Here is a 126015-nt window from a genome sequence, read left to right as displayed (position 1 = left end):
ACATTTCTATGATTCTACGCACATAGTAGAGTAGACATATTTTTTAAACAATCAACTTAAATTTCTGTACATCATTTTCTGTGAAAAAAGGCTTCTTCATAGTTGAGGTAATGAGAAAATAGGACAGGTAATAAATTTTCCCACTGTTTCACAGCAAAAAAAAAAAAAAAAACCCGAATAATCACCCACTTTTCTCACACAAGATTTTGTATTTTGATAAAAATTATAAATGACCTTAAATATCTCTCCCTAATTGTTTTAACCTTAGAACTATTCTCCATACTGAGTCAAAGAGCTCTTTACGTCCACAAAAGAACATAGTATTGTTTTAAGTGAAAAATAGTTATAAGAGAGTGTAAAATTAAAATGCTATGAATGGTCGAATGCCCTTTCCTTAATGCATTGGTTATAAATCTTTTTTTTTAAGTATTCAAACTATTATCAAGTATTGCTGAAAATGATTTACTCAAACATGAATTCAATATAGCGTCTATATAACAGGACGGATTAGATATAGACCCATTGTTCTTAAAAATAGGGATAATAATACATTCACCCCACTTCTCCGGTATCAGCACTGAAATTACACCACTATTGAATCTAGAAACATAAATGGGCATCATTTCATCATTGAAATATTTAATGTATTTATGTAGCACTCCATCTGTTCCATTTAACTTCTTCAAACCTTTCACCACTTTTTTGAATTTCAATTTCAGTAATCGGAGAGTTGAGAATCTCTTCCATTTCTGAAGTTATATCATTAATATTAATGTCAACATCAACAAACTCATCATAACGTACATTTTGATTTAATTTCTTAATTTGTTTAGCCAACACCTTTAAATCAATATCGCCAGGTTTATTTTTATTAGTTTTCAGACACTTGTTAAATATCTCCAAAAATCTTTCAGTTTGTTTTGGAGTTCTCCGTATATTTTTTCAGATTTCGATTGAAAATCATTTTATGCTTTTGGGACTTTTTTTATAAGTTTAATGCACCAAGTCATACTCAGCTGATTTGGTTAACTCTTATATCCGTTTCCATAGGTAGTACGGCACAAGTTATAACAGACAAACTAGGAGAGATGGCTTTGTATTTAAGAAAAAAATTCCTCGTAATTTCGGCTGAATAAACGCTACTGCATCAACAAACAGTGTGAACGTTATCCTTAGTGACTATGACAACAGAAATTTGTTTTTAATGGACGAAAACGGTAATTATGGGAATAGCCTTCCGCTCGATTTTCGACGTCAACTACAAGAGGAATTCAGCGTTTTATACTTCACCACTCGGACGATCCGTCCTGGAGATTGACCCTGATAGACTGACTGTTAAGTTAACCACACATTTTAACAGTGTGGACAGGTAAATCCATCCTCAATCTCATATGCAAGGATCATCGAAGATACACTGTACTTCTTGCAAACGATTGTTTAGGGAGTTGGATATATTAGGGTTCAAGGTAAGAATTTATCTAAGTGTTTAGTCCTCTGGTGACCTTAGTACTGTTTAAAATGATACATTGGAAAATATTCTTGTTAACTTGTTAAAAGTCCAAAATACCGTGAGTTCTAACATACCGATCGGATACAAAACATCATGATTTTGATAAATACAGTTTCGGCGTCTGAGAACTTAATGAGGTCCAAAGCCCACTCTACTTTTGTCTATCTGCAGACTTTCTTTCTTCTTTTAGCCTTATCTTTAGCAAGATAAAATGCTTATCTTATTAAAAAAAGAAAAAGAAAACACAGTAAGTCTCACCAGAAGTACTTTGGTTCTGCTAGTGCTAAAATGTCGAATTTCTAGAATATTCGGTCGAATTTGGATGACAGGTTTTTCAGCAAGCATTTGCAGTACGTACGGGAATAAATTATAGATTTTCTATATTTGTGTGAAACTAAGTTTTAACTAGGGCTATTATAAAGGAAGAGAATCAAGTAGTAATTTTTTTTTCAACTTAAGTTTTCGTTAAAAAAATTATAAATTATTTCTATATAATCAATGCATATTTGATCTGCCCAATTGAGCTTGAAATTAAAGAGACAACTAATTCATCTTTTTCTACTCCATACCTTTACCTTACCGAAACGTATATGATGTAGTCGTATCCATTTGAAATCGAAACTTTATTATAACCATTACGATTTTGATTTTCCTATGGAAGTTACTCTCTCTTAGTGGCGATAACTCAATATCTCTTTAGGGACTTTAGATTATACATTGACCTGTTACTGTCGTACTCATACTATTAAATAAGCTTTCAAGTTTTTATAGGTATATTCAGCCGTTGTTTATATCATCACTGTTGAATTTTAACGGTCGTAATCACAATTTTGTTCTCATAAATGAGACATATATTTCTGTTATATTGAGTTAGACTTACAAGATTGATGTACCACTGAAATTAATATTTTCCGGGTTTTATTATACTTCCAATGTGCGGTTTGTGGAACATGACATGCTTACACATTCCTAGCACCTCGTGTCAATTTCGGTTTTTTTTTATTTTCTGTGTGAGTTCTGAAGCCAAGTACTTTATTTATTTTTTTTATTTGGTGTTTCGGTTTATTTTTTCCCGATTTTTTCAATAGTCTTAAAGATGTTCTGGTTTACTAGATTTCTATAAATCTAGGACATAATACGGCTGATAAAAGTTACCTCAATTTACATTTCATTACGTTATTGAATGTGTAATACAATATGAAACAATTTTTCGTGCATGCAAATATATGTAGCGTTTTATTCTATATTTTAGCTATAATTTTGTTCCCGACAAGTTATATAAATGCCACATTGTAACACAGCATCGTTCGCGGGTACGCGAAGATACTTGGCCGGTAATTGTACGGTAAGAATGATGAAGGTGATGTAGTGATCATAGAACAGGATGGAATAAGGAGACCAACTGCTCTTGGTTTCAACAAGAAAAAGAAGAAACTTTACTTTGCCAATAATTAGGGAAAGTCTGTTTTGATTTTTGAAAAAAATGCAATATAAAACGTATGTTGACACAGTTATATTTGTACCTTTGCTTTCTTAATTATACATTTGCTATTCCCTAATTAGATTTCTTAAAAAAGTCTAATTGTATTCCGAATTTCCTCTGACCATGCAACCCTCCTCTTTTTTATTTGGATATTGATATGTCGGGTTGGGGTCAGAACGATATGCCATACAAAAAGCTGGAGATTTAGCGTACCGTGGAATATTGCCCTTCAACCGCTTGTAACGACTTTCAAGTTGAAATTGTGCATGTCACACCGATCTAGTTCCATTCCGAAATCATTTTCTTGGATGCTGATAGCAAATTTGCTACAAAAAATGCATTTATTATTGAAGTTTTGAACTAGGTAGGTGTGACATGCACAGTTTCAACTTGAAAGTAAAAAAAAGAGGAGGGTTGCAGGGTCAGAGGAAATTCGGACTAGTCTAATTGCTGTTCGACAGATGTCTGACATTTCGGCGTCAAATTGCTTGTGAACTTATTTAGTCATCTGTTTTCAACACTTTAGTAAAATTGATGGAGGAATCTTTACTGGGGCTTGAAAAAAGTATGATTTCAAATGTAGTTTGTATAGGCGTTGCAGTCTTCATAAGTAACACTCCAGACAATAATCATGCAAAATATGATTCATGGTTGGAAAACCTTCATATTTTTACCTTCGAAATTTTATTTTAAATGTTATAGTAAACATACATAATAACCCTTTCTCTTAGGTGATAAAAATTATATCGAATGTACTGTAGAATTCAAAATTCAGGGAGACAACTCTTTCACCCTTAAATGACATAAAAATACAATAGAAACTGTTGACTTTTCAATAAGGAATATCTCCGAAGGGCAGATAGATTGGAATGAATAATTCTACATTTCATGAACATATAGACATAAAAGTGTGGCCTTTTTTGGGGATGTATCACATATCACAGAATTGGCATAATTCTTCCAAAGTCTACTAAAGAAATACTACAGAGGTGATATTCATGCATGTCATAACGCAATAAAATGCACTTTCATTTTTAATTCAGAAACAGTTACAGACAGTGTTTGAATGGTGAATGACATCGGTCCTTTCCAAGAGTTGTCGTTCTTAATTTTGTTGAATGGGTTAATATGGGGCGGATAATATATTGATTGTCTTCAAAATGAAGACCTGCTCGCAGAAAGGACTATAATTACGTAAAAATATTGAGTATGTAGATTGAAAGACATCGTTTGTTTGATTGATTTCCTGTATTTTTTATCACCTCTACCATAAGCAGTGTCTTTCAATCAAATGGATTGGTACTCAGTTGTAAAATCGTATTTTGCAAAGAAAAAATTGGAAATTTATTCAGTTCATGCAAATATTTTGGTACATTATATTAAGATAATCCCACAGTTCAGACAACTCGAAATTTTTTTTATCCTTTTTATTATCTATAGAATGAAAATCGACCCATTTGCAAACTAGCAATTATTGAAAAATATGATTTTTTTTTGAATTATCTGAAATTACTTATGTTTTTCAAATTGAGGCTTTCATATCATTAACTGTCCTCCAGTGTTGCTGTTTAAGGTGAGTCTAAAAATTACAACATTAATTAATGGCTTAATAATGAACGGAGAATCCTGCCTCTAACACAGAACAAAACAGATTTGTACCATTAGATTGCATCATTATTAAATTAAACATAAGTTTTAACATAGAGGTATAGATTTACGATATAAAGACATTAAGTTAAAGCAAAATGTTTAAAAATGGGAAATTTTCAGATCTTATGAGTTTGCAAATAAATGCTTGAAATCGAGGTTATTTTTACTTTTATTATGAGAAGTAATTAAATCTAATATTATGGATGGAGACAAATTATATTTTTCAAATATAATACTCTCGACTTTAATTCATTAATGTCAATAGAAATGTCAGAATATTTAAAGACGAAAATAAACCATGCTCCGACCATTGATCTAAACATTTATAACGATTAAAAGATATTTTTAATCGCTTCGACCATTCATTTAAAGTTTTAGAAGGATTAGAAGATACTCTCAATCGCTCCGACCATTTATCTTAAGTTTTATCAGGATTGAAAGATACTCTCAATCGCTCCGACCATTCATCTAAAGTTTTATCAGGATTTTAAGATATTCTCAATCGCTCCGACCATTAATCTAAAGTTTTATCGGGATTGCAAGATATTCTCAATGGCTCCGACCATAAATCTAAAGTTTTATCAGAATTAAAAGATATTCTCAATCGGGTTTTGCACATGGTGTAAACATAATTAAACTATGTTTAAAAGGAACGCAATATTGTTTTCGTTATTGATTTCTTAGGCATTAATTGTTTAAATATTTGTAATGCAATCATTGCTTATTTGTTAATCAATTTGATATTATTATGTATTTAATTCTCAATACATATTATGTTGTTACAATATATAAGTGGATCAATTATTTAATATGACTTTTCTGTTCTTTTCTTTGTAGATCTGTCCGCAATCTACTAGAGTACTGTGAAAATAAAGTATCAAAGCCATCTCACTAAAAGCCTTACACCTTCATCTACTCTAAAAAGAATCTTCGTAAATTCAATTTTACCAGTTAGAATCATTTTATCCTCGTGATTACATTTCAGTAGGTTAAGAACTCCTTACTTATAATGAAATAAAAACAATGTACAGCCGAAATTAATGGACACAGTCCTAAAGCACCGAATTGAATGAAGTACTTGATGAAACGTAACAAACGCAACAGCGTATAACTGAACTCCGAAATGGTGAATACGTTCAGAGGTCACCATAAGGTCTGCAACATGTAAAAACACACCTTAAAGTTCTAAAAGGCCTCGACAGAAAGGGATATAAACCAACTGTTTCTACCAATACCTATTAAATACACTGAACAGTAATGCAACGACACGAAGACGAATTTTTTTAATAACAATCATACTCTGCATGTGGTCGGACAGGCGCATGAAACCTGTGGTGGAGTTTAAACTAGTTATATTAGATAAGATAAGATAAGATAAGATAAGATAATGTCTCTCTCAAACAAGCTATTGAAAATTAACTTATAAGAATATATAAAGTAGCAACAATGGCAAATATTCCAGGGAATATCCCAACATACGATGTCTAGGCAGCATTTTAGACAATAACTATTCTGTATATATAAAAGATCCATCAGTAACTACAGATTTTTGTTTTCTACGTAAAGATTGTTCACAAAAACAGCACATATCTTTTGTAGGTATTCCACTAATTTCTGATGGTTTTTGTTTTCTCATTCGAAAACTCGTTGCTAGATATGGTTTCCAATTTTGATATTTTTGGTTTTGAGTACTTTTTGAATACTAAGTATCTAAGTATTTCTTGAATTTGATATCCCTGAATATTTGGTTCTAATGCAGCTGGAGAGAGGTCACTCATTGTAACACATGTACATTATGCCGAAATTTACAATATATATATGGTAATTATTTTAGTATATCAGTATACAATGTTGCTTGAAGGTCATGCCATGCAAAACAAAACAAACAAAAAAATGAAAAACTATTGAAGCAAATAACAAAACACTATAAAACGAAATAAAAACATACAAGTCTTAGTGGATTCCCCAACACATTTTTTATCGGATTATGCGTAACATTCGATATGTTCCCACTAAAGTCTACTTCTTCGATGGTTAAAAATCACAAAATAATACGGACCAAATAATGTAAAAACTGTTGATTCCACATGTACCGCCTTAGATAAAAAAATCTCTATGTCAGAATTCGAAATAAAAGACAGAAAATAAACTTGTTTTGGATATCTTTCCAATGTTTATATTTTTTATATGATGTTTGGCCCCCTGATTACATGCCATACATACGATATTTCATTTAGACCTGATATATTTATATCTGTTTTATGTCCGATCAATACCACAATAGCATCGGTATATCCCATCCGACAAGCCCAATAGAGAAGAATCTGTCCTTCACTAATACAAATATAAACTTCAATGCCAGGGTATTTTAGAAGCTGTTTTAGTACATGCACATGATTACTATAGCATGTTACTTCTAAAGGGAAGCTAGCAATGTTTTCGCAGACAGATACGTCTCTTGGAGACCAAGCAAGCCCCCTGATTACCACCATATGGACAGTTTAAAAAAAACCTGAATTTCTGACAGTCGACTTCAAGAAATAATTTATAAACAAGCATTTTTTTTGGTGATTTTTCGTTGCCTTAATATAATTTTGTCGTTTTCGGATGTTTGCCCACTGTTTCCAGGTTGTCTGTTGCACTTGCAGCCTGTGCTTGGTAACAAATTAATGCTTTCACCCTAATGGCAATGTGTTAGTCAATAATGTTTTTTCGTGTCGTTATTTGACTTTAAGTTTATTTTGAAGGAGTGTAATCGCTCTTTTACCGTGGATTTTATATCAACAGCCGAATCAACCTGATCAAATCTGAATCTACAATATGTAAAAATTTTGGAAAGCGTCTTAACTTAAAATCATTTATGTAATACATTGAACTTTCAGACCTGTCTTTCTAGAGATGTCTATATATATGACCTCCTTTATGATATTACTAGCCTTTTTTATGACACCAAAACGAGGTTTTGGGGGGTTTAAAGTCTGTTTTTATTTGTTTTAATAAAATTGTATCACTACAAACTAGAATTCAAACAATACAAGAGGTGCACCTTTACCTAATGCAGACTCGAAATTAGATTTAGAACAATTTTAAGTAGGACCTGAGAACGGAAGACGTAAGATAATTATTAACACAATTGAAGCATGTAAAATTTAAAAAAAATACACTATGCAAATGTCATCAAATGATGTGTATCTTTGCGCGTTTTTTTATACATTCTTCTACTCACCATTGCAGTTTTTTTTAAAATAAATTTTGGTTGCGTCTATAGGGTTTTATGGTGTCCCCGGTCGGTGATTATAATTACCAAAATAAGTAAATGACGTCATTTATTTTCATTACAAAACAATAACTGGTGATTAAATGACGTACTTTTTTAAATTTGGATTTTTTTTCTGTTTTTTTTTTTTCAACTTTTATACGAGGTGCTGAAATTTATAGCACATTCTTTAAGAGTGTTAGGGCGTCTTCAGCGTCAAAATATTGTTTTAGTGTGTTCTTCGTTTACACAGTGAGGGGTAATTGATAGTTGCACTGCCTTCAGTTAAACATGACTCTTCTTAATGTACACGGAAGGTTCAAACATTTTTTTGGGCAAAAAAACTCATTTCATATTACGCTTATCATAATTGCTTACACAATCAATGAATATGTGATGAAAATATTTTAATGAATGAACATGAACACATTTTCATTAAGTTACATGACATATTTAAAAGAAGCAGAGAGTGACGTTCCTTACTGATGGTGGTGTGAATTTTGGAGCTAAAATATTTTGATGTAAATTGTGTTCGGACTATTTTGCACTCGATATTTCAGGATAAGTGCAAGAAAGCATTCAGAAATAATTACTTTATCTAGGTTGCAGTTCCATGACGTGATCCTAAATACACGGCCCCGTGCAGGTCCGGATGTTAAAAGAATAGGCCTGCAGCAGCGCTAAGCTTGTCGTATAACGCGACTAAATAGTGCTCAGAAACCTAGCCGGGGCCTATAGGCGCTCTGTCCACAGAGCAACTGGGATGTGTGCCCCAGGTGGTGGAATGGGGTACCCCTGGCGTGTTACATGCTGGGGTTGTCAGGCTATAATACGGAAAACCAGACCGCAAACCATAGTTTTGCACCGTGTTGGGAAAGATGCCACGTTCCTCGCACGTTAAAGAACCCTGCTGTGGTATTCGATAGGAGTAGGAACCTTTGCGCTCCGCCACAGGAGGCTAAATTGCCCTACCTTACCCATCCCCCTTTTTCCAGTGGCAATCAAAATTTGTCGACCCTATTATCCTTGTGACCCATCCTTTTTGTTTTTCATTTCATGTTCATTTTATCATCCATTTCATGTTCATCGTCTGAATATAGCTGAAATATTGCTGCTCGGACGTTAAACCCCAACAAACAAACAAACAAACAAACCTAAATACACGGTGCTTTTAAAAGACATTATTTACTCTCATGAAAACAACTACACTTTTCCTTAAAAAATAAATGGTTCATGAGGATAGGGTTTTATCGGTCAAGTTTGATACTAATTGTTGAAAGGAATCAAGTATATACTAGATGAGATTAAGAAACAATTTTCGTTGAACAAGGAATAGTATATACAATGAACTGAGAAACATTGTATTGTTTCAATTGAAGATGTAAGCTCAAAAATCAAGTTTTTTAACAAATGAAATTTCCTTACGAAAAAGATATTACTCGGTGTTGAACAGTCTATTGCAAATGTAACGATTTACCTTCTAAATAAAAATGGGTTTCTCGCGACTCTGATGCTTAATTATGTGCAAGTAATTCCTGGGTCTGTCCTGTCCGTAGAGGGTTAATAAAAGACAACAATATCAAATGGTTCACGTTATCTCCGGATTTTGAACTGTTTCTAGAATTTACGTACAAGAACAATTTGAGATTGTTCACAGAAAATATACAACAGGTCACCCTTCACATAAATGTCATAGGACAACTAGCAGCATCTGAGGCAGACTTTACTGAGGACACGTATTCTTCTGGTGTCTTTCAAAATGGTAAAAAGAAGAAAGCAAGTACAAATACAACAGTAAACGTGAAGGACCGGAACAGCATGAAGACAATTCGACAGTTGTACCCGATGAAGATACCGTACCAAAATAAACCGTGGTCGAAGAAGAATACAAAAAAGTTGAGAAAGAACACCGTCCGAAAGTGATAGCGGGATACGGAGCATGTGATTCTAGAACAGTTGTTTCAGTTTATTTTTTACCTTACATTAAAGCGTTGGTTAAGACCTTACAAAACTAGTTTAAATCCAACGCAGACATGCGCATGTCCAAAGTCTGGAAATGTCGGTCATCAATATATCTACTTGTCGTTATTTAGCTTTTAAGTAAATTTCGCCATGTCTGTTTCTATATCCACAATTCCAGAGCTTTTTGTAACTACGACTTTTGTATTGCGCTAGACCTCTTACAGTAAGGCTTCTGGAACAAGATTATGTTGCTACAAGATTGAAGTCATCACTACAGAAGTTTTATGATCGTCTTCATGAACTCGTGGGTCATTACGTGCGGTGTATCTATCTGCACGATGAAAACTGATTTGTTCAACGTGTCATAGTTTTCTTTTCATCTTTCCTCTACCCCGGACTTAACTTTTTATGAGCAACTCGCCGGATGTTATGTATTTTGTTGTGTTTATCTGTTATCCATGTCCGGTATTTTGTCCCTGGATTACACTCGTTTGATTTCCACTAGTTTCTTGCTTCCCTCGATTACTCTTGTAATAGTTATCGCCTGGTGACATCGAAAGATGGCAAATAATGATAGAACTGCTTAGATGGTGGCATAGTAATTTTGATCAGGTCGTTTCCCCAGGAATGGTGTAAGTTCAGTTCTAAAATATGTATTGATATGAAGAAATAATTTTAAATAATTAAAAATAATAGCTGAAATTGTGAAGAATTTAAAAACATAAATTTTAATTTGATAATGTAAATATTGAATAAGAAATGCGCAATGGAATTGTATGTGGAGATGGGAATTTCTCTATGGGGAATTGGTATGGTGACAACTGGGAATGGTTTATGGTATGAAGTGTGAAGTTAATACCATACACACGCAAGAGCTGTACCTAGGATTATATGTGTTAAAAGAGCTGGAGATGTTCAAGGGACTTTAAAGTGCAAAACTTGTGTTTCCGTCATCTGACATTATTGTTGAAATCGTATTCTAAGACTTCGGCGTTTATGTGATAATTTGTAGCACTTTAGCTATAGCTTATCAACCGAGAAATTGTTGTAGCTAGATGAAAGGTAAATGTATCTAAGGTCAAGATTGATTTCAACGATTACTGCTAAAGTTTAAATGATTCGACAGACAATTTCGACCTGCAATTTGCTAAATCGAATTTCGGCTTAGAATAAAACTGTCGGAGAGTTTTATGAACATTCTTCAGGGTGTTGCATGCATAATGCAAACTGGTGCACTGTTCCGATGCCATGTAAACTTTTGTGTAATATTTAAAGATAAATTAGATTATTCAAAATCAGAATAATGGCGAAACAAAACAAATGAACAACAAGCTTGTATCGTTTGAAGTCGATCCCGGTTTTTTCTTTTTATCTTATCTTTTTTGTTTTGCATTTTGACGATTATTTAAGGCGTAAATATTCAAACAATGCGTATATTGATCTACCAAGCAAAACTTTATCGGTCTAGATATTTTTTTGTAAAAGAAGATAAAAAGTAGAACTCACTACAACACATGCGATATTGCAAATTTCTTGTAAACAGATTTATACTGAGGTTTGTTTTACTTTATCCATCTATACGAAATTGCATCGTAAGTTTTTTTTCTCATCTAATCTTGACAATTCGTTTCCATTACCTTATAAGCTAAATATATCTGTTTTTGGTTTAAATATCCGCAGCGTACAAATTTTGAATGATATAACTCACGTAGTCTTTTTTTTTAATTTACCATAAATTCTTCTAAACGTTCACAGAAACGCTTTTCAAAGTACAATGAATAAAGTTCACAACATTTTTTTTTGTTGTTGAAAAAAAATTCTCGGTCTTTTTATAAAACACCACTTCATTACATGTTTATCATAATATTGATATATTTGTGTATTTGTAATTGCTCTGTTCTATGATCAAGGTATGAGAACCTTTAAAGCCTCAAGATGAAACAATGGGTCATTAAAACCTCCCAAACCCATTATGGCGTTCCGAGATAATATAACAAGGTAATTAAAAACACTCCTTTTTATATACATTAATTACCAACCACAGGAAAACTCGTAGATGAAGGAATTATTTATTTATTTATTTATTTATTTATTTATTTTTTGAAAACTTATCATAACTTTACAATTTAGAGTATTGGTATTTTTGGACTATATCAGGCCCCAAAACAATCATATGTAAAAAAAAACAATTCTTATGTCACTATGTAACAATGAATCGTATCTCACAGATTATTCAAAAAGATAAAACAAGAAAACTATTGGGGTTCGCTCCGACCGGCCTTGACATTTTACATGTTACATGTACCAGGTGTCCTAGTAAAAACAATTACGCTAGTCTAAAAAATTAAGATCATTTTTTTTGTAAACAATTCCATACATTGAAACCTACAGATTTTAGAAACAAAATATGATGAGATGTCCAAGAGAGGTGTCACACATTTTGTATTATAATGCTCTGTTCTTTTTGTTTTGGAAAACAATAGCATTTGGTTTTATGAATTAATATACAAAAAGCATTCCATATTAACCTAATTACTATAGGTTAAACAACTCAAAGTTGACTTCTATCGAAAGAAAACAAAACATTAAATGGTTTCAAGTAAAATACCCCCTGATTGACTTCAATTTCAAACTAAATAAAGGTTTGTTTTTTCATAGTTAAATAATCAACTATTAACATTATGAAATGATCAAAACATCTTACAACTAACTGACTTAACCATTCATCCTAGCACATAAACCACCAGACAAAATCAGTATACATTTACAATGTACATGTAGTAAAATTTATAACGCCAAATCAATTAAAAGCTCAAATTTCACATCTTGTATTATTAATACTTTTTTTCTTCAAAAGTACAAGTGTGGACACAGACTGGTATTGGCCAAAGTACAAATTTGAACAGACATACGTTTTGTCTTGAAAGAATAACCAATGGAACCAAGATTCTAACGGAAATCTAAGGAATCTAATCCAGGGACAAAACCAGACATGGAAAACAGACATAAACAACAAAGAGCCTAAAGTAACTAAAATAGTATATACAAAGTAACAAAAGTAAATGAGAAACTTAGACTCCACTTAAAACTGGGAGCATGGCTCAGATGCACCGGTAGGGTGAACGTGTTTGCATCGATTAGAAAACTCCTCCATTTACTGAAATCAATAATTGAATTATGCACATATTTATTAATATATATTAACATGTGTTACTAAATATCTACTGATATCAAAAAATGGGAAAAACAAATTCCACAATGACTTTCCACAACCATAAGACATGTCATATATATATTCATCCTTGAAGGTGTACTTGCATGGATGTGTTGAACTTGCTATGTCATGTTAATAAGGATTGGACATTTCACTTTATGTAGGTTAGCTTGGTAAAACTCTGGGCACTCAGTTTTTTTTGTTCTTTTTTAGATTAACAGAAACCAGCAGTTTGGTATCTGTCAGTTACATGGATTGCTTTAATTTTAAAATGGAAGGGCCATAAACTAAAAAATCAAATAGGAGCAATCATTAATTAGTAGTAAGTAAAATCAAGATTTTATAACCATAACCATAAAGTCATCGCTCGAAAATCAAGTGAATATGGACGACGACGACACGGACGCCACCGACGATGACGTTGCTGTCAGCACCATTGTTCGGTGACACTATATATACAACGTCTCAGAATGTGACGACTCTATACGCTACACTGCTCCATCGTATCAAATTGATATAGGGAAGATATGTAAACGTATAGAAAGGTCTGAAAAATTCCCAACGATGTTAGAACTGTCAAATTTGCGATGCAAATTTTTGGTCGTTCCCTCTGCGGGATATAAATTCTTAGCAAATCATACACTACCAATTTGGTCCTAGGGAAGTGTAATGGACAGACAGGCTTTTTAGGGAATTGAAAATGGAACAAATATATATATATATATAGTTCTCTAGCAAAGGAGAATAAAACCGCATAATGGAAAAAATTCCCACTTACAGTAATGTACTCAACGAAAAACATTTGAAATTCTTATGAAACAAAAATACCGGTATATAAAGGACATTAAGGCTGAATCCATCGGTACTGACTCACAATTAACACTTCAAAATCAATATTTCAACTAAATCTTGTATCAAACAATTTTATCCAATTCTAACTAGTCACATACATATGTAGCCTGATAAATGTTTCCTTGGACAAAAACTGTATACTTGTTTGGCAGCTGTATAAAATATTTCGATAGGCACTGCCAGTATCATTTGGTTTCAGAACCAACATAACGTGTATGTACATTCAGCACTTCACAACACTGTTTCATTTCTTTGAAACTTTATCTTCCCTGTATCAATTTGATCCGATGAAGCAGTGAAGCCTGCAAGGAGGAATGCCCCGGCCAGCGAAAGCTATATTTTTATATAGCCTGGCTGATCTTACCGAGTGGTCTAGGGCGCTGGACTTTGTGCAGGTGGTGTTGCCACAGATGTCACAGCGGTACGAATTCGAGCCGCGGAGGGAACGACCAAATATTTGCCTCACAAATCTGACAGTTCTAACACCGTTGGGAATTTTTCAGACCTTTCTATGCAAACATTATCTTCCCTGTATCAATTTGATCCGATGGTGCAGTGTAGCAATTCTGAGACGTTGTATAATATTGATTTGTTGTGAAAGAGTAATCAAGGGAACCAAGGTTATAGCGGTAATCAAAAGAATATAATCCAGGGACAAAGACCCGATATGGAAAACAGACATACACAACAAAGAACATAAAGTAACGAAAATCATACATACAAAGTAACAAAAGCAAATGAGAAACTCGAGCTCCACTCAAAAATGGGAGCATGGACCAGGTGCACCGGTAGGGTACGCGTCCTGTGACATGCATCATTAATTTGATCCTTTATCCTACATAATAACACCTAGATGAACTGTCCCGTACTACCATACATCATGTACTAAGTTACAACCCTAGATTTATCCTACGAGGAGGAATAACCCGGCCATTACTCATGCGCCGAGTCCCAAAAGGGACTAAGTCTGTGGACTAAGTCTATTACATGTTTAGTCTTTGCTTATTTGGTTTTCATTGTATCTTTATGACTTATTTCATTTCAAAAGTATCAAATGAAAATAAAAATCTCTTTCTACCGACCCTACAAAATATTAGAATAGTGCTTGGAAACATAACATAATCTTTCTCGGCCTTGGAAATTTCCCATCAACTGACTGGCATGCACCAATATCAGTCTTACATGCACTGGAAAGTGCTGATTTTATCCAAAAAGTATTTTGCTGGGTCAAAGATTCAAAAAATACTCATGTAGGCTATACAACGCTGTATATAAGTGTGCATATTGCAAATTGAATCACTAGGTCACCGATCGACATTAAATCACGTCATAATGCATTAATTTAAATGAATTTAATGAATGAACGTGGTCACATGACAACTAATTTCCCAGAATACACAATGACCCACATTCAAAGGTTTGACTATGTCCGGGCACTGCGTTAACGCTTTGATGCTTTACACCGTCTGTGAGAGACCCCAAACGATAGCCTAGGACATTACGAAACACCTCAGTCTGTCATGTATTATACATCTGAGTGCAAACCGGGTCTATCAGTACTGAGTATATATGTAAGCACGAAAACGAAAATTAAACCAACTATAGGAAAAGTCATCTGATTGTCAGCGTCACACATATCGTGCATATGATTGGCTAACACTGTGTTACGAAAGATTTTTGGGGATTTTAGTTATTTATATATATCCACAAAGACACAAATAAACGGATATACGGAAAGTGTTATCATGTTCAACTTTATTGTTATACTGTTATTTAAATAGAAATAACTTTTTGCAGGGGGATTTTATTCGATGGGAAAAAGCTCAAAAACAAAGTCGATCAATCTTTAATGTTACCTGAATCTCGTTTTCTATTTGTTTCAACCAAATTATTTAATTGGTTGACGCTTTGTTCATCCGCTCAATTTACTATAAAGGTAGTATGGCCCAAGTTACAACTGAAAGGCAGACTAGGAGAGATGGCTATGTATTAAATAAAGTAATTGATCATAATTTCGGCAGAATAAACGCTATTGCATTAACAAACAGTGGGAACGTTATCCTTAGTGATTAAGACATAAAGAAATTTGGTTTTAATAGATGAAAACGGTAAATATGAAAAGAGGCTTCCACTCGATTTTCAACCCAATGATATCAGTGTTGACTTCGAGAGGAATTCAGCGTTTGTTACTGCACCACTCAGACGATCCGTCCTAGAGATTGACCCTGATAGACTGACTGTTAAGTTCAACCACACATTTGAACATGTCAATCCATCCACGATCTCCAGCGCAAGGATCGTAAATAAAAGAACCATACTTGTTGCAAATGATTGTACTGGGAGTAGGATATATTATGGTTCAAGTTATGATTCAAGGTAAGAATTTATCGAAACTTTATTAAAACTATAATGATTTGGACTTTCCCATTGAAGTTACTCTTTCTAAGCGGTAATATTTCAACATATCGTGCCTCTAGACTTTACCAACAGTTGATCCGTTACTGTCGTAAATGTGATCTTTAAGAGCAAAGATGCTATCAATTTTTAAGTTCTAACTTTTAATAGGTGTATTCAGCCTTTGTTGATATCATCACTACAGATGTTTTACGGTCGTCATCGTTATTTTGTTCTCACAGATCCGATAAAATATTTCAGTCAGATTTACTTAGTCTTACCGGATTGACGCCTTTTTACTCACTTGCAATGTGATAAATGATTTTGGCGGAACGGGACATGTTAATCCATTGAGCACACGATATTACATTAGTTTTTATGTGCGAGTTCATATGCAAAGTGCTTTAGTTTTTTTGCTTCGAGTCTATGTTGTTTTGGTGCTTTGGTGTACTGTTTTGTCGATTATTGCAATAATCATAAAGAAAATGTTTGTGTTAACTAGATTTCTTTAAAACTATGACCATTCTATGGCTGAAAAAACTTACAGCGACTTACGTTTCATTATGTTTTAATGTGTTGTACAAATATGAAATATGAATATGTAATTACATGCAAGAAAATTTATGTAGCATTTATTTTATTAATTTTTGGCTTTAGGTTTGTTCCTGACAATTTAAAACATTACGAAATTGGACCACAGTATTTGTCGCGGGTACGCGGGTATCGGTTGCTGTGGATTTTTGGGCATGAACGCATTGTTCAAATCAACAATTTGGAAAGTGATGCTTTATTTTGGATAATCACAAGTATTGAACCATCCTCCAAAATTAGTGTGTGTTCTGACATTGCAAAAGGCTTAGGGAGCAACATGTATATGACTGGTTTGTTTTCAAACAACGTAGCAGAAAGTAAGTGGATCGATGGGGAGAGAGAAGTTGCTGTGTTTCTCACAGAACAGGATGGAACAGAAAGACCTACTGCACTTTGTTACAATAAGGACAACACCAAACTTTACATTGCCAATAATGGGGGGAAATCTGTGTTGATTTTTGATAAATAAGCAATTTAAAATGAATATTGCTGTCATATTTGTTCCTTTGTTATTTTATTTGTATATTAGTAGCAGTCTTATAAATATAAGGGAGGTAATTCATGTATGTCAAAAACCCAATCAATTCATTTTTATTTCTAATTCAGAAACAGTTACATATCATATATAGTCTTAGATATAGGGTTTCTACAAAATGAATAGGACTATAGTTACGTAAAACATGGAATATTGCAATTGAAAAACCATCGTATTTTCATTTCAAATTATACAACGGTCGTGAAGATTTATTTTAGTTTTTATCTTCACAAATAATTACTGAACTTATTAATTAGTAAGATTATAGATTTGTCACTATAAACTGTCCTCCAGTGTTTCTGTTTTACGGTGATTCTAAACATTACAATATTTATTAATGTCGTACAGCACCTACCTCTGACCTGAACAAAACAGAGATATTATCATAAAAAATATATTTTGTACCATTAAATTGTATGACTGGTAAAATTAGATTAAATTAAAAAAACGATTTTTTATTAGTTTCATATATCAAGCTTGTAGGAAAAAATTACTATTTTTTTTATGGAGCTGCCAGAATTTAGAACACCAACCCACCGAAAAAAAATCCAAATATCATTCTACGACTTCAACTTTAAACATGCACAATTACTCTATTTTATGTTTTTTTTTAACTGTAATCATAATACCAAAGCATGTACATCTGAAAAAAATTTGGATATCATAACCATGTTGTTTCAAACCATAAACTTGAATAAAAAATGTAGAATTCAAAGAAACCGAATTCAAAATTAAAAAAAAAGAAAAATATTTTTATTTGAACGAATGGGTTGTTCTAAAAGCTTTAAATCTCAAAATTAAATACAAAATCCACAAAACGTTACTCATATGTCATAATCTAAATTTAAACAAATTCGAAAATATTCTGTAAAAACGAAATAACAAGTAACTATAAATGAAGAAGAAGGTGCTAATCTCTTCAGATAGAAAAATATTAAGTTATTTTCGTACATCATTTTACTTGCACTTCAGAATTGCATTTTGGGGTATTTGTATAGTAAGTTTTATTGCTTTGATTGATGAAATTGTTGATTTTTTACTCTAATTAAAATGATTCTGTGTTGTGTGATTAGCAAGATCTTGATTTAAAACATCAAACTATGCCCTGGATTGGCAGCAATTAGATGCATTCCAGACACAGGAAATTACAACTTGGATGCTAAGTTCAGTTGATATCAAAATGGTCAATATTTTCCGAAACAATGATATGTACATGTAGTAATTGACGAATTGAAGATTTTTTTTGTCCATTTAATTCCTTTAGTAAAATTTATGCATATCTAAGGAATTCTTTTACAATTCTATGTTTATGCAGATTTATATTGTATACATACTTTTGATATTCATTTGAGATACATTGTCTTTTTATTATCAATGATAAAACAGTTACAATCTGGACATGATTGTTCACATGACATCTAAAAAATGGATGCCACAAAACTTTAACATTACTTAAGTGTGAGAAAATTCTTAATTGCTTGTTGCATCATCAATTTCAAAGACGTTGATTTGATTTTCCATGAAAATTAGGAATATTTTCAGACTTAAGAAATTCTTAAACTTTGTGACACCGGAGCCTGAGCTTTAGAAAATCCATTGTCAATCTTGCAAGGAAAAACACTTCTTGATATAAACAACATGATTGAACTCCGACAGAGTTAATACTTTCTGAGTCACCATAAGGTCTGCAACAAGTGTAACCACACTATAAATAAGTTCTGAAAGGCCCCGACAATAAAGGATATAAACCAGCTGTTTTAGACGATACTTATTAAACAAACTTGAAAGAAATGTAACGACACAAAGCCGCATTTTAAAATAACAACATCTTCTGAATTCAGAGGACATGCGCATGAAACCTGTGGCGGAGTTATATATTAGATAAGAAAAGATAAGATAATGTCTTTTTCAATAAAGCTATTGACAATTAACTTATAAGAATATATGGAGTAACTACAATGGCAAATTTAAACTGCTGTATAAAGTGAAATTGTTAATATCAGAGAGCAATATAATATAATGTAAACAACTTACTTTCTACTCATGATATAGGATCTAAGCTTCTTAAAGACATAAACTATCTCCTTTATTGTAAGTTAAAACAAAACCAAGCACACGATAAAGTTCACGCAATCTTAAAATAAAATATCTCTGAGGAATATCCCAACATACAACGTCCAGGCAGCATTTGAGGCAATAATTCTTGCATCGCAAATTTGACAGTTCTAACATCGTTGGGAATTTTTCAGACGTTTATATATATGTATATAAAGGTCTGAAAAAATCTGCACAATGTCAAAGTCCAGCGCCCTAGACCACTCGGCCAGTTAGGCTGTATAGCAGTGTAGCAAATAGAATCGTCACATTCTGAGACGTTTGTATATATATATAATGGATTTCAAAAAATATAATGCAATTTTTTAATAGTATAATGATGTTAGAGCCTGGAATTACTAAAACATTTTCGGTATCAGCACAATTTGTCCAATAACAGTGACCGGAAGTATTTACTTACGTAGGGTACACAAAAGGACAACCTAGAATAATAAGAAATAGTACCTTTCTACTTGGTAAAGCTCCGCACTGAATGAAAATTATGTAATTTCCTCTTCGGATTCGGCGATATTCCGGATGATACAGAGCGGTAGAAAGATGACCTCGGAGCAGCTTGAAGCGTTTCGCTACTAAAAAGAGGGTCATAAACTTCTCTCTGATATGCCCCTAGTATTTATATTATTGTAAAATAAGTAATAGGGTCATATCAGGGACGAGTGCCTGTGCCTAAGGCCCTAAGCTGAAAGTAAATTTTCATACCATAGTATAAGGGGCCTGATGGCAACACAGCAACTTGTTGTCATGTTAACAGACCAGGTGGTGTCTTCCGATTTACAACCAATGACAGTAATAGCATCTGTCATGTGATGAGAATGTGCTTATAACTATCAAAGGAGGGGAAACAGCCATTTCAGAGTTATAATACACATCAAAGGCTTCATCGACTGCCCCATTTTATAGTTTTTACCCAGTTATGGTAATGAAGCTTCGAATTTAACTCTGTTTATGAATTACTTTATGGCATATGTCTTTCCATTTCCACACTGGCCTGTGATGAGGATATTATGACCCTCTTTTGAGTAGCGAAGCGCTTCGAGCTGCTCCGGGGTCATCTTTTCTACCGCTCTGTGTCATCCGGAATATCGCCGAATCCGGACTGGAAATTACATCCTTTTCATTCAGCGCGGAGCTTTACTGTCATAGGGTATGTAAGTCTCGTCACGTAACTCTGTGGTTTCATGAGAATGGGTCCTCGTCTACCATTCAAATGCATGGAGATACATCATTAACATACCATTGAGTTAAATATAAAAAGCAAAATATCCTTTTGTGTAAAAATACTGATAAAAATGACAAATGTCTTGTTCTTTTTGATAAAAAGGTTAGGAAAAGCATAAAATAAAAGATTTTGCATTGTGACGCAGCGTATCGATTTCCCGGAAGTACACAATAAAATTCAGATCGGTCTTCGGATTTCAATACATTCTACATCGGAAATTCCGGAAGGGAAACTGAAACTAGAACGAGACATACAAACCCTATGGCGGCCGTAACAACATTGGAAGCTTAAATTCAGTAAAATGTCCCGTACATCTATGAAATATGTAAAATGAAGGTACTTATCCCATCGATGAACAGAACAAAAATGTCTTCCATGTAGCGTATCCCATTGCGTCCGTTGAGGTCAAATTTGCACTGTTTACATTTTGGCGCAAAAATCCATTTAATAACATTCCATATTTGTTTGTGAATTATGATCCAGTCGTTTTCGTTTTTGTATCGGGAGGAGGGGTCTTCTTAAATTCTCAACCAATGGTTTACCGGTCATGCCAGTTTACACATAAAAAGGGGGAGGATGCAGATGTTTACACAAAGACGAGGGAAGGTTTATTTTGACACGTTCTACGCCTTTCCATGTCTGGACAGTTTTGTACCCCAGAAAAATGGTGGATGTAGTTAAATTAAGCAAAATAGTGAACTTAAATACTCGTGTAACTCGAGTACACATGATCCGGATAGTACGTCGATTGAGCATGTGTGAAAGCTTATTATAACATATTTACCAATGATGGTCTTCGAAATTGGATATTTAATATTTAATATTTTATATTAAAAGCAATTTAGTTTTATTAGATGAAGATGGTATTATGGAAGTAGCATACCTCTCGATTTTCAACCGCATGATATCAATGTCAATACCAAGGAAAGCAGAGATTTTGTTACCACAATACTCAGACGATCCCTCTTAGAGATAGACCCTGATAGACTGACTGTTGAGTCCAACTACTCATTTGAACAGATAAGGCCAGCCATGATCTCAGGTGCAATGATCACATCGAGTATATTTCTATTACTTTCAAGTTTTTCATTGTGAGAAGGCTGTTTTATATATTATGGGTCAAGGTAAGAATTTATTATTTAAATGTTTCAGTTATTCATGTGACCAAAAACTTGAATCGTTTTTTCGAGAGTATGATTGTTTTAAATCGTTTCTATTGTTGATATTTTTCTTTTGTCAATATGTTGTGTAGTGCACGCTCTTCGAATTAAAAGGTCAAGGGGTCCACTTCCGGTGAAGATCGATCCACTTCCAGTCTCCAACGGTCCCCCTTTCCGGTACTTAATCCACGGCCACCGGATGTGACGTCATGCGTATGCCAAATGGCCCCCATAGGTGCTCCTCTTGACCCCCAACCCACCTCTGCCAATACGACCTTAAAACACATGTACATGTACATCTATACTACTATAATAGACCTTTTTTCTTCTAGCCGTACCTTTCAGATAGAGAAAATGCGTCTTTTGTGATGAACCACACAAATTATAACCAGATGTAAAATCTATTATTAAATCTATATAAGTTCTTTTTGATGATTTCCGCTGCAATCTTGGTTCCCTTGATTACTCTTTCACGTTTTGGACAGGTACTTATATTTTGCTGTTTCTAGAGTAATTTTATATTGTAGATAAATCTAACCTCGACTTGTGTAGTAAAAATGTTCCTTACAAATACTCCGCAAATCAATATTATTGTTTATGGATACGTGGAGCAGATAATTCGCCATGGATTTTTAGGAAAAGACAGAATTGCTAGAATCGCCGACTTTTATTATGAACGAAATAAGTGTAATTCTTACAGAAAAGGATGGACTAAGAAGACCTACTGCCCTTTGTTACAATAAGGACAAGAACAAGTTCTACATTGACAATAACTGGGGGAAGTCTGTTTTGATTTTCGAAAAAAGTGCTAATTAAAACGCATATTGCCGCAGTCTATGGCAAGCCAAAGTGGACGAAAATCAATAGCTTGTAATATTAAAAAAATCATTCTTTTAATAGTTTTCCTTTCCTGGTTTGTCTACCCCGGACTTGACCTTTTATGAGCAACTCGGCGGGTGTTTCTAGAAAAGCAGAGGACGCTTATCCTACCGGTGCACCTGGTCCATGCTCCCAGTTTTTAGTGGAGTCCGAGTTGCTCATTTGTTTTTGTTACTTACCTGGATTACATTCTTTTGATTACCGCTATAACCTTGGTTCCCTTGGTTACTCTTTGATTACCGCTATGACTTTGGTTCCCTTGGTTACTCTTTGATTACCGCTATAACCTTGGTTCCCTTGGTTACTCTTTCTCATTTGGCTGTTGCTCTTGTCTGTTGAAGATTGTACATGAAACTTACCCTTAACAGGAAAGGGGAAAATAATATAGTTTTCTTCAAAATGTAGAAACGATTATAATTACCAAAAAAATTGAAAAAGCATCGTTTGTTTGGTGGGTTTTTTATAGATTGGTACTGTACATGTTTTTTTAATTACATAAAAAGGCGCTTATATTTGTAGAAACATCATTTATAACAAAGTAAAACAAGTTAAAATGAAATTGAATTTTCATGGGAAAGACAAGACACTAGGATAAAAATTACTTATGAATGAACATCATAAGGTCTACAATGAAAATGTTGAAATGATATTTTTTTGTACTTTTCTGTGATTTCTTTTGGTGTCTGCCTGTATATTATTTGGTGCCCTTGTTTTCGTTACATTTACCTTGTCCCATTACTTTCAAATTGATGATATATATAACAGTAGTTTTTCTGCGTTTTACTTTCAACATATAAACTCCAGGCAAACCAACATTGATCAAACTCACAGTAAACCGACGGATGTCTGTGGACTGAAAACGTATGCAGAAAAGATTGTTACTTTATAACAGTTCGCGGTGCATGCATCTAAGACAGCGATTACCTGAATAAAGCTTTAACTGAATCTCTGAATGTAGCATAAAACTGAAAAGAAAAATACCGCCATACATTCAACAAGACTATTCCACCAATCTCCACGTCCAGATTAATATATTAGAGATGCTAAAAGCTATGTATCATTACTTGGTTGTATGTATCAATCCAAATAAAATAGATTACACATGGAAAATGAAGACAAGGAAAAAAGCAGTATGAACTCTCGTAAAAACTGGGAGTGGCATCAGGTGCTCCGGGATGGTAAGCATGTCCTGCGACACCCGTTATGTTGCAAGTGACTCGCAAAGGGTTTGTTGATGACATTTAAAAAAAAAATAGGTAACATGTATTACAAATAATTATTAAATTGAAATATTCCTTAAAGACTTCAGTCAATAAAATGAAAATGAGTCGTGTAGAGTCAAAACTATCACTAATTGGTGTTTTATTTTACTCATTGAGTTTCACTGAAAGCGAAAGTAGATGTTCACTTTGACAAGGTAAAAGAAAAATGTACTAGCTATTTTGCAATCCCTTGTATCTTCATGCAGCAAATCAGTTACAGAACTTGAGCAAAAAAATAACGAAAAAAAACAGTAAGTCACACAGAAAAAAACTTTGATGAAATCAGACACCTATAATCATAATGAAAATTACAGGTCTATGATCAAATACACAAAAAAAACACTTATGATTGAACAAGTGATTCCTTCAAGGGCAAATAAATTTTGTGCGATAATGTAGACAGCGCTATTCCGTGTACAGGAGTACTTTTATGAATAAAACACATAGTAGAGTTTATGATGTACAGGATAAGACACCAACTCACAAGGAACCAATTGATTCACTACGCTGGTCTGATATTAGATAACAAAATGTTTCTTATAGAAGAGAGAATAAATCAAAGAGTCGATTAATTCTCGTCTACAGAGTCAGATATAGACTCATATTAGTAGCGATATGAATATGGTCACAATTCGTCTAAACTATAAAATTTAACCGTGTGGAAACCGCAGGTACATGTACTTCATTAGCGGTATAAGCAATAATCCCACAGAGCATGACATGAGGTCTTTCTTTATTGATGGTGATGTACAGTTCTCGTAACTGCTTTGTGTGTGTGTGTGTTTGTGTGGAGAAGTAGCCTCTTTTTCAGATACGTTATATTTTACGCATACTACAGTTTATAAAAATTATATATATATATATTATTTTATCGGTTTGCTGAAAAAATGACATGAAAGATCTAGAGTTACAGCAGATACTTCTTTTGATTTTTTTCAAAAAAAACCTTCACGATTTTTTATGAAATTGTATACCTTAGTACTAGATTGTATGCATTATTACAGGAATTATTACAGCATTTTTATTGTCATATTAAAGAATCTCAGTAAGAATACTGAGTTATCCTCATATAATTTTATTATCAGTGAATGGAAGAAGAAATAAATCTGCAATGTGTCCAGTTTGTCTTCTAAGAGGTTAGTATCAGGAATATTTGGCAAGTTAATCACCAAATATTTTTTATTAAAAAGTTAAGAATGCCCATGGTAGGGGAGGTTTCAGAAATTGTTGCCATACATAGGGTAGGACTACTTTTTTTGGTCATTTTTTTTACATTATTTCTGTTAAACATTGATGATAATTTTTTGGGGGAAAAGAAAGATTCGCTAACGGCTGATCATGATGTAAATACAATAACATGCTTTAAAAGAGAGAACGGAGAATTGATCTACATGTACATCCTCACGATGATTAGCAATTGTCATAAGATTTATAAATATCCCGGTCGTTAGAAATAACTTCTGTAAGTGACACAATATTAAGTATGAACGTACGAATTCGACAACTTTACTAAGATTCGATACATATAAAAACAGACAACATAAGCTCTAATGATTTTTTTAACCGAATAAAAATATATCACATACACAGATGCAAAACATAGAGATTGCACAAACAAATAAGCATGCACCGATTAAAGGCAACGAGTAATCAAGGGAACCAAGGGACAAAGACCAGACATGGAAAACAGAACAACACAACAAAGAAAATCAAGTAAATAAATCATACATACAAAATAACAAAAGCAAATGAGCAACTCGGACGGCAAATTTCAATTAAATACATAAAAACATAAGCTACAGTAAACATAAGACATAGATTTGCAATAAAACAAATAGCACAGTAACTAGCGCATTTTAGAAGGCATATATGGACAATATAACACACATTTTCGTGCACAAACTTAAAAGACATAGGCATTATAAAACTGAGTAAAATATCAGAATACATACACTATTGCAGTGTAGCACTAATAAGCAGCAAAATATATACAAATAAAGCATAGAAGTTAGAACCTACATGTATGCAGAACAACGACATTCCGGGCCATTCCAAATACCAAACTCAGTTCTTAAAATGAGAAAAACTATTTAGTGTCCTGAAATGGTTCGGAAGACCGTTTTATAAAGTAGATGCAGCAAAAGGAAAACTTTTCTTACCACTAGTACTGGTTTTGACCTGTGGTATCTAGTGGTCTAGTGTGGAAAATACATGTTAACAATCGTGATAGAAAAAAGTGTTATATTTGTGATTTAAAGGGTATATGGGAATAATTTACAAGTGACTGAATATAAAAACATTGTATAAATTCTGAATATTCAGCAAATATAGATTTTAAGTGATTGGAAAGTGATTATATAGACAATAACAAAAACAACGAATGCAAAAATCTAGGAAACGGCTTACTTTTCAGTAAATAAGGTAAACAGTAATCAAGCTGCCCAATCAATAAACACTGCAAACAGCTCAACTAGCAATGCACATTCAACACCAAATAGAAAATGTTCGAACTCTCAAAGTGAACATCTTGACAATAAGGAAATAAAAACAATAGAACCTACAGCAATGCAAATGCCAAAAATGCCCCCAAAAATGGGCGAATCCGAGATGTTTCTGCTCTCACCTGTTCAGACACTAGCAATAAATATCAGCGTTAGTTTTAGCAATCTCAATGACAGAGTGAATCAAATAGAAACTAATACAGAGGAAAACATATTGAAAAAATAAGAAAAGCGCTAGAAGCAAAAGTAAAATAGGAGGTCAACAAAGTTAAACAAGACATGCAAAATGATGTGAATACGATGAATGCTAAAATAGACAGTGCACAAAAGAACTTTGAAAATCTTATAAAAGATAAGAGTACCACCGACAATGTCAAAAACAATGTAATGATACGAAATCTGGAGTATGATGCTCGTAAAGAAAACGATAGTCAAATAACTACGAACAAAGTACAATCCCTCCTTAAATGGACTAAATCTCCAAGACAATTAAGATCAAATCTGTCACGAGAAAGAGAGGAAATGAAAATACAGGTGGCATCATGATAGTAAAATTGGAGGAGTTTGCTCAAAAGAAAAACATCTTCAGCAAAAAAACGAGAGTTGAAAAACAAACCCAAATACAAGAAAGTGTACATCGATAATGACCTATTGATCGAAACAAGAATACACCAGAGCAACTTGAGGGCCTTGTTAAAAGAAGTTTGAAAAGATCAGAAAATTACCTTCTTCGGCAATAGACTGGTAAACAAACTCCAATAGGATATTGCGGTTGTGTGCTTGGAACTGTCATGGATGGTCGATGTATAGAAATAACAACTCGATTTTCAGAAAACTCGTACTAGAAAATACTAACTGTGATATTTTTGCGGTCTGTGAAACATTCTTACGCGGTACGAATGAACTCGATTTGCCTGGCTTTTAATGGATAGGACATGATAGACCTGAGTTGCATAGAAATGCAATGAGAGAATCTGGTAGCGTCGGCATGTCGGTCAAGGTTGTACGAACTTTATGAAGTTGAAGTATTAAACAAAGAAATAGAAGGCATTTATGGATTTATTTTAAACATAGACATATAGATCTTAGCTTTGCGATCGCCGTTTGTTATTTACCGTCCTCTTAATCACGTAGAGTAAATGATCAGGAAGGCTTTTTCGAGGAACTATTGAAACAAGTCTACATATATATCAGAATAAAGGAAATGTGATTATTTGCAGAGGCTTTTATGCCCGTGTTGGCGAAAATTCTGATTATGTAGAAGAGGTAGATGATGTGAAACCACGATCAATTATTGATTTTACGGAAAACTTCAATGGGGATCTATTTTGTGACTGTTTAATCGATATTAACCCTGGATTCTAAATGGGCGCATCGGTGCAAATGATTTTACATATATCTCGCAACAAGGACGATTAGAGGTAGATTATATGTGCGTGCCGTATGAGCATATAGATAATATTTTAGATTTTTAAGTTGTTAAAATGTCTGAACTGATCTATCACGTGAACTTTAACCCGGAGAGTATACCAGACCACTAATATCAAAAGTCCTTCGAATGAAGAAGAAAACGAACAATGGAATGAAGATACATTGAAAAAACGTGACGTGCGTAATATACCGAATAACTTTTTAACGAAGGAAATTCCAGAAGGAAGGTCATAAAAACAATTACCAAAATAGAACATTCTATAAACATCGGACCTATTATTTAGACAGCTTATAGCGACTTTCATGAACTATTGAAAGATGAAATGAACGAGGAAATTCCGCTTAAGAAACCAATAACTCACAGCAAACGGGCTACATTGTTTTATAAGCCTTAATGGAATCAGACATTACAAACAGAGTGGGATACCGTATATCGAAGTGAGAAAGAATGGCTGAACTTTAAAGGTTGCTTCAATAGGAAGAAATTACTAAAGGAAATATATTACACTGATAGAAAGCAATTCGATAAGCTCAGTCGAAAATGTAAAAGACAATTTCAACTGCGGAAAGAAAATGAACTACACGAAAAGCTCAAAATCAGTTTTGAAAAAGCGTAGGAAAATTGGGAATTGTAAACGATATAAAAAGTCATATACCATGGGAAGGATCGATACTGATGTTATATCGGGCAGGGAACGTCTATTCGATTTAATGGAAATCTGACTTTGATCAATTGTTTACCGTAGATAGAAATTATAACGTGCCTGAAAATTTAGAAAACGATAGAAATCTGGATTTAACTGAAATAAATAGTGAGATCACTCGCGATGAAATCTTACAGGCAATTTAAGAAAGGCAGCTGGATTCGACGAGATACCAGTCGAAGTACTTAAAGCGATGCAGCAATTGGACTATTATACGTAATCTGCAAAGGTTGTATCAAATTAGGCAAAGTGCGGGAACAGTGGACTCAGGGAATAGTTCATCCGATTCTTAAACCCGGTACAACGGACAACAGGTTACCGCTTAACTACCATGGAATAACTTTAATGTCTGTTCCAGACAAGATATATTGCTGTGTGTTACATATACGTTTGAATAAACTATTAGAGGATAATGACATTCTCCGTCTAAAAGTAACATTGTTCACTTTTGTAACAACTCAGTCATGCGATCCGTTTACAATTTCACATGCTCGAACATAAATATTGAATACGCATCATCCTACAGATGTCTCGGGTAATGGTTTGATGAAAACCTGACGATGAATAATGGTGTCAAAGAACTTGCCAAATCAGCCAGCAGAGCATGCGCACTCGGTTTTTTCTACGGAAAGTTCATCAGTGCCGGTGGAATGTCGTATTCAGTGAACCCAAAGCTGTATTCAACCATGGTCGAACCAGTGTTAATGTATGGAGCTGGTATATGGGGGACTAAACCTTTCTCGTGTATAAACTCAGTTAAAAAAAGCAACAAAAATGTACCTTCCTGTAGGATAATTCACATCGAATACAGTTGCTAGATGCGACATTGGATGGACCTCGTGTTTTGCTAAACAACGGACAGCGTGTATCCGACTTACGTGCCGTATATTAAGATTAGATCATGAACATTAAACCATAAAGGATGGCTATTCTTAGTATCCAAGATGATTGAAAAGACAGATGCTACAAATATTGTAAACGATACTAATACATCAACAGTTATGAGAACTATACGGGAACGTTTAACTAATCTAGACAATGACGAATTTGTACAGGATCTGAACAATGATTTGAACAATATTAATGACAACAAAACTGCGGACGTATAGCCTTTACAAATCTAGTGTTGAGACTGAAACCTACGTAAAACAAAGAGTTCCACGTTTCGTCCGGAGAATAGTTGCTCAGTTCTGCAGTGGTTGTCTCCTGTTAGTCATAGAAACAGAACGATATGCACGACCGCAAACTCCTCTGAATGAGACACTGTGCTATTTTTGTGATGAACGTGTTGTTGAAGATGAGAAACACTTCCTGATTAACTTTGCATTAGACAACGACATTCGATATTATTTGAACTTAAAAGCTAGGAACTGTATACAAAATTTTGACACACAAGATTTGAACACTCAATTTATTAGGATATAATGAATTTTAATGACATCCAAACTTCTCTATCTTATGCATTATTTAATTTTTATCAGAGGAGAAAACGTTCCAATGTATGATTTTGTATGTAAACAAAATTGATCAGGGTTAATAATTTATCTAGATTATTTTATATATATTATATATAAACATTAATAGTTTCTAAAAATCATACTCCGCATACTATAAAAGTATATTTAATAGGAAGATTTCAATGTCTAAGAGATCTTTTGAAAATATTTGTTTATTAGAGCAGTGATATGCAAATGATTAATTTCGTAATTATCTATTTACTTATTTATTCGTTTTGTTTTATTTGCTTTCTATTAATTTTATTCATTTTTAATTTATGTATATATATTATTTTTTTAATTAGTTTTAACTTATCAAATGTACTTAGAAGTGTATATACAATATTAATTGTAATGACTTTGTGATACTTGTTCTATTTCTTTATTTTGATGACTTATTAAGTTTATCTTTAAATGGGTATTTTGGACTATTTCATTTCTAACAATGATAAGTATGTATTTGTATTTTTTATCTAGTTAAATAACAATTTTAATAATTCAAAACATTTCCATATATAAACTTAAATACCCTTTCACTATTAGTATAACTTCGTCTTAAAGATTTTTATTTTTGTGGTAGTTTTAATGCTTTTAAATATGTAAATATATGTGACGATGTAAATAACAGTGTCTCATAAGTCTAACCAGAGGCTGGGTATGTGATCATGATGTATATGTACTTTTAATTTTGTGTATTTTTATTTTGCTGATAAAATATGTGACACTTAAATAAACTTATTATTATTATTATTATTATTATTATTATTATTATTATTATTATTATTATTAAATCTAGTATATTGTTGTACCTGAAAGAATATTTTACAAGCTTTCATAATGGCCAGGTCACATAAGCATAAAGTTGATTTACAGGTTTCAATAGCCATTGTTCTTTGGCGTCTTATATGCAGAGAGGGCATCCTGCATAATGCGATCCAAATGTTCTTAGTATGAGCTAGACATGTCATCATACACAAAACGAAACGCTCTTGCACTTCTTCATTCTTATTTATTTATTTATTTATTTTTATTTTATTTTTTTTTGGAGAAATTTTGCCAGTACAGAAATGCCATGGTAAAGGGCAAAAATTAAAATTGTTAAGAATGATAGTACGGAAAATGATGAGTCTTGTGAGTCTTTTCAAAAATGGACCCAAACGCTTTAGTATATTTAGCTGTTGAGATGGCTACCTACATGCCCACATTACAAATACGAATATCAAAATTAAGTTTATAAACAATTTCAATACCCAATAGTTTCACAGTATTTTCACAAGATAAATTTGCAGAATTAATATTGATACATGATTGGTTTTCAACTGCTATGACCGAAATTTGTCAGGATTAGCCTGCATTTTATTTATTTTGAACCACTCAATCAGCTCTGGTGATTCAGTTTCTAAGGTGGTAATTTATACATCATAATCAGGTGAACAAAAGGATATGGTGTTATCATCAACATAATATAGTGCGACATGTGTGATGAAGTAAAAAATATCAATGACAAATACACTGAAAAGGTGATATCTGAGGATAGATCCTTGTGGCACTCCCTTGTGGATGTCATCCCAAGCTTAAGAATACTATTAATTTTGATTTGCTGTTTTCGATTAATTAAATAGATCCAGTCGTTGACATTTCACCGGTACCACTTCGAAGGTCGACGTGAGAGCGGAAACAACCTGCATGGCTCACTTCCGGCCAATATGTTGTGAATATGTCAGTGGTTAGTCCTTCGGCATCACGTACATTACAAGCAGTTCCATCTGCAGACTGGTTACAGAAAGCTGAGTATATCTCTTCTATAGCCAAGACACCAATGTTTGCTGGATTGGAGAAAGATGCAGTTCATGCAATTTTACAGCTTTTAAGCCAACACTAGTAAATGACGGGACGTCATTTTATAGCTGGGGGGAGTCTGTGGCAGAGTCAAACTTTATGGTTTGTATATTTTACATGTAAGTAATAATTTTTATTTCCGTAACATTGTACTTGTATTTACAGTATTTGTTTGTATTGCATATACTTGTATGATTAGTACATGTCAATTTTATACCTATTTCTTTCAGGGGTAGTCGAAGTTCATGGGTTTCTATTGGTCGTTTCCACGGGTCAGTGCGTTTCATGGTCATTTTTCTAATTTCGGCGGGTTTCCTTTGTTAAGTTTTGGTATTGTCTTCGAACTGTCGACATTGTTTAGTGTATAGTGCTTATTGAAATTTGCCAGTCTAGTTTGGAGATCATTTCTGTATTTAAGGTTTGTGCATTTACTTTAACATCTTTAACCTCACTAATATGCACTCCTGTGTAAGTGTTACGAATGAATGAATGAGTTTAAAAGACCGTTTGGCGTATGAAAAGTGCGTGTTATTGTGTGCGTATGGTATTGAATGAATTTAAAACTTAAATCGTCAATGGTATAAAATGAATTTCCCGTAAAAGCTCTAAATTCATTGTCATCTCTTTATGAATTTAATGTAGTGCATTCATTTCATTTTACCGCATTATTTATGAATCCATCATTTGTTCTCTTTAGGTGGACATTACACATGCAAGATGAAATAGTTGTTATTGACAAAGCATTTGCACCTCATGCAGGGTATGTACTAGTTAATGTAATGATATTTACCATTTTGTCAGTTCTGTATAAGTAGTTCTTGTTAAAGTCGCTAGAATATCATTAAGTTCTGTTCAATTTACATTATGCATTATTTATTTCGCCTATATTTCACTGTAAATCCGTATTTTTGCTGTATTTGATAACGAGATGCATTAATGTACGAAAGACGTGCATATTTTTTGGTATGTTCCATGTTAAGTTCAGAATACAAATAACTATTTTGAACCGTATGTAAAAGTCATTAAAGTATGGCGAGCCGTTGTGGAATTTATTCCCCATTTATTGATATCAATAAATATTTAATAACATGTTAATAGATATTTAATAACATGTTGATAAATATTTAATAACATGTTGATAAATATTTATTAACACGTTGATAAATGATTTATTAATATCAATAAATAGATGAATTATTAACATGTTGATAAATATTTATTAACGTGTTGATAAATTATTTCTTAATATCAATAAATAGAACGAATTGACATGTTATTAAATCTTGTTCCGGAAGACTTGCATGCCGGGTAATATCCAATGTTATTGTCATTACGGTACGTATCGATTTCGGCACATGACAACGGTAAACGAGATACCCGTTATATACACTATATTTCGTTACCAAACGGGTCTATGTGTGTATTCTGCTATATTATTCAGTATGAAATGGAAACAGCTTACTTCAAGACACGCAAAGGGGTGACCATCCATTTTTTGATTTATTATTAGTATATATAATAATAATAATTTTTAAGTGTTAGAATAAATCTTATAATTACTGTTGAAGAGTCCCATTCCCTTGAGAAAGTAATTCACTTTAAGAGCACGACACGGCTTGGGTTTTGTTGTTTTTTTTTTCTTAAAAAATTACGACCCGATTAGTTTCCAACGAAATAAATTAGGTCTCAATTAATCTAAGAACAATTATACCCCAAAACACACACATGCAAACAATATATTTTTTTATATTTATTTATTTTTGTTATACGGTACATTTCATGTATGTAGGGCATCATATACATGTGACAGGTTTTGTTGAATGAATTCGCTATTTATTGTGAAAATTGGCAATTAAAAATAAATACTGAGGAGACAAAAGTTCTAATATTTTGTTGTGTATGAATTCCACAAAACTTTTTTTTTAAACAAGAATGAATAAGAACTATCTTGGTATATATTTCCCAGAAGTGGTTCCTTTCTGAAAACACGAAAGTATTTATATGATCAAGGTATAAAAGCTGTGACCTAACATACTAGCACATGACAGTACACGTGGCTACCCGTGAAACCTAATTACACCTTAAAACACGTGGTGTAGATACGTGCGTAAAAGTCGAAGAGCTTTTATCATTTTGTTTAATTTACTTCATGCCTTGACTGATGAAGAGATCTGTGAGGAACTGAAATCACAAGGCGTTAAGTCAGTGAAAAGGTTTACTTCTCGACATGCAGATGCAATCACACCAATGAGAACAATCCTGTTAACATTTAGTTCCACTTCAGTGCCATCTCATGTCTACATTGGTCCATACAGGACAGCTGTCAGTCTGTATATTCCTAACCCACTTCGGTGTTTTAAATGCCAGAAGTTTGGGCATGGAAATGGCCAGTGTAGAGGAAAGCTGTTTTGTTTCCGATGCTCTGAAGAAGGACACGAGGGAATCGACTGCAAAAAAAGATCTGAAATGCAGAAACTGTGAGGAAGCTCACATGTCATCATCTAAAGATTGCCCTCTTTATAAGAAAGAAAAAGATATTTTAAAGATTAAAACTGGGAAAAAAATTCATATAGTGAAGCTCGCCAGAAGTGGTCCCTTTCCAACAATTTTCTTGCATCTGGCAAAACATCTTATGCTAGTGTTGCAAAGCGTGCTTGTTTGTCCTCGACTGTTGAGGTGCAGACGATCATGAGTTGGAAAGAGGATATCAATGGTCTTGCCAAACTGCCCACTGAGGTATCCACCAAAATAATGAAACCATCCACAAAATGTTTAGAGGAAATTAAAAAGGCCAGAGCTAAAAAATCTCACCAATGTTCCCAGACTCAGTCATCCCAAAATTCCGGATCATCTTCAAAATCATCTCCATCATCACAACAGTCATCGTCTTCCAAATCTCAACAGAAGAATGTCCAACCCCCAAAAAAGTTGGGGTATTTCCGTGTGGAGGACTTGGAGAAATCTAAGTCTAGGCGACAGATTGTGTCGCCTGTGGTGTCGGACTCGGATTCCGAGTCTGACATGGAAACAACAGATCATGGACTTTGTCCAGGTGAAAACTGGCTGGGTCCCGACCTTGATCAGATTGACCAAACAGATCCTGTTGCCATGAAAAAATACAAGGAGCAGCGCGCTCAGTCAATTCGAATTGACCTTAATGGTGGCACTCGTAATAGAAGGTCATCGAGTCGTGGTCGCGGATCCAAGTCATAGAAAATATCCCCCATTCGTCACCCATAAAAAATGGCCAAATTACTTCAATGGAATTGTCGAGGTTTAAAGGCTAATATTTTGGAATTAACTCTTCTTGTTCAGTCTATTTTACCAGTTGCATTATGTCTCCAGGAGACTCATTTAAAAGAAACGGATCAAATTTCCGTAAAAGGATATACAATGTATAGTACATTTGCTGAGGCAAATGAACGAGCTGCTGGTGGATCTACCATTTTTATTAGGGACAGAGTAATACATAGTTCAGTTCCTTTAACTACCGATCTACAAGCAGTGGCCGTTCGGTTATCCCTTAATAAAACCATAACCGTTTGTTCCATTTACATTCCCCCAAATTCAATTTTGTGCAGAAATAAATTAGTTGATTTGGTTAAACAGTTGCCCAAACCATTTATTATTTTGGGTGATTTTAATGCTCATAATCCTTTATGGGGAAGTAATCATACGAATGATAAAGGTAAAAAAAGTTGAGGAGCTCCTTCAGCAAGAAGATTTGTGCATATTTAATGACGGATCTTCAACGTTCCTTCATTTAGGCAATGGATCGTATTCTTCTATTGATTTAAGCATTTGTGATCCTCTCGTATTTTCAGAGTTTACATGGCGAGTTCATAATGACTTGTGCGGGAATGATCATTTTCCAATTATTTTGGAGCATTTATCCTCCAAAACGGAGGAACGTCAACCTCGTTTTAAACTTGAGAAAGCAGATTGGGCTTCATTTGAAGCCCACTGTCTTGAAGAATTACGATTAGAAACGATGAAGGATGTTGAAGATCCCATTTTATTATTTAATGAAAGACTGACATCAATTGCTAATAAAACAATACCTAAAACCTCGACAAATCCAAAAAGGCCTAGTAAACCATGGTTTACTGATGAGTGCGACAAAGCGATCGAAGAACGCAACAAGGCCCATCGCCGGTTTGACAAAAATCCTACACCAGCAAATCTGTCAAACTTCCGAATATTTCGAGCAAAAGCTCGACGTACATGTAAACAAGCCAGACGAACCTCTTGGAAAAATTTTGTTTCTAGTATTAAATCTCACACTCCCCTCAATAAAGTATGGAATTTTATTAGAAAAGGAAAAGGAAAAAATTCGAATTCTTCAGTGAAACACCTTAAAGTTGGTAATACCACACTAACCACCGAAAAAGATATCGCCAATAAGCTAGCCGAAACGTTCGCTAAACATTCATCCTCAACTAACTACAAACCGGATTTTCAAAAAATTAAATCATCTGCAGAAAAGACAAAATTAAACTTCAAGTCAAATAATGCTGAATCCTACAACTCTCAATTTTCTATAGAGGAACTAAAATCGTCACTGGCTAAAGCCCACGATACAGCTAGTGGGCTAGATAATATTCACTATCAACTTTTGAAACATCTTCCTGATCCATCTCTACATACACTTCTTGCGTTAATGAACGAGATATGGACTTCTGGTAACGTTCCGTCCATCTGGAAAACGGCTTCAGTTGTCCCTATTCCAAAACCAGGAAAAGATCATACGGATCCTTCAAATTATCGCCCGATCGCATTGACAAGCTGCGCCTGCAAGACAATGGAACGAATGGTCAATGATCGCCTTGTGTGGTTCCTTGAGAAGCACAACTTACTCACTAATATTAAGTGTGGTTTTAGGCAAGGCAGAAGTACTCTTGACCATTTAGTCCGGTTTGAAACGCTCATCAGAAATGCATTTGCTAAAAATGAGCATGTTGTGTCGGTCTTTTTCGATTTAGAAAAAGCCTATGACACGACGTGGAAATATGGTATTTTAAAAGATATATTTGATATGGGGTTGAAAGGAAGACTTTCTCTGTTCTTGTCTAATTTTTTGTCAGAGCGTCATTTTAATGTAAGGGTAAATTCGACTTTTTCTGCGGAGAAGGAACAGGAAATGGGAGTTCCTCATGGAAGTATTCTTTCTATCACTCTTTTCGGTATTAAAATTAATAGTTTAGCCCAAGTTTTGAAGGACAATATTGACGGTTCCTTGTATGTAGACGACTTTTTGATCTGCTACAGGGGACAAAATATGAGTAATATTGAAAGGCAGTTACAACTTTGCCTCAAAAGAATTGAGAAATGGGCTTTGGAGAATGGGTTTAAGTTTTCTACATCTAAAACTGTTGGTATGCACTTTTGTCGAAAGCGAAAGCTGCATCCGGACCCAGATCTCTTTCTTTATGGTAATAAAATCAAAATAGTAGAAGAAACAAAATTCCCTGGATTACTTTTTGATAGTAAACTTTCTTTTCTTCCCCATATCAAATTACTTAAATCTAGGTGTCTTAAGGCACTAGATATTTTAAAAATGGTGTCCAGTACCGATTGGGGTGCTGATACCTCAATTTTATTAAATTTATATAGATCTTTGGTTAGGTCTAAACTTGATTATGGATCTATTGTTTATGGTTCCGCCAAAAAATCTTACCTTAAAATTTTAGACGCTGTTCACCACCAGGGGTTGCGACTTTGCCTTGGTGCCTTCAGAACCTCTCCTATTGAGAGCCTTTATTCCGAGGCAAATGAACCATCCCTTGGAAACAGACGTTTGAAATTAGGTCTTCAATATGTAAGTAAACTTATGGCCTACCCAGATAGCCCTGCCTACGACTGTCATTAATCCTATTTATGTCGACATTTATCGAAAACATGAAAGCAAAACCCCTCCTTTTGAAATTCGAATAAAACCTCATTTGGAAGCAGTTCATCTGGAGACCAATGCAGTGACACCTGTTGTTACTTCGAAATGCCCTCCATGGGAGCTTCCACACCCTTCTTTCATTTTTGATCTGCGTGAATATAAAAAGTCCGATACCAATCCTTTATTTTTACAACAAAAATTTTCTGAAATTAAAGCAAATTATCCAGATTTTTCGACGGTGTATACAGATGGCTCAAAAGATGGCGATAGCGTTGCATGTGCTGCTGTCCATGGTGACAGAACTGTAACTGAAAGGTTGCCATCAAGCGCTTCCATATTCACAGCTGAAGCTCGAGCCATATTGTTAGCACTTAAATTGATTACTCAATCTAATCTGTCACAGTTTATTATTTGTTCTGACTCTTTGAGCTGTCTTTTGGCAATTAAGAATCACAAACTGAAAAACACTCTTATCTTACAAATTTTATATTTTATTCATCGACTTCGGGAATTCGATATAGAGATTGTTTTTCTCTGGGTACCCAGTCATGTTGGTATTCAGGGGAATTCAGTTGTAGACAGGGTTGCCAAGAAGGCATTAAATGAAATAATAAAGGACGTTACACCGATTTTAAACCTTTAATAAGGAAATATATTTTAAAGATGTGGCAGGACCGATGGGACGGTCTTGAACACAACAAACTCAATTCCATAAAACCCGATCTAGGCGTTCATCAATCCGGGTCGGGCAATCGCAAAGAGCAAGTGGTCATGACTAGATGCCGCATTGGACATTCTAGATTTACACATGGCCATTTGCTTGTTGGTGATCCTCCACCTGAGTGTATCCTATGTGATTGCCCTTTCTCTATCAAACATGTTCTCCTAGATTGTGTGGATTTTGCCAACACCAGGCAAAATTATTTTGACTGCGCCAATATGTTTGAATTGTTCAAGACCGTTTCATCTAAAAACATTATCGATTTCTTGCGGGACATCGGTTTATTTAATAAAATCTAAATTGGATACCTTCCTTGATTTTTCAATATTTTAAATGTTTTATCGAAGTTATGTTTCTATATGTATTTTATGTCTTAGGTTCACCTTTTATGTACCTTTTTATATGTAAATAACTTTTTGTTTTAATTTCATTATTTTATGAAGAGACTTTGATCTTGCTTTTAATATTTTAATTTCATTAAATGTTCTTGCCGTGATATGGCCCTGGTCGCCGAAACGGCATTAAAAGATAACAATCAATCAATCAAGCTTTACTTTAATAGTGGTTATTATCAAATATATGTTCTTATATAATTATTCTGTTATTAAATCAGATATAGATTTTGTTTTAGCCACTTGTCCACGTGATTGTATGCACTTTTCCTAACAGTATTTATGCAAATTTTAAGTGTTTTTTTTCATACTTGAATTAGGTTCCACTATATAGATAGGTCACTGCAGATAACTTTATGACACTTTGTGGAAATAAAGCTATATTGAGACACTTAAACAAGTAAATCCAACATTTTTTCCCTGTAAAAAGTATATATTTTTCAAAACCTTATATTACATGTATGGAGATCCATAAAAATAAGATATATATTCTTTTCTATTTTGTTATGAAAATCTGTAGCCATGGTAACAATAAAATATACATAAATAAAAATAATTGAAAAACAGCCTGTTGGTGCAGGGTAGAGAATCCAATCTGGTAAGGACCTGAATCTTTCCGGATAGCTTTAAGCATGCATTTTACACGTCTTCACCTTCACAAGTATTGCATCTATTTATGTATGATAGCTCTACCACTCACAATCAATATTTCCACCAAGTACCACCTCTTATTTTTATGTTGTACAAAATTAGACCGGGTCAGTTGTGTGTAAGAAACGGTGCACCTAAATCCCATTTGTACAGTGCAACCTTAAGGAGATGGATTTGTTTTTACATAGAAATATTTCGTATTGTTTGGAAAGATCTGTATATGAGGATTACAAAAATACCAAATTTATTTATATTGAAGAATAGATATCAAGATTAAGTTCTAAGTATAATTTTCGGAGTGATGTAGTTTGTGTTAAAAAATATATAATACGTGTAAAATATGTAAGATTTATTGATATCAATAAATGCCAATTTATTGATATCAATAATTAATCCTTAATATCAAAAATTCATCTATTAATATCAATAAATGAATTATTGATATCAATAAATAATTTATTGATATCAATAAGTGGGGAATAAATTCCACAACGGCTTGTCATAAAGGGCCAAAAAGTTGTGTGATAAATAATGGACATTTACCAAATTTCTTTGAATTAGAAAGAAGATGTCGTCAACGTGACCCTCTCAGTACATTTGTACATGTGGCTGACAGTAAAACCACACTATGCCAATATGCAGTTAAAGTAGCGTATTATACATGTATGTGTTAAACTGGTATCGTATACCATGATAGAGAATCCTATACTTTCTCTACGATGTGAGTAATTTGACATGTTTTACATGTTTATTGTTAAATTGAACTAAGTATTCTTTGTTATTGTTTCAGTGCTTTTATTGTGAATTGCCAACTATGGATGGAATAAAAGAATCCAAATCACCTGTATTTAGTCGAAGCCCTGTTACGTACTGAACATGATTGGCTTTTTTTTTTTTTAGAGAGTATTTTATCATCTTTGATCTGGTCGATCTAAATTTACTAATGTATAAAAATCCTTCCCTAAATCATTTAATTAAAATAATAATAATAATATCGATAATTTTGTTATACATTTAAAATAGACGAATATCCAAACTGCGTGTATAGAAACAAACATGTCCTTCGGATAGAATTCGATGGTTATTTTTGAATATTTTTCGAAGGCTGAAATATTTTGGCCACCGGATACAGTATAAAATCTCTATAATAGTATGACTTTATGTATAAAATAATGGGAAATTTACAATTGATCGAAAACGGCGAATCTCTTACACAAGTTTGTATATTACTTTATATATTATCAGATTGACGAAATACACACTTAACTTCAGGACTTTGATTTTCCAATTATTTCTTTTTATCTCCCTTGATATTCGCTCTTCAGGGTGGTATCGAATGTAAACAGTGAATTCGACAGATTTTATCTGTGTATATTTCTTGGTTAGTTATTAAGACTTATTTCATGTCCTCTTATAGCTGATTATTGTTACTTTTGTGGTTTTTGATACAAGTCTGGCATATTATATGGTCGGGCTTCGAAAATTAAAATCGGTTGTCGGTAAAACCACAGACACTTTAAAATTGTTCCTTGGTAAATATCGTCCTGTATAAAACGTTCATGATTTTTTAAAGGCATATTTCTTTGCAAGCATGTATTCATAAAAAAAGGTTCAAGACCTCGTGCAATGACAAGAAGAGAAAAAAAAAGATTGAACTTGAAAGAGTAATCAAGGGAACCAAGGTTATAGTGGTGATCAAAAGAATGTAATCCAGGGACAAAGACCAGACATGGAAAACAGACATACACAGCAAAGAACATAAAGTAACTAAAATCATACATACAAAGTAACAAAAGCAAATGAGCAACTCGGACTCCACGGAAAAACTGGGAGGATGGACCAGGTGCACCGGTAGGGTAAGTGTCTTCTGCTTTTCTAGAAACACCCGCCAAGTTGCTCATAAAAAGTCAAGTCCAGGGTAGACAAACGAGAAAAGGAAAACTATGACCCATTGAATATATCAGTTTTCATGGTGCAGATGGATACACCATAACGATCCACAAGTTCATGATGACGACCATAAAACTTCTGTAGTGATGATTTCAATCTTGTTAGAGTTATAGTGTGATACAAAAAATCTGCATAGTTTCGGCATAACGTATGAGTTGTGATATGAGCACTCCATATGCAGGTGCCGAAGAGATGTTGCCACAGATGAAAGGAAAGTTGACAATTCAGAATGAAAAGTCATCACATTTGTCGTAAAGTTTTGTCAATAGTTTTCCTTTAACATCGATTTCTAAGTGTAGGTTAAGATATGAGGCTGACTTCACAGTGTCTGTAGTATCCTTTATCTCAAGTTCTTTTGGGTTGATGCGATGTATCAAATCCCCGAAATTAGGATTGTTTAAAGATAATACGTCATCTATATAGTGGAAACTGAGATTGAAGGATCTAGCCAAATGATATTCTTTCTTTCTGATCAGATAAGCTATAAAGTCAGCACAGTGTCTGTAGTATCCTCTATCTCAAGTTAGATAGTTTTGTTAGTTTGTCGTAAAGTTTTGTCAATAGTTTTCCTTTAACATCGATTTCTAAGTGTAGGTCAAGATATGAGGCTGACTTCACAGTGTCTGTAGTATCCTTTATCTCAAGTTCTTTTGGGTTGATGCGATGTATCAAATCCCCGAAATTAGGATTGTTTAAAGATAATATGTCATCTATATAGCGGAAACTGAGATTGAAGGATCTAGCCAAAATGATATTCTTTCTTTCTGATCAGATCAGCTATAAAGTCAGCAAAAGTCTCGAAAATTTACTCCATTTGTGCTACACTTAGACTTAATGATAAGCGTGCCTCGTGTACTCAGCATGGGACATTAAAAAAAAAAATTGTCAGACATCGGTGAAATAAATTATCTATAATTTGATGGGTTCATTCACATCTTAGATAGCTAAATATTTTGTGATGTCACTCCATATGATGATGTGATGTAAAAAAGTGATAACAAAAATTGCCATTGTTATTGGTTGTGTGTTTGTGTCATATTGTCTATAAAGTGTGAATGGTTGAAAACAACAGGAAGTTTCTAACCGTGTTCTTCTATCACAATTGGTGACGCAATAAATGGACAATTGATAAGTCTCATACCTGCTAACTTGCACAATTCAATCGTGTGCTCACAATTTTGCTCATTTGTACCGCCAAAATGATTTTTCAGGTCGAAGTCCCAAACCTGATTTTGTCAAAATTATCTAAAAAACTCAGAATTCAAACCCCTTAATTCTTGTTTGAATTTCATTTCTTTGATTAGATATTTGTTTGTTTGTTTGTTTGTTGGGATTTAGATTAGAGAAGTCATAAATATAAAAGGTGTAAATTGCTGTCTAAACAGGTATGGGTATGTTTTATTACAGGTAAATAATCTCTGATGAGCAATCAGCTGATCAGTGTTATCAATGATAATTGGCAATTAGAATATGAATCCTGATTGGATCTACCACTATTTCATAAACAACCAATAATTTTTTAAAGATTGATTTCTACTCCACAATTACATTTGTAATTTGACAAATACTGTCAATTTCACAGGTCAAAAATTTGTAGAACCATGTATGTAAACAAATAAAATTACTATTGTTTATACAAAATCAGTTACCTCCCCTGCAGTCTTCAATTCTTTTTTCACATTTCATGTAATTTTTAACAGTGCAGTATATTTCCACAAAGTTTTGTTTGCAATAGTTAAAAGATTAACATTCCTTTTAAATATTGTTGATTTTGGAAATTTGGTACATTTGTAATAACATTCTTGAAGATTTGTTTCATGTCTTCATATACTGAACCTTGTGGTATTCATTTAATGAAAAGAAAAACTTGCTCAAATTTCCAACATATTGTGTAGATCTTCCTGTCCCGTAGATCATGACTTGAGTATTTAGGCAGAGAACTTGTTAGGACTGAACCTCTTTAAGTTGGAAACTGAACATTGACATTCTAAGAATGATGGAAAGATGGGCTCAGTGTATTATTAAATACTAGAAATACATTTGAATGTAAATACTAGTTTTTCTCATTTATTTTTTTTAAATTAAAACTTCAGCATTTCAATTAGGTTTGGAGGATCCACCACAAAAAAAAATGTGCATATACAATTCAATCTAATTACAGTGCATGCACATGTTATCCAAACTTATTATCCAAATGACCACAAACTTTACCTCTTTCAGCAGACAGCTGACAAAATAATCATTGATTAGTTAGAAAAGCCTTGTGTCTTAAAGTCTCCTGGTAAACAAATACACAAATAATATTAGTCAAAGTCAGTTATGTACAAAAATTTAACAATACATGTATACATCTTCACTTCAAAATTTTTCTTAATTGTAATAAAGAAAGATCAATTTGAACATATTGTTTATCTCTGTAATCTAGGAAGAATCATGGAGAGTACTAGATAATATATAATGGCAATGGGTGGCAAGTTGTTGATGGATTGGGAGCTGGTTTCTCCAGTAGGACCTAACTTAGCTTTCCATGTGGGTTGTACTGTGGGTAAGATATTGTTATTCTCATAATAAAATAGGTTGCTTTTTCTGTTCTTCATCTGTATGAAGTATAAAACAGCCAAAATCTAGTATTCCTTGAGTAGGTTAGGCTCAGTGTAATGCTGATTTATAATAATAGCTTTAGCAAATCACTTGTGGTGTATCTTTCCAATATGGAAACTGTTGAATGTTAATTGGTATTTCCAAGTCCTCTCTATTACATGATATTCCAACTTTGGGAAAAGTCATTAATTTAGACTTTCCCCTATTTCCTGTAAAGATTATTCATGGTAAAATGGCAGGTCAGAAGATGAAGAGCAAGGGAAATTTTTATGCAAGAAAGTTTTTTTTTTTTTTTTTTTTTATAAATTTATAGTAAAAAATAGATTTCTAAAGTCTAACAATGCTCGTACCATCTACAAATGAAAAAATTGGCATCAATTATGATCTTAGAAGGCCAACAATGTTTCAGAAAAAAGTTTTGCTATATGAATATGTTTATTTTGGTACCAATTTTTTGTCCAGTAGGGCTATATAATTACAAATGAATTCTGGATTTCCCAATTTAAAAAAATCTATAATATAAACAGCTTTAACAGTTGAAAAAAACACTAAAAACATACATTGAAATATATGTATAAATTGATTGAACCATTTCAATTGATATGTTTTTATCAATTATCAAGCAGTTGTCTCTCAACGGATGTGAAACAAAGTGCATAACACCCTGAAAACAGTTTATACCAAGGATAGTGAAATATGTTAACTGACTATAGTGAAATCTGCCATACCCAAACTCTGAAGAAGCTGAAAACCTGTCAAAACCAGACTCTTTTTATTTAATCTGTTATTTATACCTGGGTAAACCAAACATTTTCTAAATCTTAACAGGAGACCAAAACATATTTCACTGTAAATACATGTAGTATTGCTATAATATTATAAAAACTTGTTTCCTTAGGTAATAATTTCTACATCCATGGAGGTGTTGAGAAGAAGGATAGTAAGATACCATCTAATAGATTCTATTGTATGGATTCATCTATGCAGTGGACTGAGATAACAGTCCCAGGGAGCCCCATGCTAAGCCACCATGCTGCTGTCCCATTAAATAATAGGTATGTCATTTTGGTCGGTGGCTGGACTGGAAAATCTAGAACTTCCAATGTTTATGTATTTGACACAGAAAAGAGACTATGGACATTCCCTACAGTGACTGGATTCCCTGAGGGTGGAGGATTAAGCTCTCACACTGCTACGCACATGGATAACGGTATGATTCTTGTACTTGGAAGGGAAGGGGGATTGCGCACTCAAAGAAGACATGGAAGTGGTTTTCTACTGCATTGTCAACCTGAGGAAAAGAAATGCACTTATTCCGAATATACGCAAGCAACAGCTTCAAGATCTGGTCACACTGCAAATATTGCTGCTTCTACACTATTCATTGTTGGGGGCCGTGACAATAATCTTTTAGAATTTCAGTCTGGATTCAAAAGTGCAACATCAGATGCAGGGGCAACAGAAAAAATCCTCCAGGTGGCGCAAAAATTGAAACCAGTAGACAAGCATCCATCAGGGAGGAAAAACCATGTTACCATAACGGGCAAAGGGGCCTTATTGATCCATGGTGGCGAAACTTTTGACGGAAAAAATAGAGAACCTGTAGGAGAAATGTATGTTCTGACAACAAAACCAATTAATGTTTATAATGTCGGTAGATCATTAATCAACCGAGCTGGTCATGTGAGTGGGACAATCGGAGATCAAATTGTACTACATGGGGGTGTTGGCAAGGGGAACATTATTTATGGGGATACACATAAACTGTCATTTTATGTATAATTTGAACCTTGCTAAAAATAATGCTGTTAAATTTACATCACTTGTTTTATGATGAACTTGCCAGGTTTTGATATTTGATTCTTTAGATCACTAGTTCACATGGATAAAGAAGATAAAAAAAAATACTAGCCCAGCAATTCAATATTCCAAAGTTTGATGATGAAGCAAGTGTATTCAAATAATTATTTAGTTCTATTGGGCTGTTAGCCTTACAAAATTTACTAACTAATGTCAGGGACTAATGCTTGGGCTAATGTTAGTGTCATACCCTCCTTTATTATTACACATAAATTGTTTTTTTTTTAATTTTGACATATGCCAAAAATTGGAAGCTTCTAATGAATTCAAAACATACAAAGTTAAACAGATTGATAAACACAAAAAATGCTACTCATATATAAAATTAAATAAGGTAGTATTTTATTTTGCATAATATAGCTTACTTACTTGCAAAGTATGCTTACAATAGTTCAGACTGCGTACTGATATTCAGTTAACCCTGTGAATATATTTTAGAGTATCACCTTGCATGTACCAGAAATTTTGACTTTCCAGTAAATTGTGAATGCAAATTGTACTTCTTATTTCTTTGTTTGATTTTTGTGAAAGGGCATGTTTACCAAACTTAGTTGAATTTTGTTTGCATGTTAGTTGATCCTAAGTTAGTTGATCCTAAGTTTTTCCATGTTGAGAGACTGAAAAAGTTGAAGAAATCTGCAATGTTCTCAATTAGAACATTTTTTTTATCATTTTTTTTTCAATGTGAAATTCAATACATCTTGTGTTACTTTTGTTAGATTCCCTCAGTTTTTTTGAATGAGTGGATGAAAAGTTGCTGTGATATTTTTTAACGTTTTGCATTTTCCCTCATTACGCCCGTTTAGCTTGTACATGGCATATGTGGGTGTTGTTTTTCTCCTGTCTTTTTTTGTGATTGTTGTTTAACCATTATACATGTTATGAGACTGCAGTTTTTATCAAGCATACATTTGTACAACACAACTCTTCTAGATTTGTCAATATGAAATACTAGGTAGTCAAAATTGTAAAACTGACATATTTTTAGTACATCTTTTTACTACATGTACTATTGTGTAAGTTCTATTTCATGGTTGGTTGTTTTTTTCCTCTATTATCTTTGCATGATAACAAATGATTTCTTTTTTCCATTTATTTATTAGTACAGTTTTACCTACAGTTCATCCAAAAGTAAAGATAAACATATTCAGTCAAATTTATATTTTTTTGGCTTCTAAACAGGCTTAAATCTCATTAATCATAAAAAATATCAAAAATAAGATTTGTATTGGTTCGTAAATCACTAAAGACACATACTGAATGCAGCCCAGGGATACACTGTTAGGAAATTTAACAAAAATATGAACTAAAAAACATTTGCATGATACTTACATTAACCTGTACTTGAACTACAGTGAAACTGGACTGAACCAAAGTCTCTATAATCTACACAGCCATATGTTCCACATACTATTGAAGAACTTTAATTCCTGGATACCAATTTTCATGGATTAGGAATGAAACACAAGTTGGTAGATTCTTAAATTTGTGGTTTTGATGTTTCCAGTATACACATCTATGGAAATCTCCTTTCCATTTGTACTAAATTTCCTGGTTTGGCCTTCCCACGAAAATCAAGAAAATTGGTATTCCACAAACAATAGTTCTTTCACAGTATGGTAATCATATATTGCTCAGTTCATATGATAATCATATGATAAATATATGGTTTTCATTTGTAAGTAATGGCTTGCTAACATGATTATCATATCAAAATTTTATGCTATATGATAAACATATGTTGCAAATCATGATTCTCATGTGTGGCACAGTTTGCTGTGTAAACATGTTTTGATGTTTTCTAAATAAAATGGAAATATGTTTAAATGAGACTTGTTTGGAAGTCCTTTCATGTTATTTTTAACACATTTATTCCTATATCATGGATATAAATAAAACACCAGCCTAACCTGAAAAAAAAATTGTAAGATTTTACAGGTGAGATAAATGTGCCACATATGATAATTATATGGTGCTTGATTCATATGATAGTCATGTTTTTTTGGCTGCTTGATTCATATGATAACCATATGTTTTTTTGGCTGTGTATCCTGATCATGTTTCTTATGTGTGGATACATTTATCCACTGTTGAATGTGTCATTGCTGCACTTGTTAAATATGTCTTTGTTGAAGAGTTTTAGTTTACTAATTTGAAAATGATTATTATTTTATGTATTTGTTTGAAGTTGAAGTTGTTGTTTTTGTTGTTGTGTGTGCATGATTGTGAGTCTTATCTCTGTTCTTGTTTGTATAATTCTATATTTTTATTAACCAAAGGTGCCATACATTTATTTATATATGAATATAACAGAAATGGGTTTTAATTAGTATTTTGATTGCAATTTAACTGCTAATCAACAGAGAATGCACTAAATTTAGGACTTGTTTAACTATTATTTGAAAGATAACAATGGCTGTTTGCAAGATTGTAGAATTTCAATTTAGAGTTATACCAATGGTAACTGAAATTTAGCCCTGAAAAAAAGTTACAGTTTTTAGTTATACTTGTTTGTTTCAGTTGAGGATAAAATATTTTTTATGCCATGGTCACCTGTGAAAGGTAGAAACTTTTTGAAATTGAAATTGTCGAGTATGCAGTTTTTGTAGGTTCATAACGTTACTACCAAAGAATTTCTTTTATCAAAAGTTGTACACAAAATATTTAACTTAACTAAAATTAAGCATTTTTAACCTGCACTCATATAGCAATTTACATACCTCTAATGACATAGATATATATATTATATTTTATAAAGTGTGAATTTTACATGTGTATGTGTTCAAGTATTCAGTTTTACCAAAGTAAAAAGAATAAAATCATAGTTGTACTGTTTTTAGATGCCAACAAAATGTTTATTTCTTAACCTTAAGGTGGATCAAGAAATTCTTGTTGTTATTTTATTCCTCCACAACTAAAGGTTTGGGGCAAAGGGTTTTATCCTCTTCTGTTTGTCAGTATGTCTATATACATCCAGTGGAAAGCTTCCTATAATCTTTTTAAAAATCCTATTTTTTTCATTTTCAAGTTATTGAAATTTACAATTTTATTTACCGGTATAAAAAACGGTGGGGTTTTCCAGTTGTTGCACAATAACTCAAAAATGCTTTCCCCAAAAATATTGACTGGGAAAGTGTATATATTCATTGTGTGAAGCTCTTTTTAATTTTCTATTTCGAATAGAGTGCGCATATGTCTGTCTAATTGCCCTCATTTTGCACAAAAATAACAAACTTTTCAAGTAAATGTGGGTTCCAACCCTAGAACCCTTTTCTGGATCTGCCAATGTTACTCTAGACTATAAGAAGAATTGTGAGTGACAAGAGATATCCCCTGCTTGCATTATTCTACATGTTTGATATAAAAATTCTGTTTTTGTTGGAACATGCAAAAGTCTTATAAATCATTATTTTGCTTCATGCACATCTGCTTATTATGCCAACTCATTCTATAAAATTTCATCAAGTCCTATAAGAGAACAAAAGTATGTGTTCTTACAAGGTACATTGGTGAACGGACATACAGATAATCATGGTGATCTCTATATACACCACACCTGGGGTTTACCAATAATTAATGTTTGATAAAAATTTGTTTCATGCATACATCTGGGGTAATGGCCTTCCACACTTACTGATACTGATTGATATTGGTGCTGCATGCCTTCAAACATTCTTGGTTGGTTCAAATTGTTTATGTATATAATTTTATGGTTTTAAATTTATGAATTTATGTTCGATTATTAAAAGTTTAATCTGTCAAAAGAGGTCTGTCTGTCCATAATGTACTATAACTGCTTCAAAGAAATTTAGCTGAAATATCTGTCTTTGTGGAAGGAACTACCTTTTCCCTTCCATGGTTTTTCAACTTCAATTTAGAACAAAGTTCAAGAACTTTCATACGCAATTGAGAGGATTCCTTGGGAAAGGCATTTCATATGCCTTGGTGCAGTTGTTCTTTTGTCCGTATGGCTTGGTAGTGTCAACTTTTCATTTTTTTTTTAAGATTTCTTAGAGGAAGAGAAGAGGAAAAACATGTTACTTTGAGAATAGAACACATGTAGTAAATTACTCTTTAACAAAACTTTCACCCCTTTCAGGAACAAGATGAATCACTCACTTCAACAAGAGTCAGAACAAACTAACAAGAATTCAACAATATGGCAAACATATATAACAATGTGTCAAAATTACAATGGAAAGCAATATATTGCAAATGTATTGAATTTGGCACAGGCATATTTTCACTGATTCTGAAAAGTGAATGTACTAGTGGGTTTCAATCTTCCTGATAAGAATATTTCATACTGTCAAGACTCCATTTCATGTGTACCATAGTTTGTGCATGTTTATCCACCGTAAAAAATAGCAAAAATTAGTACACCACAAAAATTAAGACTTTTAAATCACTAGTATCCACTCCTTCTGGGCACATTTTAGCAAATTTACATAACACTTAAGTGCACATAAGTCCCATTGGTTTTACTTAAGTTTGTAAGTCTTACGGGTGCTTATTGAAATGCACTGAGAAGCTGTGTAATTAGCTGAATGTTTAAAACACAACCACCTGCTACAAGAGAAGCAACAACTCTCTCTATTACAATATCTAAAAAAAAACAAACATGTTCGGGATGTTTTCATATTTTATACCATTTCATAAAATCAAAATATTGACAAATAACTGTATATCACAAAACATATCATTATAACTCCTAGAACATAATATCAACTCAATATGAAAGACTCAATCTGTGTACTTGTATTGAATTAAGTGCTAAAATTGTACACGTAGTGGAAAATATTTGTAGTTTCTATATATGCTCCATTTTAGAGCACTGCTCTTGCTAATATACCCAAACTTACATACAGACATTCAGACAAATTGTTAATTACTTTACCACAATCGTTTGGGCACTGTTAGGAATTAATTTACATATTATGCACTACATAGAGATATTTCAATCATAGCCCTTTAAGACGTGCATGTTATTGCAGAATATAGGTGGTCCCCAAACAGAAGATAAATCAACTATGCTGAATTAAACTCTGAAATTACTTTAACCTGAGATAATTTGTGGCATCACTTCTGCATTTTTCACAATCTCACTCACTATATCTGCTCAGTCTTAATGTAAAATTGTACAATATCTTCTTTAATTTATATACTTGCAAAATTTCTAAATTTTCAGTATTGCTATGTTTTATTATTGCCATAAAAGTGAAAAAAAAAGAGGAGAAATACTAATCACACAGGACAGGGGCAGATCTAGAAGTATTGAAAATGGGGGTCCAGTTTATTATTTGCCAAAATTTTGCATGTTTTTTCACAAAATTTTCCAATAAAAAGGAGAGTTCCAAACCCTAGAATGTGGGTTTTTTATATACAGAACATCATCAGCTTACACAGTAAAACCTATCTAAACAGAACTCTGGATAAACCAGTAACCTGCATAAACAAAAAATCATTTTAAATCCCTTGTGTAAACCAAACATCATCTGAAATCCATTGTGTAAACCAAACATCACCTGAAATCCCTTGTGTAAACCAAACATCATCTGAAATCCATTGTGTAAACCAAACATTAACTGAAGTCTCTTCAAATCAATTTTAATATTTTTTAACCTGTCTAAACTGAACACCTGCATTAGCCGAATAAATCTTTCAGTCCAGATGAGGTTCGGTTTACACAGGTTTCACTGTACAATTTTTATTCAGGCAAAAATGAAAAAAAAAAACTAATCCATCAGGAAACTGCAATAAACAACAATTCATACATTTGATCTCAAACACAACTATGATAAAATCTGTACTATCAAACTGGTGTCCTGATACTTAGAAATGTGTGTATTATACACCTTAATATCAACAATACTATTAAATGATATGATACAATGAAAACAAATGCATAGTCTATATATAAAGTAACAATTTGAGTACCAGTCTATGTAAGTTTCAGGCAATATGGTGCAGAGGTTTTATTTGCTTTTTCAAAGTTTTACATTTTACCACACTATTTCCAAAAGAAGAGTTCCAGAAATGAATTATGGAGGGCATTTGTACATTTATTTGGAACTGTATTATGCCCATGCCAAAAAGAGATTCAATTTTTTGCAACATTTCATTGAAAAATTTTGTAAATCTTTGACAACATTTGCTTCCTTCTATGTTTTATCCATAGAAATTTCACAATTTAGCAGCATGTCCACCTTTGTCAGATTACAAGGACTGGCACTCAATAACAACTTGGATATACAGCATATAAACACCTCAAATTGAGACAAGGTAATGGATGTTGCATTCAAAAAAGTGTTACTGTCCTTTATTCACCGTGCACCTAGCAAAAAAATTAATCATATGGCATTAAGTTTTGGCCTGCTTTAGTTTCTGAAACATAAGTTAGAAAATAAATATGGTTCAACTTGTACTTCGAACTATTAGAAATGAACAGAAGAAATTTGACACAAAATGAAAACTAAAAATGTTCAGAATCTTAAAACTGGATACCTACATCATCTATAAATGCACTTGTATCAGTTTTATCTGATATGATGACTATTTAGCAGTTTTAGGGGCCTGAAGTCTATACTCATATTCAAAAAGGGGGGTGGTGTTAATTCAACCCTTTCAAAAATTGTTCAAAAGGGAAAAATAATGTCATGGTTTTAACATAATAAAAGTAATATTTACTGAAAATGATAAATATCGTGGTGTAGAATGAGTAGACAATCCACAAAAAATGGGTGGTCTTGCTGTAACAAAACATTACATTCGATAATAGTTAATAATACAAATCACAGACTCAACATACATTTTGTTTAAACAATTTTAACACCACCTATAAGACAACCTTAGCTTGCAATATGTCTAAACTATTCATTTATTGCACAAACAAAACATCACAGTGATGATAGAATTTCAGAGATCTACAACTTTCCAAACCAAATTCTGGAATGACTGAATTTTGAGTAAGGGAGACAGAACTGTTTTTGCCTGTGATAATTTACAAATACATGTAATTCCTAAAATTTCAATGTATTAAAAAAAAAAGAATCCTTTTACTTATCAAAGGCTACTGGTTTATAAAATTTGTAATACATGTATTAATAACAAAAATTTGATAATACTAAATTAAGTTCTATCAATAATATCAAAAAAGGTTTTTCATTACACATTATATTTTTGTTAATTATAAGTCTGCTAAACAGTCTAATGGTTCACTACCAGTTTATCCCTACAATACTTGAATGTGTAGGTTCTGATGACCATATCCAAGTAATTTCATGTTATATTGACAAATATACTAAAATCATGTTAGTATATAATATACCTAGTTGCAATCAATATTCTAAACAATAATGACTTCAAAGGAAATTACTCTTTGTAAACCTTTTGGGCACATTATGAAGTCCTACTGCAATTACACCACATCAAAACAAATATTTCTGTCACAAGAATTATCTCCCTTACAGGAACTTCTTTTTCCTGTGTAATATTAGATGTATATTGCACACCCTATTTGTGAAATAGTCATCAAAATATATCAGGAGCTTTCTGCCAGTTTTTGTTCCAATAGTCACCATTGAATATCCAGTTTTCTTTTCCAGTATGTGGGCATTTACCAAGTTTAAACCAGCTGAAAATATAAAATACTTGGTTCAAACCAATACAACATGAAGACTTCTTCATTATTGAACATTTTTTCCTCTGATTTTCCAAGCAACAAATATGAAAAAAACATAGAAACAAACATTCAAATTCGTGAATTATGGAATTCTATACAATTATAAAAGATTGGCTCATCATGACCAGCTGTCTCAATGGGAATTTTTCATTACGTGCAAAATAGTAATTTTGGTGATGTAGTTCGTTTGTTTTGTTTATAATATCATGTTTTGTTTCAAAGTTCGTTATTTTAAAATTGTGAGTACTTTTCAATAGTGTACAGATACATATAATCAGTTCAGATTTGGATTTTTTTTCAAAAAGTAAAAGGTTTAAAGGCATCTTGTCAAGATAATTGTAATGCAATTTTGTCCTAAAATCAATGTCTTGAAATTGGGTGAGGCCTCTCACATTTTCCCTGTCAATAAGACTCATAAACATACATGCTGTATTTTTTTAATAATACTCTGATATGGCACATACCTTCTTACGAGATGCTCATTTGCTTTTGTTACTTTGTATGTATGACTTTAGTTACTTTATGTTCTTTGCTGTGTATTTCAAAAATGTAAAATGACAGGAAATCTCTCGCAGAAATTAAATCACCGCCAAGTCGTTAAAAAGTCACATGCGTTTAATCATAAGCTTAGAATGGAAAAAAAATATGTATAAATTGTTCTTACACAGGTGTCCATTCATCTTTCTTCTTCTTTCTCTCCTTCCTGGCTGATCTCTGTTTTTCTTCTAGTCTGTTTTTCTCTTCAGCAGCAGCATCTACAAAAACAATGCAGGAGTTTTAACCAGTAAATAAGGGATCAAGAAATGTTGTCAGTAGTTAAGTTATAGGTGCTTTATCAGGATATACATGTACATGTATTATCATACTAAGTAGTGGAGTCAATTTTTTTAGAGGGTCAAATAGTCCAAAATAGCAAAACTACTACAGACAAAAGTGTTACAAAATGGTAGTATCTGATTATCCAAAACTGTTTTGCAAATTATCTTAAAATTTTCAAGTCACATGGATGAACAAACAAAGCAGAAATTTGCGAAATCAGAAGTAAATATACAGTAAAAAATAAAAAATGTAATGGTAAAATCCAGATTTGAAATAGAGAAATTCTGCTAAAAAGGTGGAAAAAATCATTCCTGAAATCAATACGGGTATTTGAAAATGGTAATTTCTCTAGCAAATGTCAGAAAATGCCTTAATTTGCCCTTTTCTAACCATGTCTCACATAACAAGAGAGTGTTCCCATTTAATTTTCAAAAATATTTTTGAACCATAAGTTGCTATCATCTTCTGAATACAATTTGCAATGTTATGAGGTAGTGGAAATAATCAATGTACTGACTTCATCTCGCTAATTTTAAGTAATAGACCTTTTCAATATGCCCAACTTTGTCATATTCTTTTTTTTAAATTTTGAGCAAAGGAAGGTAACTCTCCAAACTGACAGACATGTTTACTGTCCAATTGGAGCAATGGACAGTAGTATAAAATTCAAAACATTTGACTTCTTGGAGCTGAGGTAAGTATTTGGATTCTAGTAAATAACCTATTTTAAACCATTCAGCTACTTACCAAAGTGAAAATAGTGTAAGTTTCAAAGAAAAATATTTACTGCTCTTCTCTTCCCCAATGAGACCGCCAACCAGGTTGTTATGTGTTGGTGGGCTATTTCCTTTGAAAAACTCACTTTTTAAAATAGATCGCATTCCATAAATATGAAAAAGGGCTATTGACCTATCAATTGGTCTACTTTTGTCACATTTTGAAGATGGTGAATACATAGAATGGCGTCATCAAAATACAATTATAAAAAATCAAATCTTTATTAAGTATGTAGACCTCAGCCTTACCTATTTTGCCCTCCTCCAATAGTCTTATATCAGGTCTATATCTAGAGTCGGTAGGAGCCATTTTACCAGCTAACTCCTCTGTCAATTCATTCAGTGACATAGCAAAGTATGTGAAGTTAAAATACTGAAATTATAGAATAAATATACTAGTTACTAGTTTCCCAAATTTATCATAGGGTATTCAGGATAAGAAGTGATCATTTAGCTACTTTGGCCAAACAAGATAAAATAAAAAGTACAATACAATTTGCAAGAAGCCGATATAAAGACATTATCATGATCACTTTGTTAAAGGTACAACAAGTACAAATCTGGCCAGATTCTAGAGGACAGACACCAAGATCACTATATATATATATTCGACAAGGCAGTCGTATAACAGGAGCTTACCTGGCCAGATTCTGGAGTTCTTGGATGAACACCCTGATCACTTTATATCTCTCAGAAGGCAAGGGTCCAACAAGAACTAATAGGCCTAGATTCTGGAGTAAGGGTACAACAAGTAATTATACCAGTAACGAGTATTTACCCGGTCCGAATAAGGGGGGGGGGGGTGTCACTGATGGTGGACAAATGGAAGGATGGAACCCTAGTTACATTGTTGGAAGTATAACAAGTATAACAAGTACAAACCTGGTCTGAATCTGGGGGTCGTTGTTTACATTTCCATATTGTTTTTTGTCCTTTTATGTGTAAATCATAAGTGTGAAGTATAGAACGTTTTGTTTGGACATCATCATTTTCATTTTTAGCACCATTTAACTGAAATTGAAAATAAATTCATGTAAGTAAGTTTAAAGAGTATGATATACAATAACGCCTTATCACTTTTCATTAGAAAGAACTGTTATGACTGATCTAACATTAAGTAACAGCTGTTATTATGTTACACATACCCCTACTCATACACCAAACAAAACAGCTTTTAAAGCATGCACCATCTATATCAAGCCTCAAACCAAAGTTGTTAAAACAATTCAACCATTTTTGGTTGAGATAACTGCAGACCTGTTTATGCTACTTTTAAGACAAAGCTTCTTTTGGTCGTATTTTATGAAAATAAGTCGTCAAATCTTGACCTTTGTGTCATTTTAATATAGGTATTATGGAGATATTCATAATTCATAGAGTGTAATTTGCTGTCAACAACCATAGCAACTACACTAAAACCATAGGGGTAAACAGGTCTGTAATTGCAGAACTCAAATGAATGAAATGCTGGATGGAGAGGTGATTACAGTGGATGGAGAGGTGATTACAGTATACATAGATCGCCCACTTGTTGAGTGGGAGTATAAAAATGATTACAGACATTTTTTTAAAACCGGCTTTTTCTTTGCTTTGCTATGGGCTAAAACTTAAAATGGGAGTTTTCTAGATTTCATTCAGAATTGTCAACTTTCCTTTCATCTGTGGCAACATCGCTTCAGCACCTGTGTATGGATTGTTCATATCACAACTCGCAACATCCCTTCAGCACCTGTGCATGGATTGTTCGTATCACAACTCATACGTTATGCCAGAGCTTGCTGAAACTACACAGACTTTTTGTATCACGCTCAAATTTTTAAAATATGCTTCTGGAACAGGGTTTAGTATGTTGCTACAAGAAGTCATCAATACAAAAGTTTTATGGTCGTCATCATGAACTCGTGGATTTTACGGTGTATCCGTCTGAAAACCGATTTGATCAATGTGTCATAGTTTTCCTTTCCCCTTCCGTCTACCCAGGATTTGACTTTTTATGAGCAACTCGGTGGGTGTTTCTAGAAAAGCAGAGGACCCTTACCCTACCAGTGCACCTGGTCTATGCTCCCAGTTTTTAGTTGAGTCAGAGATGCTCATTCATGCTTTTGTTATTTTGTATGTATGATTTTAGTTACTTTATGTTCTTTGTTGTGTATGTCTGTTTTTCATGTCTGGTCTTTGTCCCTGGATTACATTCTTTTGATTACCACTATAACATTGGTTCCTTTGATTATTCTTTCTGTATAGCCCAATAAGGATTCAATATGATGCTGCTTTCCAATCTTATTTACTCAGCGGTCTGGAATGTTTTAGCACACTTTCTGAAAACAGTTGGTATGTCAGTCCTGACAGATAAAATATGAGACAGACTGACATGTTGAGAAAAAGGGCGGGTCAAGATTTCCTTATAAACTTTCTTTGACTCACTTTATTATCTCTATGTTGACAAGGTTGGTGATTGGCCATCTCACTCATGTGTTGTTCATATGTCGGGACGTCGACTGAATACATATCTAGCACCCAACTGCCATATAAAGTTTTTACCTTATTCTTTCTGCAAATAAAATAACAGTCACCTTATACAGTAAATCAAGTATCTTTTTTTAATAAGAAAAATAGTACACATCTAGAATAATTCTAATGCAGTGAATCTTTTCTATTCCAAAACTGGGAAAAATCCATGATTTGAATTTTTAATTATTTTGAAATTTAGAAAATGACCAAAAAAAAAATAACTTGGTAAAACTGACCTTTATTAAGGGGTTAAGTGATGCTGGCATGGCTAAAGGTTAAAATAAGTTATACTGAACAAACCTCTTGGTCTTACTCATGATCACATGACTAACCACCTTACTACTGGTAAGTTTTATAATTATTTTTTTACTTACTATATTAAATCAAGGATAATTTCAAATTGAATACATATTACTATTTTAATCAATAAATTTGATGTGTATACAGTATTTCCTACATATACAAAGGTACTGAAAACTTCAATTCAAAAATTGAAATTCTAAATAAGAGAAGCTAAGTGGACTTGACCTGATAATACATTAAACTTATATATCTTTAATACAAGATGTACTTCATATGTCTTTAATTAAATATGATAAAGATGCAAGAACGTAAAGATAAAAGAGAAATTTTTCCTAAATTATTTTTTTTTATACTGACACAATTTGAATTGTATGGTTGTTTTGGTTTGACACCAGACAACATGACTAAGCATTGCTATAGTACCTGAACCAATCTGTGCAACAAAAATTGTGATCGGTCATTGATCACTGATCAGTTTCCAGTCAGTCATCGATCCGTCAAACTGTCCATTATACAGATGATCGCATCACGTGCCCACAGAGTGGTCACTGTATTTTATGTTTTTTGTTGTTTCCTTTTTCAATTTTACACATATTTACATAATGTAATAGATTTATAAACATCAAGTTACACTTTAAGTACACTTCTTTTATTCCAAACAGATCGTACGTCATTTTACATAACAAACTGCGATCAGATCGGTCACCGGTCATCACTTTGTCGATCTGTCAGCAATCAATCAATCAACGGTCATCGATCCGTCAAATCATTGCATGGATTGGTTCAACGACTGTATTACCACCAGTTCTAAGTCTCATCTGTATATCACCTTCATATCAAACCAGTGCAATGTTTTTTCCCTCCTTGTGTTAGTCATACATGTACATTTTATTTCTGAAAACTTGTAATGAACACAGCGTCTTATCTTAACTTCTTTTAATAAATACCCATTCAAATTACTTAAATTGTCAACTAATCAATGACCCTTTCGTAATAACTGTTGAACATTAATTTTTGGAAATAAGTGGAAATGAACTCTTTCCCTGTGTTTGATGTTAGCTAGCAATCAAATATGGAGACATCTTAATTTTTAAGGGTAAAATAATTTGTTCACGAAATTCCCACCCAAAGTAATCCTTGTAAGTTATTAAGAAAGGGTCTATTGAAATGAACTTCTACAGACTTACTTGCTATCATAAATAAATCCTTCAATCCGATGTAGATCTTTACCGAACCAGCCTCCTTGTTTAAAGTTTAAAACAGCTTTATGTTTAGTTGTATGGTTAATTACCTCCATTACTCCATACTGAAAATACAAACAAGGAAAAGTATAAAACATGTCAGCACCTTTCAGACTCAGAGACACAAAACTTGATATGCAGCAAATATAAGTATGAAATATTCATGGTAGAACTATTGATGTAACTTTTGTCAAAATTCATTGAGAAATGTTGGTGTGACAGGTCATATAAGGTGTAAAAAGACATGTGGATGCCTTTATAAGTCCTTGTGTAGTGTTCCAGTGGGAGACAGAAACAATGAAACGATCACCAGTGTCCATCAGACTGAGTACCACAAAACTTGATACTCAATGAAGTGAGGCATAATTAAATAGGCACATAACAAGGTGTTGATTAAATTAGTGCGAGCAGGTACACTCCTACTACCTCAACCTTTTTTTAGTTTTCTGCCGTTCCTACTGAAGAAACTTTCATTTGTTTAAAGTAATTATTTATTCTCAATAATGATATTAAAATTCTTGCTAAAGCGTCCACATGGTAAAAAAATAATTTTAATACATGTACTGTAAAAGTACTCCTATTAATGGGTATCAGTTTTTCATTTGTAGATTTGTAAATTCTTGAATACCATTGTGATTTCAGTTTCATGATTCTACTGTATCATATCAATCATAAAAAATTGTACCCCATGAACAATAGTTCCAGATGAGTGGAGAAAAAATCTGAACCACTCCCATCTGAACAAGAATCTATATTCATCTACTGTCCAATATAAACTATCTTCTATGCATTTAGTCACAGTCTATGTGCCTCATTAAACACCAGTAAAGATATATGAAAATATATCACAGATACATTCCATAGCAAGTACAGATTACAGCATCATAATTATAAAAAAAAAATTATAAAAACAGACTCTATTATTACTGAATATAACCAAAATTGTAACAGATGGACTGCAATTACTTCTAAAAATAAATTCATTCATTTTCCCATTTAAATGGCTTTTCTTTAATATTTGGTTATTATGACAATGTATGAAGATGTTTACAAAGTCCAAGGGACATAATTTCCCCAAAATTCAGCCAAGACATGCTTAATTTGAGGATTTGATCTGTAGCTCTTGAAGAGTAACTCACATACCAACAATTCAATCATTTTCTAAAAGCATCTGGAAAAATTTCTGAAAAGTGACTGTGTTATTGTAAGAGTAACAATGAAGGTTTAAGGGTTGTATTCTGAGTAAAATCAGCATGAAAAGCAAACTCAATATGTTACAAAAACGTATTCATAAAAGTACCAAAATTAATTTCCATTTCAAATCGTCCGATAAAAAAAGTCTGAAAACAGTTTGTTGTAAAATGACAGAGAGACTGAAAATGGACAAAGATAAAACTATATGCCCTAACAACTTTGTGATAGGACCAAAAAAGTGAACTTCATAAAACATTACATCCTCACAAACAAATCCACTATACAGTACCTGAACCAATCCATGCAACAAATATTGCGATTGGTCATTGATCACCGATCAGTTTCCGGTCAGTCATCGATCCGTCAAACCGATCCATTATACCAGTGATCGCATTACATGACCACAGAGCAGTCACTGTATTTTACGGTTTTTATTGGTTTCTTTGTCAATTTTACACATATTAATAATGAAATAGATTTAAAGATCAATTCATACTTTTATTTTACATTTCTTTCATTTCAAACAGATCTTACGTCCTTTTACATAACAAAACTGTGATCAGATCGGGTCATCGATCCGTTCTATCCAGATTGTTCATGTTCTATCCATATTGTACCAACAATAACAAAACTTACATGTTCTATCCATATTGTACCAACAATAACATTATGTACACAACAGTTGATATTAGACCAGGTATATACTTCACCATGCCTGTAATAAAACAGAAAATATAGCTAAATAAACTAAGCCACAAATCCTAAATTGTTCTAATAAATAGTGTACATATGTAGGTATTCATATTGTTTATCTTTACAGGTAATTATGTGTGTCTATCTACATAATAAATGGGCTGAATTGTCTCCCTTGTCATGGTTTTCCTACAAGTTTCCAGATCAGCATTTTACATGTAATTATTTCTATATTTACATAATGTGTTAAAATAATCAAAATAGCTGATAAAAGCTATGCTTTTTCTTCCCTGTTTGTGTTTAAAGTCCCATAACTCTGAAAAAAAGCTAGAGAATCTAGAAAATGAAAGGAAGCTCCTCTTTACTTACAAATACCATTGTGCAAAATAATAATAAAAATCCCTAAAAGAATTTTTGAATCATGATATAAAATGTATATTCATAATTATAATAATGTATTATGAGGACAAACAGACAGCAGTATCACATAATGCATTGTTTAAAAAGACCAGTATATACAAATTTGTTGACTGACTGTAACAGTGGATTCACACCTTTCAATCTGAGAACAATTAAACAAAGGAGAAAATGAAACAATAACATTTTATCTGGAAAATATTTGAATCTAAAAATATTTTGGTACATGAGAATCCTAACAAAAGTAAAGGTTTACAACTTACCGCAGTAGTTCCAGTGTTATAACTCCTTTGGGATTTACCTCTACTGATTTTCCCCAGAATTTTAACTTTGGATATATAGAACCATGGATTTTAAAATGAGGTGATTCGGCATGGAAAGCACTGACAGGAGGATGATGGCTGACCTGCTCACTGATTAACTTAAATCCTAAGTCTGGTCTGAAATACAAAGGGAGAGAATCATATCATGCTCAAATCTAAGTCTGATTTGAAATCAAAAGGGAGATAAGTGTACCAAGCTTAGGTCTCACTAACCACTTCCAACGTTTCAAATTACTTTACATGTTAAAAAAGTAACTTTCAAAGTTACACTGTGAATTCCCAGGACAAATGACATTTTAATGTTGCATACCATTGAAAAGCTTGGAAAATAAGGCTTTCAAAATCATTATGCTAATGGTACGATGATTGTAGAAATTCTTCACAAAATTTACCTGAATAAATAATATTCAAAATCCACATTTTCACCTTTTCTGCTGACAGCATGGAGGCAAATTACATACACATGTAAACAATATTCATACACTTTTGAAGTAAATTACAAATGTGATTTTAAAGTACACATTCTCAGCTTTATTTTGACAACTTTTGATTGGATACACACAAATAATGCATTTACTATACATAGATATAGGTTCAGTGTGTTTTTGGCACTACATAGGGGGTGGCCATTTTACCCGGAAGAGGTTCGTGAGACCTTGATTCTAAAAAAAAATAAAGCAACAGGGAGGTAGCTATCAATGACTATAACAATATTACAAAATTTCTAACTTATTTCAAACTTATGGATCTAAAATAATTGCTTTTTGCTTATTTAACATCAACTGATTGATTGTTACTGGTTAATGTCCTGTGGAAGATACTTCACTCTATACCCTTCAATATCCAATGCTTGGCAGTGACCAGCATGCTACCCACAGACCATCAAGGTAGTTTTTAATATCAAGAAAGTTAATTAAATTTCAATAATTCATGAATGAATAATTCAAAAATATGCTATTGTGTGCATTCAATTGTGATATTGGATTACTAAGCAGAATATTACCTGTTAAATTCATATGTTTCACCCAATAAAGGATTAAAAGGCTTGCCGATCCTCTCCCAATTAGAAGATATAGCAGAAACTGCAAATGCTGACACATACTATAACAAAATTATATAACAAATATTAAATATTGTTAAGATGTACTTTAAATGGAACTAGATATACTTTAATAAGCCTAATTAGAAGTATTTTGACTGATCTATTAAGGCTAAATGTACTGACAGAAGAAAGAAAATTTCCAGCATTTTTTAATGTAAGCAAACATATACCCACAGCTAGTTTTCTAAAGGAGTATTTGGTCACAATAGGAATAAAAAATGATATGTATTATAATTTTTTTTTATATTTACATATCTATATAAGTGAAGTCTGAGTTGCACATTTCTTTCAGTATTCTACATATGTTATTTAAAAGGTTACATGTATTTTGGTCTCCACAATCAGTGCTTTGGTTTCATAGTTCTTCTATCAAAGCTTTAAAAGTCCTGAAATGTTAGTTGCTCATGAGTTTTTTCAATACTAAAGTACTTTTCTTCATAAATACCAAATTTTTGTGAATAAGGGAAGAAACACAAGTTCATGGATTCTTGAATTGTGGTTTTGAGGTTTTCAGTTACATAACAATAGAAATCTCCTTTTCATTGGTAACAAAATTTCATGATTTGGTATACCCACAAAACCACAAAAATTGGTACCCCACAAACAATAGTACTTTCACAGTACATAAATTAAGGAATTACCGGTAGTATTGATGTTCCATTTCATTGGTATACCAAACTATAGTATATAAGTACTATAAAATACAGAACTTACAGAAAGTCGATCAACAGGGTCATCACTAAGACTGGCCTGTTCTAATAATTTGGCATATTCTAAATACTCTGATATTCTCTGAAGGAAGCTCAAGGGCTCATTGAATACAACAGGCATTGTAATTTTCGACAGTTCCTGAAAGTAAAGCAGGTCTGATTTACATATCTAGTTTGAAGTTCCTGGAAAAGAAACAAAATATTTCAGAAATACTCATTTCAGGCAAAGCATATACACACAGACACACAGACACTACAACCCTTCAATTTTGGTTATAAGACTTTATTCTAAAACATAAAAAAAAAGGAAAATATTGAAAAATGAAAAAAAAAAAAATTCCTTTTGCTTTGACTACCATAACTTTACAACAAAAACTCCTTCATGCATTCTTAAGTATGTTGAACCAATCAACAAAAGGGTAGCTAAACGTCTCAATTTCAATTGTGTTTTTGTTTCATTAGTGTTTTCTTCTGTATTATGTTCCATGATAGTTATAACACAAATGCTATTTACTGAACCGACCTCAATTCATTTCTCTTCAATTTCCATACATCAATCATATTTTATTTATTCCAAAAAGGATAAAGAATTGATCATGTAGATCACTAGTTCTCTGAATGGAGCAATTTACTATCAACTGGGAAAACTCAATTCAGTTTTTGTACATGATTAAAAAGATACATCAATGTAATGGATGGTTGTCAATCTTACTCTCCACTAATTCTACATCCTGACAAATGGATCACTCTTCAGGCAGTGTCTGTAGAACCCAAGGAACAGTTACAAGCATTAAATCAATAATAATAAAAAGGAACAGTGATAACTTTCATTGCACTGAACATCTCTTTAGAGAATAGTTATCATGAAGAAGATTTTGAAAATATTTTAGACTAGAAGTCAGGAATGTAGCCTCAAGATTAAATACTGATTCCAATCATACTTAAAAGGTTAAAACTTGAAATACTGAGAGCAAGCTCATGAAAAGAATAGACCTGTTTAAATGAAGTCAAATATATAACCTGCAAGTTTAATTATTTCCCATTGGAGTCCTTTGACAGGAACAATATTCCTTCATGCACATTTACAAAAGATGCCCAACCTTAATTTAAAACTTCACTAAATTGCAAGGAATGGTTGAAAAGAAGATGCACTTACAAGGCTTTAACTTGTAAAACCTTGAAGTCAGAGGACTCCAATACTATACTCCTTCAAGCACATCTACATGAAACCCAACCTTCCTACAAAATTTCATCGAAATTTGTTGAGTGGTTTAGGAAGAGTTGAACCTAAAAGAAATGTTGACAGACAAATGGTGGGACAACAAATAGGGTGATTCCTATATAATACATAACAAATGGCTGTTTAAAGATGAATCTTTTTAATAATTTTTACCACTGTGTTTGCACTGTATAAAACATTTTCATGTAAAAACTGTTTAATTTAGCCAAATTCACCACCATCAAACCACATTACAATCTTTTTTAAAATAGTTATCAACATCTACTGAATTAGAAAGAAAACAAACAACATCCAAGGTTATTGATTCTAAGGTAATTTAACCTGGTACACTGTTACTGGTTTGGCCTGGCAATATAAACCCTGACTATGCCAGACCAGTGATACCAGGCCAGATATTAGAGTATGCCTTCACAATACTATGCTCATTCTAATAGTCAATAGGTATTAAGTTAACCAACCAGACCAAACGACCTGTCTAAACCAACTGGTAAGTAAATCTCTTCTTTCATTGATTTTCTAAAATAACTGAACTTAATTGGAGTGAATAGACAGATTTATGACCCATCCAAAAACAAATTAGTAATGAAGCTTTACTAATGATGAAATTGTTAACTTAAAGAAGTTAGATCATTTTTCTCCCATAATACTCCAAGCCAAGCATGCTAAAAGTACATGTAATTACCTCACAAACTCATTTTATCAAAAGATATCCTAGAAAAGTACAACCCATACAACTTAATCTACTGAATACTGTTTTTAAAAAGAGTAAGTTGTAACTTAAGACCTTATTGGATCGAAAGTGGGTCAAGGAGTTGGAATGCCTGTTTGCAAAATTTGGATGAAATGACTAAAAACAGCCTAAAACCCCCCATTTATTCTGGGTCCCCTATCAAACATCTCAAGATCAGCACCAGTTGCAAATATAAGAATATAACCATAAATGGTGTGAAAGTCTGCCGTAAGTCAATGGTGTGAAAGTCCACCGTAAGTCAATGGTGTGAAAGTCCGCCGTAAGTCAATGGTGTGAAAGTCCGCCGTAAGTCAATGGTGTGAAAGTCTGCCGTAAGTCAAGACACATTGGATATTACAAAGTTTGCAAATTCCTAATTTGTCTTGGTGACCTTGTCGACTGACCTTCAATCTTAATGATCGATTGGAATCCTGATATCCCCATAAAGTTAATTATGATCCAAGTTTTGTTAATTTAAATTAAGGGAAGTCGAATCAAAAGTTTTCACAATGGTGCTGTGGCAGACAGACAGACAGAAGTATTCTTAATTAATACTTCAAGTTCATTTTTTTGCAAAAAAGGAAAAAACAAAAAGAAATGGGGGGGGGGGCTGTTTAGTAAGAAACTGAACTGTCTTGCAAGTTATAGGTTGTTTTTGTTGACATATTTATCCCAATACCTTAAACCCTCCAAAATAATTATCATAGCCAAAGTTATTTTAGGTACATGTACCTGTAATAGAGTTAGTGATGCTATGTCATCATTATCAGTAACTGTATTGTTGATGTAAAGTTCCACATTTTCACTAAGACAGATGGCACTGTTTATCACATGAAGGTATTCTTCAAAGTATAATTATTTATAAATAGACCATCTCTCTACAATATATTTGAACACTTATGTACTGATAAAAGTCTTCTTTCTTAGCTCTACTTATTGAAAATTGAAGATATACTGGTAAAACATTAATTACAACACTGCTTATCCAGTCCAAGGTCTATATAAAGATCACCATGATGGTACATGTATGTTCATCCATCACACATTTTTGAGTATGTTTTAAGTGTTAATAAAGTCCATGTAAAATTATATGGGTTTTTCAGTTTCCCCTATTTTGCCTGTTTCTTAAAAAGACTTACTCTAAACAAGGTCAATGAACTGCTGAACAATTTTTTTTAAGGACGGCCTAATGTGACTCCAGTAAATTTATTAAAAAAAAGATCAATCATATTGTACATACAAGCATTTTTTATTAACACTCAGCAATGTTCTGAATGATTAATAATATCGATGGCATCAAATATACTAAACACAAGGGCATTAATTAGACCAGTTCAGGAAAAGTTTCCTTATAATAATATCATCTGAGGTCATTAAGACCTTATTGTTACCAAACCAGGAAATATCAATATTGTCAATGGTAACAATGTTCTTGGAGTAAGGAGTATAGGTCATCCTTTCCTATAAACTTTAACTCATGTAGGTGGTGTAGATTGTTTTTTAACTGATTCAGCCATGAGATAACATAAAAGGATTCAAAGGGAGGAAAGCCCTCCCTCCCAATTCTCTTTTCTGAGTATTAAACCATTCCCCAGTTAGCCTATTTAAGCCCTTCTGTACACTACAGTAGTATTGACTTTGCTATTATCCACAATGGTGGCTAAGACAAGTACTCTCATGGATCTCAACCAATTTACTACCTTAATAATTTCAGCCACTTCAGATGGACAAACTGTGTTTCAGATGTTTTAGTTTTAGCTTCTTCGGCCTTCTTTTTCATAACCCAAATCATTCAGTCAATCAATGTACAAATTTACATTGTAGATGCACCAGATGTCAAGTTATTGAGATTGTATAACTATAATATACCAGTCATCAATATTCACCAAGTGAAATCCATTATCCACCTTTACAGGACAAATCCAGTACAATGATTGCCAGACAAACATATTTATTGACAATTAATAAAACATGTACAAAATATATATATGAACATGTAATTTTGAACACATGTTGTGAATCTTTGTTGATTCACTTGATTTATCTTCAACTTGAGATGGGGAAAAAGTCTGAAAAAGCTGAAACTAGAACTATAAAATACAATGTACCAGTATATCCCGGAAGTGGATGAACTAAAATTCATTCTGTTGAAAATGGCAAATATGGTCATAGGGCCACTGATGCTGGATTTAAATCAGAAGGCCTCATACATCATTGTGGGTCTAAGGAGAGTAGTTGCATATGTACACTTTAAAGATCTCCTCCCTATACTGTGAAGGTAAATAGTGAATCCAATGCAGGTAACTCTTGACAATACTCTTCATAAAGTGAAAATTAACTTTAAAAAAAATCAAATTCCCTTATATAAATGAACTTAACATACAGTAAAATTATACCAGAAACATACAGTATATATTGTTATACATGTAAACATTGAAAATCTTGATGTAGTAAGAAATAAGCTAAATTGTATAGGGTACTGTATTATAGGACATTCCAAAGGGCTCAGGGCTCAAGCTGTCAAGGCTAAGGGGGAGCTGGGACATTTTTCTTTTTATTCTTGAGGAAATTTAAGAAAAATAAGATAACACTGGGGAAATAAGTAAATGACTTTCATAAATAAAGCGGATGTACATTTCCCTTCCCCCTTAAAAATCTCTGTTAAGGGGTGTGGTTACTAAACAATGCAGAATGGTGGTGACATGTTTTGTTATCAATTCATAAAGATATCATGTTGATCTTCAATAACTTTACATAAATCTTTCAATTTTGCATACATCTTCTCCCACTTAGAGAATTGTACAAGTTTAAGATGATTCATTTTCACATTACAATTTGATATATGTTTTAGGACCCTATAAATACCACAGATATTTACAATGTTATATTATAAGTGATTTTGTCATCTTGAGAATAAAGTAAATTAGAAAGGTTGAAGCAACACATATGTCCCATGCTGCTAATGCTCAACCCTGCAGAGTGGGGGCAATTATTGACTCTATTACACATGTATTCAATATTAACAGACCTTTTATACAATAGGATATTACATTGATATAGTTTTAGTTCAACATCCAATGGCAGATATTTCATGCATTGCAGGAGAGGGTTTGATAAATCTGGCATTTGTGGCAGAAAGCAATGACTCTCCCTCTCTTAACAATACAAATAAAGAAGAATAGTTCATTGACTGAAGCATAGCAGATCATATACTATTAATTTGCTTTGCCACAAGATTAGGCCAGTGAATCTGGAAGTAGAGCAAACTGTTTTTTAACCACATTCAGAGATCAATAACCTCATACAGTACTGTTATCAATTATTTACTCTAATAAATACCATTACATGATTAAAAACAGCTTCGTGGGCATAGCCTTTGTTTCAGTAGTGTAATAAATATTACAAGACAGTAGATATTCAGTAAGTCAAAGAACAGGGCTATTGTTTAACTGATTATAATAGCCATACTCTACAATGTTTAAATACAGACCAACTATATGAAATGTCCCTTACAGAGATGAATAACAAAGATAATACATAATCTTACAAAATGTCAGCCATCAATGAGAATAATTTTAAGAAAGGTCATTTTCATATTGCAAACTTTTATTTGTGTGGTGCCTTGTATGTAGTTGTTGTTCTTAATGTTGTTCTATGGTTTCATGTTTTGGCCAAGTTTATTGTTCCTTCTAGTATGCTTTGGTATATTTCTGCTGATGAACTCCATTTCAAATAAAATCGTAATTCAGCCATTACTTAAATGGACTATTAGCTCTCAAATGAGCGGCAAAAATAGGTGACAGAAAATGTAATACGCACAAAAGAGAGTAAATTTCCTTTGTGAATTTAGATTCTGTGTATTTGAATAGTAGATGCACATACATATAGCACTACATGTTCTTCATGCAACCCTGTAAAATATATCAACAAGTGCCATAGTAATTCAAAGTTAAATATACATGAACATTTTGTACATGTAAATTTTGTTTAAATTGGGGTCTCCTGTTCATAACTATCAAGATCCCTAGAACACAAGATTCCTATCATTATTGGAAATAATACAAACCTTCCCTATGCATTGTTTCAATATACTCCATATACTGAAGTCATTCCTGTCAAACATAGGCACTGGAAGCTTAGTTCTGAAAATAAAAATATCAGAAAAACTAAAGAATACTGGTACAAAATATACAAAGATTGTTTTATTATCAATCTCTTCTATGTGACTCTCCACGAGTCCATTTAGAGAATAGACTTTTGGAGAGTCGCATATAAGATTTCATATCATCTATGTGAAGATACAAAGTAGGTTATGATCATTATACATGTATATGAAACTGGTGTACAAGTGTCTTTATAAGGTGTGTCATGAAGTCAGCAACCAGATATACAAACTGTACCCATGCCTATATTAAGGTAATGTTTGATATTTCCAGAATATACTTGTGCTGTTATGGTCTTCACATACAATGTATGGTGGAAGTCATAAATCACTGAGAGCCATGCAATGGGAACTCCAAGAGATCAAAAGTTACATAAATTTAAAGTGCACCAAATACTAAAAGGAGGAAATTTGGTTTTTTTTTTTTTAAATAATACAATACATATATGTGTCTCTTATGAAACAAGTTAAATAGCTGACTATGCAGATATATTGTATACCTGAAGGTGACTTTAATGTTGACTTATGACAATATCATATATTCTGTTTGGAGGTATAATAACATTACAAGGTTAACAAACTAAGAATACCTTCAATCTGAGAGAGTCTTGTTTCCCACCACAAAACATTGAATGGTTGATGGGAGGATACTGCTCATTTGTTTTAATATCAGTTTTTCAAGAAAAAAAATGCTTGTGTAAGTTTCTTTTCCTTCTTTAATAAAAAATAAACAAACAAAATTTAGAAGCCATTGAGAAACAAATAGATATGGATAGAATATAAATAACCTTCATACAGTCTTTAAGAAACCACCATTTATGAGTGTTATGTGTAGTTAATTTGGTACCATTGTATTTGTTTTTTGTCAAGAGAGCTATTCACCACATTCTTTATGGTAAACTTTTTTAACCTATTTCAGAAAATGTTTACATAGATAATGGAATTTTAACAGACCAACCAGCATTTTTATCAGTCCTCACTTTGGACTACTGCTTTATTGTAAGGACTATTTACCAGGGATCATACTCTAGGTTGAAAGCTATATATACTGTGCTCTTCAGTGTATATGTTTAGAAATTTGCTGTTTTGCCTCTGCACAGTTTCATTATCAATGCTTTTCTACCTTCCTTTCAAGTAATGAAAAAAAAGGATTTAACTGGGATACTGAATCAATACAAATGAGAATGACACTTTCACAAAGCCAAAGGTTTTTAAATATCAAATGAATGGCTGAACTAGTATATATGTCATTCCAGTAGCCCCTCAAAGGCAAACGTCAATTGTAGAAAAATCATCACTGTTCATTGATGGCCCACTTCACACTGTTTGCTAAGGTCATTGTCTCATTTGACATATTTCCAACTTGTATTTCCATTTTATTCTCTTATACAGCAATTGAGATTGAGTCCCATTTAAACAGATTGCTGCATTCCCTTTATAGACTCTTTTTAATCCATCATATCAATAAATCATTACATCTTTTCTATAATACAATACAATGGCAACATAATCAGAAATTTTCTTAACTTTAAGAGATTAAATCAATATGATTAACAACATAGCAAACATGACCTTTTTCAATAAATCTGAGTCAATCATACATTTGTAATATTGCTAGGTTAAACCAATCTGTTAGGTTATAACCCATTGACCACTTGGGCTAATATACACAATAAATAATTTGATGGTACATGAAAAGAAACAATGGATAAAATAGCAAAGTCAACAGGAACAATTCTCTCAGAACTCAGAAGTTTGAGGATGTGTGGAAATCCGCTGCCTTAAACAACTCATCAGTAGGCATACTATAATGAGGAGACAACACTATCAGATCTATACTCTTTGATATGTTAAGGTTTCCCACATGCACAAAACTTAACACATGCAAAACGCTCACAAGATGAACGCTTCTGTTGTGCATTTTTCATGCTTTTAAACATACACAAAGTGCTTGACAAACACAAGATAATTGATGCACTAACACTAAATGGGAAATGTAAACGTTTCAAGGACTCACTGTGTACCATGGGTCTGAGAGTCAACTTAGCAACCTAGCTGCTACTGTGAAAGTACTTTTATTCATGGAAAAAAATTTTCATGGCACAAGTTTGTGGATTCTTAAATGCTTGGTTTTGAGGTTTTCAGTATATAAATCAATGGGATTCTCCTTTTTGTTGGGAACCAAATTTAGTAGTTTGGCTTACCCAATAAAATCATGAAAATTGGTACCCCACGAACAATAGTACTTACACAGCATTACAACAATCATTTTTGCGATTTTTTTCTTTTCAATCTACTTTGAACAGTCTTAAATTTGCAGCAATTAGTCATAATGAATGAAGTCTCTTAAGAAGTAAACATTCCCAAAATAGCCTTCATTTTGAAATTACAGAAAATACTGTGGATTCTTGTGGTTAGAGGTAAAAAGAATTTTAATTGAATACTTAAATATGTGTTTGTCGGTAAAATAATATATAGGAAATCATGTAAATAAAATTCTTGCAAAAAACTGAGGTTAAAAGGATCAGGATATGTGACAAATTGATATCACCAAAAGTTTTCACCAGTTTTTTTAACCTTTTTGCTGGTACTAATGTACTCAGAGTTACTGTTCCTTGTAGCATATATTGTGGAAAATGTTATCATGCACAAAAGCCTTAATGACACTTTCTGGGCCACCAAAACATAATATATACCATTTCTTCGGAGCTCCTGAACAATCTTATCCCACTTGTACAGGCGGTATAACCAATTAGAAGCCAGCAGAGTCTGTATCAATAAACATCATTACATCCTTTTCATGTAATGATAGAAGACAAACAGGATGAGTTATTTACTCAGCTTTGGGCTGTAGAATCAATACATTAAACAACCAAAACAAACATGGCTTCAAAGCAACTGTGTTTTCCATCTAGAAATAATGGGACCATTACCGATAACTTTATCTTTAAGAGAAGTTGGACATATTTCTGAAATAAATGTAGAGAAGGAAGAGATCACATGATTTTCATGTTGTCTGATCTGATGTATTATCTATGTTTATTTTGAACCTGTGTAAACTGAACACCTGTCTAAATAAAATAAACATGAGCAGTCAAAAATGAAGTATGGTTTATACAGGTGTCACTTTACTTGTAAGAGAAATGATTTTCAAATATTTTTGTCAACAGTTACCATGACAGCACAATGAAAAATATTGCCGTTACAGCATTCAATTAAGCTCTTCTTTCCCAGATATTGATAGTAATTAGACCTCCATCTTTTGATAAGTAAAAGCTTCTTGTGTTTTAAGGAGCCATCTATGAAATTTGCCAAAAGATTTTTTCAAAAAGACAAAAAAAGGTGTTGAAATTAGCTCCCACAAGTAGAAGTCTGGCACACTAGCAGACTTTCATTACAGAAAACCTATTACATGTAACTGAAACAGGATATTTGGTATGATACATGTATTGTTATGTTTCGTCATGATTATTCTTATTGGGCTGAATGAGGTTTTATTACCCAGTAAATGAAGACCTATTAACTATAATAACAGCTTCTGTACAGCTACAACTAGTCTAACTATACCGGTACAAAAGTCATTTCCAGACCAAAGTACTCTATAAGGAAAACTGTCGAGGGATGAGAGTCTGACCAGTTTTTGCATAGACTGACCCAAAGGTATTTAACGGACAGGACCAAACTTTTCTCCAATAATGCAATTTCAACATTAGAACAATTCATGAATGAACAGAGAATCAATTTAATTGACCCAATGGTGTAATTTATGACGTCAATCATGGTAATATTTAGAACCAAACAATCAATCGTCCATTGATTCAGTCAAAAGATTATACAGTGTTATTTCAATAGTTTCCCACTACATGTATTGACAGAAGTACTGAGGAAATCTTTTTTAAAAGAGACAATTTTTCTATGTTTGTCCATGAAAATTTAAGCTTTGAGTGTGACTGTATATATGACCTGACAAGTCCCCTTATTTCCTCTGTCAATATAAACAAATATTATAATCATTTTTTTTTAATTTACTGAATCATTTTAATTTTCAGTTAAATGTCTCCATCATATTTGTTTTTTTTTATTGATTTAGACAAAGGATAAATTCTTCTCTATTAATCAAGTGAAAGTACTTACAAATTAAAAAAAAAACTGTAAGAAACCAGCAACTTTTAAGTGTTTTTTCTTTTTTTTTTAAAGAAATTCTAATTTCAAGTGCCCATCTCTAAAAATGTTATGTAAATCAAACTTGGCTTAACTCTTACCCTTGTCCTACAAATAGCTCAGTCATGAACCCTTGCCACTGAAATCCAAGATTTGTCAAATGTTTTGTTTTTCAAATTTGTTATAAAAAAAAGTTGGGGCAGCACATGAATTTAAAGCCCAAGCAAGAAACTTTTATACATGTGCTTTCTCATTCTATTGGACTTGGCAATGAGAAAGGAAATTAGGAGAGTTCAGATGAAATCTAACAAAATAGCAGTTAAGCTATAAAGTTTCTATCTAAACTGAATTCAACTTCTATAAAAAAACAAAACAAAAAAAACAACAGAATTATGAAACTCATTGTAGTTTCCTTCCTTTAAACTGTACTTCAATCCATAAAAAAACTTCAACAAAGCTATTTTCAATAAATTTAAATTGTTGCAAGAGATATGACGTCAATCTTACAATTTTTCTATTGCAGTTCAAAACAATCATGACGGTTATAGTTAGCCACTTCATTTATAGATAAACTATGAGTTTTGTCAGGTTTTATCAGAAAGAAAGAATATCGTTTGGCTAGATCCTTCAATCTCAGTTTCCATTATATAGATGACATATTATCTTTGAACACTCCTAATTTTGGGGATTTGATACATCGCATCTACCGAAAAGAACTTGAGATAGGATACTACAGACACTGTGAAGTCAGCCTCATATCTTGACCTACACTTAGAAATCGATGGTAAAGGAAAACTATTGACCAAACTTTACGACAGACGTGATGACTTTTCATTCAGAATTGTCAACTTTCCTTTCATCTGTGGCAACATCCCTTCAGCTCCTGCGTATGGAGTGTTCATATCACAACTCATACATTATGCCAGATCTTGCCGAAACTATGCATATTTTTGTATCGCGCTAGAACTCTAACAAATAGGCTTCTGGAACAGGGCTATGTTGCTACAAGATTGAAGTCATCACTACAGAAGTTTTATGGTCGTCATCATGAACTCGTGGATCGTTATGGTGTATCCATCAGCACCATGAAAACTGATTTATTCAACAAGTCATAGTTTTCCTTTCCTCGTTTGTCTATCCCGGACTTGACTTTTTATGAGCAACTCGACGGGTGTTTCTAGAAAAGCAGAGGATGCTTACCCTACCGGCGCACCTGGTCCATGCTCTCAGTTTTTACTGGAGTCCGAGTTGCTCCTTTGCTTTTGTTACTTTGTATGTATGATTTTAGTTACTTTATGTTCTTTGCTGTGTATGTCTGTTTTCCATGTTTGATCTTTGTCCCTGGATTACATTCTACCTAAAAATTGTTCCTGTCTTAATTTTCTCAGCCTTATATTCTATTTACCCTGCCCATAACCTCATCCTTAAACTCAGGCTATGCCCCACTTATTAATATAAAAGAAATAACTTTTGGGGGGGGGGCATAATCCTCTAACATTTCATCAATCCCACCAATGCCCTGAAGATTTCAAATTTGAACAGTGAAATTTTAACAGGGTATGTTCATTTGGTTTTGAATTTGTGGTTGTTGATTTATTAAAAAAAAAAAAAAAAAATTAAGACCATTCATTTTCCATCCAAATTATGACTTTCAACAAAACTTTAATAACAGAATTTCAAATAGATGTGTAATTGAAACTTTTCTGCACATGTTCACTTTAACAGGGCATGTAAAGTTTTCATTCAATACAAGTAACATTTAAAAGCATTGTTGATGGCAAGATATGATCACTTGCTGCTAAGTACATATGTATTTTGAATTTAAAGGACAATCGCCTTAAATTTTATATCAAAGCCAGCAAAACTTACACATGGATGCCTGGATGTATATTTACATTTCAGTATTTAATTCAAGCCTCCCACAACAAAATAACAATAAGCCAAGTGTATAATAGATGTGTGAGGTAGATATACAATGTACCATAATGGGGGATCAAGAAATTTCAATATAAGATTGATTGATTGATTGCTGGGGTTTAACATCCGAGCGGCAACATTTCAGCTATATTCAATTAAAGAGTCCCCTTCAATGATTTCCAGTGATTTTCTACGATCAGTTGTAATTTTCAAGCATAAGCTGCCTGGACCCCTCTTGGATTCACCTACAAATGTACATGTAACTATAAAATCCATTTAATTTACATACTGTACAATACATGTACAATAAAATCAGCAATATTTGTGAGATGTGAAGACAATTATTATTCTAGCTTTTTATTTTCATTTCTAAGGACATAACTTTGAATTGGTAATGAATGTGAGATTATTTCCTTAAGAGAACATGAACATAACATGGAAAGTGCAGGTACATGGATATTATACAGGTATTCAATACAAAGCAGATTGTAAAACCATTCAGAAGTGTGGAGAACAGTATCAAAGCATTCATTGTATCTTTACCTATTAGGATATACAATGTATATTAAGTGACCTAAACAACATCATAACCCAAGAACTTTGGTAGTGTGAAACAAGGTCCAAAAGAGCCCATGATTTAGATGTACTTTCATCACAAAATTACAGTTCTTTGCCTATATGATGTATTTTTTTTACAGCTACAAAGATGAGTTTTAACAAATACCACACAATATATTTTTTTGTAACAAGTATGTACAAATGTCAGGGGTTATACTTGATACATGTACATGTATAATGACAAGTAAATGTATAGCTGTATTCCATAACCTGATTAAAGTCTGCCAAGTATGTCAGAACACAGAATGACACTGGAATGTTGAACATACTACATGTATGTAGATTTATTATGCTATATGTAACTGTGTGCTTAGATACATGTACAGTGAAAGCTGTCTTCAGTGAACCCTGATTATACTGGTATCCTGTCAGAAATCACCTGATGCCCCTTCCACCCACTGATTGTATTCTGTACCGGTCTAAACCATACAAAAACCTCCCATCTGAGGAGGTTCAATGATTGATTGATTGATTATTTTGGTTTAACGCCCGAGCAGCAATATTTCAACTATATTCAGGTGATGAACAGGAAAAGGATGATAAAATGAACATGAAATGATGATGATGAAATGAAAAAGGGGATGGAACACAAGGATAATAAGGTCAACAAATTTTGATTGCCACAAGAAAAAGGGAGGGATGGGTAGGGTCGGGCAATTTGGCCTCCTGTGGCAGAGTGCAAAGGTTCCTACTCCTCTCGAATACCACATCAGGGTTCTTTAACGTGAGGAACGTGGCATCTTTCCCAACATGGTGCACCACTATGGTTTGTGGTCAGGTTTTTTCATATTATAGCCTGACAACCGCAGCATGTAACACACCAGGGGTACCCCATTCCACCACCTGGGGCACACATCCCAGTTGCTCTATGGGCAGAGCGCCTAGCCCCCGGCTAGGTTTCTGAGCACTATTTAGTCACCTTATACGACATGCTTAGTGCTGCTGCAAGCCTATTCTTTTGACATCCGGACCTGCATGGGGCGGAGGTTCAATGTAAAATATATTACAGTAGATGTACATATATCAGTTAAGATTTAGACCTCCTATCACTTTTGATCAGTGCATGAACAATATATATATATATCTGTATTTACAGTAAACATTATACAACTAATGGAAACCCAATGAATACAATGAGCTCAAGCAAGGTAGCAAAAACTAATCAAAAGATGAGGAACCCAATAAAGTATAGTCAATGATTCCAAAAAAATTTACAATGTTGAAATTTCCTCCGTCTTACAACAGACTATTAGCATTAATCAATGATTGGATAAAATACTGATACAAATGTGATAAAAGAGCAGTGAAGTTAATCAAGTCAGCCCAGAGAAAAGTTAATTGTTTTCATGTTATAATTAAGTAAAAAAATTCTTTATGGGAGAATTGATTTTTACTTTCAATCACTTTCTGCTTGAATATTTTTATTGAGCTACCAGCTTACATTTGTAAGTTTATGTTTCATCATGATTAGCTCATACTGACAGTTGGTAATACAGATAACATTCTGAAAAATATTGTTCTATAGAAATAGTCAATAGCTTCTGAAACTTGTACAGGAAAATATAAAAATGTAGTCTGTAGCATAAACATGCACACTTAAGGCTTTTGGCCAAACCTATACTTTAAACCTAAACCACAATAAGTAAGTTAAATCTTAAATTGATCTCTTTCAATCTCAAAATGCTGTCTCCATTTTTAAATGTTATCAGGAATAAGCTAGCTCTTCATGCAGAGAAGTGAAAGATGCAGAAGTGTTTTAGAACTATTTATACAATGTATTGCAGACACTGCAACTCTTTACACCACATATTGTGTACATGTATGTACATTGTGTATCCTAATGTATAGTCTGTGTGAAAGTGCATGTATGTGATAATTCCATGAATTCCATGACCATGTTTTGTTATACTTATACTTAAAAATACGAAAATTGTGTTAGTTGAAAGGTTTTCATGTATACACATGTTATTAAGTATTCCACATGCAACTGCTTCAAGCTATTTGTTTTTTTCTCACTTTTTTCCATTGAGGAAAAGACCATAAAAATGTAAGTTAAAAGCACATTTGTATTCAGTCTAATGACATGTACATGTATATGATTTTCAAATAATGATAGCCTTCAACAGTGAAATACATTAAACGCATTAAGGTCAAGTGTGTCTAAATTTCTTATCTTGAAACTTACATGTACCTGTTCTTATAGTGAGTCTCATGGCTTTTGGTCATACAATAAACATACACATGTAGAATTTTATTGTGAATTCTTTGCGTAATTTTAGTTCAACAGCTACAAATGTAATGTACAATGTACCTGATGGAGAACTCATATATAGGGACTAAAATCACATACATGTATAATGAAGTTTGAGAGAGACATAAAGACATTATAAAAAGTCAGAGCAAAAAGCAATGCATAAAAAAAAAAATGTCAACGTGGTCATGTTTTTTGTAGCTTAACTTTATATATACTGGTCATGGAGAGAGTAGATCTCGCTGTTTCCTGGCTGATGCAATTCTCATCAATCTGCTTACAAAAATTTCTTTCTTCAATAATACATTGTAGCTCATTTTGAGAGCAAAATATCAGCAATGTGTTTTCGGCATGAATTTGTTTTACAGGAGAGGAATAAAAATAGTTTGAATAACTTGCCGGTGAGAACTACTTCTTGGCCAATATACATACACCTAGAAATATGGCAGAGCTCTATTGCCTCAATCTAAATTTGTACATGTACATTTACCGAGATCCCTTAACAGGCATATGGAAAGAAAAAAATATTGTATACTAATTGCCAAGTGCAAAATCCTTGTAGGCAATGGTTAATTTATAAGTAAAAGATTAAAAAGGAAGATTGCATCAATATTGATAGTGAAAAGAAACTCAATTTCAATTATAGCAAAGGCATAATTCCAAAAGCTCCTGACAGAAACTGGACTCACTTTTAGTCAAACATTCATTTTACCCAAAATGAACAACAGAAATAATGGTTCTATTTACATGTATGCAGTAACATTACTTTAGGTTAAAAGTATCTGCAGAAATTATGGCAACAATCTACGTGTGAAAAATGTTGTGAATACATTGACTAATTTCGATGAGCGACTAGAAATTGACCAGGAGTCCTGAACTTGACAAAATAGGAAATAATCATTAATTCACCTGTAATTTGCGACACATTTTTCGTTGTCGAGATCGTCGTTGTTTTTAGCTGCCATATTCGCAAAACAACACTTTTTGCGGACTTGCGGTTCTCAAATATCCATTTCAAATTCTTTTAACTTTAAGATACATCCAAGAAAATTAGTATCTTTACGGAACACAATAGATATAGAATGTTTTGTTAACCCTCATTCCACGTGTCAATGCAAGACATTTAAAATATTTGAAGCGTTTCAACTTCCACTATTTTGAACTGGATCGAACTGTCAACAGAGCGGAAATACGCGAGTACACTTGGAATGTATATATTACGGATTTTAATTAACGGAACGAAACTGAATCCATTAACGATGTCCCAAGGTCAGATATCTGGGCTTTTATTAATTATTAATAACATGGAAATTAATTACGACACGTAATTAATAAGTTCTTTAGGTTTGGAGTCTATTCCTGGACAGTTTTGAATTATTTGCACAGACCTATCCTAATAAAATGTTTCTCATCAAATACAATAACTTCTTAGACATTTTAGTGCTGATTTAACATGAAGACTTAGTTGATACTTTTGTGGGGCTAAGGTTGTACACCTTCCTGCAAATGCTCTAACATTTTTTCAACCAAAATGTTATAGAAAAATGCTGCACCTATCTCCCATGAGTACATAGCTAGAAAAGGCCTACTGAAATACATTTGTTCATCACCATTTTCACAGGCCATTCTTTTCATGAAGGGTAAGTGATGAGATTTTTAATTGAGCAAGAAGTTAAATTTTGTAAACTGAAAATGTTTTTTTCCTGTAACAATCAACATTACATTTTTTTGGGGGTTGAAAATCTACTTTGTAAATTAATGGGAGAATACTGAATCCTATTTTTGTTCACCAAAAGCTGAATATACAATTTTTTTTTAAATCCAACCCCTTTCTTCACAATAGCAAGTCATGACTTTGCATAATAAACAACTGTAATAAAGCACATTGTGTCCTATCTATTTCAGCTCAACAACTCTAAAACAAGAAATAATAGTTAAAACAATGATCATGGAAACAGCTTTCCTATATGAAGACAAACTCTTACCGAAAAAATATTAAATGCCTCAAGGTATTTCTGCATTATTGTAAGATGAGCAATATATACCATAAAATGTATTTCAAAGATAGATATGCAAAATGGGTAGGCAATAATAACAGGGAAATTAATCAGACCTATAGGTACCAACACTTTAAGTAGTAAGTGTGTGTGTGTGTGTGTGTGTTGGGGGGGGGTTTGCCTGAGAATTTGAAGACAAAATATTATTCCAAATTTAAGTTTAAAGATCTTTTAATTTAAACAACTAAGATTCAAAATTCCCCCATTACTAAACAACATAGATTTTCCAGTAATTTCTTTTTACCCAAGCAGGTATTGAAAAAGATTTTATTACCCAACAATAAAACTTCAGGCCTCCTTTGAGAATAAAATGGTCTGGGCAACAGACAGAAAGGATGAGGTTTAATTAGACTTCAAATATTGCTTGACAATCATACAGAGAGATTTCTATGTGATAATTAACAATAGCAACAGTCAACAGGCAGGCCTATCACCTCACTCAATAGCAACAGTTAACAGGCAGGCCTATCACCTCACTCAATAGCAACAGTCAACAGGCAGGCCTATCACCTCACTCAATAGCAACAGTCAACAGGCAGGCCTATCACCTCACTCAATAGCAACAGTCAACAGGCAGGCCTATCATTTCACTTGGACACTTATTCTGACTCTTTATCATACCGGCTGTCGCTCTATCTTTTAAATACTATGTGCTTAATAGCTGAGAAGCAGTGACCACATATATTTAGTCTTTGGTAGGACTCCTTTAGAGGTCAAAAGGACAACCTCTGGCATTTGAGGTAATCATGCTACATGTGCTTTTAGACCAATGATAGTAATGGGTAATTGGAAGTTACACAACTTGAATCCTCACTGAATGTGAATTTCTATCAAAGGAATACTATCTATCTGGTACATAAAAATGCAGCCATTTGTAATATTCAGTGGACTCTTGACCCAACTGTACTGTTGCCACAAGAATTATTTAATCAACATAGAGCATCAAATTAAAATAATACATTGCAATGGTCATCACCTAGTGTTGACGCAATGTGATTTCTGCTCAGTGATCTGAATGTTATGGTGGGGGTAACTACAGGATGACTCTCTTAAGGTAGCCAGATGCCTCATCATCTAATAAGTGATGATAAAGAGATTCAGGAACCATAACTCAAACATCCATCAACAGATGTTTCTCAAAATTTCAGCATAGGTCCATCCCATCATGCTGAATGATTTTATTCCTACCTAATTATTGCTTAACTTAACTGTTTTTGAGTTTTATGCATAATTCTGCAATTTGACCCCTATGGTCTAATTTTAGTAATGGCAGCCATGTTTTTTTGCAAAACCAAAAATCTCCACACATAGATTATAAAAGACATTCTACATCACATTTATGTTTTGTTTCAAGCCATTCTGTTGTTTCGGAGAAGATATTCCAATTTGGAAATGTCAAGTTGGGGGAAAAATCCATTGCAGGACCCACAACTCATTCATCCTTCAATGGATCTTTCTGAAAATTTTGGCATAGCTCCATCCATAATGCTTAACAATATAACCCTGACAGATTTTACCTAAACCCAACTGTTTCTGAGTTATTTGCGAAATTCTGCAATTTGACCCTTATGGTCTATAATGATGGCTATGTTTTGTGGAAGATAAAAAATCCAGAACTCATGGATTGTTAAAAATACCTTAAGGAATATTCATGCAAACTTTGGTTACAATGTGGCTAGTAGTTTCAGAGGAGAAGATGTTTGAAAAAGTAAACGGCATGTATAAAGCCAATAATCCAAGATTAGCACATTATAATGATATGTGCAATAAATGTAATAGGACACAAGTGGAACACTTTATACTGAAGGGAGTAAATAAGGCTTATTAAAAAAAGTTAGTCAATACTGTGTACATAATTGTTTTTCCATTTTCTATTACATGTTTTTTTTTCTTCATATTTATGAATTAATGCATACAGGTAAAAATATCTTTTAAAAATTAATAACAAAACATGAAATCCATATCAACAGATTTTGGCAAATGAAGACATGAATTTAGACCAAGAACACTAAACACACTGCCAGACATCTTCAATCAGAACCAATACCTCTGTTTGGCCCTCCATTACAAGGATATTAAAATTTCAATGCAGGGCTACAATGTTTGGCCCTCCATTACAAGGATATTAAAATTTCAATGCAGGGCTACAATGTCAAAATATGAAATTTCATGTTACATGTTTGAGTACATTATGAATTAATTAGGAGTCAGCAAGATTTACAGTAACAATATAGCTACTACTGGAATTAGTATACCACAAACTTTTATTTCGAAAGACGAGGGAAAGGATACTATCCAAACCTACTACTGCAAGAAAATTGAAGTTATTTTTTTAAATAAAGCTGGGATTAATCTATGACCAAAGAAAGATAACTCTAACTGCAATAGAACATACACTTCTGTTTGGAGTGAAGGAATGAAAATGAAAGTTAGATTTTATTTTTTTATTTTTTTGTTGTTCTTTGTTTTAGCTTGTGGGTGGGGGGGATGAAACACAACAAAGTCAATTACCTTCCATAGTTTACAATTTCCCCATTAGAAGTTGGTTTGTTATTGGTAGTAGGGAAATGTCCTGAGTCCACAGATTTATAAGACATGGCATCTACATTAGAAGAACTGTTCAAAGATTTAGTATCCATTTCTGAAACATATAGAAACAATTTAAATAAAACAATGAAAAGTTTGTAATATACTAGACAGATACTCGTTGAAAATGTTGCAAAATATGCATCCTGTAAATTGTACAAATAGATTTTGATATTTTTACAAATCATCGGACATTTTACATTTGAAATTGCTAGAAGTAAAGAAATTTTAAAAGAGCATTTTGATCACTATCTCCTTTAAGCCACTTCTAAAAAATTATGAAAAAAATAATGATATTAGATTACAACCAAGTCACATTTATATCATAACAGTTAAACATTTTGAAATAATTTCTTGAAAAAACATTTTATGTTAAAACAAAGACAGAAACATTTAATTCTAATTACTGGTAAATAAGATTTCAGTAAAAGATACTAAAGAGAAATGAAAGAAAAAAAAGAAAAAAAAAAACATGATAACTTACCAAATTCTCCACTCTCGTCTTCATCGCAGTCGTAAAATTCATCATCATCTGTATCATAGCACCGTGGGGGAGATCTCTTTCCACCAATGGAACGCTCCAATTCATGATGTTCTGTTGCTAATGCATGCAAAGCTTCTTGTAATACACGTGACTTTTCCATTTCTTCTTCTAACTGTTTTTGTCGCACCTGCATTTGAAAATAAAGTTTAATTTGGTGTCAATGTTTTTCCTGATCTTCTTAGTGTGAAGTTAGTCATTAGCACCTGAGCACTTTTTCTATAGGCGAAGAAGCCTTGACTGCTGAGTGGGACAGTTGTGAAAATGTTAACACCAATATTAATCAATGTTCTCCCCATCATTATGAAAAAACCTTAAAAAACAACATAAAAAACAGTAAGTGCTTAAGTAGCAGTCTTTGTAAGAATCATGCAAAATTTGAAAAATGTGATACACTCCAAAAAAGGCTACATATTTTTATTTTTGTAATTAAGTTGTTTATGGGTCTATATTATGAAATGTGTAATTATTCATTCAAATCTGCCTGCTCTAAGGAGATAATCGACATTGAAAATCTAACTGATTCTATAGTATTTGTGTGTCATTTATAGAGTTATCTCCCTTAATTTTGAAATCTACAGTGCTTTCTATATAACTTTTATCTCCTATGAACAAGGGTTATAAGAAAAACCACATGTTACTTTCTGTTTACTATGACATTTTAAACAAAATATCAAAAATAAAAATATGTAGGCTTTCCAATCTTGAATCACATTTTGCATGATTCTTATGTGGAGTGCAACTTAAAAATGTACAATAGGGAGAAGAACACAGCCATACAAAATACATGACAAAATTTGTCTGCTCCATTATATAGGCATTTAAAGCCCAATAACTCAACAATATATTTTTTTTTTTTAAAAAGAGGGTACAATACAAATAAAAAATAAAAAGAAACTTAAGCCCATGAAGACAAACATTATAGGAAGATATTTTCAAAATCCCTGAAAGCAATATGGAGTAATCCCATGACTTATTGTTGAACTGATAAAGAGATGGAAAGCAGATGAGAAAACACATATCAATGTCAATTAACAAACAGGTGTATAAAAATGGTGAATCTTTCTTTACGATCCATTATATCAGGTTCAACTATTCATTTAACAAGGCCACTGTCAAAGACATTTTGATTAAATAAAAACACAAACAGGAAGCAAAACCATAAGTAGGCATTCCTATTTCAATGGAGATCATCGTCTGAATATAGCTGAAATACTGCTGTACGGACGTTAAACCCCAACAATCAATCAATCAATGGAGATCATCAAACTGAAGCTATTATTGTACAGATATCAGCATTGTTCCTAAGGTTTATCGGTGACAGATCTCCAGCAGTGGATATCAGGATTTGTTGACTTGCATATACAATGAAAGGCTATGATCAAAAGGTCCTCAAGACAATACCTCCTCTCATCCATACTTTTATGATTTTTTATATAATGAATTTTTCATGAAGCATTATGAGAATAATTCTCTTGCGGTTTTATAAACTAACATGTTTTTTTTTTCTATTTTTTTTTTATTATGTTTGATTTGTGAGATTTTGAAGTTGTATCACATACGTGACTTCTATATTTTAAAATAAAATTACGGTACTCTCGTACTTGGTCAATTAATACTGTGTTAGAAACTACTAACTGCTGTATAAAGGTAATTTTCGCAGGTGCCAAATTTCATAATTTGCACAATGAAAAATTGAAAAGGGATATAAAATTTTCCTGGTCTTCATTTTTTGCATCTTATGTTATGTTAAATATCTTAAATCAAAAATTTAATTTGGCTAGCTTTTATTTTTGCTATTCCCAAAATCAGGCCAAAAAACAAAAATTAGAACCTAATGAGAATTTCCCATATACTCAGTATACCTAAATCTAACTACAATAATTGGAAAATAAATAACTTTATGCAGAAGGATAGCAATGTACCAGCTAGAAATGGTGACAATAGTGTAATCTGTCCCCACAGCATTCATTTCTAACACCTGGATTAAGATATTCTTGCTTGAAAGATTGAACAATCTCATCTTATCTGGCATGTAAAAGGAAAAGAGGTTCCTTCAATGAAGATAAACATTGTACAAAAGAGGAATTTTTAAGAGTCCATCAAAGAGATTTTGAGTGATAAGATATGTTGACAGACGAACAGACAGACTACAAATTTTTCCAAGGACTGATAGAATTGTTCTCTTCAATGCCATGCCGTAATTTTTGCTCGTGCACTTAAATACCTGAAGATCAACAAACTTGAAGACATTGTCTGAAAAACAAGCTTGCACAACTTATTTTTCATTAGACCTTGGAGACAGCTTAGTCAGTATTATATTAAAACATGCAGAGTTTCTATCAACTCATGATGAGATGTTTCAAGTCCACAGCTGAGCACATTTCAGGCCATTCAAAGTCATTTTTTTTTCGTTCTAGTGCCATTTTCTCTAAATCAATTGAGAGAGGTAAACATTTTAAAATTCAGTTCATCCCAAACAAGTGATGGGAAAAAGGGAGGTGGTTTTAAAAATTGTTTTAGTATGGTGATAAAAAAGGGTAAAGTAACACTCTCAAAAGGAATGAAGTACTGCCTGAAAATAAAGAAATTATTTTTCATGTGGCCTTAGTGCAATAACCAGAGTTGGACTTTTAACTAAAATGTCATTACTCTTATAAGTGCTGCCCAGATAGATTTTACATAAACATTCCTTATAAGATTCATCATTATCAAAAAGGGCATCTGCTTTTGTCCTGTGGATGACATTCTCCCACAAAATTGCTGAAATTTGTTTGAAGGAATTGTGATCTACAGACAGGTGTTTTCAAGTGTAACCAATGTCACTTGGTGGACCTCTGATTAACATTCCTCTCTGAAATAATATTTGATTAATCTACCGAATATATGGTTTATAAGTACATGTAAAAAGTTAAGACACTTCTATATGTAGCAGATCAAATAAACTTGCAAACAACTTCTGCTTTAAATCAACAAAACTTCTTGTTGAAATTATAACCTGACCTCAAAAACAAAGAACTGAGTGATAAGAGTAAATTTGTCACATTTATACTGACATTACTATGGGTTCTGATCAAGTATTGGTTTCTCAAATTAATAGTTGACAAAAATCAACATAGCTAGTTTCAATACCTTTCAAATACTACAAATCATTAATTTCCAATGTTGCTAATTTTTAGGGATTTTGTCAAGTTACTTATTGTTGGGAATCAATTTTGCAGTGCCTCAGACTAGCAGATTACATTTTCTCTTTCCACAGCTCCAATCAGACAAGTAGAAAAATGCACCCCATTTTTTATGATGTCTTTTAGTTTTGATGGACAGATCGTAACTCGGGTAACCAAACAGTCTATGTCTTTTCTAGTTTCAATTTATCCCTCCAGTCTAGTAACACCGTCATAAATACAAGTTCTTGCAAGCTTTGTTCAAAGAAATAAAGTTATAAATCTTCAAAGTTGTATTTTATTTGGACTAGTAGATCAGCAAAGGACTACTAATATTGAGTTGAGTTTACTTGTCCTTTAGACTAGTTGCTAAAATTTTTTTGGTGCTAACTGTTTCAATATTTGTGATTCATGCTGTTGAAAAATCATTTCATAGGTATTATTTTAGAACTAATTTGTCCACAGCCAAGATTGCAAAAGTTAAGTAGTAGTCATTGTAAGAATCATGCAAATTCTGTTATATGTGATACACCCCAAAAAAGGCAAGACATTTTTATTTTGCTAGTATGTTGCTTTATAGGTCTACATGATGAAATGCATAATTATTCATTCCAATCTGTCTGCTCTTAGAAGATATCCACATTAAAAATTCAAATTTCTACCGTATTTTGGTGTCATTTACAGAGTTGTCTCCCTTACTTTTGAATTATTCTGTACATTCTATATATTTTAATCTCCTAAGAACAAGGTATACATGAAAAGCCACATGTTTATTTCTGTTTACTATAACATTTTAAAAAAAATATTAATAGAATAAGTGGGCTTTCCTGCCATGAATCACATTTTGCATGATTCTTAGCTGGAGTGCTACATAGTATGTTTAGAGTCTTTTTACTTTTTATAAGTAAATTCTCATTAACTTTTGTCCTTAGACATTGAACTGGACATAAAGTAAGAGTACGATAATTAGCAATGCCACGCACTGTGACAAAACCACATGACACATATGGATGGACAAACAAGTCACTATAGTGGTCCAATCAAAATATGGGATTACAAAAACACAACATCCTAGCTCCATGCCAAATGCTACACAAGGGGGTATATTTTTCAACTTTTAATTTCTTAAAAATAAATTTCAGTTACCTCCCTTTTGAAGATCTGAATTTCTCCAATAAACATTAATACTTAGATTAGGGATTTATCTTTAAAAAAAATAAACTGGTTTTTAAGAAACTATAGAAAAGTTAATGATGTATACTAAGAGTAGTAAAAAAAAACACAGAAGAAAAACCTAGTCTTAAACATAAACCAATTCTAAATAAAAAAACCAAAACAATGAAAGATTGGTGTCACAGATATTTCATATTATCATTAATAAGTTTGTAATAATTCAAAAATACATATCATTACCAAATGTCATAATTTCTTTACGTTTGTCATGACATTAATCTATTACTTTAAAACATAACAGGATAATACATATTGAATACTATAAATCATCACGATTTATTATTATACTTACACAATAATCCATAACATTATATCCTTAATACATGTTAAACAGAGGTTCAGATCGATTCGTTTTATACATGTACTGTAGTACACTGGCTGTTACATGTACCAATTACAAATAATGAGGGAACAGATGTATTGGCTTAGCATAAGCTGTTAACTATGGGTCAGAACAGACCAGATTTAATTTAGGTCTTACTTTACTAATCCAACAAAACAAACATTGTCCCAAGGTCAGCTGGTAGATTATACATTCAAATTTTTTTTTAATTTAAAAAGGTATTTGTCAATGAATGGATTTTAAGCCCGAACAAATCCATTATGGACTACTCAAAGTAATATGTAAACAAACAGTATGGGCATTTTAGTAAAAGTGGGACTAACCTGCAAAAAAGTTTTTACAAAGGTACCATCAGGCCTAGAGTACTGGGAATGTCTAGTAAGCATTCAGCAATGGTTATTGTTTTACAAAAAGCTGCAAGTGTAAAATTGTCCTAAGTAATAATGCAGCATTGTAACGTCATTACCAAAGACTAATTTTACAATGTCATTACTTAAGACCATTTTTTACCTTGTGACTGTTGATGATGTCATTGTTTTAGACCAATGTACCCCTTGTGACTGTGTGTGATGCCATTATTTAAGACATTTTACCTTGTGACAGTTTGGGATGTAATTACTTAAAACCAATTTTACCCTTGTGACTGCTTGTGTTGTAATTTCTTAACACCAATTTTACCCTTGTATTTCTTAAGACCAATTTTACCCATGTATTTCATAAGACCAATTTTACCCTTGTGACTGCTTGTGTTGTAATTTCTTAACGCCATTTTTACACTTGTATTTCTTAAGACCAATTTTACCCTTGTATTTCTTAAGACCAATTTTACCCTAGTGACTGTGTTGTCATTTCTTAAGACCAATTTTACCCTTGTGACTGTTGAAAAAATTGCATGACCACTGATTTAATCACAATGAGAAAATGCCATTTTGTCACAATCATGCCTGTACTCTAGTAATGAACTTTGAATATGCTGTAACAAATTTTTATTTTGACTAATTCTGGTTTAAAAATTAAGTATTAGTTTACAGCGTGCCTGCTTTTTCAAATATCTTGTAAAGTTAAGACCCTACTTCTACAAAACTTGACAAAATACTTAAGTTTGAGCATTATTCTCAACTTCCATGGTAACTACAATCAAGTCTGAAGATTCAATAACAACATCACAAACAATCAAGGATATTCCAAGACTTCACTCATTTTTTCAAGTTCTGTGGCACCAGAGCCTGATTTGTTTCAATTATCAACTGGCAAGCTTGCTTAATCATACTTTTTCCTCAATAAATAGAATATTCACAGAGAGACAATTCCATATGCCCATTCTTCCATGTATCTATATTAGTTTTTTCACTGCACAATTTATTTTTTGTGAAAATAAAATTATACTGTAAACCGAGCCAATTCTATTAAACAATAAGGTTTAGGATGAAAAATGTAGGAAAAGTTGCTCAAATCCCTAAAATTAACTTAAAGAACATGTGAACAGACACAAAGACATACTACTAATTATTCTGCCCCAAATTTATTGGGACATGAACCAAGCACAGTTTCAAGAATGAAAATTACCACACAGGTTGATTAAAATGAAAATTTATAACCAAAGGAACAAGTGTCCATATGAATAGACTAAAAATTATATTCTGCCACTTACCTGACTCAACCTTTAACCCACAACAGGTAAAACATTATACACATCATCAGAAACTTATACCTAACAATTAATTCTTACCAAAATTCTACTTTTTCAGCATTTAAAGGGCAAGCCATAAAATTACTCTGCATATAACCACAAGCAAATATGTGCATTTTAAAGGTGAAATGTACTGAATGAACTCTCCTTAGAATTAGATAGGATATCAATGTAATCAAACACAGCCATGGTCTATTCTTTGAGATGATGATTGAATTTTGAATTGCTTATTGAAAATATAATTGGTTGGAAGTGAGTAATGAATAGGATTTTAGAACTGCCCACAAAATTTACATCTGATCACGACAAAGGCACATGCATGTATTTAGTAAAATTGATTTGAAATGTACAAAGGTTTACATGTGTAATTTTTTGTTTTTAAAGTGTACGTTTGGAATATATTCATTTATTTTAATACTGAATAATACAACATGTAATTTGAGAACCTGAAGTTCAAACATTATAAAGCAAGGGAGATATTTGAATCAGAAGATGAACTCAAATAGATGTGACCAAGAAAGATGGTCCAGATGTTTTAATCAGCAATTCCTTACTACTGGCTCAGCCTGACAATTTGTCAACAGTGTACTGATAAACATGAAAATATTATTTTGTAAAAAACATTGTTTAGATAAAGTGCAACAGATGTCACACAGAGTTCCGATTACCACAAGGGCAGATAATTATGTTTACTTACATATTCATGTATCACATATATACTAATCATTGTAGATTCATTCAAATAAAAAAAAACACAGATACCAATTGTTGAACTTTTATATACAGATGCCTGTCCAGAAATTTTAAAAGGGACTCCAGCAAAAATTATCAGACATTATACAAATCTATCAATAACAGGAAGGGACTTCAGAAAGGTAGATTACATCCTTGGAACCATCTATCTAATTTTTTTTATCATAAATTATCATAATAGAATAAAGAGAAATTTATTATAAATAATGTCTTTCAAGGTGCCTTTTTTCTTTTTTTTGTCAACCTCAAAAGTAAAAAAGTGCTCAGTTCAAAATAAAATAATATAAATACAGTAGCCCTCTGAACCAACTCTTCACATTAGTTTTTACAGACAAACCTTCTTAGTATTTTCAGTACAACTTTGTTGATTCAGTCAAAGCAGCTTAAAAGTTAAACAAAGTTTTATTTCAGGATCAATATGGAATTAAGGCATAAGTTAAAGATATATTTGTTTGTTGTACCCCTACCTATTAATGATAAAGGCTCATTGTACTCAAATAGATTTTTTTAATTTTTTTTAATTTTCTAGTTTTAGTAGGTATAATAGTTTTGAATGTCTTTACCTAAAAAAAAGGTTTTTTTTTCTACCAACCTACCAAGGGTGGTAGTTCTAAACAGGGAAACATCAAACACAGATATATTATTAAGTTTGGCCCCAAAACATCAAAAGTTTCATGGCTAGACCAATTGAAGGGAAGAGATGCTTTGTTTGACAATCCTCTAGATCTAGAGAAGGACAATACTGGTTACCTTAATGGGAATCAGGTCACAATATGGCACGATTCTTAGACATCTACACTAAATATAGGGTAACAATAAAACTACCAAACTGAAAGGCAAACTGTAGTGAATAGTCAGAAGGAATAGTCATAAGAAGGATACGGTCAATGTAAACAATGGCAATATCAAGACAAAAACAGGGAAGAATGAAACAGCTGAAATGGTGCAGACTTGGTATAGCCATTTCACATGAAAATGGTGGGTTAAACCAGGTTTTATAGTGTAGTCAGATCAAAAATGCAGAATTAGAAACTAAAGCTATTCGTAAGCCTAAAACAGACAATTTATGGTAGTACAATATCTACATTTATTGCACTACTCCTGTCATTGCATGTCTTGGAAAATACAGTGAAATCTGCCAAAATCAAACCCCTTTTGGACTTTAAAACTGGTTCAATTTAGACAGGTGGTTGGTTTAGCAAGGTTCAAAATATATTTAGACCAATATAAAGTGATTTTTTAAAATTGCCTGGTTTAAGGCAGGTTTTTTGGTTTTTCAGGATTTTGGTTAAGTCAAGTTTCATTGTATATATTTTTATATATTAAGACTTTTGTAGCCATAAGGATATTATATCTCTTGTATTGAAAATATTAAAAAAATTTAAGAACAAATTTTCAATGTATACAAATTCATTTAGTCCAGCTTTCAAAAACATGATGATCTAAGATGACGAAAGGGATTATCGAGACAGACAGACAGTCAAACTGGCAAAATAGGCAAAAATTGACACTCTAATAATAAAAAACAGCTACAGCCCCAAAGAGCCCTACCTTACTTTATATTCTCAACACTTCCTTTCTGATATAACATAGACAAATATTAAAATGAATCCATAAAAAAAAATCTAAACAGATCCAGAATCAATTGTATAATCCCATCGATGTGAACAAATGAAATTAAGTTATTTTAAATAGATGGATTTGTAATAAAGTACATGTATAAAAACGCTCATAATAACATTAAGTACATGTAATATGACAGTAATCATGAATTGATAATAATTAACAAATATGGTATACTTCATAATACATGTACATTCAGTGAGTCTGTGACAACAATATCATATGTTATTCTGAGTATTATAGACAATTACTTACAAATATTATGCTCTTCTAATCCAGGTATTTTCTTTTTCCAAAGGAAATTTAATTGGTGGTATCAAATAAGGGGATTAACAGTTTACACTCATTGTGTAGTCTGAGGTTTGTAAAAGTTTATATGCCTATTTAGTATATTTGTTGGCCTGCATAAATGAGCAGTAAGAAAAAATACTTTAAGTTACAAACTCTCATAATGCTAGATTTTTAATTTTTTGTGGAGGTATAAATACAGTTCTCCAAAACATAAAGTTGCATGCATTGTTGTGATAGGTTTACAACATTTGTTTCATAAAGAGAAAAATGGAGAAGTCCCATGAAACAGGAAGCTGATATCTGACAGCAAAAAAAATTACTAATAACATAAATCCCATCTATATAAAGCCCCACACAAAATTTTAAAATTTAAGGATGTTAATATATATATATATATTATAAATTCAGAAATTAACAGTATAGTGATTTTATTAAAAAAAAATAACTTCTGCACTTATGAAAATAATGCCACATCACATGTTATATAAACTGAAATTCCAATTTCAATTACAACTGCATTGCAATTTTAAGTATGTCTTATCTTTACATAATCATCTCAATAATTTCCATATCTACAATACATATAAGGTTCCCCGGGACTAAATAACATTTATATAAACCTTTCATTAACAGTCATTTTAATATGGAAATACTCCCTGAAATACATCTATATGAGTATATCTATATATTAAAACAATGAACTCATTTTTCAGACAAGTTATATTATGTTTCCTGCTTTCCTTATTTGTCTTCCCTCCCACATAAAAACAAAGGTATGTAAGTACACTTCTCTAGAGAAATATAAACAAAAAAACCAGGTAATTATTGGATAGAAAGGTTTATTTAGAGTACAAAGCATTTCCTGGTTTTGTATCAACCAATATAAATTGCAAATTATCTAAGAAAGGAAATTTTAGTATTCAGTGTATAAGTACCTTTAAATGTGAAATTTCAGGACAGGAACTACCCTGTTTTGAATTAATCAACACATTTTTTTTTCTGAAAACAAGAAGAAGGGTGAAAATGTGTCTGTAGTTATTTTCAAAACCAGACATGTCCAAATAACAGTGATGAACTGAAAAAAAATGCCCTGACTTTTTTGTTCTTGATTTATTCCTCTATTGATTCTGTTGAAAGGAAAACGAAGTAAGTTTTTTAAAAAAAGATTTACAGTTAAAACATATTTACTTCCTATTGCAAGTTTAAAGAGTTATCTCCCCTTCATATTGCATTCTGTATAATATGTAATAATAATAATAATAATAATAATAATAAATTTTATTTTGAGAGGGTATTTCTTACCCTTTTCTTGCTTGTAAGGTTCACAATATTTTCACTGTTTTTTCTGCAACTTTTGCAAATTAAAAGATACAAATGTACCTAAATCATATTTCCATTATTATATCAAGTATCTAGAAATCTAAAATAATAAAATCTGCTCTAAATGAAACAAAGTCTTGTACATCGGAATTACTTCATTGCAAATAAAAATACTCAAATTTAAGGACAATGAACTGTTGTCACAGATATAATATGTCACACCTGTTGCAGATGAATACAAAACAATTTCATGTCATGGATAGAGGCACATGCTCTGATATTTATGAACTTTAAAGTTATATTTTTAGAATCGATAGAAAAGACTAATGAAGTGTATCCATATATCTATCAACAGAATCAGTATTACATTAACCCACCACTTTATATACAAAATATTACTGATCTACTGAATGAAGGCACTTAATAAACAAAGCAAATAACAAATACAATGACTTCTGCTACAACCAGAAAAGCAACTTTTGCCTTCTTTATCACTGTCTGCTGTCAACATAAAAGCAATTCCTAATAAAGCCATATAAAGCCAAACAAATTTTACTGAGGAATCATGCAACAATCTTAACTTCTCCCTAATGAGGTACAAAAGGATTTGAACATATAATTCTCTTAAGAGTAAACCAGATATTCTTCTCCAGTGATAAAAAAGGACTTTTTGTTTTCACTTTAGGATCACACAAGACTGTATACTGTAAAAATGCTAGTGTTAGCGGGGTACCAATGTTTGTGGCTTTCATGGGTACGCCATACCATGAAATTTGGTTCCTAACAGATAGTAGATTCCAATTGATGTGTAAACTGAAAACTTCAAAACAACAAATTCAAGAATGCATCACTGATCCACGCAAATTGGTATCCATAATTAAAAGTACTTTCACTGGTTTTCATGTAAAAATCTAGACTGTCTAAAGCCCCTTTCAGACTGTAGAACTTGGTTGGTTTAGGCAGGGCAATGGTCTATCAAGGTTCAAAATACATTGAAACTGACACGAAAAGTGTCTGGATAGATGGTTTTTGATTTATTCAGGGTTTGGTTTAGACAAATTTCACTGTACATGTATAAGGTCCAGTAAACCATGTATCTTCATTACTTTGAATGTCTGTCCAATATCACAGGAATTAATTTGTGTATCTCTAAACAAGAGGCTCCCAGGAGCCTGAATCACTCACCTAGTTAAAGTTTGTCTTTCAAGGACAATAAATTTAACAAGGAGTTGTCCAACACATTGACTCTAGAAAACTTTGGTAGGACTTATCATAAGGATCATTTTAGCAATTGATAGTTTCTTTCTATCTGTTAAAGTTTTCAAGTTATTGGCTGAAAAATGAAAAAAAACCCGTCATTTTCCATCTTTCAAGGGCAATAACTCTGACAAAGAGTCACCAGACAACTTTGATCCCTGAAGACTTTTGTCTTTCTAATAACAAGAATCCTTTCAGCAATTGAAAGAGTTTGGCTAAACTTAACTGTTTTGAAGATATATGCAAAAAACTACGGTCTGACTCCTATGTTCTATTTTTAGTAATGGCGGCCATGTTTTTCATAAAATCAATGATCCGCACCCCAGTTCTATGCAGGATACCCCAAGGAACATTCATACCAAGTTTGGTTCCAATTGGTCAAGTAGTGTCAGATGAGAAGATTTTTGAAAGAAATAACATTAAATATATTAAAAAAATGTGGAAAAAGGGCAATAACAACATGGCTTAACAGGTTACAATGAAAATTTGATCACATATAGATCCCATCATGCTCAACACTTTAACTCTGTCAGATTTTGGCTAAACTTTACCGTTATGGAGATATATGCAAAAAACTACTGTCTGACCCTTATGTTCTATTTTTAGTAACAGCTGCCATGTTTTCAAACGGATCAAAAATCCCCACAAAATTTCTATGCAGGATACCCCAAGAAATATTCATACCAAGTTTGATTCCAATTGGTCAAGTAGTGTCAGAGGAGAAGAGTTTTGTTAAATTGTTAATGACGACGACAATGGATGACAAGTGATGGCAATAGCTATCATGGCCTTTGGCCAGGTGAACTAGAAAAGCTTTCTAACAAATTATTCTATTGCAAAGAGATTTATGTCGTTAAAATCAGAATTAGATGTAACCTTAAGTTATTAAGGTGCCATCTATGATATGAAAAGGGAGTTCTCCTGATAAATACAGGACACCTACATGTACAATGTATGACTTGTGACTTAGACTGAAGTATCATCCTAGTTAGTTTAAATGTATTTGTTCTGGTGAATTGTATAGCCCTGTCCTACATCCAGATTCCTCGACCTAATAACCTTGACCCTCTATATGACGACTCATAATGAACTACATGAATAGCTGTGCAAATACTTGCAGGCCCTCTGCAAATAACTTGACTGCATTGTTTCCCCCTACCTGAGTTAGGCCATGACTTTAAGAATATCACCGCCTTATAGTATTTTAATTGTTGTGTTGTTCATATGAATAGTCTGATCTGTATTATCAGCCTATGCCTTTTGAAGTGAAAAGGTGATCTGTTGTAGGAAATCTGTTATCATATACATATTTTTTTGTTTGTTTGTTGGGGTTTAACGTCCGAGCAGCAATATTTCAGCTATATTCAGACAATGAACATGAAATGGATGATAAAATGAATATGAAATGAAAAAAAAAGGATGGGTCACAAGGACAATTGGGTCGACAAATTTTGATTGCCACTGAAAAAAAGGGGGGATGGGTAAGGTCGGGCAATTTAGCCTTCTGTGGCGGAGCGCAAAGGTTCCTACTCCTATCGAATACCACAGCAGGGTTCTTTAATGTGCGAGGAACGTGGCATATTTCCCAACACGGTGCACCACTATGGTTTGCGGTCTGGTTTTCCGTATTATAGCCTGACAACCCCAGCATGTAACACGCCAGGGGTACCCCATTCCACCACCTGGGGCACACATCCCAGTTGCTCTGTGGGCAGAGCGCCTAGCCCCCGGCTAGGTTTCTGAGCACTATTTAGTCGCCTTATACGACAAGCTTAGCGCTGCTGCAGGCCTATTCTTTTAACATCCGGACCTGCACGGAACTATCATACACATATATTCACTACCTCATGTCAAAATAATTAAAACCCAACCAAATTTAAAGGTTAATCATTTTATTACTAGTTCAAAACAAAACATATATACAAAGAGACTTATACACGGCAATTCATTTTCATCTTTTTTCCTGCTCCACAATTACCAAAAAGAAATCACTGGTGGAAATAAATTGGTTAATGGTATCAAAATTCATGTCTATTTATTGGCAACAAGTTTCAGAATAAGTTTACATGTTGATAAGAGATTGTTAAACTTCTCTATAGAATAAACACTGAAATAAAGCCACATCTGTCATTATCTAACAGGTTAATTCTTACATTTAGTCCATGTATTAATTTCAGCTGATATTGTCCAATCCTGTGAGTCCTTTTTTTCTCTCTAATTCTCTTCTCTACTAGGTTGGGCTATACACATTCAAGTATGTATTTTGCAAAGTAACAATTTTTATTTTTAGAATGTGGAATTTTTAAACCACTTTCTTCAACATACTGTTCTATGCTATACAACATATTATTTATTTAAAAAAACAAATAATCTCTTAAAGAAAATTACTAAGCATTGGGTTCAAATATTCTGAATTTTGATTGCAACATCAGAGCAGATTTAAATCCCACTGAAAATAAAACTCAAAATTTCATGACCTGATGAAACTTCGTTTACATATGTAATTTAAACCACAAAAAATTAAATAATTAGTGTCAGGACATCACAGAGGAGGTTCAACAGGGACATCGCAGCAGACTTTCTCCTGAACTTTGATGGGAATATTATGCTTGAGGTTCAAGTCCCATACCAGGAATAATACCAAGGAACTTGCAAAGCAGTATATATATCTATGGAGGTCACATCTTGTTTTAATATTTCACAACTTCTTACACAAGTTTTTTTTTCAAGCCTTGTTTCCAAAGCCTTCAGTTCCCTAAAAATCAAAACCTCTAGCTACTTTTCCCCTTTTATCCATTTGACTCCATTGATCTTTGACCTTTACCCTTGACTGCCAGGAAATACAAACTTGACAACAGCTGCAATGATTTAATAAACAAAAACAGATACAGTAATCTAATCTCCATTCAAGTACACTGACAACTTGATTGTTCAACTTAAAAAGGTTACAAGAACAATCCACTGGTAGCTACAGGACAAAACATAAAATGATTTTTGCAATCAAATTGTTTTCTAATTGTATTTGTTTGAGAAGAAATGATTTATTACTTATCTTCTTTTTTATTTATTTATTGGCTATAGATACAGGTGTAAGCATTTGAAAAGATCTCCACACCAACTTTGATAAAATTTGGAATGGCATCTCTCTTTTACCAAATCCTAAGGGCTTTAAAAATTCATTTCTACCAATATTAAGATATGAAAGGTGAAAGTTGTCCTTTTATTAGGATATTTAAGGAAGGACCCTGCAGCCTTTGTACCGAACAATTATGGTATCAAACTACTCATAAATTAATCCCTGTCTGTGAGTCAAGTAGGCTGAGCTTAAATACATTTTAAATATATATATATAAAAATACATTTTAAATATATATAAAAATGATGACACCTACATGAACTGTCCCCTATTTCCATACATCGTGTACTAAGTTACAACCCTAGATTTATCCTATGAGGAGGAATAACCTAGCCAGCAAACGCTATATTTATATATAGCCTAGCTGGCAGAGTGGCCTAGGGTGCTGGGCTTGGTGCAGGCAGTGTTACCCTAGATGTCACAACAGTATGGCCCCGTGCAGGTCCGGTGTTAAAAGAATAGGCCTGCAGCAGCGCTAAGCTTGTTGTAAAAGGCGACTAAATAGTGCTCAGAACCCTAGCCGGGGGCTAGGGCGCTTTGCCCACGGAGCAACTGGGATGTGTACCCCAGGTGGTTGAATGGGGTACCCCTGGCGTGTTACATGCTGGGGTTGTCAGGCTATAATACGGAAAACCTGACCGCAAACCATAGTGGTGCACCGTGTTGGGAAAGATGCCACGTTCCTCGCACGTTAAAGAACCCTACTGTGGTATTCTCCCGGAGTAGGAACCATAGGGCTCCGCCACAGGAGGCTAAATTGCCCAACCCTACCCAACTCTCCCTATTTCCAGTGGCAATCAAAATTTGTCGACCCCATTGTCCTTGCGTCCCATCCCTTTTTCATTTCATCATCATTTCATGTTCATTTTATCATCAATTTCATGTTCATCGTCTGAATATAGCTGAAATATTGCTGCTTGGACGTTAAACCCCAACAAACAAACAAACAAAAACACAACAGTATGAGTTCTGAGTCTCGCGGAGGAAAAAACCAAAAATTTACTTCACATTTCTAATATCTTTGGGAATTTTTCAGACCCTTCTATATCCTTTAAAAGCATTTTTGAGGTACAGCATTCAAATTGTGGACTGACCTACAGATGGACAGCTAAATGAAAATCATTTCAAAGGCTATACATGAGAAGAAACTGATTGGTGAAAAAAGATCTAACCGTGAAGATTATTTTTGCATGCAACTGACACTAATCAAGCAGTAAAGGGGAATAACCCTATGTAAGGGACAATAACTCCTTAATCTGCACAGCTCTCACTAACCACTTCCAGGTCAAATGGCCACTCCCTATGTAGTACCAAAAACACACTGAACCTAGACCTATGCATTGTAAGTGCATTATTTGTGTGTATTCTAATTCTAATTAAAAGTAGTCAAAATAAAGCTGATAATGTGTACTTTAAAATCATTTATGTAATTTACTACAAATGTGTATGAATATTGTTTACATCTGTGAGTAATTTGCCTCCATGCTGTCAGTTAGTAGAAAAGGTGAAAATGTGGATTTTCGTATTATTTATTCACATTAATTTTGTGAAGAATTTCTACCATCATCAGACCAGTAGCATAATGATTTTGGAAGCCTAATTTTCCAAGCTTTGCAATGGTATGCCACTTCAAGATGTCATTTGTCCTGGGAATTCACAGTGAAACATTGAAAATTACTTTTTTAACATGTAAAGTAATGGAAATGTTAGAAGTGATTAGTGAGACCACATGCACTAGCATTTTTTTATCTGCAAAAATGATATGAGAGTAAAAAGCTTGACTTTTACTGTTTTGTTCAGAAAATGCCCATGAGAAAATACCTCTTCTACGCATGATATTAAGTGACACAACTATGTTTGGCAAAGGAAAGTTACCTTAAAAGGAAAATAATAACCAACAGTTTTTTTTAAACCAACTGCACTGTATCGTTCTGAATTGGTGATCATTCTCTGTTGCTTTATCAACTAAGTAAGGACAAGAACAAAAAGGGAGCTTTATTCACATAGAACAGAGGTAAACACAAAAACAAATCATATATACTAAATACTGCTTAAAACTCATACAACAGACAAAATTAATTTACCTGAAACCAGGTTAAAGACAAATAATACAATGTAATGAATAACAACTCAATAACCTCAGTGTTCATACCTGGTCTCAGGTAAATTACATGTAACCTAATTAATTAACACTGACCTACAAAACGTAAATTATACAACACTTACCCAATAGCTACAGACATCAATATGTGACACTGCTCCAATTAAAACTACAGATTATCTTATAAACTAAGCAATGGTCTAAATCTGTCACAACATCTTCATCATTGAAGAATATTTTCATACATCCATGTTAAATCTCATCATTTTTAAATCCCTGCTTGAGTAGTTTAAGGAGAAAGATAAAATATCGTCATCCCACATGTAGTCTTTAACTCCTTCACTGAACCAAGGGTGATATATGTTTATCTAAAACTTGAGGTATAAATTTGATCAACACACCTAGCGATGTTTTGATTTTTGTTCACAAATCATTGATTTTAGGACATTTATTTAAGAGGTTCCAGAAGGGTGATTTAGGACATTTAAATTTACATGAATTAAGAGAATAGTAGAGAGTATTGTTCTACACAGAATTTAATTGATTTTTTAATACCTGTCATTACCTTTTTAAATATGTATGGTCATATCAAATTGAAATTATTATATAATAAAATCTTAGGATACTTTATAACCCTGAGGGAAAATAAAAGTATTATCAAGTTTTTTTTTAAAAGGTCATATTTAATCAAAAATAATAAACATTGTGTTTCAGTTACGCAATCTTTGTTGATAACAGTTAGAAAGGAAATCTAATATAAAAACTTCTAAAATATTGAGACATTTTCCTTCTAGATGATTTACTGACCAAAGGCCTACAAGATTAAATGTGTACATTTAAATAGTGGTGGAAGAAGAAAAGTATATGTGAGGGAGGTCTACTTCAAATCTCCTCTGCAGACCCTACATGTCAAACAACATTCAGATTTATTATGTATTAGTCGATTAGCTTAAAGGCTAGATAATACTTCCAAGGGCTTTTACTCTTGCATGAACAATTACGATTAAACATCCTATGGCACAATTTTATGCATTTCAGGAAAAGAACGACTGACCAATCAAACAGACCCTGCTTTGTACTAGACTGACATGCTGAGAAAGACCTTTACTGTGTAACGTGGCTCACAGAACCAACAGCCTGCAGGTAGCCATGCCAACCTACACAGACACCTTATTCTGACTCCCAGCCAATCAGTTATAACTCTATCCCTTTAAATACCATGTGTTAGGTTGAGACAACTTTGACCTAATACAGACTATAGCAGCTAAAGGTTACACAGTATCTCCTGCAGGTAGCCATGCCAACCTACACAGACACCTTATTCTGACTCCCAGCCAATCAGTTATAACTCTATCCCTTTAAATACCATGTGTTAGGTTGAGACAACTTTGACCTAATACAGACTATAGCAGCTAAAGGTTACACAGTATCTCCTGCAGGTAGCTATGCCAACCTACACAGACACCTTATTCTGAATACCAGCCAACCAGTTGTAAATCTATCCCTTTAAATACCATGTGTTAGGTTGAGACAACTTTGACCTAATACAGACTATAGCAGCTAAAGGTTACACAGTATCTCCTGCAGGTAGCCATGCCAACCTACACAGACACCTTATTCTGAATACCAGCCAACCATTTGTAACTCTATCCTTTTAAGTACCATGTGTTAGGTTGAGACAACTTTGACCTAATATAGACTATAGTAGCTGAAGGTTACACAGTATCTGCTATAGTTTCCAAATAGTTACAGTAATACAGTAAAAGTTTTGAACTTTAACCTTACAAAAATGATAAACCTCTACAATGAGTTATTATAATATACAAATTCAATCCAATACATACTTTCAAAGCCCATATACTTTTCACTTAAAAAGATTTCCATGCCAGACTTTCCTCAAATCCATTATATTTTCAATTTCAAGTATTATCTGATTGGTCAGAGTTTGAGTCAAGGAAGGATTAAAGACAATTTCCATTTGAATCTTAATTTGTGACTTATTATGAAACAGAACACATCAGGTCACATGGGTAATATGTCTTCCTATCTGTTATGATTTTACAGTAGATTTAAAAAAAACCCTCCAAAATAAAAGAACAGCATTCAAATGTTCCCGCCTGGTCATCAAAGGGCATTAACTCTGCAAAGAGTTCCTCATGTGATTAGATGTCATCAAAAGTCATTCATGACTTTTATCAAAATCCTTAGTTGAAACAAGGCACAAGATCACATAACACTTTTTTCAGATGGACAGTATTTCTATAACACTTTGTCAGACAGACAGTATTTCTATCACACTTTGTCAGACAGACAGTATTTCTATAACACTTTGTCAGATAGACAGTATTTCTATAACACTTTGTCAGATAGACAGTATTTCTATAAACCTTTGTCAGACATACAGTATTTCTATAACACTTTGTCAGACAGACAGTATTTCTATAACACATTGTCAGACAGACAGTATTTCTATAACACTTTGTCAGACAGACAGTATTTCTATAAACCTTTGTCAGACAGACAGTATTTCTATAACACTTTGTCAGACAGACAGTATTTCTATAACACTTTGTCAGACAGGCAGTATTTCTATAACACTTTGTCAGATAGACAGTATTTCTATAAACCTTTGTCAGACAGACAGTGCTTCTATAACACTTTGTCAGACAGACAGTATTTTTAGGTGTTCACACTGACATGTGTTGAGGGCAAATAAATACAAACCTACCTAAGGAAAGAAGAATGCCAGCCTTTTTCATTCATTTTTGCAATTTATTTTCAGTTTGCCTTTTTTGAAATACTTAAAATATTATTGTAAAAAAATGTGACAGGAAACACCACCCCTTATTACCTATTATAATGCCTACATCAAGACTGTATTTCCTTTGTATTCAGATGCAATAAACTTGGATAAAAGAATATATGATATCTCCAGGCATTTAGAAAAGAACTTTTAGAGACAATGAACTCATTTTTTTAAAGAAATAAAATATACAACTATAAGAATCTTAAAACTGATATTGGACATGAAAAAATCAATGTCACCTGCAGGAAATGTACGAATGGAAATCAATAAATGCAGCCATACAACCCATCCTCAAAGAATCCCAATGGAAGACCATTAACTGTATCATATTCCAAACTATCAAAATACTGGTAAAGTTAAATGTCAGACATGTTTGTATAGTATGGCAGGTTAATATGGCAAGTGTAAAAGTTTGCAATTTTGAGGCAAATATGTATACTAAAAATCTTGGTAACAATTTTGGCAGATGCCAAGTAGTGCACCAAAGCAAATATTCTGCATAATTTATTATGGTGTTTTCAGACAGTCCATTGAAATATGCCAAAATTCTAATATGACATGTTTCAAAGCTCTTTAGACCACAGCCATGGTAAAAAAAAAAGTGATAAACACATGACCATGATGTCATAGACATTTGACAGTCTTTTTAGCAACATCATAGATAATTTTTACCCAATTTTACAGATATCATGACAACTCCATGAAGTCACTATTTGTGCAACACATAGGATATGTCTATTCAAAATTCATAAATCTGAAGAAACTAGTCCTGGACTATCACAATGGAAATAAATCATGGAAACTTCATTGTATCATTGTTTTATTGCCATATATGCACAATATTAAATAAGAGAAAATGGGCAAGATATGGTTTAATTTTTTTTTTAATAATTTGACAGCTCTAAATTATGTACTCACTGCTTTTCTATAGTTGCCTATTATGAACATTTTTCATGGCATAGTAATTTTCGTACCTGTCAGAAAATATTTTTTTGAAAATGAAACCAATTAAACAATTTTTTTTCACTGAAAACAAATAACGAAATGGGAGGTAACTCTTGGGTAATACTACGTTAAGCCTGCAATCCCAGCTTCTGAAAAGACTGAGTTTACATAGCAGGTCAGTTTGACACCAGACATGTTTTAAAATGGGACAAACTTAGACTTAGCTTTTTTGTTAAATATCTGAAAAACCAAAGTCTGAACCAACACATAATTGTTTTAGGCTTTGCCTATGAGGGATGAAGCTATTTGTACTCAAATTAGCTTGGACTACAGAAATGCATTGCTGTGTTGTTATATCACTTAGATGTATCGATCAATGGAAATATGCTAGACTTTCTATAATGCATCTTCGTGTTTGGGTAATAAGTTCAGTTACTTCCTGACTGCATGCATCATATCTGATATATGCCATTTTGGACAGAATGATTTTAATACATTCAAGTTTCAGAGCATTTACATATAAAAGCATTGCTGACCCTCTATCCATATTAGTACTAAGATGTCCATGCTAAATCCATAAGGATATATAAGGTCATCAAAAATCTCTATTATATATCTGAAGTCTTCAAAATGAGTACAATCATTCAAAATAAAGAGAACATTGCATGAGTTGTTTTACCGAATAATCCATAGTTGAGATCCACAATTAACAAAAAAATTGGGCAGTGGTGGAACATTAAGTGATATGCTTCTACATTATGATAAAAAAAGGGAGATGGATAAATTTTCATAACAGCCTATATTGAAAACTGCACTTTGGATTTAGCTGCAAATTTAACTTAATCTGTATTTTATGGTATTATACAACTGTGCAAAGTGCAAAATATACATTGATCTGTTGTGTTCTCAAGTAATCATCTAGAAACCCTCAGGGGACAGACTGAAAACCAGTCTCGATGCTATACCCCATGCTAAATACAACATATAATTTTATCTACATTGTTAAAGAAAAGGAGAAACATGTAACGAAGGGACTGACAAACAGACTGATTAACTTTTGACGTAGTGCCAAAACTCTATGAGACAAATATTACCTTTGGGTTTAACCATCAACTTACCCCACTTCTAAGATGTTTACTTTATTTATATTTAAATTTTATACCCATCACCAAATAATCCTCAATGGGTGATTATAGGGTCATTTAAGATATAAAAATAGAACAAATTTGTAACTCTGTAGCCAAAATATTAATAAAATGTTTCTAATGGGAGACAACTATTTCTCTTAGCAGAAAAAAATGAAATATTTTGCAATAGCACAATTCTGTACAAATAATTTATTTTTTGGAAAACAGAGATTTTGTAAGCACCTGTTACAAGAAATTAATATCATTCAATTTCAACTAAAATTTGAGACAGTTGTATTTTTTAGAAGGTATGATATAAAAAAATATTTCTATTAATCAAGGGAGATAACTGAAGGAATTAAAATGAGTTGCCTGCTACATTTGAACCCAGAATTAAATATAAGTTCAGTTTTTATGATTGTCATTTTTATAGTTGTACCATATCTTTTAGGCAAATTAGTCTAATTAAAACAAATTAAGATAAGCTCTTGTTTGTCAATTGTTGTATATTTGGACACATTGAAATAATAATAAAACGCCTATGAAATTCACAAGTTTTAAAAAATGAATGACCTCCTTCACAGACAAGTTAAGCACAAACTATGGTAAAACAAAGATGTATTTCCAAGCAATCAATCTACATCTGTATTGCTTTCTCATATTTCTCTCACATTTTTCTTCATTTCAAAAATCTATCACCTTTCCAATATGACTACAATGACCTTGAAATGGCCCACCAAGAACTCTCATTGTTATCTAATCTATACAGTAATATGAGGAGGGTAAAACCTTAAACGTTCCAGAAGAAACGCCTAAGTCCTTTCATTATTTTTGTCAGCCCTGTCATTATTAAACTTCCAAAAAGGTAAAATGTGTTATGATATACCATTTTTATTGTCTTTTTGCATTCTCCTATTGTCATGGTCTGAAATATGTATGGGTTGAAATGTCCAGCTTTGGTACGAAACTTTGAGTTGTCATGGTCCGACATGTCTTTGGGTTGAATTGTCCGGTATGTATAAACATAATTTTCGTAAAAAAATTCTGGTGCCATGTTTTGGCCCTCCCATTCTTGAAAAAGCTAAGATTCAATTTGTACTTAATCATTGAAGCTAGCTTATGTTTCCTAGACTGGTGTGATTCTCAATTGCGTTTATCAAGTAAACAAGAATGACACTGCCATGATTCTCCCATGTACACGTACAAACTAGACATTGATGGTTTTTCTGGCTATAAGTATACTGAACCCAGTTGATAATTCAACAATTTAAAAATGGAGAAAATTATCTCATGATTAAACTAGGCACCCCACGAACACCCCACCCTACAAATAAAAAAAGTTTTGAAGTGACAAATGTACACAACTCCTTAAACATGCCATTATCAAACTTTACCAGTATTTCATTACTAAAAGCATAAATTTAAAATCTGAAAAATGTTTTGTTAAGCAATTCTGTGATTTTATCAGGAAACCAGGTGTAACAGACTGACAGACGGCTAACCAAACATATGATCACTATATACCCTACTTTGCCAAGCTGTCTGACTAAATATAAAGTTATATCTAATATGATCTTCAGATATTATATGTACATAGACTGACCTCTTCTTGCTTCTGAAACTGTGTCAGACATTGTTTGAATGCTACAGTCATTTTTGTTGATAGTGTCATTACATCTTCAACATCATCCATCACTCCTGCTATACCTCCTGCAAAAGTTTACATATCATTATTGATCATTTTCTCATAGATTATATTTTTGGTAAATGAAATTGATAAAAAAAAAAATCCTCATGTAATGGATGCACATGATTTGCACAATGCAATTAGTGTTTTCCAAGGAAATATTTAAAATTAAAAATGTATGTACATGTATAATATATACACAGAAAACAGGCAATGTGGTAGTGTTCACTACTTCAGATGATCTACCTACACAGCAAAACGAGTCACATATAATCATTTAGCCCTTGATTCATATGATAATCATATGGCACTCGATTCATATGATAATCATATGGCACTCAATTCATACAGTAATCATATCCTGCATGATTCATATGATAATCATATGACCCTCAATTCATATGATAATCATATGGCCTCAATACATATGATAATCATATGGCACTCAATTCATACAGTAATCATATCCTGCATGATTCATATGATAATCATATGGCACTCAATTCATACAGTAATCATATCCTGCATGATTCATATGATAATCATATGACCCTCAATTCATATGATAATCATATGGCCTTCAATTCATATGATTATCATATGGCCTCAATACATATGATAATCATATGACATTTTATATATGAATCATATGATTATCATATGGTTCCCGTATGTTAATATTTGTGAAAAACAAATGATTATCATATGATAAAACATGTAATGCAATGATCATAAATAAACTGAAACATATGATTATCCTATCAAGCTCAATTAAATCTATAATTATATGCTGCAAACCATATGATTCTCACATGTGGCACACTTGACTGAGCATCATAAACTACTTGAGTAACTAAATTTTCTATTCAGCATGAGTTTTTATGCAATATATATTCACCTGATCCAGTAGAATCTGTTTTTGCTTTACCAGCATCCTCAAACATCTTGTTAACTTTCTTCACAAGTAACATGTGATTAGCCTCAGCTGTCTTTTAATACAAAACCAAATATGAAATTCATATAAAACTATGGAGGAACTGAGTTTGCAAATTGTTATTTCAAGCATGCATGAACAAGTTAAAAGTCTTACTGGTATATTACACTAATTATAAATGAATTTTTAGACAACTGTAATGGTAAAACTTTGATACACATCAATGTCGAAGAGGGTCTTATTTCTGCCATATATATACGAGCATGTATAATCCAATTTTACTTACACCATAACAAAATTATGCTTCGGAAAGGTTGGCATTTGATGCAACACATAGACTGCTTCTTTAAACAAAACAAAAAAAGAAGAAACAAGTCCTATTCAAATCAAAATAAATCAAAACACATGTGTGAGGACAATATCACTTATTTAGGTTACTTGGCAGGTGTAAAATCTTGTCATTTAGATTCAAAAAGTATACAAAAATGTTTTGGGTATTTCTAATTTCGGCGAATGTTCAGTGGAATCTGACTGGCTGATAAGGAAGGTCATTTAAACAGAAAGTGGAGTTTTCTTGAAGTGATTAAAAGGAATAATAGGGTGTCTCCACGGTTTCATGAGAATAGGTCTCGTCTACTGTTCAGGACGCAGAATAGTATTGCCCAAAGTACAAATTTGCTCCGGGGTCATCTTTTCTACCGCTCTGTGTCATCCGGAATATCACCGAATCCGGACTGGAAATTACATCCTTTTCATTCAGCGCAGAGCTTTACTGTCATAGGGTATGTAAGTCTCGTCACGTAACTCTGTGGTTTCATGAGAATAGGTCTCGTCTACTGTTCAAATGCATGCAAATTCATCATTAACATACCATTGAGTTCAGTATTGAAAGAAAAACTTCTTTTTGTGTAAAAATACTAATAAAAAATGACATGATAAAAATGTTAAGAGATAAAATGCTAGATTTGCATTGTTATGCAGCCATTCAACATCCTAGAAGTAAACAATAAAATGCAGATCAGTCATTGGATTTTAAGACGTTATACATTGGAAATTCTGGAAAGGAAACTAGAACGAGACTTACAGACCCTATTGGTATGTTTAATTCAACAAAATGATTCCAAATTTTCAGAAATGAACTAACCGTATAGCACTACCTCATGGTAAGTCATCAACTATACTATGACCGAAAGGGAAGTATGCGGGTAAGTACTCATCATGTACCAGTATATTGCTTACTTTTACGTGATCTTCTAATGACCTCATTGACAGAATATCTTCACCATTGTCATGCTGTTTACCCTGGTTTGTATAATGTGTACTGAATGCTATATGCTCCTCCATAATGTTAAATAATTTCTATAAATATAGTCAAAGAACTATCTTAATACTACAAGCAATATCTGAATTTAACTAGAAAGTGTAACATTTTTTTTTTCCAAATACATCAATTTTTTAAATACAATGAACAGATTACTGAGGCTCTTCCATTAAAGGATATAAAGTACCCAAGGAAGGCACGCATTTACCACGGAAGTTCTATAGATGCTATTTAATTATATATTTGGTCAAGAAACCTGAACACCTGACCATATATAAAGAATGAAAGTGAATAAAAACATGCAATTAAAACTGAATGACTTAAATTAACTCAATATAATTAAAAATCACAATTTTAGAATTTCAGAATTAATGCAGGATTGTTCACAAATCTCATTACTTGTAATACAATTGCAATAACACGTACCCACAATAATATCTGAATTAATAGTTTAGAGGATTCCATCATATATATATATTCAGGTGTCAGATTAGCCCAGATGAGAAAAAATGTAGTTTTAATATCAGTTAAACATGCCATATTATGCAGGATGGAGCTCAACTGTCGAAAATAGGGCACTAAATGGCTATTATATGATACCCCTCCACATTCAAAATTTTTTTTGGGGAAAAACAAGTTAAACTGACCATAACTTTTGTGTAAATAATCCTACCAAACTGAAATTTAGTCTTGGTCTGTATTGTAAAATGCTAAATTGATAAGTTTGAAAAAGATCCTTCAATAACTTCTAAATGTTGAGGTATATTTGTGGGTCAAATTGGCCCCCTTTTTTTCATGAAAATTGATGTTTGAGTGACAGCAAACTTTTACTTACTGAACAAAAGTGTAAAACCTAAGATTTAATTGCCTACATTTATAACTTATCTGTACTGCACATTTAAGTCCTAATCACTGGTCAAAATAGCCTATTTTCTTAAATTCAACAAAACCGGGAAGGAATTACCTATTCCACATGAAATACAAGTATCTGCACCAATGTAGACCTATGTTACAACTTAATACTCTGAAGCATCTTTGTTTATTTCATTTAAATTCCTAAAGACTTTGTGGGTCGACATTTGCACAGGCATCACATATGTGAAAAATTATCACTTTTGTATCAAATTTTAGCTATTTTTTAAAAGAATTGAGTTTTTAAATATGTGTGATTTGTTATAACTTAATAGAAACTATCTAAAATCATCTTTTATGGTAATGTCATTGCACTACATCAAGTCCTTAATGCAAATGCAGATAGGTAACATTCTATTCCCATGTTTAGATTTCAGTCTAGTAAGGGGCCAAAAACACCCCTAAGTGTATCCTCATCCTTTATCATCTGAAAACTTTCAGGGGATGGACAGATGGATGGACACATTTACAAAAGGGTATTTATAATACATTGCCACTTTGTATCATCATAGGCTGGGTATAAAAACTAACCTGTCTTATAACCATATCAAATGTCTTTGGAGGGAAGCTGTAAGTGTGCTGAGTACCATCAGAATATCTAATGACAAATTCACTGGGTTCAGTATCTCTACCCTGGAATAAAAATTGGGGTACAGGAATTGATTACAGTAATCCAAATTGAGGAATCCATCCACAAATTCAAGTTTTATGAGATAATAATACTTATATGATTTAATGTACCATTATGATTATCTCTCATTATTCTATTAAGGTAAAATTAATAAGATTTTTAAGTTCTATTCAATAACTGAACAGAGTAAGTTCTATTCTTAAATGAACAGAGTTGAATCGACAAGAAAACAGAGGGATAATGAAATTGTACTATCCTTCGGACAATAAAAAATGTGGGTTGAGAACGTTTGCCCTGTAAATATTAATCAGCCATGAACAACAGAAAAGTTGAAATTACATTTACAGTAATAAAAATAATAAGTGAAATACAATTTGTAACAGTAAAATTCTGCAAATTTGCAGACATATTACATCATGAAATACAGGGCCAATGGAGTAAACAATCTTTAGACTATAATATTAAAAGGACCTTTAACACAATGTCATTCCATGAAAAACCTGGCTTGTTTAAAGGAGGTAGACCAAAGGTAAGGGACACTACTCTTACCAATCACTGTAATGTTTGCATTCAGTATTTTACATCAATCTTATTGAAGCATTAATGTAATTTGGACTGATATCATTCTGCTTCAAATGAAAGATTGATAGGCTTTGGTGGAACTGAATATAATACAAACATATCAATGAGTTCAGGAGTTGTGTCCCTTACCCTAGGTCTACCTCCTCTGAAGTTATCATTACATGATTAAGCAGGGAGTAAGGTATGCAAAACAAATGAAATATTGTACAAGAAAAACTGAGAAATGCTTGCTGAATAGATACCCCCACTCCCCCATTTGATAACAAGAATCTTTTGACCTTCAAATAGATAATTGATCAAAATCTAAAAGATGCACAAAGAAAGTAAGTAATAAAGATTCTGTGAATGTTATATTTAATACCATTCAAGGGTGTAGGAGGAGTAATAGATAAGAGATGAATAACCGTCTGCATAATGGATGAATGGAAGGAAGGAAGTACACTCTGAAAGACAGACAACTCTATGACTATATACCCCACTTAGTAAATGAGGGCTATAAAAATATATATAATTCACAGTGGTGACGCTAAATACATGAAACAAACCTGTCCAATAAAAGCTTTGAAAATGTGGACAAATTTCTCTTTCCACAAATGGGAATAATCTTGGAGAAATAATTACAACACCATGATCCTATCTTATGAAGGAGATACCAAAAATAAAACAACTGACCTATCTATTAAATTAACATTTTCAAAAAAATAACAAAGCAACCTACCATCACTTTAGCATCGTCTAAATATTTCATTCCTTTTCTCTTTACTCCACTACTGGCATCTCCTCTGAAAACACAATAATATGATAATAATATTGTCATAAAATTTACAACATATACCCCCACTCATACAAGAAATTGATGTAATTCAGCAACCAAGATCACTTACACTTATCTATATGAAGACACGAACTTATTTGAAATCAATCTGAGATAGTTGCGACAAATTTCAGACAGATGGGCAGAATGGACGTATGACAAGGTGATTCCAATATACCACTTACCCCTTCAGTTGGGACATAATATTCAAAGTAAATAGTATCTACTGATAACCAAAGTCTTCTAATTTTTTGTGACTGGGGGTATAATTACCAATATATTTTTTGTAAAATGTAAAATTTCAATTGATTCCCTGAAGAAATTCATTTGAAAAACCCATGTACCAATTAACAAACCCAAAACTTCTGCACACAATAAAAGTACTTTCACAGTACAATTAAAGCTGATCATTACCTGTTTTTAAAGTAAGAGAAAACACCTCTCTCTATAACTACCCATACTGCTTGGTATCCAAGGAAACGAGACTTCTGTAAGAAATATATCATTTTTTCATTATACAATGTACATGTTCATTATAATAAACTAAATATATTTTCTTAGTTGCAGTGACTACTTTGTGCAAAAAGTTACATAAATGTAATTGTTAATTTGTACAGATCAACTTCAGGTCAAACTTAATGTATTTCAGTTAAATTTTCTTGGAAGAAAATCCATAAGTAGGAGGATGGGGAAAAAAATCAACACCAATTTTTGATTAATTAGGCAAAATTTAGCACATGTGAGTTGAACCAAAAATAATTAAAAAAAAGAAGACTATAGTATTATTGATAACAATAAAATTCCACATCCTTTTCATAAAATGATACAATTTTACAAATATTTTTTTTAATTCAATCTCATTACATTTCATTTACTCAATTCAACTATAGACATATTTACTGTATTTTATGACATTTAATATTTCAACGGTATTTTATGAACAGGATCCATAAAATAAAAAAAAATAAATAAATTGCTATAGGTACTATAAAGAGGTTCACAATATGTAGAGTGTAATTGGCAGTCAAAAAATTGAAGAAAATGTCGACAATCCATAATGGTGAAAACCTTTGCAACTAATAACTATACTTTAAGTAGAATGCCCTCCCAGTGATGAGGTTGTTTAGGTATATCTTTCACCGGAGACACTGCCAAAAGTTGTTTCATTGGTGTATTATAGGCAAAGTCTACAGCCGTCTGATCTGTAAAAAAGAATAATAAAAAATTGCAACTTTCCATTTATTACTAGAAAATAAACAGCTCCCCTAAAACACATGAAATGCCCCTCCTTTTTTATAAAAGTTTTAAAGTTGCACACATACCCCACCAATAAGGCATTCTTTTTAAATTTCCTACATCATTCCATACATTGAAAAATGGCAGTCTCACAAAACAAGATGATATCAAATAGCAACCAAAACCTCATACGACATATGCCCATCTATATCAAGTCACATAAAATCTTTCCATTGGGAGTTTAAAAAAACTTGCAAATTTGGACAAATGGAACGATGGATGGAAGCAAAGACAAACTAACAAATAGACAAATGATATGACAAGGTGATTTCAATATACCACCAACTTGCTGAGTGAGGGTATAATTAGAAAACATCCAAAAATATACCTGGAACATCTTAGCTTCTCTGACCATATATATTGTTCCAAAATGATTAAAACTCAAGAAACCATTCTTGAGTCATTAAACAATGTGAGGACGGAAGGATAGACAGACAGAAGAATGGAAGTGGTTGTACCATAATGTATCATTTACACAAGAACTATAGATATACAGGAGTAAAATATTGACTAGGTTTTAATGGCAACAGTTGATACTAATATTTTCAAAAATATTGGTCAAACAAACAAACAAGATAATTAATTACCACAATTTTTTTTGGAATGTTTAATATTTTTCAGCGTTCACATGAGTTACAGTACTGGTATGGGGTAAAATTCTAATTCTTTGGTGTATGTATATGAGATGGAGAATGGGAATTTTGACTGGAGAAGATGGAACACAAAGTTTAGAAAGCTTTTTTTTTAATCAAAAGGTATATTCATTTTAATTTAAAACAACAGTTCCAATGTTGAAGAATTTAAAAATCTAAAGTTATAGCTGATAAAAATTAAAACTGATGATGTAGTTATTTAATTTAAAAAAAATGCTATAAGTTCTATGGTAATTAGGGGGGATTGGGAATAAGGGATGGTGTATGGTGTGAATGGGCAGTTTATACCATGCAAAGGTTGTACACACAATAACTTTGAGATGAAAGTAGTACATTATTTTTCATCAAAATGCCCTAATGTATAGTTATCAACCAAATGCCAACTATACCAACACACCTTTAGCATTCTTTGCTTGCACATTAGCACCAATTTGTAACAGTAAGACAGCAACTTCCTTCTGATTGGCTTGTGCAGCGATGTGTAATGCTGTATTACCAAATGCATCTGTCTGGTTAATGTCTGGTGGCTTCTTACTTCTCATCTATAAAGTATTACATAAAATTCAAATTTTTATTTTTTATTCACTTCATTACTGTAACATGTTTTCAGGGATCAACATGTGAAACATATGAACAACATGTGTTTAGGACTGAAGAAAATATACATGTGTATAAATATCACATGTTGAAATATATTTTTTATGTACATTTAGAAAGAACAACAATTATACCCAGACAAATGTATTTCAAATGATTTTCATCAAATGAGCAAATAAAAGTGGTATGTTCAGAAAATATCAAAATCATGACCCTGAAAAAATTAAGTGTCCAACAGTATATTTTACTAGTTGAGTACATGTCTTCATTAAAATCAAAGTTTTACTACAGTTCATGCATGTGTTGCCCAAACATTGAAGATGAAAATAAAAAAAAGCCAGAAAATTTAGCCAATATGTGGTGAAATAGCTTATTTTATGACACAATTTTGTATAGAAAATATATAGCACATTTGTCAACATTTTTGATATTTTTACTCAAAAATAGCCTTCTGTATCGTTACAGACAGTATTTTCTGTATAATAGGATTAAAATATAATTTCAGCTAAAAAAATTGCAAATAGGAAATTTCAGAGAGTAAGTTGAATTTTTGACAAATTGATAAAACCTAGAACTAGTGTTAAGTAATCTACCCCTTTGTGATATATCTCACATGGTCATGTGTATAAAACCTTCACACAAATTTCATGAGAAATCTTCACATGAATTTTGTATAAATATGAAAATAGGAAATGAGGTATAATTGCCAATGAGACAGTCATTAACCAAAGGCTAAGCAACAAACAATTAAACTTCTACAGGTCACCACATGGTCTTCAATGATGGACAAAACCCATACCATAAAGCAAGCTGTAAAAGGTCCCAAAATAAATGAAGTGAAACTATTCATAAAAGACAAAAATCGACCTAATCCATACAAAAAATGTAAAATGAATAACTAAGAACATAAAAAACAACGACAACCACTGGACTACAGACTTCTAGCTTGGAACAAACATTAAGTACCCTCTCTCTTATCTAGAACAGTTTGGAAAATAGAACAATAAAATGAACTGTAAAAATCTATTGAATTCAGATTTCATATGACACCTGGAAAAAGGCTACACTGTACCAGTCATCAAGCAAAAGCAATATACCAAACACCTAAGCATTCCCTATAGTAGTAGCTGAGAAGTCTGTTAGAGAAAGTGTAACAGACGTACAGATGGACACATATATCCATGCTTTATTGAGTTTTATAATATATTGTCTTAAGTAGTACTCCACCTAAGGATCATGCAAAATGTGATTCATGGGTAAAAAGCCTACATATTGTTATTTTTGATATTTTGTTTGAAATGTCAAAGTAAACAGAAAGTAACATGTAGTTTTTCATATAACCCATGTTCTTAGGAGATAAAAATTCTACAGAATGCACTGTAGATTTCAAAATTAAGGGAGATAACTCTATAAATTGTACTCAAATACAATAGAATCTACTGGATTTTCAGAGTGGATTATCTTCTAAGAGCAGGCAGATTTGAATGATTAATTACACATTTCATAATATAGACCCATAAAACAACTTAATAACAAAAATAAAAATATGTAGCCTTTTTTTGGGGTGTATCACATTTTTCAGATTTTGCATGATTCTTACAAAGACAGCTACTTAAATAGTGGGTACTTTAAAATTTAATCTTGTCATTTAATTTTTAAATACATATAAAAAATGTATTAAACTGATAAAATTACAACCACTGAATCCTACTTTATATCATAGTATTTTCTAAGAGTGGATGAACCCTATATTTAATTACTGACCTGTCACTATTATATTTCTTCTGCTTTTGAGTTTTTTGCAGACAAATCATACAAATCATCAATTTAACTTTCGCCAATTTTGGACCCTTTATTTCCAGATGGTTAGGGATATAACCTCAATAATTGATCTCAACCCCATTTTATGTTATGGCACCTAGTTCACTTCACAAAAATAACCAAAATAACAAAGGGACCATAATCGTTCGGGTTCTATATTGAATGTTTTATAGAAAGGTTTTACAATTACCATTTCCTGTATATTATCTATCTTTCCCTCTCTCACTGAAGTCATAAATTCTTCATGTTTCTTTCTTGTTTCATAACTCTCTGCAGCTGAAAAAAGAAAATAAATAGAACATAAAAAGAATAAGTAGCATTAGAGTAATTTCAGTACCATAATATGGACAGAGCTATCAATGGCTAAAAAGTATTCCGACGGAATGAAAAAATTTGTCACTACAGAAGTAGTAGATTACTCAAGTGTGGAGGTGCTGTTTTGTATTTTAATATGTTGATGGATACAATATTATATTTATTTATTCATCTGATAATGATTTGGAAATTGGCTGCGTAGAAATGTATTAAACTTTTCCAGAAGAATGTCTTACACATTCTCCTTACCGAATGTGACTTTGCCCCAAACAACATGGTGGTACACCATAAACAAAGATTTAACTGGCAGTCCACAACAGGTAAATACAAATTGAAAACAAGATTTACACACTTTTCATGGTTGTTTTCAAATCTCTTGAGAGGTTTACTTTCTTCAGAATCACTGAAGATTTAGAATATCAATTTGCCGTCACAAAATTTAAAATTTCCTGGAAAATAACAATGAGTTATTCAGTAACCGTATTTTCGGACTGCAAGTCAATGTGGAGTATAAGTCAAATTGCCCAATTTTGACCAAAATTGACAAAAAAAATCCATAGATAAGTCGAAGGTCAGACGTGTATTTTTAATGTAAGTGTCAGCAGAGATCTGAGTTGAGTGGTTTGTTTTTCATAGCATATTATTCCAGCGATGTTACTTTGTGCAGTATTTCTGAATTAAATTACACTTTAACTGATTAAAATTTGAGCCACATGTGAATGTGTAATGACATACTGTAAATGGGTATAAATTTGCTTATTAAAGGACCGATAGCTTCAGAAGACTGGATAATGTCTTACCAGTAAAAGAGAGTTTAGTTAACGTACCTTCTCAGTTTGTTTTTGTATTTTAACATATTTTATTAACATCTTCGTATTCATTCATAAAAGATAGCCGCACTGATCAATAATCTTTGAGTTCGATAGCCAGTTTGACTGTTTGAGTAATGGCTTTCATTGATTGCAGTTTATCCAAAATTTTGAATGAAAGCAATCAAAAATGAACCAGACAAATCTAGTGAAATGCATTGCAAAATGAACATTTTTTCTTGAAAAATCCTTATATAAGTCAAAGTGAATAATAAGTCTAGACTAATCAATTGGTTATCATGGAAGACCAAAACATAATACTTGTGCTAAAACGCTTTTAGATGGATCAAACTCTGTGCCCTGACATTCTTTGTCACATATGATCATATTTTGTATATCCACTTTTTCCCATGTATTATCCTATTTCTGCATACCTTCTATAAGTTCTCTGATGTCCTTAGTTCTGGCCACATCCACAGGTAAATCACCCTCTGAGTTAAACATACTAATGTCTGCATTGTATTGTAGTAAAACCGTAACCGTCTCCTGTTGTAGAATGTCAATATAATAACTATAAGTCTAGTTTTTTAATGGGCTGATATCCATATGAGTAAATGTTAACAAAACCCGTTCATTGACTCAAAACTATTAACAATTTATCATTTTTTATTTGAAGTCAAGAAATTTCCCCCTCCCAATACACAATGCTCTTACTACATTCTATTCACTATATGAACAGTGCTTAAAATGTAAGCACCATTTTAGGCTTTGCCAATGTGAGAGGGAGTTATCTGTACTTGTTATTTGTAACTTTTCAATCCATGGGAATATTCAAAGCATTTGAGTTAAAAGTTCAAACGATCATTTCTAACTCTATTTAATTTCCCAGCTATCTCACTACTTGTAAAACGATAATAGGTATAGTGTGTAGGTCAAAGAGACAACAACCACACTGGGATGAAAATGTCACCTTAAGGCCACCCATTGATACTCAATGAGCGACTCTCATACCACAGCACGGGCTGCAACTGGCCCCAAAACATGTATACAACGTCTCAGAATGTGACGACTCTATTCGCTACACTGCTCCATCGGATCAAATTGATACAGGGAAGATGTGTAAACGTATAGAAAGGTCTGAAAAATTCCCAACGATGTTAGAACTGTCAAATTTGCGATGTAAATTTTTGGTCGTTCCCTCCGTGGGACTCGAACTCGTACCGCTGTGACATCTATGGCAACACCACCTGCACAGAGTCCAGTGCCCTAGACCACTCGGCCAGCTAGGCTATATAAAAATATAGCTTTCGCTGGCCGCGTCATTCCTCCTCGTAGGATTAATCTAGGGCTGTAACTTAGTATACTATGTATGGTAGTACGGGACAGTTCATTTAGATGTTATTATGTAGGATAGAGGATCAAATTAATGATGCATGTCACAACAAATCAATATTATACGACGTCTCAGAATGTAATGACTCTATTCGCTACACTACTCCATCGGATCAAATTGATACAGGGAAGATATGTAAACGTATAGAAAGGTCTGAAAAATTCCCAACGATGTTAGAACTGTCAAATTTGCGATGTAAATTTTTGGTCGTTCCCTCCGCGGGACTCGAACTCGGCCAGCTAGGCTATATAAAATATAGCTTTCGCTGGCCGGGTCATTCCTCCTCGTAGCATTAATCTAGGGGCGTAACTTAGTACACGATGTATGGTACTACTTAGAGGAATGACCGGGCCAGCGAAAGCTATATTTTATACAGCCGAGCTGGCCGAGTGGTCTAGGGTGCTGGACTTAATGCAGGCGGTGTTGCCATAGATGTCACAGCGGTACAAGTTCGAGTCCCACGGAGGGAACGACCAAAATATGAAGCAAATTTGACAGTTCTAACATCGTTGGGAATTTTTCAGACCTTTCTATAAGTTTACATTATCATATATATATATATAGGAGGTCCCTGACCACTTCATCTCTAATTTCTTTTGGTCCATAGAGTAGATAAAGGAAACAGAGTACATCAATCATTTTCAACCCTTGTTTATTGTGAGTCTGACTCAGGGCTGTTCCATTCAAAGATATGAGGTACACGAGGAAGGCATTTTATCAACAGGGGAGCCACCCATAGAAGTTTTATTGATGTTTTGTATTTAACTTTATATTTTGTCAAGAAACCAGAACAAGAACCCATATACAAAGAATGAAAATGCCTTTCCTCCGTCCTTCATATGTTTTACACCCCTCAGATAGTTTATGCAGAACTGTACATTTTGCTTTTCCATTGTTCTTACTGATATTTCTTTTGTCAGGCTGCTGCTGTGATACTAAAAATATTGGCAATATCCAATGACAACATTACAGTGGTTGTCAATAAATACAATAATGTCAATTTTGCAAGTCTTGACAGAACAGAATATGTTGCCCTATCAAGCCCCACTGTCATAATAAATGAATCAAAGTACAATTCACTACCCTATTTACCTTCTTTAGTTATTATGCATCGGCAAAAAACAGAATTAAATCAGTTTTGAACTCCTCAACAGAACATAACTCTTGTCCAATTAGGCTTATTGTGATATTTTCTGTCTTGACGAAGCTGTTCTTAGTCTGTATGTATCATTTAGTTACTTACATGTCTGCCAGTATAAGCTGCCCTGTGAAGAGGAGTATCACCTAAACCATTCACAATATTCACATCTGCATCATGCTAAAAAAATAAAACAAGAATAAAAATACATTGTACATGCAATGCTAATGTCAAGCAGCCAAATATTCCTGAGGAATCATAAACAAATAGGTTTAATAATTAATTTCAGTGGTGCAAAATATCAACCCCCATTATTTATTTAAACTTTATATCAAGCTCGCAAAGGCTCAGTTGTTATGATGCTGAAATTAAATAAAATGAGTTAATATTTTGCAATATTCAACTTGCACTCGTTATGGGACGTATCAAAATTAGTACGCCAACTTATTCAGAAGTTTTATATGAATAGTTAGAAACAGATTTGGGGAACCAGCATTTTTGGATTAATGAAACAGTACAAATTATTTTCTTAGACCACTATTCATAAAAAGTTTCTCAAAATTAAAATAGTTTTTTTTTAAATCAAAGCAACTAATCAAATCAACTAAAATTTTATTTTTATATTTACCTCTAAAAGTAACCTAGCCACGGTTGTGTGGCCAAAGTATGCTGCCAAATGTAATGGACTCCATCCTCTGTTGGCTTTTTGGTTCCCTAAAGAATACAATCAAACCAGTCTATTGGTTTTATTACTCTTTTTACTTGCATTGGTGTTAAAATTTTTAAAAATCTATTTGGTGTAATGTTTTAAGTGTTATAGCGAGTGCCGCAAAGCGGTGTGAGCTCTACGGTTATTACGTGTACTTTCTAAATTTCCTTTAAAGTTCCCCAATATACTAAGGAAAAAAAGTCATGTCCCGGAAGTAACAAAATGTGACTGTCCTTACAGAGAAAATTCATCATTTCCTTCAATCAAACAAATAAAAAAATAGGTTAAGATTACGTTTCAGTAAAAATAAATTCATCTGATCTGATAGTTTTCAAATCTTTTTCTAATTTGTTTTACTTATTTAAAGAAGTCAATGTTATGTTTCTGAAAACTTCGGGAAACATGTGGATGTACGTATATGTATCTCTGCTGTTACAATGTTACTGTTGTAAAGAACCTAACCCACCTTGGAAAAAAATATAACTCTGATTATATTATCAAAATCGAAGCATTGCTTTTCTAAGATAGGTAAGGCAATCATTTTCTTGTTTGGAATATTTGCAGCTGTCATCTGAATTTTGTTTACATCACATGATATGTGTAAATATTCCCACCATACGTGGAGAACTGTAATATTTCCGGTATATGTACATGTATAGATTGACCTGACATGCCATAACTGAAATGGATGTTGCTAGAGATGCCCTTAAGGGATAAAAAAATATGTAAAGTATTGCGAGGTGCTGTAAAGTTATTGACCATTTTGAGAGCAAGAGGAAAGGGGGGTATGGGGTTGGAATTTTGGGGGTGGGGGAAATTGTTCAAGTTACTCATTTATTGAAAAAAAACTCCCCCATTAATTGAAAAGACAGACTTTCAAATAGAAATACTGATTTTGCTTGCTGCTTAAATACAAATGAAAATATTGCACTTGCAAAACAAACATTTTCAACCAGGTCGCCCCCTCTTTGTAATGTCCTTTATTATTTTTTACGAGTCTCGCACAGACAGTACATGTATGGTAAAGCTTACAGTGCTCGCTGATAGGCAATGCCCACCCCATATTAGTATATAATATAATTTTTTTATCTTGCTTCATGTGGTTTGTTTTATTCGTAGTCCCATAAGCCTTCATCGGCTGGCATATTTTACAGTAACTACATTGTATGTTCTTTTATTGATGTGTAATATGAAATGTAAATGATGGTGACACTTTAATTAAATTTCATTTGTTGTTGTTGTTGTTGGAGGTGGTGTGAAATTTATAAAAAAAGAGGACATTTTCCTCTCAAAATTTTCTCAGTTTGGGAGATTTGCCAAGTTTTTGTATTCACTGTTTTGACAAGAACTGAAATGATTTATTACAATTTTAAGGCTCACTTTGATTATTTTTTTCTCAACTTCATGCAAGTAACTTTCATTATTTAGTATAAATTGTCAAAACAGTAATGCTGCAAGTTCAGATATATTTTTGTGTGTACTCAGTGAGGGATGTCGAGTTTTAGGGAAGGGGGAGCCTCTTTAAAAAATTTCTTGACAGTGTCACCAGTGAGGATCACGAAATGAGTGTTTTTCATGATTTAACACACAATTTGTCCAGACCAAAATTAGATACATTATATTCTGGGTAAGTTGAACATTTTCTAAGAAATCTATTTAATGCGAGTTTTTTCTCAAAATTAACTTCTTTCTGAATGGAAGAAGTTATGGAAATAAAGAAGCCATTCTGATCTACTAAGTCAAATATGTTTGTTTTTACTTCCTCGTTTAAAAATAAACACATTATGAATTGTTTTCAAATTGACAGCTTATTACTGACTTAAATTAATGTAAATTCTATCTAGTTTTATTTATCATAAACATACAACACTTTTAGAATTCATAATAAAATATGAGGTATCTATAAAGCTAACACAGTAACTCTACAGTAATTAACTTGCCATTAAATAGACAATTAAGTTAACAAATAACTTTTAAAAATAGGCAAAAAATATTCTGAGGTACTGGTCAATTCTTTTTCATAAATTCTAGAACAATAACTCATGAAAATCATTTAACCCTTTCAGAACAAAATGTTCTCACTTCAAACCCTAACAAAATACAGAATTTGAATATACATGAAAGACAAATATTAAATCAATGATCACTATGTCCCCACAAAGAAAGGGGTCCTATAAATAATATGACTAAAGTATATGAAAACATACATGTATAGATAGATAGAATTTTATCTTAAAGTGCAGCCTGATACATTGTTTTGTGTATATGACTAAAGTATATGAAAACATACATGTATAGATAGAGAGAATTTTATCTTAAAGTGCAGCCTGATACATTGTTTTGTGTATGTATATCATACATGACGTGATGATATGTAGCATTGATTACATAATCATTCCTTATACACACATCAACCAGTGATTAGAGGCTTATGAAACACTATAAATAATAAATATCTCAAACTTAATAAAATAAATAGATAAATATTCATTGATAATATTACGTAAATATAAGGTTTGTAAAAGCTGATCATTCATATAGGAAGATTTAAGTTTCAAATTAATACTGAAATAAAATAGAAAAATAGAATGTATATTGCAATTCATCTTATGAACAAAGGCACATACTTTAGATGAACCTGTCTTTTTTAACATTTTGTATTAACTCACAGTGCAATGTCTACGACTATAATGAAGAATATTACAACTGTATATTATTTCAGTAGCAGTCTTCATAAATATCAGACAGAAGGTGATTGAACGCTTGTCAAAAACCAACAAAATAGATCAACAGTTACAGACCATAAAACAAGAAGTAGTTTGCCATTTGATTGCTGCTGCACTCATATAAATTGAACATTAAATTGACAGTTTGCAAGATTTACATTTTTCGATTTTATTAGATTTAAGTGGCAAATGTCTGTTACTGTATGCTTTTCTCAAAATACAGACCTGTAAGCAGAAAGGACTATAGTTATTTTAAATTATGGTTGTACATTTAAAAAAGTATCATTTGTTATCATGAATCATCTCTGCCAATGGCAGCAACTAATTTAGATATGGACTAGTACTTATTAAGAGTACTGTACAAATGTATTACAATACCATCTTTATACCTTTACAATTTATGTCTAAGGTAATTTGTTTTCGGTCTCTTTTGTCCAACAGGTCTGAGATTCCTTTGACATCCCCATTTCTAGCATACAAAAGGAGATGTTCTTCTGGAGTCAGCATATCTTCCCCATCCTGTTCTGGTCCTAAATCTTGTTCCCCATAAGTGCTTCCAGCCATGGTCAGGTTAGTTCAGACAGCGACTTGGCAAACTTCTTCAAATTAATATATAAAAATACACATGGAAACCTCTGAAATTCCTTTTTGACTTTCACATACGTATGGTGCAACTTCCCAGCAGGCCAGTTCAGTTCAGCAAAACTTGCCTGCTTGACCAGTAATATAAATTTTCTAATATAGACAGTGTAGACAATAGTTTTAAAACCATATGTAAATTTGTTGTATTTATAACTAAAAAAAGGCTGATTAAAGAATTTGAAATAATTTTACTAGCAAGTTAAAGTTCTACAATCTCCAGGAATGACAAATTCAAAAATACGCATGTTGGTAAATAATTAACGAGGGAAAAATTAAAATTGATGTCTGAAACAGTGATTGAAGAGAAAAAAAAACACCAAAATTGAAAAAAATGGTTTTGATAACCTTAGATTTCTTCCAATTAAGTCTTTTTTTTTTAATTACGAAACATATATACATCAACATTTATATTTAGATTGATATATTGATCCTAGACTGTACAGACTGTTAAAATGACATACAAATATACATGTACATGTCCAATATTTTGCTGATGAACATACACTTTTCAATCCTGCATTTCAAAGCCTTTAAAAGTAGATTAAAAAAACTTCTGTCCTTTCCGTAATTATCTTCTTTTTAAATTTCAAAATGACAACCTATTGTCAGTGTTGACTGACATATACTATATAGTATAACATGATGTGAAACGCCCCTTAGTACTTTTCTTGTTCAACTTTGATTTGTCTTTGAAGTTAATCTGTTGAGAAAATATGAAAAGATTTATAAGGAAATGTTAATTATCTTGTTAAGCATGAGTGTCAATAAATAAGGTCAATAGGGAAACATACGTTGTTTATGATACATACCCATTTCCACTTTTGAAAACAAGTACCGGATGTAACTAGGTAAACTAAGGGAGGTAAAAATGTTCAACTATTTTGCGGGAAATAACTAACATAATTTATTTCTAAAGGATTTATATATCTATGTATATATTTCCTTGTTCTCATATAAATATATTTCGTAGATATTAGTTCTCTTAATTTTACATATTTTTTTCAATTCAATGAGCTCCCTTGTTTGATTTCAATTTCCGCTGATCCTAGTGCCGGTGTCGCATAATACAAGTTCCGGCCCGTTAGCGGTTCCGAT

At 32.7% G+C, this 126015-nt stretch overlaps 2 protein-coding genes and 1 pseudogene across 3 annotated transcripts; 2 read left to right on the top strand and 1 right to left on the bottom strand.

Annotated features, from left to right (window-relative positions):
• The first annotated feature begins 11359 nt into the window (after positions 1 to 11359).
• Positions 11360 to 18427, top strand: LOC148598641 (uncharacterized; annotated as a pseudogene). The gene is made up of 5 exons (XR_015918696.1): positions 11360 to 11416; positions 12719 to 12887; positions 13289 to 13397; positions 15725 to 16303; positions 16979 to 18427. The product of XR_015918696.1 is annotated as an uncharacterized LOC148598641 (transcript).
• Positions 18428 to 41016: 22589 nt separating this feature from the next.
• Positions 41017 to 46617, top strand: LOC148598640 (kelch domain-containing protein 9-like). Its single transcript, XM_088562136.1, has 3 exons — positions 41017 to 41088; positions 44083 to 44202; positions 45157 to 46617. The coding sequence occupies exons 2-3, from the start codon at positions 44115 to 44117 to the stop codon at positions 46038 to 46040; spliced, it is 972 nt and encodes a 323-aa protein (XP_088418262.1). The 5' UTR covers positions 41017 to 41088; positions 44083 to 44114; the 3' UTR covers positions 46041 to 46617.
• Positions 46618 to 50742: 4125 nt separating this feature from the next.
• Positions 50743 to 125806, bottom strand: LOC148598639 (oxysterol-binding protein-related protein 1-like). Its single transcript, XM_088562135.1, has 27 exons — positions 125730 to 125806; positions 124668 to 124877; positions 121472 to 121557; positions 120949 to 121023; positions 118747 to 118858; positions 117379 to 117464; positions 115168 to 115312; positions 113911 to 114023; positions 113236 to 113309; positions 112726 to 112789; positions 111326 to 111427; positions 109801 to 109920; positions 108526 to 108616; positions 107544 to 107650; positions 84095 to 84281; positions 83536 to 83665; positions 69925 to 70000; positions 63893 to 64027; positions 63080 to 63177; positions 62017 to 62193; positions 61280 to 61358; positions 59396 to 59514; positions 57819 to 57945; positions 56277 to 56405; positions 55644 to 55767; positions 54464 to 54554; positions 50743 to 53751 (listed from the first exon to the last, which is right to left on the bottom strand). Exons 2-27 carry the CDS (start codon positions 124840 to 124842, stop codon positions 53649 to 53651), a joined length of 2925 nt encoding a protein of 974 aa, XP_088418261.1. The 5' UTR covers positions 124843 to 124877; positions 125730 to 125806; the 3' UTR covers positions 50743 to 53648.
• Positions 125807 to 126015: the final 209 nt, after the last annotated feature.

Source organism: Perna viridis, chromosome 14 (assembly GCF_037379345.1).
Source record: "Perna viridis isolate PV_CMFRI_1.1 ecotype Kerala chromosome 14, ASM3737934v1, whole genome shotgun sequence".
Lineage (NCBI taxonomy): Eukaryota > Metazoa > Mollusca > Bivalvia > Mytilida > Mytilidae > Perna > Perna viridis.
This window is presented reverse-complemented; position numbering and strand designations above follow the sequence as displayed.

What these genes read in the sequence shown, in the direction of transcription:
- LOC148598639 (XM_088562135.1), bottom strand. Translation starts at nt 124,842, where the DNA reads ATGGCTGGAAGCACTTATGGGGAACAAGATTTAGGACCAGAACAGGAT. An exon ending in CATTAGAAGATCACGTAAAA is followed by an intron (nt 108,617 to 109,800) that starts GTAAGCAATATA and finishes TTGTATTAAAAG; the next exon opens with ACAGCTGAGGCTAATCACAT. An exon ending in AGACGAGAGTGGAGAATTTG is followed by an intron (nt 83,666 to 84,094) that starts GTAAGTTATCAT and finishes TATATGTTTCAG; the next exon opens with AAATGGATACTAAATCTTTG.
- LOC148598640 (XM_088562136.1), top strand. Translation starts at nt 44,115, where the DNA reads ATGGCAATGGGTGGCAAGTTGTTGATGGATTGGGAGCTGGTTTCTCCA. An exon ending in CCATGTGGGTTGTACTGTGG is followed by an intron (nt 44,203 to 45,156) that starts GTAAGATATTGT and finishes TTGTTTCCTTAG; the next exon opens with GTAATAATTTCTACATCCAT.